The sequence below is a fragment of the Phoenix dactylifera genome, chromosome 3, assembly GCF_009389715.1.
Source record: "Phoenix dactylifera cultivar Barhee BC4 chromosome 3, palm_55x_up_171113_PBpolish2nd_filt_p, whole genome shotgun sequence".
Taxonomy (NCBI): domain Eukaryota; kingdom Viridiplantae; phylum Streptophyta; class Magnoliopsida; order Arecales; family Arecaceae; genus Phoenix; species Phoenix dactylifera.
In genome coordinates this window covers 7,030,430-7,142,726 of record NC_052394.1, presented here as the reverse complement: position 1 = coordinate 7,142,726, position 112,297 = coordinate 7,030,430, and the positions used below count along the sequence as shown (strand labels likewise).

At 37.7% G+C, this 112,297-nt stretch overlaps 6 protein-coding genes and 1 pseudogene across 9 annotated transcripts; 4 read left to right on the top strand and 3 right to left on the bottom strand.

The window, feature by feature from the left end:
* Positions 1 to 3,896: 3,896 nt before the first annotated feature.
* On the bottom strand, positions 3,897 to 5,629 carry LOC103702178 (protein LURP-one-related 8-like). The gene is made up of 2 exons (XM_008784506.4): positions 5,232 to 5,629; positions 3,897 to 4,709 (listed from the first exon to the last, which is right to left on the bottom strand). The coding sequence occupies exons 1-2, from the start codon at positions 5,496 to 5,498 to the stop codon at positions 4,329 to 4,331; spliced, it is 648 nt and encodes a 215-aa protein (XP_008782728.1). The 5' UTR covers positions 5,499 to 5,629; the 3' UTR covers positions 3,897 to 4,328.
* A 17,116-nt stretch (positions 5,630 to 22,745) lies between these two features.
* On the bottom strand, positions 22,746 to 25,361 carry LOC113462409 (annotated as a pseudogene).
* Positions 25,362 to 27,785: 2,424 nt separating this feature from the next.
* On the bottom strand, positions 27,786 to 28,901 carry LOC103702238. The gene is made up of 2 exons (XM_008784568.4): positions 28,546 to 28,901; positions 27,786 to 28,465 (listed from the first exon to the last, which is right to left on the bottom strand). The coding sequence occupies exons 1-2, from the start codon at positions 28,799 to 28,801 to the stop codon at positions 28,200 to 28,202; spliced, it is 522 nt and encodes a 173-aa protein (XP_008782790.3). The 5' UTR covers positions 28,802 to 28,901; the 3' UTR covers positions 27,786 to 28,199.
* Positions 28,902 to 33,453: 4,552 nt separating this feature from the next.
* LOC103702179 (probable ATP-dependent DNA helicase RecQ) lies at positions 33,454 to 56,435 on the top strand. Of its 3 annotated transcripts, none has more exons than XM_039124456.1 (20): positions 33,454 to 33,657; positions 33,993 to 34,105; positions 36,971 to 37,046; positions 37,125 to 37,267; positions 39,602 to 39,688; positions 41,735 to 41,854; positions 43,006 to 43,213; positions 45,486 to 45,571; positions 45,845 to 46,076; positions 46,883 to 47,003; positions 47,261 to 47,397; positions 48,136 to 48,244; positions 49,540 to 49,582; positions 49,742 to 49,913; positions 51,531 to 51,601; positions 51,723 to 51,816; positions 53,016 to 53,255; positions 53,363 to 53,572; positions 55,720 to 56,073; positions 56,173 to 56,435. In XM_039124456.1, the coding sequence occupies exons 1-20, from the start codon at positions 33,640 to 33,642 to the stop codon at positions 56,296 to 56,298; spliced, it is 2,760 nt and encodes a 919-aa protein (XP_038980384.1). In that variant the 5' UTR covers positions 33,454 to 33,639; the 3' UTR covers positions 56,299 to 56,435. The 3 variants fall into 3 exon arrangements, with proteins under 3 accessions (XP_038980384.1, XP_008782729.2, XP_038980385.1); XM_008784507.4 differs by having other exon boundaries at positions 41,735 to 41,818; positions 56,173 to 56,433; XM_039124457.1 differs by lacking the exon at positions 33,454 to 33,657 and adding an exon at positions 35,795 to 35,948 and having other exon boundaries at positions 34,009 to 34,105; positions 56,173 to 56,433.
* A 2,521-nt stretch (positions 56,436 to 58,956) lies between these two features.
* On the top strand, positions 58,957 to 73,351 carry LOC103702180. The gene is made up of 15 exons (XM_008784509.4): positions 58,957 to 59,253; positions 60,265 to 60,392; positions 60,621 to 60,753; positions 61,120 to 61,276; positions 61,396 to 61,474; positions 63,359 to 63,399; positions 63,559 to 63,675; positions 63,821 to 63,901; positions 66,382 to 66,444; positions 66,636 to 66,687; positions 67,419 to 67,493; positions 71,730 to 71,777; positions 71,949 to 71,984; positions 72,086 to 72,160; positions 73,040 to 73,351. Exons 1-15 carry the CDS (start codon positions 59,094 to 59,096, stop codon positions 73,109 to 73,111), a joined length of 1,317 nt encoding a protein of 438 aa, XP_008782731.2. The 5' UTR covers positions 58,957 to 59,093; the 3' UTR covers positions 73,112 to 73,351.
* An 8,395-nt stretch (positions 73,352 to 81,746) lies between these two features.
* On the top strand, positions 81,747 to 85,838 carry LOC103702239 (cation/H(+) antiporter 15-like). The gene is made up of 3 exons (XM_039124455.1): positions 81,747 to 81,957; positions 82,286 to 83,344; positions 84,249 to 85,838. Exons 1-3 carry the CDS (start codon positions 81,766 to 81,768, stop codon positions 85,548 to 85,550), a joined length of 2,553 nt encoding a protein of 850 aa, XP_038980383.1. The 5' UTR covers positions 81,747 to 81,765; the 3' UTR covers positions 85,551 to 85,838.
* Positions 85,839 to 92,823: 6,985 nt separating this feature from the next.
* LOC103702182 (probable galacturonosyltransferase 7) lies at positions 92,824 to 104,855 on the top strand. Of its 2 annotated transcripts, XM_008784513.3 has the most exons (10): positions 92,824 to 93,188; positions 93,588 to 93,616; positions 93,722 to 93,775; positions 93,939 to 93,995; positions 97,924 to 98,128; positions 98,677 to 98,732; positions 99,662 to 99,957; positions 102,228 to 102,585; positions 102,677 to 103,213; positions 103,972 to 104,855. In XM_008784513.3, the coding sequence occupies exons 1-10, from the start codon at positions 93,047 to 93,049 to the stop codon at positions 104,251 to 104,253; spliced, it is 2,016 nt and encodes a 671-aa protein (XP_008782735.3). In that variant the 5' UTR covers positions 92,824 to 93,046; the 3' UTR covers positions 104,254 to 104,855. The 2 variants fall into 2 exon arrangements, with proteins under 2 accessions (XP_008782735.3, XP_017697090.2); XM_017841601.2 differs by lacking the exon at positions 93,939 to 93,995.
* The last annotated feature ends 7,442 nt before the right edge of the window (positions 104,856 to 112,297 follow it).

Sequence of the window (112,297 nt, the reverse complement as noted above, 5' to 3'; positions counted from 1 at the left end):
AGATCTCCACCCCCAACTCCAGAAAGCTGAAGGTGTTTATCAGAGGCAGAAGAATTCGGTGGAGGAGATATACGCCGTCGGTTTGGGGAGGCAACGTGGGGCGGTGATGTTGGCTCCGATAAAAGATACATGGGCGGAAGCCGGAAGGCTGCGTCTCACTCTCACGCCACGGGATGCCCCGTCACTCGATTTAAGTTATACGTTTTTTTTAGCTGACGAGTCACGAGAATGCACTAGAGTCTGCCACGTATCCAGTTTGAGTTCATGGGCTTCTACCTTTATGAAAGACGTCACAGAAGTGGTGTGATCCATGGAGTAGCCTTTTTCCGGGTCTCATTTTGGACTCGTATGGAAATAACTCCTATGTAATTAAGTTTACAAGAAAAGGTTTATTTTTTTAACTCCTGGGTTAATGAGCTTCTACCTTTACGAAAGAAGTCATGGAACCGGTGTGATTAATGGAAAACCTTCAACCATATTCTTTTTTTATTTTTTTTTGGTACAAAACCATATTCTTTAAGACTTACCACTACCTTCCTGTCTTTAATGGAAAACCTTTATGAAACCTCCTCCTCCCCATCCCCTCCTCGATAAAGAGGTAGACGAGGTGGAGGGTGATATAATGCCTGGAAACAAGGACATAGATGCTTATATCAGTCTCTTGGTAAGTGAAAGATGGGTGAAACATAAAGATCGATGCACCCATGCAGAGGTATGTGTGTATCACTATATATATATACCTTCTGTTAAAATGTGCGCATGTATCTGTACAGATTGTATATATGTATCGGTCTACATATGCATGCATATCAATGCCGATGATCGATATATCCTTCAAAACTCACCACAACCTTCATATCTTCTTCTTCCCCTTCATAGGTGCTGTCATCCTCTTTGTTACTCTCAACATCCGGTCGACCCACCCACCAACGTACGTCCCTCCTCTTCCTCTCCATGCATCCTTGCTCGCCACCCTCGTCCAAGCTCCTCCCCTTTTCAGTCCACCAAGATCGATCCATCTCTCTCCGAGCTACGGAATACCATGCACGTCCTACCTCCCCATATCTCACTCCCACCATTTTGGCTCCGTCATGAATGCCACAACCCTCCTTTGCGACTCCCTTGCGATCCACACCACATCTTCAAGTCCATCTTCCTCTTCTCTACGAGCTAAGATGTTGTCCTCGTCATGAGCCCCGCTTCAACTTTGCTGACGCCGCTGCCGCTCCTTCCCTGGTGGTCTCCTACGTCTCATGATCCTCGTCAAAGCAAGGCCAGCATGCATGATTTTGCACGGCATCATGGACGCACCCCCTCTAATAAAAAGAGCACGTAGACGGTTTTAGCTTGCTAAACAGCAAAGGCGAGAGACTTTCCACTCGGTCCTCATGCAATTTCACAGTGGATTAATGCTATCAAAATAAATTAATTATGATACGGTACAATGTACTGTGCATTTAAGAAATAAGGATTGATCCGCGGGCCTAGCCGTGCCAGGCCCAGGCCCAAAGTAGGTATTAATAGAGTGCCGTCTTAGCCTTTGCTGCATATGGTGCAGTAAGTGTTTCCAAAGTACCATCACTATGTCTTGAGGAAGATTCCTCTGTAGTGATCGATTGGATTCGAGAAGTAGACAGATATGGTGATAGTCATCCCCTCATTCGTGAGATTCGGCGATTGTCTCAGGAGCCGCGCAATTTTCAGGCTTCACATGTTTTTCGGGAGGCGAACAATATAGCAGACTAGGTTGCCTCATTTGTTGTCCGGCACTCCGAAGAGATCATATGGACATCTATAAGAGATATTCCTTCCATCTTTTACTCTTTGCTTTCTTTTGATATGGTTGGATGTATTTTAGTTAGAGCTATAATAAATGCCGTTAAAAAAAATAAAAATAAATAAATAAATAAATAAAAAAAGAAAAGAAGAAGAAGAAGAAGGAGGAGAAGGAAGAAAGAAAGAGTACTCCAAAGCCCAGTGTCATATGTAGCTCGTCTTGGTGTTGATGCTAACCACATCCAGAAAATGGGACAAAAGCGAAGAAATAACTTATATAGCGTTCCCAGTTCGAGTTGTACCTCTCATGATTGATTTCTTTTCACGATATCGGCGGTTGGATCGCGCCCCGCATACCGCGCTCCAAATTGAGGACAGCCATACCAAGAGGTGCATAAAATCAAAAATTATAATTTTATAATAAAATAAAAAAATCTAAAATCATCGTCTATTAGATAATGAAATAAATACCGAATGAAGGCTGTCAAAATAACAAAATATTCTAATAAATCTAAATAATATAAAATTATTTTTAGAATAAAATCAAACTGACTGAAATAACCTCCTGCGGCGACCGTAGATCTGAGTGATAGGTGACCTGGCACACTAGTATCCGCACCACACTAGTTGAAATATAGAAGTTTTTAATTGTTGGGTCTTGTGGAGGCTGCCACGGTGAAGCTTGGACCATAAGATATGGAGGACAACTAGAGCAAAGGGCCAGGCCTCAAATGTATACCCAAACGGCCAACGTGAAGGGCGTATTTCTTTTTGTTTTTTGAAGGAGCGGGATATAAATATATTTACAATAAGACCGTAAAATGAGTAAATGACTCTGCGTAAAATAACGGTTTTTATTTCGCTCGGCAGTGGGATTCCGAGGAGGACTCGTTCGAAAGAAGTCGTGGAAAAAAAGCTCTGGTATGGGAACTGAGAAACCGGAGAACAAGAAAATAGGGGGGCAGGGTAGGCCCGATAGAGAAAGAAGAATTGTCTCCACTAAAAAAGTACAGGATCCGAGCTGAACGGACTCATTATACTTGTCGCGAAATTAGATTTATGTGGCGATGTTTCTTTATATTCCTGCAACCAAAATTTAAATCCTTTTATCAAAAAAATTAGTATATGGCTGTTGAAAGAGCTTCGTAACTTCGATTTTAGAAGATGTACTTGTACTCATCGGATACGAATCTTCGTTTTTTTCCTAGAGAGAGAGAGAGAGAGAGTTGGGCTTAAGAAGTAGCCAGCATCGACCCATCTTTGTCCATACCAGGCCCAATTTTGATACTGGCCTGTCGATGGCTTCATCCAACGGCGAGGGACGATGGATGGACCGTATAGTTCAGCAATAGCCTTATGAGGAGAGAGAGAGAGAGAGAGAGAGAGAGAGAGGGATAGGAAAAGGAATCGGAAATGGCTTGATGGCACTTGTTAATGTCGCAAGCAGCCTAGCTTGCAGCCGCGTCATGACGAAATAGATGTCATACGTAGAAAACCGCCCCATGCAACGCATGATTCAGAAGGCTATGGGATCTCATTCAACATCGATCTTCTTGTGCTCGTCTCCCTCACAAGGGGAATCTCCTGGGAGCCAAGCATTTTCTTTCATTGTTTGCTCTATGACGATTGCAACTGGTCCAACCATCACCAGCTGCCAACAACAATCAACAGATTTTTCTCTATTCTGCGCAAAGTCCAAATCTTTTTCTTCCCCAAATCTTTCTTCCAAGCAATCAATGAGAGGTCCACCCCATTCCACGCAGATCCACCAGCAATTTACCTGTCCATGTTACACTGGACCCTCAGAGGTCCTCGTCACGTATTAGACCATGCAAAATCTTCTAAATAGACTCTTATGGGTATTGATAAATGATATCAACCATGGATTCTAGCATCAATGCTAACACTTGACCTGTGTTTAGTCCTAATATGGAGCAAAAGTTTACGGATGACTTCCATCCATAACATTCATTGTTAATTGAAGAGAGACACAGAAAAGCAACGAAATTTCTGTTCTTAATCTATTAATGTTACTACTTGGCCCTTTCCTTTGAGGGGAAGGGATGCATAATTTTTAATTTTTTTTAATAGTTGTCAGAAAATTAATTGATAAAAAAAAGGGAAAGTTTAAGTTCTTCCGGTGTTGGAATTACAAAAAAAAAAAAAGGAGATCACTGTTATTTACACCGTATAACTATTCATAATTGCCCCTCATTGGCACCATAATTCACATTTCGTTCTAACGACGCCACCCAAAACTCCTTTTTTTTTTAACACTCTTCCATGGCAAACCCATGTAACACCAAAGCCAATGAAAGCATAAAAAAAGTTTTTTTTTTTCCTTTTTTTCCCTTTTTCTTTCCCTCTTGTTTTCCTTTTCTGGTTACATCCCATCTCACCTAAGACCTATCCTTTTTTTTTATCTTTTTCTTTTTGAAAAACTTCGTTCTACCTATTGAGATGGATGCTACACAACAGCACTAGCCACAGTATAAACAGAGAGGATCAGAGCTTTAGAGAGCTCTCTTTTAAGTTCCAATCCAAAAGCTTTGCTATCCTCTGAGCAGTGAGCCTCGAGAGCCGAACATTTGCTCGAGGATGATGACGATGGCCATGGCGACGGACGCGTCGAATCCCGGCTCGACGATGAGGCGGAAGACGTCCACGCCGAAGGCGACGCCTCCGACGGCCTCCTTCCGCTTGATCTCCGCCAGCTGCCGGCGCCGCTCGTCGTAGACCAAGCAGCACCGCTGCGAGTAGGACCCCTGGATATCGTAGTGGGTGGCGACGCAGCCCTCGGCGCCACCGTGGCACGGGGTCACGTGCGCCAGCGCCTTGGACTGGAGGAGATTCACGTGCTTCCGTACCGAGAACCGCGGGTCGGCCGCCTCCTCGCCGTCGTAAATCAGCCAGTGATCGCCCAGGCTCAGCCTCTGCACGTGTGAACACCACCGAGTCAAGATCCAAAATAACTCGCCGAGTTTTCCTCATTTTCAGCCGTTTTGAATTCAATTGCAAATTTAAGGAAAATACAAATATCGGGGAAAATTTCTAAAACTAGAAACTTCTGAGGCGAAAACTAGTATACGTTCCCCATATATCTGCCTTCCTGTTTTTTTTAAAACAAGGATAAAAAAAGAGAAAAAAAAGAATAATCCATAATTTGCTCAAAAATTAGAAAAATAAAGAAATTGGTTTGGAAACAGCCATTGCAAGCTGTAAAGATAAGGAAAAGTTGCTGAAAATGGAAGCATTTCGAACCACCCGTTCGATCTTTTCATTCCCTTAAATCACCGAAATCGATTTCTCATATTCAAATTAAGAAGCAAATAAAATATATTCCAGTAAATACTCGAAAATAGGACCCGACCGGAACAAGACTTCAATCATCTGAGATCTTTATTATCCTCGTTAAATAGTTTCCTCAGATCCGGAGATCGGAGAGGGAGATTTACCTTTCGTCGGATGGTGAGGAGCGGCTTGCCGGCGGCGTCCATAAGCACGATCTCCCCCTTATTCCCCGACGCGTAGTTATCGACTCGGAAGAGGAGATTGCCCTTCGCGTCGAAGACCGTGAACCCGTTCCCGTTGAAGAGGAGCGACTTCCGCCACACCGTCAGCACCGCCGTCTCCGGCACCCCGCCGCCGCAGCATCCGCCGGAGAAGTCCGCCCTAGGGGCGGCCTCGGCTGCGGACGAGGCGTTCGGATGTACCTTTGTCATTCCCGCCGTATTCTGTTTTCTGGTCGCCGGAAACTGGAGGAAGAAGAAGAAGAAGAAGAAGAAGACGAGGAGAACGGGAGCTTAGTATTTTATTTTACGGAGCCGTGGTGATGGAAGCGAGTAGGAGCTCTACCGCCTTATTTATACCCCAGGTGGACAAAAATGCCCTCGTCGAAAGGTTGGTATTACAAGGCACGTGCGGCGCACCGGGGATGACGTCGAGAGGGGATTAAACTAATTATATTGTGAGTTTGATGGGGTTTAATAATGAGATAATCTTGCGAGGATTGGTGTTTCTTTGCTTCAAAGGTAAGAGGGATTCGTGGCTCTTAGAGAGCCATGTGGCAGTTCGAAAGGGACTTGTGGTGTCCAATAGGACGATGGGGCTAAGAGCCCTTGGGCGGCTTGGTGGGCACCTCGTCACCATGATTACAGCTCCCATTGGAGGAGCCATTTACAAATACCATTAGAAGTTGGTTAATTAGTCTAAATTATTTAATTATTGATAAGATATTGTTAAAAATTATAAAAAAAAAATATTAAGCGAGAAACATTAGAAGTCAAAATTAATAGCTACATGTTAACGTTTGATAATGAGATATTCCACCAATTCACTGAAACGATTGATTAGGCCCTGCAATTGGGAATATAAATTTTTTTCCCTTTCCTTTTGCAAAAGTATTAGCTTGATTATATTCCAAAGTAGCTCGCTCGGCATCAACTTTCACCCTAAGAAAAAAAACAAAAAGCCATCTATATCCACATTGGGCGGCATTATTCTATCAAATAATAAATTAGTGGCACTTGTTACTTGTATCCAAATATTCATTGCAAGCAATGGTTAATATTCTTAGATTTGATTTAATTAAGTGGACCACTAGATTTGGTTACTATTCATTCAGTTGAAGTTTTATATTGTTGTTGCAAGGACAAATCTCAAAAGAAAAAAAAAAACAAAATGAATTGCCAGCATCAATTCTCCACTCACATTGTTAGGGATTAAATATTTTAATGTCAACTTTTATTAAACATTTAATATACATATATGTTATTTATGCTTTTCCCTGACCCTTATCTATGAAGACATGAAATCAGTATGAATGTGTTCACCCAAATAGGAAAGCTTGTATATGATTTACTGCATTAGCTAACTCCACCCAAAAACCTACCATTTCGTAGTGATTAAAATAAGGTAATCAAATTTCTACATAGGAAAGGAATAATACTGAGCCAATGAGCCATAACTAAGGTTAGCGGAACTATCCCGTACCGACAGTTTATCGGAACGGTTTCGGCAAAGAAATTGAAATATCGTCCGAGGAGAAGGAGAAGGAGAAGGAAAGAGAGAGTAAGCATGAGATGAGAGGAGAGGGAGAGGGAGAGGGAGGGAGGCCGACGCTGGTGCAGGTAGCGAAGGCCACGGCCAAAAAAAATCCATCACTCGCACCGGCACCGGCCTCCGCCGGCCACCCTTCTTCTTCCTCTCCTCCCTCTCCCGCTCGCTCTCTCTCTTTTCCTCTCTTCCACGGTCTTTTGTATCAGTACAGATTCGGTATGGTACGATGCAGGTCTGTACTGACTCGTATCGTCGAGCAACCAGTACGGTGCCGTCGGACAACTGATACGGTGCCCGGCAACGACACAGCAGACTCTGGCCATTACTATTTATCATTGCATATTAAAACAACAACTACTTAAACCCCAAATTTTCGCTGCACAACTACTTTCTGTGCCACTGTTAATCTAAGTTCTCTAAATTCAACTCTAGCATTTTCAGAGCGTCCCTGTAATCTGTCAACACTGTATTCGGACGTGGTCAAGCTAGCTCCTTTACATATGATATATTAATTGCTAACCCAAGAACCCTTCCTTGGCCCGGTCTTTATTTTATTCCGACAGATCCGCCGGATCATAATCTAGAATAAAATGAATAAGAAGAAATATTTAAATATATTTATTTATGTTTATATTTATACAGGGCGGCTTGATATCCACAACATGGAACCTAGTGGGAAAAACAGCTGGCCCGATGAATACTATGATATGAACAGAGTAGATCAAAGACAATAAACCCGGGTTTATTCTAGTGGGGATATCTCTTTTAGCTATCAAAGCAAGAATCCAAGAGCTTGGACTTGAATTATTATAGTTCAGATGAGCTTTCTTTTTTAATAAATTAAAAATAAATAAAAAAATTTAAAATTGGTTGGATGTGTACCACACAAATAGCACTCAACGATCATGACTCTTCAACTCTGGAAGGTAAAATGGCTATCAGTCATTGTCTGGAGAACTTAATTAACTTGGTATTATTGCACCCAACCATTTGGGATGCAACATGTCAACGGTATCCTTGCAGACCTAGAATTGCTAGCGTGAAGCAAAGGAATGCCATTTTAATGGATTGGTCAAAAATGATCCCAGAATCACTGTAGATCATTTTGGTTACTACAAGAGCTGAACATGGTCTAAGAGCGAGATCTGTCATATTAGAAAGTCGAGTCGTAGGCCAAACTTTCGGAGGTCATAGCTTGGTCATACGACGTCTGATTGAGATGATCATTTTTTTCTAAAATTGGACAGTTTTTTGAGATCCACGACATAATGCCACACTCTTCGGGGGGCAATGTCTTTAACAATAGAGCCTAAATTTCATTATTTGAGGTCTGAAATGTACCGGCCAAATTGAAAGTTTTCTTTTCGGGTAAGACTTTGATTGGACGTAACTTTCTATCCAAGAAGAATCATACATAGCGACAGAAGGCAAAATTGATGTAAAAGTCGAGACTGCCTCCTAATAAATTTAGGCTTCAAGTTTATTTCTGTTAGTGATGCCTATTTTAGGAAAGGTAGTTGTATTAGAATTCGAAATAAAAATCCAATCTGAATTGTACAAAAACATATGTCGCCATTATAAATAGAGATTGTGTACCTTTTTTTTGTCATCAATGAAAGAAAAAAAAAGAGGACTTAAGCCCTATTTTCGTAATTCTTCTATTTTCTTTTAATTTTTTTTCAAGAGATTCGAGTTAAATAGGTTAAGAAAGATCTTCCTTCTTTCCAATCAGATCATGAATATGCCTATATTTTGGACATCGGCCACAAGGGTGTCAATGAAGAATGATGCAATATGAAGCAGGCGGTGTCAGATTTTTTGAGACAATAGTACCAATGGTTGAGTCGCATATTGCATGGGAAGGATTGACATATGCGACGGAACATTTGAAGACTACTCACATTTTTCTCAAGGAGAACTCTTGGACAATGGTTAGGGGGCTATCAAATTCATCAACAACTAAGACAAGTTCCCATCCATTGATATAGGTTGCTGGAGAATGGTTGTTACTCTCTACTTATGAGATGATATATATCTATAAAGAAGCTAATAGTAATGCCGATGTGGTCTATTACATGGAAGTTATATTGTGGACTACTCTGATAGATATTTCTTCTGATTTTTTAGACATATTATTCTCTAATTCCCATAAATGTATATTCGCTAGATTACAAAAAAAATAAAAAAACTTAAAAGTTTGCTTGCCAAATGATCTGTAAAAATGACTTGCAAGTCCCCGTATGTCTTCTCTTTTGGCTGCACCACCAAATTCTTTAGAGGCATGGAAAAATAAAGGTGGAGTGGTAAAATTCATTGAAGGGCCATGGACTAGACCTAAAGGCATAGATTATTATGTTTGTGGACATTACGTGATTTCACCATAAATATATATATATATATATATATATGCATGCATGCACCTGCATGCATGTGCGTACGTGTGTGTGTATATATATATATATATGTATGTATGTATGCATATATATCGATGTACGCTGTGCCGACAGGCATCTCTTGTTCAAAAAGATGATGCGATGGGAATTGGTGAACTGAGTCTTGACAATGGCTATCAACATAATTCTTATGGCATCAAATTGCCCAACAAAGTAGAGTGCAAAATGGGGTACGCGTCCTTTACATCTTCCCTTTCTTCCAGCAATAAATTAAATTCGAGCCAACCAACTTTAGCTAATAATGCCATCATATGTCATGGTTTCAGACCAAGCCAATTAAAATCCTTGCTCTTGTTCCTGCATTTGCGGAATTTTGGACGAGCCATGTGGTTGCGTGGGGTTCCCACTAAGAAATATGTAGAAAAACCCACATCACTAGTTTCCATGTAATTTCTCTTTCATTGCCAACTGTAAATCACTAGCAAAGCAATTAGCAAGCTCTATAAAAAGGGCAGCAAATACTTTTGATTTTAGTCTTCAAGGGTGGTGCTTTAATTCCCACCACTAACAGTATAAATATGCTCTCAATGGACTTTCCATGTAAGAAAACCATTTTTTTCTGGGTACCTAGTATATTATTGATATTATGTATTGACTTCCTAGGCAATCACTCTAAAGGATTATTCGTCTTATAGAAAAGTCTATACGCATGCTTTGTGATAAAAGAAACTGATCCTTGTTTGATTGATATCAATTTATGTGTTGACAAAAAGGGCAGCTTAGTTATTCGCATGCTAAGATTAAAAAAGATAAAAGAATACCTCCAAAACTCCAATACGCTTCTCGCACTCTGGTTCCGGAGCAAGTGAAAGATACCGTAATAACTGTCCCATGGTTTGAAACTATTCCGGTGCAATCCAGCTAAGCTGAGACAAGCAAAAAAAAAAAAATAATGCAATATCCGCGATCGACACAACTCGAATCAAATATCAATCGAGTCATATTTTCAGACCGAAATTCAAGTCTTAATCATAATTTAAAAATATAGTTAAAACAAAATATAACAATATTATTAATGAGGACATCGGAGCTGATTATCTGTCCGTCTAGTCCGCCATCTTATTTGCATTTTATTTTATTTTTATTTTTGGGCTTGTTTGCATTTTATTAGTGTGAGGTTTATTTGTGTTATTTTTTAGCTTATTTGGAATTATTTCTATGTAAGGGGGTTTTATGTTAATTGGATTTATTTGGACCCTATATAGAGGGGACTAATAGGATTTTAATGAAGGATTAAAGTTTCTCCCCACGTCTCTTCCTCCCGTCTCTCTTTCTCCCTCTTCTTCTCTCTCTTCCTCCTCCCTTCTTCCTCTGTCCCCTTGCTCTGCCGCAACAGTAGCCTTCTCCGTGATTGAATCATCATCAACTCGTGCCCTGTTCAGCCACTACAGCAGCCTCTCCTGTGACCAGTGCTGCATCAATTATATTTTAAAATGTTAAATTATATATATATATAATATAATATTATTAAAGATAAATATATTTGACTAAGTTTGCGAGCCTTTGAGCCGAGTATTTTGCTACTCGAGCTCGACTTTGACAAACTATTCAAGCTACTTGAGCTCGGTACTACTTGAGTCAAGTCAAGCTCGAATAGCTCGTAAGCTGCTAGGTTCATTTGCACCTATACGTAGAAGAGATGGGATCTAATATTAAGTAAAAATCGTCCACAATTAAGTAAATAATAAATTGTCTTCCTATGCTAATAACAATTCAATGGAAGCATGGTCAAATGAAAGTGATATGAGATGACCTAGGGCACCGATATTAATTAATGTAGATATATTAAATTGTGGTTTGAACTATGGCTGACACATTGCTTCCAAACAAACTCATCATTACTCATTAATTTATATCATTGCAAACAAAGACATTTATAATTGTTTAATCCATTCCAAAAAACCAAATTAGCTAGAGCTTTCATTTAGTTGCCCCACTATTATTGATAGAGCTTTCATTTAGTTGCCCCCCTTTCATTTATAACTGTTATGGCAATATACAATGGAAGTTTGCTATGGCAATATACAATACACAATATGATGATACCATTTACCACATATTGTATTTCTTAAGATAGGCATAGGCATGACATGTTGCCCTAGAAATCATTGTAGCTAGTTTTTTTCTTTTTAAAATTGCATTGGACATATGCATAAGCTAAAGCCCTTTGGAAAACCAAAGATGATTGATAAGTTCAAGAAAACGCATGCATATGAACATACTTTTTTTTCAAAATTTAGGATAGGAGGAAGCCCAGGGTAAAATTTGAAGGCAGATCAGTAATATCAACACCTAGCAACTTTACCTAATTGAGACAGTTAGCACCCCCAAACACATAGAAATATTAATGTAACAACATTTAACAACGAAGCATTTGGTATCATGTTATGATAAATGACGCAAGACAAAAGAAGAAAGAGGAGAAAGACAAAATGAGAGAGAGAAAAGAAGAAAGAAGAAAGAGAAGAAGGCAGAGGGAGAGAGCAACTCAATATTCTGTATTCTCAAATCTCAATAATGCAAAGTTTATTCTCAATTAATACAATGATAGGTTTTTACATATAGACAATCCAAAACTCAAATAAGAGTAAATAAAAGACTAGAGTCCTCATAAAATTTTAGTCCTAGAGTCCATAAAAAATAAAATTCTCTTATTTTTAAATAAAATAAAATTTTTAAAATTTTTATATTAGTGTCTAACAAAAGTGTACCTAGATTGTTTACTAGACCGTCCTTCGTCACTAAGTGATTTGACAATTTTGAAAATCATGGTGAAAGAAAATCTAAATGCTGTACAAGATTGAAAAGTACCATATGTGTATTGGTTAATTGACCATTCTGTATGGAGGCTTTTGATTACTTAGATGTGTCCAAATATATATTTTTTTTTTTGAGAATTAAAGAGTAATAAAAATTAGTTCAAAGATAAAGGAAGAGGCATTCCTCTCAAGAAAGAGAAAGAAAAGATAATATGGAAGAAAAAAAAGGAAAGGAAGGAAGAAGCAAGATCAAGAGAGATAAGGATCGATTCACCAAGGTTTCCTTCAAAATTCTTTTTAATGTGTTTATGCTCAAGAATAATTTCATAAATAGTTTTTAGTAATTTTTCCCATTCTTTTTATTATTCTTTTAATTGTCCCCCTCAAGCATTCTCTTTGCTCTCTTACCTACTCTTGTTCAAAATTTCTTATGTTTTTCAGGTATTTCTATATGTTGACATTAGAAAAATATTGTATTATAACTATAACTATCAAAAGAAGAAAGAAGTGGGGATGCAAATCTTTGCAATATTTTTTCTTCTTCTTTTTTTGAAAAAGGAGGGGTTTAACCCCCCTCCCCCCACTTCGATGCGAGCAGGATAAAATGATGTATCTTAAAAATACTATTTATAAGATATCATAATGATATTGTATCATGGTCTTTTAATGTAGTTATTTCTCAGGAATTATTTCATAAACAATTTTTTTGCGATTTTTCTCAATCTTTTTATTATTCATTTAATCATCACCTTCAAGCATTCTCTCTGCTCTCTTTCTTCCTTTTCTTCCAAAGTGCTTTTGTTTTAAGCATTTCTATAAGTTGAAAGTTGATAAATATTATATTATAATTATAACTATCAAAGGAAGGAAAAAGTGGGGAAGTAAAGGTTTGCAATGTTTTTTCTTTTCTCTTTTTTTGAGAAAAAAGAGGGGGTCAAGCCCCTCCCCTCCCAAGAAGGATGTATCTTAATAATACTATTTATAAGATATCTTAATGATATTGTATCATGCTTTTTTTCCCCAAAAGAAAAATCATATCATTATTGTAAACCCTTATAGGTTGTTATAACATCTAAATAATCACCAAAATCAAGAAAAAATTAAATATAATTCTTTGTTTTGCAATAGTTTGTTTTAACCATCGAGTTGATCCATAATGATTAGACGCACAAGACATTATGTGTATACATAGGAAGTGTTTCATTAAATGCTAATATAGCACATATGAACTTTACGATCCTTAAGAAGCTACTAAAATGAATCTCGAAAGCTATAGTTGGCTTATGCATTGACACATAGTAAAAATATGCAGTGTGTTGATGCACTAACCTACCCAATATAATGAAGAAGTTATATATATATATATATATATATATATATATATATATATATATATATATATATATATATATATATTGTAAGAGATGTTTTAGCAAAAAATTTGGAAAGTTTATCACCTGGGCAAGCTAAGAGAATTAGAGAAAACTAGAGGACCTATAAAATATATGAGTGAAATAAGAACTAACATAGTAAATATATTAAGATTTTTTTGGTAAAAAGGACAAAGAACCCATTTAAAAATGACCTCAACGAGACTACAAATAACAAAATCTTATACAATCAATTTATAGTAAAAGAGCCGACTTCGGGTGCAAAACGGCATTTGAGGAGATATCATAATCAAAATATCCACTTGCCGGCCAATCTACTAGAAAATTAGCTTCTTTGAAGATTATTAAGCCTCCATTTGGTAAAGCTTTTGAAGAGCTAGAAAATATATTCTAGCCCTCCAAAAGTACTTTTGGATGGTATAGTAATGTTTAGTAAAAAAAATTTTACAAGTGCTTTCTACTTCTCTAGAAAGCTGAAAAAGATCTAGTTAGAAGAAACTCCATTTTAGAGCTTCTTCCCAAAAATATTTTCTGGTATATATGAGGAAGTTGTTTTAACTTTAATAAATTTTTCATGATAACCAAAATATCCACGAACAATAGCTATTTTATATTATTATATTGTATCATACCATTATTATATTATAAATATATTATATTATCTCATATTATATCACATCATATATTATTATATTATTATACTATAAATATATTACATTATATTATAATATTATATAATATTGCACTATATTATACTCTATTGTACAATACTATGTATGTTTTTTTTATTATCATCTTATCATATCAAAAGTATTTTCTCGATTTGGTTACCAAACGCATGTTAAAGTTTTTAAGCAATTTAGAAATGTAGTAGTTACCAAACGACAAATGGTTTTTTGTAAAAACTCAACTTCCCAGTAACCCTACCTCCAAAAGCTCTAAAAGCTCTAGTCGCAAACAGAACCTAAGATTTATTTGATGACACTATAATGTCTTACTCAATTAAAGTAGATATAAGCCAATGACTATCCAAATTAGAAGAATTTAGATAATAGAATATAGGCAGCATTGCATCACTAAAAAGTTTGAGAGCAAAGTGAGATTCTCACTCTAAAAAACAAGATGACAAGTACAAAGCACAATGTTAGGGATGATAACAAGCCGTGTCGGATCAAATTTGGGTCAGGCCGGAGCAAGTTCAAATAAAGAAGCTTTCGATCCTACGCCTATTCATTTATAAAGAGTTTGGTTTCGACTTAGATCGGTTTTTGATCCAAATTTAAAGTTTCATTTGGTGGGTCCAAGGTCAACTACAAGATTGAAGGTCATGCCAAAGAATTGTATATTCCTATTAATTCAATTCAAACCAGCCCATCTAGGATGATCGGACTAGAGTAAAAAATAAGGCAAGCAATTCAACAATGCATGCAATGTTCCATAGTGGGGAATATCAGCCAAGGGAATTAGATTCCAACTTTTGGGAAAGGAACAAAGGATAGGAAGAGGCCAATACAAAGCACACCCTTGTTGTGGCTCAATCCCATTGGCTCCCCTGCTTCTGGTCGGTCCATGCGTAGCCATCTTTGCTTTGGCCAATTGGCCTAAGCCTTCGGCTGTGGAATAAAATTGAAAGGTTTTGAGTTAGAAATACTTTAAACAACAAGGGGGTCAGAAGTACTGAAAGGTTGTTTGATTGGCGACCGGAGCGGAGACTACAGGCTGATGAAAAGGACTCGCACGCTGTGACCCCATTACTAATTATATTAGCAGGAAGAATGGGGCCCGGCACTCAACAACCGGAGAGATTTCGATTTTGTTCGCTTGTGTATGGCCTCCCCAGGGCTCTAATTTTCTCTGCTCACTCGTACGCGTCATCAATTTTGAATTTTTTAACGTTTGGATTGTTCAAACCAGTAAGCAGTAGCTATTGAAGTTTATTTAACGCATGGAACATTTTGTTGAATGAAGAGCACCTTCTTAGGGATATTCGAGACCGGCCTAAGGCATGCGTCGCGCGTGTTGCAGGCCAATACTATCTTGGTGCTTGAGGATGACTCGGCTACTGTCATTGAATGGATCCAATAGAGTGTGGGAAAGGTGGGTGATTACCATCTACTCCTTAGGGATATTCGGGAGATGGTGAGGGGTAGGATGATTTTGCAGATCAAGCATGTATATCGAGAGGCCAACAGGACAGCAGATTGGATAGCCTTCTATGTGGTTAACCACTCTGAGAAGACCCTGTGGCTAGAGAGGAGGAGACTACTCGGTGCATTCCGAAACTTGTTATTTTTTGATTTCTTTAGGTGTGTTTGTAATCACTATATGTGATACATCCGTTTCAGCAAAAAAAAAAAAAAAAATCAAAGCACTTTCTTGTTTTTCTTGGGTGCTTCTGGTGACAACATTGTCTTTCATTTTAGGCTTTTGTGTGGTATAATGATGGTGCATCAACAGTCTTAACCCTCAGACTTGGTGCTTGCTTGTCATTACTAATGGTTGCAAGTACATGTTATGTAGCTTGTTAGGTGATAATGCAGTGCTAATAAGATGATGTATGTGGAATTCCATATTCATTACTTATGACGCGCTCCTTGTTTATAAAGAAATTTGCATGCGTACAAATACAAGAGTGATATATTTGCAGCAATATAATGTGGTACATTTTGCTTGGTAATACGGATGCCTATTGTCATAAAGTAGCATAGTTTTACCAAGTTGATTATTCATTGAGGCTATCTTGTCTTTCATGTATTGAAAAATAGTGTGCTAAGGTGCAGAGATGGTTACTGCTATGCAATTCCAAGGCGTGGGCCAGTGTTGATAAGATCTGCAATGCAATGTGGTGTCGATTAGAGAAACTGGATTTTAGAGGATTGGAGAATTTTCCATTCCTCTTTGAATGAGAATGAGAATTGAAACCACTCATTCTTATTTCCATTTTAAAGTCTGACTCTTCGTAACCAAACATATCCTTAGGGTAAAGATAAATTTTGCTTTGTTTCATGTTTCAAGCGTATCCACCTGTTAGCTTTCCCTCACCTCTTAACTCAATTCCTCTCCGCTTGGCATGCTCATGTTTTTGTTTTTGGGCCTCCCTTCTACTAGAGAATGTTCGACGCTGGTAGACGGGATAGCCATCCTTTACTCATACTCTCTCCAACCAGTAGGTTATCCCACGTGTGAGTACGTCATTCCAGTGCCACCTTAGTACCAGTGAACCAGATGGCGATTCCGCCGGGCAAATCAGGCAAGGACAGTCTATCAAAAAAAAAAAAACAAACAAAAACAAAAACAACGGCAACAATACCTAATATCTCATTAAGATGGTGGGAGAACTGCTCTGAAAAGATGGGAAAACTGTAGACCTCATCATATCCTCACCTGCACCGCCCCTCTTGAAGATAAACTAAACACCTGCTTCCAAGACAAAAGACACACTCATTCATTGCTTGCTCCATTTTTGAAAGGCCGAGGAAAAGCTAGTCCTCGGCATCAACAATTCAACAGGCTAATCACAGTTTCACATGGGAAGCAATCACATGAACCCACTAGAATGTCGGCCCTCCCGTCCATATCTGGTTCAGGCATCACCATTTTTTGTTTTTGTTGGCGACTGGCACGTAGCAAACTTATGTATCAGGGTTGTCATGCTTTGTCCAATGATGCACTTCGATGAGAAGGGCTAAAGACAAGGTATCTGTGCACAATTCTGATGACAACAGAGTCACAAGACTCTTTTGAGTATATGGTAAGCGAGAGACTGGCAATTGCATGGCAAAAATTTCTCCTAAAGTTGGGAGGAAAGATCATGCCAACTAAGAGAACCTATCCTTGTAGCAAAACGATATTCGAGATCTTTGTATTTTATAGAGAAGAATGTTAAAATCATCACTTGTCCCAAAAGCTGATATGATGAGATAGATTTATTTATATATTTTATATTTTCTTACACTCTTCCTCATATATAGTTCGAACTCAGGATCTCTGCTCTGATATCATATCAAAGGAAGCAGAATATTTGGATCTATATTTCTCTGTTGTTTATATCGATTGCAAGGATTCTATATATACATCAATCGTAGGATAAGAATGAATGCAGAATTAACTAACTCCACAGCTGTTCGGGATAAGGATGAATGCAGGACAAACAAACTAATGCATCTTCTCATTATCTATAATCAGCTCGGTGCTTCCACATATGTTGCTGACTTGTCGTGTGCTTTCCAATAAAGAAAAAGGATTGAAGATTTTTTTCTAAAACGTGCTTGGAAAGAAATTCGGGGGTTTTCATTCGGAAAGCTTCATCCATCAATACAATCCTCCACAAAGCTCTCCATATCTTCATATGATGGGGAAGTTTGTGTTTATCGGAAAAAAAACAGTGATAGCCACAAAGTATAGCTGAATCTTCTTGGTCCTCTTTTGCTGAAATAGATTATCTGTTGAATTGAAATTTTGGCCACTAAGATGTCGACTGACTTGTAACTTTTCACAGTAAATTTTAATGAAATTAGAAGAAACAATTCGCTTCCTCCATTACCCTCCAAAAAAAAAACCCTACCTTATAGCAAACTTCAATTTTCTCCATCATTCAAAGCCATTTATTTACGATTAAGAGAGCGGACCCCTTGGCATTCCAAGTGGAAGAGAACATTTTTGAACTTGACACGAAGATAAAACACTTGCATTCTTTGTAGATTTCTGTAGTAAATTATTGATCTCGCATTTAAAGTGGAGGATGCGGTTAAACTCGGCAAGTGTTTGATAATTGTGGAGCATTTGATCATGTATGAAGTATTGAAGTGTGGTTACTTTTTCACGTTGCCCCACAAGGATGGGGGGGCTTTTGAGAGCTCCAAAGGCCTTATGCTGGGGAGGTTGGTGGGCGGAGTGGATGGGGACAGCAGTGGCTAAGTGCCAAAAGGCACTTAGAGCTAGGGAAAACTTGAGAACAATGGCGTTGGAGGCCCTGTGAACGTTGGAGTAAAGTTGGGGTGAGGTAAGAGTGCTCCGGGCATGGCCACAAAAGCCTTGGAACCTGCCATGAAAGCTATTGAGGGGTTCATTTAATCTTCTAGCGGCTGGTTTCTAGTGTGAGCTTCTGTCAGGAAAGTGATAAGAAGATTCCCTGTGACTGGCGCCTATCTCTTCATGTCGGCCCATTAATTCTCCCCTCTTGTTCCATATTTTAGAAGAGGCTGACGATGGGAAACTTTTATAAACGCAGTGTGACAAAGATATTATAGCTGACGGGATGACCAGAACCACAAAGTTAATGTTATTGTTTTTAGCATTGTGGCGTATTCATGGTCGAACATTTAAATTTTTATTAGCAGTGGGACAAGCTGCTAATATTTTAATGATATCTCAATACAATTGTCAAGAATTCTAATGTGCTTTGATCAGCGGGCATGAAAACAAGCTGCTTTAGAAGTTCATTAATTCTTAATATATGTATTTTGGTTCTCTTATTCTAATCAAGGATTTTAGTTTGATGCACTGCTACAGAATTCTTCAGGAAAGTTTTACTTCAGGATTCTCCGTTTCTACATAAGATAGATCATGATGACATCTGTTTAGTTCGTTTCTACATTTCGAGAAAATGATAATATCATCGAAATCGCTCGCCGGGCGGTCCATAATTAGGCAAACCCTAAATATTTTGTTATCAGTTTCTCGACGAACATGCAGTAGGCTTCCGATTTTTACTTCGACCGAAAGAAAAGAAATTCATGCAGTGCTGCATCACAAGCCATCTCGTTCATGCTACTTTGGAGAATTGCATATTAATATCTAAGAACAGCATCTGAAGCTTCTGCAGAACACTATGTTACGGCGGTGCTATTCCCACTTTTTCAAGTGAGAGCCGGGGGGTGTAGGTAAGAGAAATAAGTCTAAATAACGGATATAGTTTAAGGGCAACAAACAGTAGAATCGGCCCAAGTTGCATTTGATGGAGACTGAGCCTTTTAATACTTTTATAGAAGAGACGAGCATCAGTGGATGCACCTTGGTTGGAGGTAAAGCATTGCGGTTATGGGCTCAAGGATGTCTTGGATGCACTACATAGTGCGAACTTGAAAGTCATGGAGGAAGCACTCAATGCTTCCCAATCAACATTTAAGAAAAGAATGCATCTAAAGATGGAAAAGACTAAAGTAATCTGAACATAGACAACAATGCATCAGCTTCGAAATGGCTCCATGCTTCCATATGAAAGCCATATGATCATCTTTTGGGCTCACTACAGTCAAAATATGGCTTATCTCTAACTTTTAATGTAAGATATGATCTTTTATTGAGCACCCTTTACGTTGGAAAGGCCAATAGCTTGTGACATTGTTTCTAACGGCATATCTAACATGGCGACCACAGGAGTAGGAAAAAAAGAGAAGCTTTGTCTAGCTTAGCTCATTTCCATTTTGTAGAACTATAGATTTAAGACCCTAAGAAATGGGATTTAAGACCACTTCTCCAAATCCAAGGGTGGCATTGACTTCTTGGTCGATATATGTCACTTTCTACATTTAGATATTTCAGTATCAGTTGGAATTCAAGATGCAACATTAAGGAGAAGACAGACTTGTCACCACAAGATCATATGGGCTTGGTGGATTCTGTTCTAGATTCTGTCCTAGTCATCGTTTAGAGCTTACATTGTTGTAGACTCTAATTATCCATGCTTGGTTAAATATTTCTATATTAAAATGAAATGGTTAGGATCTAAGACCCAGAGAGAGAGAGAGAGAGAGACGTGTGCACAGGATCAAGGCCAATACATCATTTCAAACATTTTACTCTAATCAAAGTGTATGATCGTATCTTTGTAAGGTCTGACTCATCAAATACCGAGAACATTCTTAGACAAGCTCTCAACATGATATCAGTACTCTATGCATAAGTGAAATAATTTTCGTTGGAAACAACGATTAAGAGGGAGCTTCGAGACGTAGAGGCCAGCAACCGGGTCACCAGGTTGTATGATATATTTTATTGGCTATGAAGTTCAAGCTTGTGATTTTTGCAAGCATCCCTAGCTTTACCAGAGCTGACCACTTAACAGCAGAATTCAGGGTGGATCAAGGCTGAAAACACACTGTTAAACAAGCAATAGTTCTTTGATCTGACTGAAAGATTAGCTCTAGTAATACTTAACAATCGCCACATTGCAATTAATTATGTCAGTCGACCAAAATATTAGTTATGTTGTCCTAATCAACATATGGATGAGAGATACATGAAACAAATGAAGATAATGAAAGTTGAAATGTGGTACAAATGGCAAGAGGAAGGATTTTATTCCAGCTGAAAATGCTTTATGTACACTTTAGCAGTAATCATCTTAATCACAGCCAACATCCTTTCTCATTTATTCTTGTTACAAGATAATGTTCTCGCAAAGCATGATACATCTAACATCCCATTAAGACCGCTAAGTAGCTTGACATTCACATACCCAACTCAATTTAAAAGCATAATCCCATGACAAAACATTTTGAAGTCAATGGAAAGTGCCCTCCTGGAGTAGGAACTGCTTCTTGACTGAAACTTGTATCATACATACCAGGTAGGTGACATTTCCGATTCACTAGGCAGTAATGGACCGTTCCACCTCTCTCTAAACAACACCAACCAACAAAAGCGTTTTACAAGACCTTTAAGCAGGGGGACCATCAGGTGCCTACCCAATAAAGCCATCAGCCAAGCCAGCAATGGCAGACCAACAAGCTTTCCTTGATACCGACGTCCCATATGAGAAGAAATTCCAGGTCGCATGCATGTTACCCATGAGTGGATGCTGGATTTAAGTATAGTGTAGCGCATGCTGTGCCCTTTTGCAAGTGTGCTGCCCACCATCCACAGCTTTCTCGTCTCTTGAAAGACAAGTGGTTCGAGTATGACGATACCTGGCAAATTTGGAGCTTTGAACTAGTAAATCATCGAATCCTTTCTTCTAAAACTTTTTTTTTTTGTGGATGGGGGGTATAAAATGGCCTCACCATTTGATCATAGACATGGCTTAGAAAGGTGTGGGAAATGATCAATATCCACTCAGGATTAGTGTGCTATCCAACTTTGGACAAAAGGGAACTCTACCACAACTATGACATTGTAGAAAAATACAACCAATTCCTAAGCCAGTTTAGTGTGATTGAAATAGGTAGGAGATTATGCCATCATGGCTCTTTAAACAAGAATAGAAATGCAGAAAAAGATGCTAAGTATAGGTTTTATCATGAAGAGTAAAACATTGGAATAAGCACAGGAAACCTATATATAACAAACTAATATATTTTAGTTCAAAATTATCCATATGATGCATGTCTGTTTCCTTTTAACTGTCAGTCATTCAATGGTATCTCGTCTATGGTCATGTAAGAAGTAAAACCATGCAAAGGAGGGGCAAAGGACATGCACTCCTATTAAACCATAACCTGCAACTTCAAAGAGGGAAACCAAGGAAACCACATGAAAGGGGGGGCAGTACATACGTACTCTTTGAATAGCAGGGTCTCACCTCCCAACAAATTGACTTCTCAATGTTAATCAGATAGAGCAATCATGGCCATCAATATTTCCTTTCACAAGGTCATAAATCAGCTTTTGACGATGACTTCTAGCTGAAGTTGGAAGCTTTGGCGTCTCCCAATAATCAGTAAGGGTGTGATCAAATCGGTCCATGTTACCTATTTCATGCATTGCAGATGCTCAGAGTTACTTGGAATGATAAAAGCACTAAATAATAAGGTCTAGTAATTTAGTTGCAAACCAAGTAAATTACATGAAGTGTAACTTCAGTAGGACTACTGAAGGAAGATACGCAACCCCAACACCAAAAACCACCCACTCATTTACCTTTGAAATTCTATAAGGATTGCTGAATAATATTAAGACCTCAATTGGAAAATGTTATATGAAGGTTTTGACTTAGGCTTTATCATATAAATCAGGTTTTCAGGCTTTCAAATAGTGGAAGTACCTATGAACATTATTGTTGGGAGAAATGTTAAGGTAAATGTGAGGAGGAATTCAGAATTTTCAAATATAGGCATCTCTGTAGAAGAGGATTTGTGTACTTCTAAGCACTATTAGAGGCAATTTATACTTGTCCTTCATTGATAATATGACTTCTTTATTGTTCTGCAAGCTTTCTTGAAATGCATGCTAAATATCTCCTCTTTCCTCCTACTTCCTTTGTCCCTTTCTCTATTTAATCTTTGTTTTGCTTTCGCTCGGACCTTCTATATGATTGGATATCAAACATCACTATATATTAAGAACAAAATCTATTCCTGCAACTTAATTCTATTATAACATGTGTTCAGGATTAGGTCTAAAAATTAGCTAAAATGCCTCAAGAGTGTTGGCAATACAGTGGTAACGGGTCCAAACTTGCACCAAAATAATATTGTAAAGAACAGAATTCACATAAAACAAAATTAATTTAACCCTTGCACTTTGTGTTTTACAACCACAATTCCTTTCTTTTTTTCCCTGGCAGTATCCAAGATCGCATTTTTACAATGTGTTAATGCAAAGATAATTGCTAAATACATAAAACTATTTTAAAATCTACAGGCAAATATTCATATAAACATTACCTTCACATAGATTTAAATAAATGCAAATAAAATTGGGCAAAGACTAGTAAAAATCTACGGGCAAAGACAGCCACTGAGGGAGTGGCATCTCCTTATGGGCAGGACTTTAAATTGGAGCGCACTCGTACCACCAGCAACAGTGCATGTAAAAATGTTGTTCAATTAGGCACCTATGTATACTGTCTGGTGATATCTCATACATATGTTGCAGTAGGTCCACATTTGCCATAAAAAAAATACAAGATGTTTAGCCATTATGTCAGACTTCCCTCTGAAAGGGTTCAAACTTAAAAACACTTGTAATTAGAGAGAGAAAGAGGGCAAAAAAATTGTAGTGTAAAATTCTGCCTCACCATGAATCCTGATATACTGTTAACTACAATCGCATGTAGGACTTCAAGATTCTATCATCAGCTATAATTAAGTTTGAAACTCTAATAAGCTTAGTATAAACTTACAATGCTCACTAGAAGTTGGCTCCAGCTCTTTTGCAAAGATTTTGAGCCTTTGAAGTTGCATTACAGGTGATCAGCTGCTGAGATTAGCAGGGAGATTGGAGTTAAGATGGCAGATGTAGGGTTGGTTTTGTTTGGCTGTTTACAAGAAAAACATCGAAATCAGGTCTTGATATGATGAAACATCTGGAAACAAGCAGAAGATAATCATTTTCTTCAGAGAAAAGTATGATAAATCTCTAACAGCTTTCTTGAGAATACATTCTGCAAATGCTTATGAAACCTAAGAAAAAATAGGTGATTTACATCATAGCAATGTAATACTATGGCACTATCTCAATATAATTATTGATCAGTATCATGACGTTCTCAACACATTACACCAATATCTGTGGCAGTATTTAAGTCATAGATTAGAAAGTATTTCTATCCGGTAATCCTAATAATTTTCTTCTTAGGAGTTCTTAATAGAAATCTCCATAAAGAAACCCCCAAACCATAAACTGAAGTGAATTTCTTTTGCTGAAAAATGACCTCCTGATAACATGATTTTTTCCTGCAGACCTAAATTTGTTACCACAACAAATTAATGCTTATACACTTGCAAGATATCAAGACAAGATGATTTCCCAAATAGAGGTGATCATTCAGATAACAGGCTCACAACATATATATCTGCCGTGTTAGCCAATTTTCATGCAGAGTAAATGCACCAAAACAAATTTACAAAGACTGTCTGGCTTAAATGTACCAGTACACAAGAGACAACGAATTGCCAGACCCTTTTCACCTAATATATATATTATTATTTTTATAACCAACCTGAATCATGCTACCTCCCATCTTAGTTGAAGAGGCCAACAGCTTATTCTAAAACAATTTCTCATGTCAGTTCAACTCTATTTTCGAATTATAAGAAAACAAATCGAGTGTATGACAGCTTAAAAAACCTTTTAACAGACATTCTACCTAAGAATGCCAAGTTTAGCATGCATGCGTGCAGGCATGCCCCTTCAGCTTCAATTCATACCACAGAGAAGAGATCCCCAGGACAGCATGCACTATCCCTGAATCAAATACATTAAACTGCCTATGTTTAAGAGAATCCAACAGGACTCCAGCAGGGACTGCTGGAGGGACTGCAGGTGAACATTAGCTATCGATGCCACCTCAAAAACAGCATCTGATGACCCCTCACCTGACTCTGTCCTGATTCCAGGCCAGCCGTTCCTTGTTATCAGCAATTCATGTCTGGCTGCTATATCAGCTGGAATATAAGGTATTCTCCCATGACAACTTGCATGGGAAGGTAGAAATTTGAGCAACAATAGCAGTCCACTCGCTGTCCCGATATAAGAGGCAGCATGGTTAGCTGCAGCTGACTGAATGCCACCAGCTCGAAGAGTCATGTACAGAATGGCTGACGCGGTGTCCTCTTCATACCTCACCAAATCCCCTGCAGTTTCCAGATGCCATTCTGTTCTCTGCTTGCACCATTCATCCGCGCCTCCGCAAATCGTCTGAGCTGATCCTTGCTTATTTTCTGCTCCGGAATCACCGGAGCAGGGTCTTGAGCAGCTGGGTGCTCTATGAGCATGTTGGAAGATATTTTAGCTATAGCTTCCTCCCACCGGCTGAGAAGACGAATAAGACCTACCTTGGCAAATGCAGCCTTGCGCATGGCTGGAGGAAGGTGAAGAAGGCAGAGATAGTGGAGGTAAAAATAGTTGCGCACTTGCTCCTCGCAGTAAGAGCTCGAGCATGAAGAACATCTCTTTATAGTACAACCGAAGGAAAGGAAGAAAGTAGTAGAGAGGGGCAAAAGACCAGTCGCAAAAGCAAAATGCTTCAAACGCCTGCTCATCAACCTTTATTACGCGTTTATCAAAGCTAACTTCAAGCCATGTATCTATCTCTAATATCCAGTGCACAATTAGACCAGTTTTAAGGCTCGAATGTAGTTTAAATGTTTAGTTTGTTTTGGAAGCGTGATATCAAACACGTGTGATGCCTTTGTCCAGGCATCTCGACCTTTTCCTCCCCTCAAAGCTCCAGATGGTACCGTGCTAGGGATCCCAAGTTTGGATCAAAGGTTTAATTTCTTGAACATGGTGGACTTTCGAATGAACAAACATAGCTCCAAGCCAAGGAAAAAAAAATGTACATGATAAGGGGCAAGAACGTAGACTAAAACTATTAATGCGTCGATCTTTTTTTAAGGAATTTGATATTGATCTGGGGTGGGGGAAGGGAGAGGAGAAATACCTGGCACAAAGCATCGAAATGAATCTTGATCACCACCCAGACAGCACCGTTGTGTCGTATCCCCGGAGAACGCGACGAGGAACGGGAGCGCGGGTGAGAAGAGCGAGGCGAGCGAGGTTTAGCCGTTTAGGTCCTGTAGCGAGAGTATATTTCCGCAAGTTGTAAAGTTTTTAGTGCCATCCAAGGATTCGTTTGGTTCCTGAAGAAAAAAAAAAAAACAAAAATAAAAAAAAAATTGAGAATTAGAATTTTTTTCTTATTTTCTAAAACCATACTTAAATCAACAAAATTTCTAGATATGGTTTTTTCTTTTTATTAAGAATATAATAGATATTTCACACAATTTTTTTAAAAAAAAAGTAAATGTCCAACCAATTATAAATCATTTTGGAATGTGCTATTTTTTATTATCAATTATTTTATGGTCAACTAAATATATAAAATTATTTTTTCAGACATCATATTTTTAGAAAGTAGCTTTTTTTAAAAAATATTTTAGTGAATTTTTTTTTTCGAGAATGACATGAGCTTTAAATATATGATGACTACAATGGGTCTCTAAATCTATTATGTATAATATCCATGTCCGAAGCATGAATTCAATTTTCTGCTAAGCAAAGGGCCTGAATAACGTTGAAAGATAAGAAGTGCTTTTGGTGGGAGTTTCCATGTTTTATTTCATATATAAATCAGAGAAATTCTGATATATTCAATGTACTGTACAATGATCATAATGGGATGAGCTCCACGTGGTACCATGAAACCATTAAAATAAAATAATTTTATTGGATTTTGTAAGACTCTTTTAGAAGAGCTTGGAATCCAAGTACCGAGCTTACTGAAATAGAATTATTATCAAACCGTAGATTGTTTGTTCAATTATTTATAGATTTGTACTATTTTTTTCGTATAAATTGATATTTATTTTACAACAGTATCTTTCTCCATTTTGATTTCTTCGGATGTATCGACTTACATACAAGCTGGAGCATGATAAGAGCTTGTGCTGACCTAGCCTTCCCCCGCCATGTCTACAAAATTTTGTCTCCTTTGACGTTTGGCCCGATGAAGAGATGAAAGCAAAAAGAAATAAAAGTATGCTTTTGTGGTTCTCTTTGAGGGCTCGTTTGGTTCGCGGGAAGCATTTTTCTTCCTAGAAATATGATTCCTGGGAAACAAATTCCTAGGAAGAGGATGCCTAGGAAAGTACTTTTGGCATGTTTGGTTGACCATGGGAAAGTGACAAATTTCCAAGGTACTTATGTTTGGTTGGCCATCCACTTTCCTAGGAAAGTTATATATAATTCCTATTATGCCCTTAATAAAAATTAGATTTTTAATGCCTCTTTAATGCTTCTTTAATGCTGAAGGGACTTTTTGGGAAAAAGTAAAAATGGAGTGATTCCCACCTAATGGGAAAGTAACTTTCCCATGTTTCTCATGGGAAAGACTTTTCCATGAAATGTGGGAATCACATTCCCATGGGAATACAACTTTCCCTTCTCTCTCCTTTGAAAACTCCAACCAAACAAGAGGCATCTCATTACTTTCCCGTTGACCACACTTTCCCCCCTTCTTTTCCCGCGAACCAAACGAGTCCTTGAGTGTGTTCAGTGCATGGTAAAAAAATTCTCAGATTTTGGCGTTTGACTCAAATGGTAATGCTCACGCACGACTAGTAAGAGCTGCCGATGTACCAAAAAAAAATAAAAAAAAAAGAAAACCTTAGATTCACTAAACCTGGCTTGCATCATTGGATCATCAGCCGCTTGCTTTGAGAGTTGTGCTGATAGATGAATTTACTCTAAGATTTGTGCGGTGGGTGATCCAATGGTGCCTTTCTTCCTTCGAAGATAGGACCCAGTGCCACTTATATTTGGCAATAGCTCATGAGTTCCGGGCATCTATTTTTACCACATGGTTTGGAGGAATTTTATAGCATTATCCAGTTAAAAACTACTAGATTTCATACATACCAGGTATAACTTCATAAACATGCGAGTTTGCTAAATTTCATAGATAATTGTTCATCAAAGCTAGAAAAAATTGTCATTAGAGGCGAGGAAAATTCAAGTACAGCATCAAGTTCAGTATATACGGTATGGAATCAACCTAACAAGCGCCATACGCACGAAACAGCAAACGAGTCCCATCCCCTGCCCCCAAAACACGCACACGCTTCTCCGAAGAAAAATTTCCGTCATTCTTATATACATGTCAGATCTCCATTTCCAATCACTTGCTCGCCAAAGAAATCCAGTGTAAAATTTCAACCCCACGCTCAAAACTATACTAATACCGCTGTTACACCAAGACACTTCAAACTCGGATATTATATTCCAAACGGGCCTCTGTCGATCGACCTCCACCTTAGAAGTCAATCCAAACGACGCCGGCCGCCAGCTTTCCCCGGGCGGAGACGGCACCTAGCCGAGGGTCAGGCACAGGAGGTGCAGTTGCAGGACTTGGGCACGAAGGCGCAGACACCATAAGGTTTGTTGGGGAGGTCGCAGTCGATGGCGAAGCAGCATGGCATCAAGGAGCAGTTGCTCGGGTCGTTGGCCGCGCAGCACCGGCACTGGAGGCACAGCTGGAACGGCGCTAGAGCACGGCGGGGACTTCCGCCAGCCACGCCGGCGCGGTTGAAGGGCTGAAACTTGGCCAGGTCGACGGGAACAAAACCGGCGGTCGCCGCAGGAATTTCTGCATGCATGTGGCGGAGCTACAACAATCAGCGAATTGGCGGGCAGGAAACGGAGCTGAGAGAGGCGGACGCGGCTTACCTTTGATGAGGAGGAGGAAGAGGAGGAAGAGGAGGAGTGATGTACTTAGTGTTTGACAAATTGTGAGCTTGCCCATATGTGCGAGAGGCTGCCGGAGGGGATGCAAAGAAGGATGGGAGGTGGGGTTCATGGCTTGCTCGGCTGTGTTGGATGGAAGGATGGAGAGGAGTACTCTTCTCTGGCTCCGGCTGTGGTCACATGGAATGATTCTATTGGAAGAAATAAGGAAGGTTCCTTCGATTGCTATCTGGGACATAAAATCGTCCGTAAAATCATCGCCACAGGGCTGTCTGTAGATCACAAGTCATTATTGAATGATGCTCGATCCAACCACCGCCACTCATGATCCATCCGGGAGGTGTTTAATAAGGGTTCGGATGAAGTCGTTGCATGTGCCGCGACAAGCTAGGGACGACTACTTCTCAACCATTTTAGTTGGCACGTAACTGGAAAACGCCTGTGTTTGGTTGAAGCCTGGACCAAAGTAGCTTGTGATTCAATTCATAAAAACAACCAACAAAAGGCCTTTTTATTTTATTACGTAAAAATTATATGTTCGTTTGATAGAGAAATGGTTGGTGGTTTAAGGGATAATTTTAGGTTAGTCTCGCAATATAGCAACTTTTAGGTCTTTGGTCCCTTGTCAAGATAAGCGATGCTCTTATCCGAACGGCCACGTCTTGACAATGAAGTGCTTATCATCCAATAGTTTTGGACGATGGTGGAACTCAAGGCAGCTTGGAAACAAAAGCAGGACGGAGTTGATAGGGCATATGCCACGCGGATAGGAAAGAATGAAAGATTGCCTTGTTTTTTTCTACGTGTCCATTTGCATTTGCTGTTTTGCTGCTAAAATACTGGTTGGGTTGTCAACTCAATTTAGCTTACCTAGTTGATAATTGAGGTTCTACATAAAATGATGACAACTGATGATATTATAACCGAACAGAGTCGGATAATTCGCCGACCCAAACCCGATCCATTTATTAAATAAATAGGGCAACACAGATCGAATAGTTTGGATACCTAAACTTGAACCCGATCCTATTTATAGTTCCGATACCGTTATGCCAAATCAAGGATGCTTAAAGTAGATCAAATCATAAATTGCTGGATTTAGTGCCCTCTATATCATATTTTTCATCCACAAAAAAATGGTCTTCTATGTGACTCGGCGATGACTGCGCCATAGGCCCCTGCTAGTGTCGACTTGGCACAGGCAGCTCCATGGTAATTGGCAAGTATGAGCATGGCCACATGGATTCCATTGCATGCCACCTTTCTGAGGGTTGCAAAAGGGTTTCGGTCCCAGAGGTTCGGTGCACTCTCCCCACGTACCAGTTTGTCTGCCATCTTCTCCTTGAGCACCATGCTGCAAGGCCGTTGGTAGGAGATGAGTCAGTTTCACGTTAAAAGACTCAGTTAATAGATCTTGTACACGTGCGGGAGTTTTTTAGACACACGTCCAACAAAATAATTAGAGGATGAGCTGAGACTAATTAGCAGTGGACATTTCATTGAGATGGATCATTTGCCGGTATCAAACCTGCTGATACTTGCCGGGGATTGTTTTTCTGGACCGCAACGAAGGTTCTAGAAGGGGTTTATATGCAAGTTTCATTGGGCGAATGATTCAAGAAATCACTTTTCTCTATAAAACGTAAGGAAGTAGATTTTTTTTTTTTTGGGTACATTGAAAACTCACAGTAATCTCGTAGGGAAGTAGATTTTCACCTTGGCTTTATTGTGTTTCTTCTTTATTTAGCTTGCTTGATTTGAGTTAGACGAGGCATGCGTTTGCTATTTCCTACCCCAATTAAACTCGGATCTTATCTCAAGTTTTTTCCCTTTTTTTTTGACGTACAGATTGGAAGTTCACAAAAAAAAAAAAAAAAAAAACGAGCGCCAGCTTAACTATTTGCATTTTCGTGAAATCACAACCATCTCATATGGCCGAAAAGAAAGAAAAAAAAAAACTGTAACCTTAAAATTCTTATTTTGATTAATGTACATAATTTTCTTATAAGGGAGGCCCACTGATGGCCCAAGTCCTCCTCGACCTAAATATTTCTTATTGAGGAGCTCACACAACTAATAAGAAAAAATTGATGTGCAAAAAAAGTCAAATTTGCTTGAAAGCTTGACCTGTTAGAAAGAGGACTAGCCAATGCAAAAAAATCTACGTGGTACTATTTTTATTAGTTAATGTGGGACTATGATATATGGGACACTTGATGCTACGAAACATGAAATTCTAAATTATCCCACAAACAATGAATAAAAACATACGTTGGGCCCTGCTTAATATTGAAAAAAAAATAAAGTCAAATTACGAGGTGGTGCCAAAATTCCAGAGTTGTCATTGCAATTAGAGCAATGTTCCTTCTCCTGAGTAAGCTTCATGCCTAATAGTTCAGCTAGTTGTTGTGATTAAACCGTCCATCCACGTTATGTTTGCTGCAAGCTTTTTGAAGACGAATCAATTGAGCAGACCAATAAGAATTCTTGCTTGGATGTACTAATGGCATGGCATGTGCTGCATATATATCCATGTCCAAAGTTCGCAAAATCGCCACAATGGTAAATTGGCTGATAGGATCATATTTGCCCATTAGATGTCCATGCTGTAAATATGATGCCACGTTCTTTATGCATGCCCATATCATAGCTAATTGAAATTCAGAAAAAAAAAAAATATTTCATTTTTTTTTTTTGATACAAGAGCTGCTCATCCTATTCTAGTATAGGTACAGTCAACAAAATTAAAAGCAATAATTTGACAAAACTATTTCATTCAAAGTCAAGGTTATTCTACAATGTTTATGTAGATCCGTATAATACCCAACTCTACCATTCTATTTAAATACGAACAGTTTAGAAAAAGAGGATAATGTCAAAAACTATTGGTCCAAAAAGGACATAAATTCTCACCTTGCTTGCTAGGGTTATTACAAAATTTTCCACAATGACGTTTGATGGACGCTATCAGCCCCGTCATTTGCTTAGGACGAATAATTTCCAAATGCTATTACGGTTGTCGTCGCTTGCTTATAATAAATATTTTCAAAATTTCATATTTTAATTTTGAAATTTTTTGTTTGACAAGCAGTATAATTGTGAACAATGGTGTCGGAATGATAAATCGTTATTGTTGCGGTTCAAATCTGACCCGAGGGCGACCACGCCGGAGGAGTCGAGAAAGCTGCCAGTCGTTTGGAGGATGAAGACAGGGGCCAGTCGTCGTCGAGAAAGCGGCGACGGCGAACCTGTACAAAGGCTCACCGGTATTTCCGGTGAGGGTCCTCCGACGATCAAGTTAGAGTGGGGTCAATTGGGTCCAGCCAAAAGTCCCTTAGAAGTTACTTGACCGGGCTATTTATAGTCCTAGTGGAGAGGTCCAGGTGGTAGAGGCATTGTTCGCCCTCATCATGAGAGGAGGGTGGCTCTGAGTCAAATGGCGCGCATCTAAGGCTGGCTGATGGCGTGTGATGCTGTCTGCTCTTGAGAACGGCAAGGTGGCAACAGTCGTAGCAGAGGTATGGCCGAAGTAGTCATAATATTGTTCTTTGACTGTCGAGGGCCAGCTATCGAAGCGTGGCGCGGTAGCGTTGCAATGTACGGCCACGTAGGAGGGCGTGGGTATACGCATGGGTGCGGTTGTTAACGACTTTGATCCCGTTGAGAGATCATATCATGTGTTTGGCGAGGTCGGCTAGACGGGCGCCGATGATAGCTCGGCTCCTCGGATTCCGAAGTGTGCTCGGTGAAGCGCCCCGAGCTCGAGAGTCGGGGCGTACTACTGAAGCGATCGTCCCAAGATCAGTCGGGGCGAATTGGCGTTTATTGGGCACCCCCCCCCCCCCCCCCCCAATCAGTTATCTTTTCCCTGTTACCGCAATAAAAACTCTTCTATTTGACTTCGGTTTAGTTTTGAATCGTCTTATTTTAATATTTCATTATATAAAAAGTCCACTAGAGTTTTTTTTTTAAGTCCAACATTTCAAAACATGTACGACTCCCTTTTCTAAGAAATACTAAAAAAAAAGAAATATAACTCTTGATTATATCTGGAGTTTCACCAGAATTTTCCCATTGCTTTACTTGCTATAATTTTTAGGCTTTTTCTCGATTATTAGAATCTTGAGTTTTTCTATAAATCATAACCAACACGGTTTTTTTTTTTTTTTTTGGAATATGACAATTGATTTACGTCGTCCTGGAGTGAATACAATACGAGTTCGAACAAAAGAAGTTGACGAACTAGCATGCAGGAATAGATGACTCATGTACATGTATAACAGGTTCCATATGATTTGCCGCAAATGCAACATTCTGCTTTGTAGTACTACTGGCTTTTTGGTCTTGGCTGCCAAATTTTTTACTCAGGATTATAGTGCTCGAGTTTCTTTCTAGCATAATATTAGAAGCTTTTAGGGAGGCCTTCCTATACCCCCCTTATAATTCTGCCAGGGACTGAAACATTAAAAGCCTGTTTAGACGGCTAGACTGAAAATTTTAGGAGGTTCATGAATTGGGCCAATGCAACAAAGAAGATCACCAGAATCCTGTTAGAAGAAAAAGAAAAGATGGTCAAGGTTTATATTTATAATCCTGCCATCCTGCTTATTGTATTGGTCAAACTCATGAATACCATTAGATTTTCACCCTAATCAGATCCTAAGAGATAAGATGTTCATGGTCCAATTGCTCGAAGGTTTAATGACATGTGTAATGTAACGGAGGGGATCGCAAATCGTTACAACGATCGCTACGGTGTTTAACGGCAGTTATTTTATATCTCGACCATAACGGCTTTTCGATCGTCCCCTCGGGATGACAGCGGTCACCAACTCACCGATTTAATTGGCTATATAGATAACGGAAATAGACTCAGACTCGAGGGCATTCTGGAGGCTTTCGATATTGAAGCGGAATTATTTGGCGGGAGCTCCCCATCTTTCCCTTTCTCCCTCCCCCCGCGGTGCTTTCGGCGTGCATTTCCAGGCGAAAAGCTCCCCCCAGCCCCCCGGCCTCGCCCGTCGACGGCTCTCCTGTGCTCTTCCCTCTCTCTCTCGAGCGCAAGAAACCCTCGCGATGGAGTTAGTTCTCAAGGCAAGTAGAAATCAAGATAGAAACCCTATTTCTAAAGAACGCTCGATCCCACCCCTCAATCTCTCATTTCGATTCAATAGGATTTCACCTTATTTCTCCTATTTTCTTTCTTTTATTTCATTTTCTTTCGCTGATTCTTGATCGGACGAAAGTTATTAAAACCTTGCTTTAAGCTGAATCTTAAGATTTAATCGGATTTTACTTTATTTTCGCACATTTTTTCCTTTCATTTTTTATCCGATTCTCGGATTCAAGAAAGTGAATAATACCCGCAACCAACGCACCCCCCATCTTTTTCCTTTTTTCTTCCCGTCATTCTTGGTGTTTGATCGCAGAAATACTTTGGATATTCCCAGTTTCGACCTTATCAGAAGGAGATCATTCTGAAGATCCTAGATGGACAAGATTGCTTGGTGGTTATGGCTACTGGAAGCGGGAAATCTCTCTGGTAACTCAAGCCTTATTTCCAATCTTTTTCGTTTTCTTTTTTTTTCAAGCCTAAATTTAACCCACGAGGAAAATATAGATCTTGCTTTGTTTCTCTTTGCCATGACAACTGATTGTCCTGTAGATTTAGTCATTGATCACAGTATTCGCAGTTTTTAGGTCGCTAGTCCTATAGACGAGTTCGTTGTATTTTTGCAAGAATCTTGATTAGAACATATAAGTCTAATCGTGCTGTTGTGATAGATACCTGACTCTCTAAGCCATCATTCTTTTGAGAAAAATTCCGGAGATCATCATGTTTTTGTAGATGTTCAGTTGTACCCTAGATGGTATCTCATTTAGGAATCTGGTGTCATGTGTTGCTTGTTGTTATGTGGCCATTGTCTAGCAATTTGGTTGTGTTTTGGGCTCCTTGGCTGCGCTTAGAATGCTATTTGAGATATTATTACACACACTGGCAGATATGCACATGCGCATGAACACCATCGGGGTAGTTCTCATGTCAAACTTTATATTATACAAAAGAAGTACAATGTCTTTTGGTCTTATGCTCAAAAGGTTCTACATTTGATGTGATCTAGAATCAGATCCAAGATTATGGTAGTGTGCCACTAGTTTTAGAGACCTTTTTGCTAGTTGTCTCCCTACAACATTTTGTGTGGATGGGTCAGTATCCTAGCTTTTAAGGAGGCCTCTTGCTTATTCTGGTCTTATTTTCATGGACGGTCAAGATTTTTTCAGGCTATGCACCATGGGATGTTTATCTTGCTCTGTTGATCAATATATTGTACGTTCTACCTAGGGTGTCACACCTGATCTAAAATCTTGCTTCTTGCTGCAACACCCACTTTGTAATTCTTCTAACCCATCTTGGAATAAGCATTTTTATGTTAACATTATAGTAATAAACCTGTTTAGTTGATCATACTTCAACATTTCATACGAAATGGATCATCCAATTATACTAGTAATTCTGTTAGAATATAACAGTTAGAATAGTGCATTTTTACTATTTTATCATATTTAATATGTCATATAGATGCTTCTGGGGCAGATATGCAAAGACCTTTGCTTTGCAACTCGTGTACCTAGTGAGGTGGTTCATGATGTTAGGCTGTGCTGATGTCCACTAAAATGTGGTTCAGAGATTGTGCTTACATGAAGAAGACAAAGTAGGGAATTGGTGGGAGGAGGGGCACGGCTCTCTGCCTTTTCATTTTTTTAAACTCAAGGAGGGTGAGTGAGAGAAAGAAAGAGGAGTAGGTTAAAAAAAAGGAGGAAGAGGAGCAGGAGAAAAAGGAAGGAAGAGATGAGAGAAGAAGAAGGGAAAAAGAAGATAAAGGATATAAAGAGCAAAGAGAAGAAATAGGTAAGAAAGACAACAAATATGTGGGTGCCACGAAGACTGGCGAAAGTACCTATTTGAGGACTTAATGTTCCCTCTAAAGTCTATGAATGTATCATGCAATATTTTCTTTTTTTGCTGAGATAATCTTGGGCAGTGATGTCCTATAAAGGCTCTAAAAGGAGTCTTGTTTCTGCTTTAATAGTGAAGTTTATATAGGAACTTTGAATTTTATTTTATTTATTTCTGTAAGCTGAAGTGCTTATGATGCATCTGGAATCAATATTTTGATCTATTTGTCTGATAACCCTGTTTGACAAAGGATCTAGTGACTTTTCATCGCAGAGGAAGACCGATCAAGGCCAAGATTGATTCAGCTATGTGAAGGTACCATTTTGGCCAAGACGGAACATTAAGTGGATGTTCGTCACTGCTTTTGGGATGAGATGATCATAGAGGAAGCAAATTGATGTGGCTTTTGCATGGAACTCAAGAACAGGTGTCTTATTAGTTTCTGCAGTTAACTTATTTTAGTTTGACACAATTTTAGGTACAGCAAGCCTTTAGAGTCAAATTTCTTTTGTACCACATGGTTATGCACATCTGTGGTCTTAAATTATAGAGGTTAAAAATGACACCAGGTGAGACTATGTGCTAACTTGCCCACATGGTAAAACAGAAAGGAGAAGTGATGATATGTAAGGATCATGATAAATAGATAGAGAGATAATTTTCTTGCAACCGATTGATTTTTTCAGTGCAAGAGAGAAGAGAATGAAAGAGATAAAGTCGAGTTTTTTTAATGATTTTTTTAAAAGAATGAATGAAAAAAATAAGAATGCAAAGAGAAAAGAATGAATGAAAGAGAGAAGGGATGAGAAATAAGAGAAGACAGGACAACCATGATTGGAGTTGGAGGGTCCGGAGGGGAGATAACCAAAATTTGGCTGGCAAAGAATGTTTTGATAAAATTGCATGGCTGCAGGTGATTGCCCTTGATAGGAACAGTTATCAGTCTCAGATGGAGAGTTGGTAATGATTACAAGACCCATTGTTGCTTTTCAGAGTACATGGTGGCTTTGGCATCATTAGATTGGTGGCATAACTGAGTTTGACTTGATGAACTTGGTTCTGAATTCCTCAGCCATAGCATCTATATACAATCAGTTGTCAGATTTGTTTATATGCTAGTCAGCATATCCTTGGATGAGGTATGGTGTTGCTTAGTTGGTCTCCCATTTTGCTTAATTGTTTGAAACACAACCGGTCGAGGATACAATGCACTGAGTTACTCTTTCTATAACTGAGTTATTCACTGAGTTACTCTTCACTGAGGATACAATCTGCATTGCATTTTGTTAGTTTCACAACTTAAATTTTACAGAGCGAAAACGCTCTCTGCTTGAGCGTCTATTTTGCTAATTATATTTTGGCAATCATTAATTCCTTCATTGCATTATCTTTTTAGTACATGAGGGTGTTCTAGAAGATATTAATGAATTCGACAATCATTGGTCTCAGTTATCAGGTCCCTCCATTGGTTAGAGGAAAGACTGCTATCGTCATTAGCCCTCTTCTATCCTTGATGCAGGATCAGGTATGTGAACCTCTCTGCATGCCATTTTCATATAAAAAAGTACTATGCTTTTTTTCTCTAAGGTTACCTAATTGACAGGTCATGAGTCTAAAACAACGGGGTATCAAGGCTGATTATCTTGGAAGTACTCAAATCAATCGAGCTGTTCAGTCTGAAGCTGAAAGTGGTAGCTTTGATGTTCTGTACATGACCCCAGAGAAAGCCTGCTTGCTTCCTTCAAGGTGAAAACTTGCCATCATATACTGTTTAGATTTAGAAGTTGGCAGGCCTTTTTCATCTTCATGGTGATTATGGTTTTTGTTATTTTGAAATAGTATTTCTTATCAATAAATAATATTAGCTAGTGGCCTAGTATTGGTGGTATAAAGAATGTGTTCGAGGATGTTTGTAAGAATGTTGCTGAATATGATTTCTGGGGCACTGGACATGTTTGTGGTGTTGATGAGGTTTGTTGCAAGAGTAATGACTAACAAGTTGGTCTGTCCCATCAAGCTATTTCAAGTGGGTGTGATGATAGGAATATGGGCCACATGAAATAAAGTGCTCATAATGGAAATCTGCATGCATGATTATCAGTAAGGTTTTCCTTTAGATGATCTATAATGAGAATATAATCTAGTCGAGTTGATTAGGGGGTCTAAACAATTTGCTGCATGTTTGGCAACGTATCATGCTTCACAAGTTAGACAAAATCAAAACTAGTACTTAAAGTACTTAAACATAGAAATGGCCTCAACTATCATCATCATCATCATTTCGGGATCATATTTCCAAGCTTGTGAAACTTATTTGACTGCACAATGATGTAGTGACATTATAGTAATTTTATCTAACATTGGTACCAGTATCATATTGACACCACTTGTTTTATTTTTATCCAACAGTACAGCACCATAATAATGCATAGCCTTTATGTGATATTATTTTGTTTTTGAGAGTAAGGGAAAGAGAAACCCATGGGGACAAAGCAAAAAAAAAAGCTAGGATTTCCAATGTTTTTCCATAGAAGAAAAGAACATGAAAGAAAACATTGCATTCGTTCATAGTGGTAATGATGGTGGTACTGGGCAGTATTGTGGAAACTAAGATAAAATAATAATCTAAAATAAAGAAGAATCAGATGCTGCTATGTTAAATATGATGGTAACACCATGATTTTGGTAGACATTGCAATGGTAACACCGTGATTTTGGTAGATATAGCAGCACTGACTGCGATCTCAATGACGGTGAAAGTAGCATTTTTTTTTGGTTATAGTGATGGTAAAATACTTGGTGGTGATAATGGTAGTTTTAGTGACAGATGTAGTGGCAATATGATGCACTGGTGGGCAGTGATGATGGTGAAATTTGGAATTTTTTCCACTAAAAACGGGAGTTCTTATGAGATTTGGAAAAAAAAAGAAGTGTGATAACTTTTACCCCTCTTAAAATCATGCATCTTCTGAAAAGGTAATTTTGTTGGCATGTGGTATGCATGCTTATTCCTAAGCTTTTTGTTCACCTATTTCCTCCCCAATTTGTTTGTTCGTTTTCCTTTGTCCTCCCCCACTTTGCAACCAAACATAACATAATAATAGGTTGTTAAAACTTAACAATTGAAGGGGTTGACATCTTTGGTTTTGCGTAACCCTTAGCCATTTAGCTTTGTTTAAGACAAAGAAATATAAAATGGTTTACAAATTCTTCTTCCCGCTATCACATGCACGAGGCCTCATACCTGGATGAAAGCACACCCATTTACTAGAGGTCAGTGTATTCCAGTAGATCCATTTTAGCTTGGTAACTCCAGGTTGACATGATAACTTAAACATAGTTATGACCTTTTGGAAGATCAAAATTTAATCAGATAATGGACATGCATTTGTAATAGTGAAATTTGAAATCTAACTTCCTTCTCAAGCCCGATCATAATCTCACCCTGACCTATTTGGAAATCAAGTCTGCCAATCTACTTCCAGTAGGTCAAATTGATTTAGAATCTCTGCGTGCAAAGGCATGGTATCTACTTTCGGTTTCTTCTGTATGTCGTGCTCTGCAATCATCTACTCAATCATTGAGTAAGCATTAATCATGATTGCTAGTGTTTTTTAATTTTTTATGTGATAGATATTGCACTTTATCTGCTTGATCATGGATATATAATCGTATAGATTTTACACTTTGAGTTCCATGTTTCTATTCAAAGAACCCCATGTTTTTTAGATTTTCTGTTAATAGATAACGTATGTATTCCCACCTTCTTTCTATTTCTCAGCAAAGAAAATCTATCTAGTTTCTGACTTTGCATTTTTGAAGGCCTGCATCATGAAAAAAAATAAAAGGAGTTAACATCACTTCAATTTATTTTTAGTTGCATAAGTGATTTGAAGTACTTATGTTTGTTGGTTTCTATTTTACATTTTTTGTTTTGAATAAGATTGAACAAGCATCTGCCTGCGTGCATGTGTCTGTGGGAGTGTGCATGAGCTTATGTACGTGTATAGGTGCGTGTATGTTGGTTTGTTTATGTTGAATTGCTTTTATTACATAATTAATGCTTTCATACTTTTCTAGGTTCTGGATTAAGTTGTTGAGTGTGGGGATTTGTTTGTTGGCTGTTGATGAAGCACACTGCATATCAGAGTGGGGTCATGACTTCAGGTTGTTCTTTCAATTTGATTTTATCTATGTAATTTGCATCATATGAATTTCATTTTTCATCACACTTAGCCATTTGTCTGGTCATGTTTTTACCTTGGATGAATATTGCTTACAAATTGAAGTGTTTACTAATGATTGACAATTTTTTTTAGAGCATTTGTTGTTCACGACTTTTGCTAGTGTTAAATTGCTCGGGACTAAGAGAATGCTTGGTAATTTAGATGGCCCAACATCTGTTAGATCCTTCGCCTCCCAATTAGCTCATCTTTGAAAAGGTTGATTATTATAAGATGTAGATTCGTATACATGCATACACATACTTAGACACATGCATATACAGACACACATGCGCACGTGCACACACTAGTATATAGGTACAAGCAAATGAAAATTTTGATAGAAAAGGGCTAACAGTTATTCACTTTGAGTTTGGAAGGTGACATAGGTATGGGAAAGGTAGCTATATATATTCATACATAAATTTCTAATGTCCACACTAATATTCCATCGGAATTTTAAAATGTATATTTCCTTACAAAAGACTGGTAATTTTTGTAGAAAAATTAACAAAGACTGGGCTCATTTTTCTTTCTTAATTTTTGGTGTGTGTGTGTTTTTTTTTGGGGCCTGGGGGGGGGAGGGAGATGGAAATAAAATGCCTTTGATAGTATGTAGCCCTGAATGCTTCCAATGCAAATTTAAATATAGCTTTTTTAAAATGAAAATTCATACAATTGATCTAATTTACAATACCTAAATTGCTCAGAAGCCAGGTGTCATGTGTTTTGGATGTCTACTATATGCAACAATGGGGCACAACTAGATGGTACCAATATAGTTGGTGAGCTGAACTATTTTATGGGGCATATTATCTCGGAATCCAGACAATTGATCTTGATTTTGACATCTTAAAACATGCAAAGCCAAATTTAATTGATTTGGATGCTTGTAAAATCTAAACTGCATATCAAATTAATGCATGATATCATGCTGTAGAAGTCTGCATTTGTATGCACTTGCTGTAAAGGTAAGTGGCTTCAGTATGTGATCTATGGTTAGCAGGGAATTTGTACATCATAGGTTATGATCAGGGGTGTAGATTCTCTCACTTTTAAAAGGTCTTTGTTGATTTTGCAAGGGAACATTTGGGACGAAATGTTTTCGCTAGCATTCTAACTTTACTCTCTCTCTCTCTCATATATATATATATATATCAATGAGACAGATGACTATATACTTTAAAAAAAACTAAACTAGCAATAGAGTTCTACATAGTTTGGATGGAAATGTCATCAGTCAAATTCATCATCATCTTCTAAAAAGTTTGTAATGCTGGAAAACACATCAGTGACATTGTTCTTAAAACTATAGGTCAAAATACATGATACAACCACATTCCTTTAAGTATTTTAAGTAATTTCTAGGTGATGTGACTGCTGCTTTTTCTGGCGGACACCATATTATTCTGCCAGATGCTTGGTAAATGATGGAAGACTACGTGGCAATAATCTTGGCAGACTTTCCATATCATTTTTCCATATCATGCGATTGTCTTTGTAGTCATTATCTGATCCAGTGACTCTAGTTTATGGTATTAATTCATTATGCAACTTCATTAGTGAAAGTGTTGGCATCCGGTATACTCTTGCCTTTGTTGATGAGATTTCTCAGTGAACATGACATACTGTTATTATCATTAGGTTTGGAAGCTTAGTTTTTGTTTTTCTTTAAGTTTTCATGGATACTAGGTATTCTGATTAAATGTTAGTATATCAATGCAGATACCTTTTTATGTGAAGTTTGATAGTGTGCTGGTGTATAGAGTGCGCTTTTGTTTCAATAAATCTTGGTTTTTGCTCGCTTTCGCACCCTCATTCTGATATACCCTTATATATACTATTTTAGTTATTTGGATAGTCATGATTTAGAAATTTGTTATTCCTTTTTTATCTTATTTTTTTTCACTTGCTTTAAACTTCTTTCTTAGTGTCTATAAGAATTACCAGATCCTTATTAGATAATTTCTAAATATGTTTTGTTATGCAGGAAGGAATACAAGCAGCTGTATACATTACGTGGCCTTCTTCCAAGTGTCCCCTTTGTTGCCTTAACTGCCACAGCCACGGAGAAGTATGCATTATCATTTTGCCAAGGGTTATTTTCATGGTAGTCTTAATACTATTTGTGGCATTACTCATTAGATGATGTGCAATCAATCTATGTTTATACTTTATACTGAAGGCAATATGGTCTTGTTTTCGCTTGGGAATATTGGTGTTACTCAGTATTTACTTTTTGATAATTTTGTGTCCAATAATGCATCCTTGGACATTTTATTTGCTCCTTGTATCTTTGTATGTTTGTGTAATATTATTTGTGCAGGAACACATATACAAACGCTTACTCTTGTTCTTGTGGAGATGCTGGGTAGATGATCCATGTTGATCCCTCTAGTTAGCCTTGTTTGTATTGGTATTATTTTAACCATTAGGCTTGCATTCTATAATGCCTAACGTTTGCCGTATCGACCAGCATCATACCATACCAGACATACTGCACCGTTTCTGAACCAGTACATAGTCTCGTATAGTACTAAGTACCTGCTATCTCGTATCGTATTGCGTACCGGCACTATAATAGGATAGTACCGGTAATGGGGTCTGGTCTGGTACCGAGACGGTGAACCTTCATCATACCTATTTTTGCATCTTGGAATATGAATTGTTTTCTCCAATTGCTTAATTTAATCCTCGAATTCTTTCATGTTGCTATTCCCTTGGAGTCGATGTTAATAATAAATGAGATTACATGTGTTGTTTTCTTTTATATCAAGTTGCATTCTTTCTTTTACATGGTACAGAGCCTTCATGTGATCTTCACTGTTGAGCTACCATGAGGTTTCATTTCATCTTATTTCTCAAACCAATTCTCGTTCTAGATAAACCAATAAACTGATGTACCCTCTTAAGTGTTTGGAGATGAACTTGCTAACTGATGTGCTTGGAAATAAGCACTTTAGCAGAACATGAACCGGAATTTCTGGTTTTGTTGGCAATATTTGTGGAAAGTTTCTAAATCCCTCCCAGAGGAAATTAAAACCTTGAAAAAGTTGACCTGTTTGTATTAGTTTGCTGGAAAATATTACTTTTCAAGTTTTCTGCTGATAGGAAACGATTTTTGCATTTCCGATGAATGACAATACCTTTCATAGTTCTTGTGAATGTTTTACCTTCTTGATGAGCTTTCTTCTTTTTCTTCTTCTTTAATGCTGTCATGCTTATTAGTTATTACTTCTAACCTCACATTAACTTTTATAGGGTACGGAATGACATTATCTGCTCATTGAACATGAATGACCCTTACATTGCTATCGGCTCATTTGACCGTCAAAACCTTTTTTACGGTGCTAAATCTTTCAGTCGATCTCAGTCATTTTTGGATGAGCTTGTAACAGAGGTTTCAAAATACAGTGCTAATGCTGGTTCAACTATCATATATTGTACAACTGTTAAGGATGCAGAACAGGTGTGTCTTCCTGTCTTCTTTATCAATGTCACTTTAATATTTACCTCTCTATCTGTGTATCCTTTCTAAATATATTAAATCTGTATGCCTTCTTAAGGCTTCTATACTTGTATGTAAATATATAAACAGTTAGATTGAAAAGAACACAAACATACAGATACATAATAAGAAGTCTTTTCTTTAAACATCAGAATGTCTTCTTTTAATGCTGTAGAATCTTCATGTTATAATTTTCTGCACAGTAATGGCAAGATACAAGAAAATGTTTACTCATAGTCTCATAATATGTTAACAGAGTCTCCATTAACCATATATGCAGTAATCATTGTACTAATCATCTAGCCTGTTCCAAAATTGGATGATATCAATTGTACTGATGTAGTAAAATATGTGAGACGGTATAAATTGAAAATCCACTTTTATAGATCATGACCTACACATCTTAAAAGATGCGTAGATTTACATTCACTAGATTTTGATGATTACATCATAATAAAACATAGTTCTTGCAATTAAGACCGTCCATTTTGATACCTACTTTCTGATTAGGTTAGAAATTGCCAAAATATATGAATTTTGGTTTTTAGGCATTTTTTATAATGTAGATTATGTTCAGTGGTTTGAATCTTGAATTTAGAAGGCCTATAATTGATTTTGAAGGTGAGAGGATCATCTTAGTTACACTCTTGATATATTAGCAACCTGTTATGCTATCACCTCCTTACATCCACTATCAAATGCCTTGTGGACTTCCTTATAAAGACTCTTAAACTTGCGAATTGATTTGTTCCGAGTTTAAGGACCACTGCTAGTAATTGTTTATACACTTATATATAGTACTCAGACAATTCAGTGGAGGGCTATAACTTGTTGTTGATGAATATGTCAGGTCTGTTGTGCCCCTGTTGGATCATTTGCATGTTTTGCTACCATTCTGACATTTTTCTCTGAGAGTTTTACATGATATGCACAACAATAATTACCATCATTGATAAAATTATTGAGCTCAAATTTAGGAAACATGTCCACCTTTCATTCCTTTCGTTGGCTGGTCCACAATAAATGGAGACTCTACTAAAATGCTTTCTAACTTTTAATTTTGTTCCAGCTCTCTTTTGCAAGTTGCAACTGCTATCCAAGATTTTTCAGGCCTGCTTCAGACCAGACATCCATTTTCTTTCCTGCTCTTAATGGAAGCTGCAGTCTTGCTGCTGTCACATATGTCTAGATATTCCTAACTACTATTAACCCAATCCTGATTGCTTTCAGGCTACAATAAATAGCTCAATGGCAATTGGTTTGCCTAGTTATTACATACAGCTTCCCGCCAAAACAGAAGCCTGCTCAGAAAGCATCAGCGACTTGCTTTTCAAAAACACTATACATGTCTCATCTATTTTAACATCTTTTCTTGAATAACAAACCATTATAAATTGTGAGTGTGTTCTGACCATTATCTGGTACATAATTAGTGCCATTACATTTTTGGAATTCCTTTCTTGTTAGATTTCTCTCCTGAAGAAATTCAAACATTCTCTGTATTAGGTTCATTTTAGCATATACTAGTTAACATGTTGGTTGATTTGTTGCTTTATATTAGAAGAGATAATAAATTAGATATGTCATTATGGCTAACCGCTTTTCTCATCATCTGTCATCTACATTATAACCATCATCGTTATCATTGGTTTTGTACTTTACTGCTATAGTGAAAAAAAATAATCAGATAAGATTGTTGTCACTTGCCAATAATAATTCAAGACTGGTCCTATTTAATTGGAACAAGTTTCCCGATTACTTATGTATGCTTATCCTTGTGCAATAAGTTTCTATGTTAACCATTGCCAACATTGCTTACCATACATACTAGCAAGCCAAATTGTACACCAAATGTTTTCACTTTATGCTGTGTTCTTTTACTTCACTGTCAAAAATGGGAATCAAGTTTAAACCTGAAGAAGCTTTATTGCTCTTTGTTCTTCTATTTTGTTTCAGTGGTCACTACTCACTATAGTGCTGCAGTTTATAGCTGGAATTGCATTTATAGCTTTCACAAGTAAATCCTAGATGCACATGCTGAGCTCTCTTTATCACATTATGTTTACAAATGCTGCTCAGATCTGTTCAGAAACTTTCATCTGTATTTATATTTTTTTAACATACAGATTTTTTAAGGCTTAAGCTTGTGTGGTTGCATTTCATGGTTCTTTGACTTCTTTAATGGACTTTGGTCTATCACGATATTCATAAACCTTTACCTGTTTGTACCCAGATCTGTGAGTCATTAAGGAATGCTGGAATCAAGTCTGGTATATATCATGGTCAAATGAGCAGTAAAGCTAGGGAAGAGTCCCACAGGTGTTCTTCTACAGGATATTTTGTATTTTCTGGATCAGTGATTTGTTAGATTTTCTATGGAACATAGGAAATTGAAACATTTTTATAATTCCATGATAACTTTTTAGTAATTCTATGATATATTCAGAAGTCTATTGGAGGGAAGTGAATGCTTCCAAATGTCCGCGATTGTTGGTCTCTTGTATGCTTTGTTGTATGTGAAGCTTTGCACCATGATGTGAAAAAGAATGAAATTGTGTTTATGAATGATGAGTTCTACTTCTTGTTCTGCAGATCCTTCATCAGAGATGAGCTCCAAGTAATGGTTGCCACTGTTGCTTTTGGTATGGGTATTGATAAGCCAAACATAAGGTGTGTAATTCACTATGGCTGTCCGAAAAGTCTAGAGACATATTATCAGGAAAGTGGGCGTTGTGGTAGAGATGGATTGACTTCAATCTGCTGGTTATATTATTCAAGAAGTGATTTTGCAAAAGTGGATTTCTACTGTGCAGAAGCACAATCTGTATGTACTCTGTCCTTGTTAAGATTTAGTTTTCTCATTGTAAGATCCTGATTTCTTCTGATTATATTTTCAAGCATTATATTTTGACTAGCACATTGGACGCCATCCTTTTTTTGGTACCCACTCAGTGCATAGGTTAGAGATCTCCCAAAAAAAATATGATCTTTTAGTTTCTAGGATTTTTTTGATATGTATATCAAAGTCGTGAGCCAGACATTGATATGAATGGTCCATCTTTGATTCCGGAGTTGTTTATTCATTTTGTAAAGATTTAATATTCACGTGCGTATATCTATGAACATGGAGATCGTAATACTACACAAGGAGTGTAAAGAGATGAGTTTACAACCACTGCCAGATTCAATGATCAGAGTTGCAAGACGAAAATCAAAACTGTTGAATGCGATAATATACACAAAAAGTTAACGTTTTGGAGATATCTTAGCTTATTCATCAAGTTTATCCCACAGTAATTGCTATAGTGGCACAACATAATGCATTGCGTTTATTTTTCAACAGTTTTATGCTAGGCAAAAAATCTCTTGAACATGAGAAATTTTGTTTATAAGTATTTTAGAACTTGTGCCCTAAATCAGTTTGGATTTTAAACTTTGTTTCTTTCATCATTGAATCTGTTGAGGGGGTGTAAATTCCTCTTTTTATGCCTCATGTATAGTATATGGTGTATATAAATAGATGTACGTATTAACATACATGCATACACTTTCATGCACGCACTATTTGTAGATGGCTAAGGCTTCTCTTGCTGTTCAAAACTTGATAATCTTTCAATTGATTGAGAGTAGGAAAATCAAAGGAAAGCTATTATGGAGTCCTTTAGGGCAGCAGAAAAATATTGCATGCTGGCCGCTTGCCGCAGGAAGTTTTTATTGCAGTATTTTGGTGAAAGAAACACAAATGACTGCGGTATGTTTCCCTTGCTATCCATAGCTATGTACACATTGGGCACATGTTATCTTCTTAGGAGTGTGCAGTTTCTTGTTGATGAATTACTGTTATATTTGTAATTTGTAAATAATTTGTGAAATCTCAACTATCATATATTTCTTTTATATTTATCTGCATTTTTTATTAGCTATTACATTGGCATGTGAATGCCTGCTTTCACAATATTTTTCTTTTGGTTTAGCTTTTGCCTAAGTGTGCAAGGTTTTGAGCTGCAGGTAACTGTGATAATTGCAGCGGGTGTAAAAGGGAAAGAGACTTGTCAAGGGAATCATTCTTGTTATTATCATGTATACGATCTTGTGGCGGTCGATGGGGCCTCAATATGCCAATCGATGTTCTTCGTGGATCTCATGTATTATTTTCTAGTTGCTCACACTTGAAGCATGCTTTTTTGCTATAGTTCTTCATTTCTTCTGGTTAATTTCCGCACATGATTTGCAGTCTGTTTTTCTTTTTTCCTGCATTTTCTTTTTAAAGTTGTTTAATTTTGCTTCCCTGTAACATGGCTTCCTTATGCCTGTTTATTTGTTTCCTGACTCGCTAATTTAATCAAGCCTATCGATTTCCCATCTTTAATTAGTTGATGCAGATTTATGGTTTTCTTTCTTTTTTTATCCCATAGACAATATTGTTTTCCTGATTTATCTACATGATCCAGAAGTTATCATTTGTGGGTTTAGGAAGGTCTTCACTATAGTTGCACAAATGAATGTATGCAGAAGGTACACATATAGTGATTTTTACTTCTCAAAGCTCTACAAATCAAAAGCTCTACTACCCATAACAATACTAAACCGGGCCTAAGTCAATACAATTAGTTATAGCATGTTGTAGGCTATTAGAACTTAGGGGACCAAGCATAACTATAATTTTTGTTGTTTTGGGTACCAATTACCAAGTGCTTCTGCAAGTAATTAATGAGTGTATTTTTTTTTTCAAATTATACCTTAAAGAAGTTGTTAGGAATATTTATAAGTTTTTATCAATTTTTTGGGCAAATTGGCTCTTATTTGGTTTTGATTTTTCCATCTTAGACCATTATATGAGAATTGTATTATACTAAAATTCATGTTCTGTCTCCTCTCTTCAGTCAAGGAAGATACTTGATAACAATTTTGACAAGCTTCCATTGCATGGTCTTGGGAAAGATTATTCAGCCACTTGGTGGAAAGCACTTGCTGCTCTACTTCTTGCTGATGGTATCATTAATAAGCATTTATTAATACTTCTAACTGGTTTTCTTGGAAATATATATCTACTCTCTTTGTACAACAAATGAATGTTTACTCTAGCAATGATCAACATTTCTATCTGGTTGTTAGGTATTCAAATATATAATTATTCTTTTCATTATCATTTTATTACTCTAACTTCCATTAGAATTAGTTCTTCATGAGTCTCATTCTAAATTCTTACATCATTCTTGAGCTTGGCATTGTTAAATGACCTTTGGACACTTCAAATGTTGAAACTTATACGTAATTTTGCTTTTTGTTGCATGCCTTGTACAACATGTCCGGCAAAATGTAGTATTAACTTATCTTTCCTTAGTGATACTTCACATGAGTGTCACTTATTGAAACTCAGTCAAGTTTTGGAGTCAATGCAGAGATTGTATCCATCCTCTTAAAAAATGGGGGCCGGAGGAATAATATTAAGTATTGGAGCTATCCCTCTCTCTCTTCGTCTCCTCCCTCTCCCCCTCTCCATAAGCCCCTCCCTCCCTCTCCCTCTCCCTCTCCCTCCCCTTAGTTTAGTACAACCCAGTTTGGTACGGTACGTACTGGTACCATACCGAACCAGTTGCCGGCCAATACAAGCCCCGGTAGCAGTCCGGCAAATCTTACTTGGTATACTTTTTGAATCTTTTTTTTTTCAAAAAATTGTATCAAGGTGTAATACTCTAGGTTGTGGGTTGTCCCTGGCTGGCCATCTATATAGTATTGATCTTCGAGATTTAGATCCTTGGTTAAAGGAAAGTCATATGTAACTTCCATGAAGTATTGATAGTTAATGAGCAAGTAAGATATTTCCAACATTTGTGCCTAAGCCTATTTGATGAAGAGGGCATTTTAAACAAATCTAGAAAAGGGTTTGCAGTTAGGTAGCAAGGTTGGATGGAATTACTAGAAATTGATTTGGATTGTGAGCTAACATTTTGATTATGGATACATATAGTCAGCCCTGGGTAGCTGGCATAAGGTTTTTTGATGGTTAGAACCTTCCATGCATAGATTTAGCTTGATAAAGAGAGGACTGTTGAAAGTATTGGATTTTTTTTCCAGAAAAAGACTGTTAATTGGCAGTTTGGCACCATTTCTTTTCATGTCCTTTTTTATACAACTTTAGGTAATAAATTACTGAAAATAGGCTCTGCTTTTAAACAATAGAAATATCATTAATTGCTCTCTGATTTTTTATATTTAAGTATAATGTATCATTTTTTATAGGAAAATTTTGTGATACTTACAGAAAGTATTATAATGCTGTGCAGATTATTTAAAGGACAATATTCAGGATTCATATAGACTTGTGAGGTGCTCAAGATCTTTCTTTTTGTTTAGTTTTTTGGCTCTTTCCTTGTTCTATATTTTTAATATTTCTGAGACATTTATCAATAAACATTAAATATAGTGTGAAACACATTGATAGGGATCAAGGGTTGACACTCCTTAACTGTGTTTTAATGATTTCAGTGTCAGCCTAAGAGGATTACAGTTTCTCCGTTCTGCAAGTACTGTGCATCAAACTCCACTGGTTTTGGCACTGACTAGTGAGATGATTGATGAGGAAGAACATGGAGGTCCACAGAGTAAAGTTGGAGATCTTCAAAATCTTGCTACTCTAGAAAGTGAAGGATTCTCTGAGGTCAAGTAGTCATCTCTAAAATCGCTACTTTGTGCATAGACTATGCTGTTATTTCTTTACTGCCACTGTTATTGTGAATGATGGATTATAATATCCTAATTGTGAAAGGAAGTTGAACTATTACTTCAGAAATTCTGAAAGCAATAATTATATGGATTTAATATTCTCTGCTTATTGTAATTTATTGGGGGTTCTCTTGATGCATGGAAAAGTTTATTGCTTACATTACCCATTCCGAACTAATTTGCTCTCATTTTTCAAATGTTATTTGTTATCTGATTTGCATTTAAACCTCTTATGCTTTTCCTTTCAAAGGATGTTCTTGTTGCAGACTTCACCTATATTTCAACTGTGCTGAGTATTAACAAATGACTTGGTAAAATAGCAGTGGGATATGACAATGACTTGGTAAACTAGAAAGCATAGTTCCAGCATAGTGTCCTAACAAGATGAGCTGTAATTTAATGGACCCTTAAGACGAGATTCAGAAAACATTCAGATGAAAGTGTTATTTTATGCAAGTTGTTGAGAATAAAATAATATGAACTTGTGGAACTGGTATGTTGGAATCGATCTAATAAGGCATGCTCTGGTAATGAGGGGGGAATAAGTGATGATAAATAACTACCCTTCTGTGATCAATTTGGCTTATTAGCAGATTTTCGAATGGATTAAAAAGATTGATAAAATGATGATCTGTCTTGACACTGCAATACATGCTAGTGAGAAAAGGCTTAGTTTATAAAACTTCAATTTGGATATTTCATGAATTGTAGAGTTCTGAATAAACAGGACACAAACATAAAAGCTGTGTATAAAAATTTAAGTGTTGGATTCGTGAGTTGCAAAAGATAAATGATGTGCAAACACATTGTTTTCTCATGTATTCTGTTTGTTACATGAGAGGTGTAATTTAGATTAATTTCCAGACATGAAGTATTATTTTTCTGCTAGGTCGTCAGGTTGGGTTCTTATATTTACTTGGGTGCCTAGACTAGCTTGAAATTATTAGTTCTTTGTTTCAGGAAGTTTCTTAACTTAGCAAAAGGCAATTATGCTTCCCATTTTGTATGACTTTTTAAACAACCCCTTCATCTACATAGTGCTTATGCTCTACATGGGAGAAGCTCTGACTGGGTCATCAATCTCTTGCATGGTCTTGCAAGTGCATTTTGTTTTCATTTGAAGCAACAATTTAAGTGATCTCTCATCATATATAATTTTTCTGTAGAGATTGCTATGTAACAAGTTTCCTTGGTTGTTCGAAGAAAAATCTCTTATGTATACATGACTAGGGATTTGAGCATCTTAGGACATCACTAGAGAAGAGATTTTTTTCAACCCATGCCCTCTTTTTATTGGGAATGACAGCTGATATCATGCTTCCGAAAGGTCTTTGCCCATTGTGCACATTAAAAATATCTCGCATATGCAGAACTGTACGCTATATTTGCTTATCATGCTTGTTGCTTACATTTATTTGTCCAAAGACAAACCATGTATTTCCAACCATATCCTAGATCTAGATATTATCTCGATACCGATACTTGTGAATGGTGACTCTCATCATCTATTTCTATTTTGAATTTTTCTATGCATGATTTTTCTTTCGTTCAGGCAGAGGCAAAGTTCTACCACAGGCTTTTAGATATCAGAATGAAACTTGCCAGAGATGATGGAACTGCTCCGTGAGTCAACTAGTTCATGATGTTTGTTGGTTTATATATTTAGTACCATTTTAGATGCTTCATTATTTATTACAATGACTCTATTCTCATTTGTTTTTCTTTGGAATTTCCTATTTGACAGATATGCTATATGTGGTGATCAAGCAATTAAAAAGATAGCCAAGATAAGGCCATCCACCAAAGCTAGGTTCGCAAACATTGATGGTGTGAACCAGGTATTTAGATGACTTGGATACAGAATTATATGTTGATGTGGGTTCTTATGCATTGCAGTGATTTATCCAGCGGTTAATTTATATGCTAGCTTTATGAGTAAATGACACTATTTGAGATGCAAATAGAACCTATCTATTTTCATGTCTGGAGATGGTTTTGACCTGTTCAGACTTACCACTATTGCTAACTTATTAAGGATTTTTATTCCTGGTCATGGTGTCCTGGATATCAGTAACTTCATTACAAGAAAAGAACTCCTAATAATTTGAATTATTATATTGATATTTTTAAAATTTACTAAATCAAATTTCTCATATATGGCCATACTAACCTACCTGATCACATCAGTCTGACATGTTATAAATAATCTTATTCTAAATTCATAATCTTACCCAAATTTCCTATACAAGGAGTTAAAATCTATGATTTAGAAACCGGAATCAAAACTTGGAACTTCGATGGATCCTGTTGTGATTGTCGAGCATGTAATGCAGACAATCATGCCTTACATTGGAGTTTCAAGACATTAAAGTGGTTTCAGCTTTTGCTTGGCAAGATGATTAATAAGTATCTCTTCTGTACATTTGCAAAAGAGTGGTCAGCTAATATTTGTGGGAGAAGCTGGATCAACTTAATGCCATATTTTTTAATTTCATTTTCATAATGAATTTTCTCTGGTTTGAGGGGGAGTATTGAAGGTATAAGGTAATCAATTAGCTTCTTTAGTTTCAGTATAGCAAAACATATCAGACCATTATTGCAGCAAGTATATACCCTTCTTTTATTATTATTTTGCTCTGATGGGCCTGTTTCTTAGGCATCACTAAGTCAAAGGGCAGAAACTGGGATTGTGGTTTGTAACTCTGTTTGGTAAGACATATTTTCCTGGTATGAAGCTTTCAGTGAGAGAGAGCTGGTTGTGATTCCTTGCTGTTCAGTTGATCCAACATTCAATATGGATAATTGACTAAGATGTTAGCTATCAGCTTGTAGAGTGTCATGCAGAGTCTAATTAGGTGGTGGTACAGAATATTATCTGATTTTCCTATCTGGAGTATCAGTACAATGTGCATTTAATTCCTGTTCCAAGATATTAGCAATTGTATCCACTATTGCCAAACTGAAACGATATGCTGGCAAAATCTGTATATCGAGTTAGTTTATTGATGCATCTAAACATTTTCTTTTCTGCATGTAGCACCTTGTGAAAAAGTATGGTGATAGTTTTCTTCAGAACATCAGTCACTTATCACAAGAATTGAACCTTTCATTGGATGAAGGAACAGTACTAACTGCTACCGCAGAGTGTCCAAATTCTCAGAGAAGACTTGCTGCTGTCACTGTGAAGGAGTATCCGAACTCTCAGAAAAATTTAGCTCCAGCCAAGTTTGGTGCATGGCAAATGTGGCAAGCTGGACTTTCATTGCAAAAAATTGCTGTATGTCAATTTTCAGTATTTAACAATCTTTTAGGTGCTGAACTATTTAATGACCTTTTACATGATAAACCTTTTGTAGTTGAAATTGTACTCTTAGATTTTTTCAGAATTCGCCTGGGAAATCAGCTCCTATAAAAGTACAGACAGTTGTTGGTTACATCCTTGAAGCTGCTCGTGAGAGGTTTGAGATCAATTGGACCAGATTTTGTGAGGAAATAGGCCTAACACCTGAGATAATCTCACAAATTCGTTCTGCCATTACAAAAATTGGATCGAGGGATAGGTTAAAACCAATCAAGGAGGAATTACCTGAAAATGTAAGTTTTTGTATCTTTAGAAACTATTTTCTGCATGTTGCCATTCAAATTTGCATATTGTTTTGATGCTTATGATTGTATTCATCTTTGTTTATTTTGTTGTAAAAATTTCATTTCCAAGTAATTAATTTCAATTTTCAATTCATATAAACCAGTGTCTGAGGCAAAAGAAAGGAAAAAAAGTCAAGAAAAGAAAACAAAATAAAAGTCTCCTAGGTGAAAAGATCTGGATAGAACAAAATTAGAGAAGATTTAAGAAGCCCTGAAAAGACACAAGAAGATCCAAGTTGGGCTGCAAATGGGTCGGGTTGACCCATGATCCAACCTAATCCGATATGTTGATACCTGGTCAAACTTATTCTTGAGGACTTGTAGGGCTAGGTCGGGTTAAAAAATTGGACCCATTCTATATTCCAGGTTGACTTTGGGTTTTCTAGACTTTGACCTGACCCTATCCATATGTTATGCTGGTCTAAACTGGGTCTCCCTATTAGTTACCTGACCTGTTCACCCATGAAATAAAAAGGAGGTAAGTTAGCTGGTCTTGCCCTCGCTACCCACCTGCAAGTCCTGAAGGCTCTAGATCTATCTATCCTTTCCCAATTCGAAGCCCTAGATTGCTGGCATCCTTGAAATCCATCTTACTTTTGCCTTGATCCGGCCGTCCGGCGGCATTGACCTCCTCCATGTTCCAGTCTCTTTCACAAATCTGGCATCCAGCAACGTCCCAAACCTGCCTCTCAAAGTCACTATCCACTCCCGAGTCCTGAGGGCTCTGGATCTCTCTCCCCTTTCCCAATTTGAAATCGTAGATCGTTAACAAAGGAACAGTTGAAGATACCACCACCCGACCCAAGTCGCAAGACTGAGGTATGTACATCTCTGCTATGACATTTCTAAGTTGATAAATTCTACTGGTTAATCCTGGATATTTTTTGATGCTAGACAAATGGAATGAGTTCTTTTCTGTGTCAGCTTTTGCCTTGTCTTTTTTTGACACAAACCAATATGCTGCCGTTGTTTTTGCTGTTCCATTTAATAGACCTGATTATAATTTGGATTTTTTAATTTCATTTCTCAGTCATTATATTGTCAAATGGCATCCATTGAAGTTGCCTGTTTGTCATGCTTTGAGCTATGAGAGATATGGTGCTTTATGAGAGGAGATTTTTGGCAGAAATTGTTTTTCATATTTATCTTGTATATACGGCCTTTACATTCCATATGTGTGATACCTTATGTGAAACTTTCTTTCACCTTACAGTTTGATTGCCCTTCAACTGAAGTTTTTTTTTTTGGTGGGTGCATTGATGAATGACAAAATTGCTCTTTGTGGTTCAAAATATTTCATCAATAAGCCTTTCTTTGTCTGCATGCCTATCCTATCTCTATTCTCATAAATCTTAGAAGTTGCCTAAGCCAAAATGCTGGTTACTGAAGAAATGCCATATGCTTCCTGTTTAACTGACCAAAAGAAGCACTGACAATGAAAATCTGAAAGAAGCCAGTAGGAGGCCCCACAATGGTTAACTGCAAAGCTGCACCTATTGGTCCCAGCCCACTCATTGGTAACAACTCTCAGGCTTTCAGCAATTTTATCATCTGAACCAGTATGTCTGTTTTAAATCAAATTCCTTAAAGTGGTGCGCAATATAAAATTATGATGCTGCCAATTATACAATGATAGTTTGCAAATTTATGGCACAATTTAGCAGTCATAGCAAGGTGCTATTGATGATTCTAAAAATTGCATTGTGATTATTCTTCTTATGAAATTTGTTGCAGAATATTTTTTCATGAATTCTTGTTAGAATTAGTAAACAAATCTAGACAAGGTCCTGGTCCGGGCCTAACCAGGACCTAACTATTTTGGGTAGGGTCTAGGCCATACATAACCCCAACCCAACCGGAATGACCCATTGGGTCTAAAATATTTTCCATGGACCCAATCCGATCTGACCCAATCATTTATTTGGTTGGGTCTGGGCCAATATCAAGACCCGAACATGAAACCGTATTAGGTTGGGCTGAAGCATGCCCTATTCTGACCCTAGCCATTTGCAGCCCTCGATCCGAGGAGCCTTGAAAAGGCACCTATGCCTTTTTTTCTCTCTAATGGCTATGACAACAGCATGTGTGGCTTGTAGGTAAGTTATGAGCACATCAAGACCCTCTTGACAATGGAAGATCTTGGTGGATCAGCAGAAGATATTACTGGTGAAATTTCGACCATGGTGCCTGAATCACCATCATCATGTGATGTTGCCAAATCAGAAGTGAAAAGTAGTGTCCATGAAGCCTGCATCAGAAAAAAGGCGTCATTTCATTCCCTGGAGAGTATGACTGATCCCATTTCTGCTTGTAAACGGATGGAGAACCCTCTACATTTTGAATCTTTTGCGAAAAAGCTACACACATTCCATGGACAAGAAGAAAAACAGAATGATGATTTAGAGGTGACCGAGAGTGCTGCCTTGGAGTGGGTTAGAAACCAAGATGGGGTGAGTCTGGTTCCCATTCTCCAAACTGGAATTTTTTTAATTACTTAAATTAACTTTAAACAATGAGCATATATGTAATTTACTAATGTAATTTTGCAGGTTTCATTATCAGATGTCATAGAGCACTTCAAAGGATCAAACAAAGACACTGTGGTCAGGCTGTTAGCCTACCTTGAAGGTGAGTTTTTGGTATTTAAGAAGAATGATTTGTACCGAGCCATGTAAAGGATGATAACCTTAGACAACATGCAATCACTTGGGAACAAGTGTTGAACGAGACAAAGAAGGATCATGTTCTGTATCTACAATCTAAGTCATCATCTGATGTACATGGCAATATCGAGCTTCATATTCCATTCTTAGCAACGTCCTCATTGAAGCTAATTAAGGTACGCAATAATCTTGCATAAAACAGGCCTTGCCCAACCACTTCATTTTTGTACCTAGAGCAATCACCTTTTTTCAGTTAGACATGCACAATTCAGTCATTGGCCTCTGCGGTACATCACTTCTGTTCAGCAAGCCACTGATCATAGATCAATTTAACTTACCCTGTCATCGGCAATTGTGGGTTATATTCGGAATCAAGTCACAGACGCCATTATTGGAAATTTTATGAACATGGTGGTTGGATGGTATCTTGTGCTCTTGCTAATGATAAGTTTGTTGAGTCTTACTGCCGGTACTTAATGTAAAAGTGATGTCCGTATTGATTGGTGGTAAGGGTGGAGAATTTAGTAACCTCTCTGAAGCACAATGGAAATTTCTACTGAAGGGAGTCTTTCTCCCCAACCACGTGTTCCTTCATACAAGATGCGGATTAAGGGCCCTAAATGAGACGAGTTGTCATTTTATCTTAACTTTGCATTAGGAGTATGGCCCTTTTTGATCATTAGTGTCTCTGACTGAAATATATAAAATATAAATAGTTTGTACTATTATCCTGTAAAATAGTTGACAGTCTAACCGAAGGCATTTGCTAAAAATAATAATTCTCTGTGATGCAACTGAAAGTATTATATACCGACCATTATGATTTAAACAATCTCTATAACAGAGAAAATGAGAAGATTGACAAATTGGCTGACATGATGGAGAGGACTACAGATTCGGATAAACGTTGAGAAAAATATACTTTTTGAAAAAATTGATGAGGCGGAAATTTGAATTTGGACTACATGAGAAAAATTGTCTCCGAAAAATAACGATTGGAGGAACTGCATGTGTTATACATTTAAATGCAGATAAGTGATGTAGAAAGAAGAGTGGAAATGATATAGAAGGATTGCAATAGCAAGAGAGCCATGACGATGATGAACATGCTGGATGAACGAGAGGATATCCTAATAAAAAATTATGTGAGAAAGGTTATCGATAAATCCGAGCTAATATATGTTCGGAAGGTGATGGACAGATGTGAGAAATATGAGAGAAACTACAACCTTTGCCGAAACCCGCATGGCATAATATGATGCAAGGCCCTTACCTGTACTAGAATTACCTAGATCCCAATATTTGGATTGCCCTATCTAATATTTGAATCCAGAGATTCTCGTTGCTAGTAGGAAGGGTATGATCAATGGAACAAGCCGTAGTTCAACGTATGTTCATTGTCATAATATCTTTTAAATATGATTATTTTAAGCTTTATAATATTTGTATTTTCAACCTCCAATATTAAAACACGTGAAGAACGGGAAGTCTCTCTTGAAACTATCTGCGTATCATAATTAGACTAACCCTTCTATTCCTGTCATGAAGTACGAATATAAAAACATTTGAAATTCAATAAGAATCTTTCTCTTACACTAGCTAAAATGACAATAAAAAGATTTGAAAATGAGCAAGCATGCCTTAAGGCTGCCATGCAAATATGAGAAGATTCAAAATTCATCAGAATCTTACGGTACACGTGACACTACACCACTTCCAATTCATGCATGTTCCTAACAATCTATAAATAAGTAAACATGCATTAAATTTTGCCCAGCTTACTTCCTGTTATTATAATTTGGTCCATTTTAGTGCACACTTCATCCAAAATCTCAAATATCTATTTAGAAAAACACTCTCTTTATTTTTTTCGATGGAGACCTTTAGACCTTTTTGCCGTAGAAGCGAAAGCAAAAGGAATAGGAAACTCCGGATATTCCAGCCCCACTACGATGCCCACCACCACCCAGCTTCCTTACCCGTACACCTTTCACGGTGCACAAGGAAGCGACTCCCATTCTCTTAATTGCCAAATGGCCTTTAATTGAATTGTTAGATATGGGTTGGATAAAAAAAATAATCAATCTAAATTTAATTTATTTATTAAATAGATTAAACTTTCAGATCTGAAACTGATTTGTTTATTAACTAGATAATTCTGATCCATTTCATATAATCCATTTATTAAACAAATCATATTAAATATATTTTTGACGGATTAAATAGATTTAAACAGATAAAACATGTTAAACGAATTGAGTTAAACAGGTAAAAAACTAAGTTTGAAATTGGTTAAACATATTTTAAATAAGTTAGATGGATTAGATTATATTCCGACCTAATTGTTAAAAAAATCAAAATGGATTAAATATTTCAAAGATCAAATTTAAATCCAACCTATTTAATAAATATGTCTAGATGAGTTGATCTATTTGTGAACCAAATTCGTTTATATCAAATCCAAATTTATTTAAAGTTAGTCGTTCGATTGGATTGATAGGCGAGATCATAAATTACTATTCTTGTTTTACCCTACCTACAAAAGCGGAAAGGTCTCGCTTAATCTCACCGCGAGTATTCGCAATCGCATCACGCAGGCGGGAGCATGCGAGCCACGTGCCAAGTACCATCCACGTTCGGTTCTTTTTTTTTTTTCCGCTCTCCTTCGGTGTTTATAACAAATACCGACCGTGTCCGGCACCCATCGATGCCCCGCGGAAGCGTCGACGCCTTCCCTCCGCCGTCGCCGCTCGATTAGGAGGATACAAGAAGAGTTTTTGATCTCCGGCGATCGTGTTTTGGCGTCGATGGCCTCGACGGAGGGATTGGTGCCGATCACCAGGGCCTTTCTCGCCCACTATTACGACAAGTACCCCCTTCCCCCGCTACCCGACGACGTCCCTCGCCTCACCGCGGAGCTCCGAGGCTTCTCCGACAGCCTCCTGCGGGAATTCCCCCTCACCTCCGGTGAGTTTTTTCTTTCGATCAAAGACATCCTTTTTCTTTGTTTCTGCTCGGATTGCGAGCTTTGGAAGGTGATACTGATGGAAAAGAAGTGATTTCTTGTGCTGAATCGTTGCAACCGTTCGCTAGAGTCTTTGATTTTAAGTTTTTGGCCTTCTATGGATTTTGGGTTGCAAGATTTAGAATAAATTGCAGTGTATTGTGGCATCTGGAGCAGTTCTTTAAAAAGGTAGGGTTTCTTTGAGTTTATATCGCCTATAAAATTCAAGAATCAAGGCTTTGTTCATGTAAGTGATGGCAAAAATTGATTTTTTAATAATATTTTTGTTCGTGCTGGGATGAAGTTGGAAACTTTTCATCTGCATTGCTTCTAGAATTGGTAATTTGGTTCGGGCCCTTTCACAAGAACTCAACTGTTGGCAGATTAGGGGAATTCCCAAGAGTTAGATGGACATGAAACGTACTGCACTCATCTGAACTCTGGTGTGGAGGTTGCACCACGATCTATTGAAGGAATATGGGAAGAATTACGTGATCACTAGAAACCAGATGCCCATGTCACTTATAAACATTAATTGAATATTGATATTATTGCAATATTAGTTATTAGGGATTCTCTTAACCTCTGAACTTTAGGGATTTTTATTTCCGGCCAAATCCATCAGAAATATGTGATTTTTGAGTCTCTGATGATCTCTGTCTGTCTTATCAAGTTATAGATTATGGCAGAAGAGAAACACAGCTTAATCATGTTCTAGAGTGAGCAGCTTGTTTCAATAGAAGTTCAGGTAGCTACAGAAGTAATGTGTCAAAGTTCTTCATGTGGAAGGCAACTTACTTCCTTTTCTAACTTGGCTTTCCTTTAGTTAGTTCAAATTGTTAACATTACCATCTTTTTTGTTTTAATACTATTACGGCAACTTAAAACACAGGAATTTAAAATAATAGCGTTCTTGTTTTGAACAGCAATTTTCTTTGTTCTATATAAACACGTATTCTTTTTTGACTCTGAAGGCGAGGAATTAGTGGTAAATGAAGCAGGCCGTGAACCTCCACAAAAAATTGATGAGAACTTGTGGAAGAACAGAGAACACATTGAAGAAATTCTGTTTTTACTTGAGGAATCTCATCAGCCAAGATTGGTACGATTTCAATTTACTTGTTATCTTTTATTTTCAGATTTATACTTCATCTTCGCGTCAAATGGTTCTGATGATGAAATGGCTTTCAAATGTGAAAGTTTCTAGTACTTACCTCTTTTAAACCTTTTGCTCTGTAGTAGTCTTCAATGGATATCTTTAATGCTTTCTTCAGATACGATTCAGTAAAACTTCAGACAAATTCAATTTGTTTGTTACGCATCTATGCAGCTTCAAGAAAAAGCCACACCTGAATATATAGATATAGCCGCTGTTTTTGGAGATATTGAAGCCAAGCTTAAAACCACTTTGAAGACACTGGAGACATTTCAATTAAAAAATGCTGACAATGTATTTAATACAGGTCGGTATTTAATCCCCTTTTTGTAACTACCTCGTTGTAATCCAGAAGCATGCATTAATACAAAGAACACTTTTATTTTTTTGGCTGAGTGATTCTTAGGATTGTTCTCATGTAATTAAATTTATCAGGGCCAATAAATGATTTGCAAATTTTGCCATTGACTAATTGTGCAATATGGTTATATGTTTGGGATTTATGCCAGAATTGTAGACACTAGTTCAATTTCTGTCTATATCTCTGATGCTTGTTCTTAAAGAAAATAAATTAATTGCAGTATTAACAGGTACTTAGGAAATCTGTTCAGTTTATCAGCAAATTGCTAAGATGCTTTCTTGACAATTGATCAGGTGGTCTGTAAATTTGCAGTTATGACCTATATGCCCCAAGATTTTCGAGGCTCTCTCATTAGGCAACAACGAGAGCGCTCAGAGAGAAATAGGCAAGCTGAGATTGATGCCTTGGTTAATTCTGGTGGTAGCATACGTGATCGGTATGCTTTACTGTGGAAACAGCAAATGGAGAGGTATGCTTTTTTCATCTTTACTCCCCGAGTAATGAGTCATCACCGTGAATATGTGAATGAAATGCACAATCTGAATATATTTATAGTCTTGATTTGTTTAATTTGTGTTGCCCTCTCAGACGGAGACAATTGGCTCAGCTTGGTTCAGCGGCAGGTGTATACAAGGCTCTTGTTAAGTACTTGGTTGGGGTGCCACAGGTGTGCCATGCACAGATATTTGGGAACTTGTTATTATCTTGCCATTCTTGCTATATGAATTGGTACATTGTTTATCAAGTGATCTGTTATGAGTGCTATTATTATATATATTAGGTGTCTACTGCTGCACAGTTTATATGGCTTTGTTAGAATTTTGCTTTATAATCATCATGAGTGCTTGTATACTATTGTATTATGATCAAATGAATTGTTACCAAATAAAATTCAGTTTTCGCATGAAGATTGATGACTACTTTTTCTTGCCAGCCTGATCTACTCATTCCCTGGTTTTCATATACACGATCTATTTATTAGCACCCTGGGCTCTCAATATTACCAAGCAAGCTCTTGGTTTGGTTGTTAAAGATATGTTTATAACTCTAATATATGTTTATGCATGTTTTGTATACTTATTTATGTACATGTGTCAAAGTCCCATGCATTTATGAATGTTGTTTACATTGGCTATTGCTCTATTAGTAATTAACAACAAAAATAACAGCAATAATAGTAAATTATTAGATTTTGTAGATATTTTATCATCATCATCAACAACAACAACAATAAATTACTAGATTTTATAGCTATCAGTTGCGGTGCAAATCAAAATTTTTCAAATGGGATTTCAGGAGGTCATATAAAGTGGAGAAATGCTTTTTGTGATCCTTTGTAATCATTAGATGCCTCTGAAATCTATCAGAAGAGATAATTTAGTTCAAAGGCCAACTATGTGTGGGAAAAAATGTTGGGTGATAAAATGTTTTAAACATTTAAATGAATGTTAAAACCGACATGTGATGTTGACATGGACATTTTATGACCAAAATATACAGGTTCATGATCAAGAAAACTAGGATTGCACTAATAGAAACAATGTAATATGCAGCTGGCGTAGATGGCATGATTATGTGGGTCAAGTGTCAACAATTAAGGAGGTCCCAGTAGCAAGAGGGTATGAAAAGGTAAGGAGAGAGGGAATTGCAGGACTGGGTTCAAAAGAGTTTTTGTCAATGTTGAGAGAAACAGAGACTCTATACACATGTAAAACATAACAAATGAGAAAGTTCAGGTTTGTTAAGGTTATGGTAAGATCAATTCATCAATTAGTTAATTGTTTTTCAATAGGGTTGGACCATATAGCAGGTTTTCGATATTTCAGACTGACATTGTAGATATCTTTTCATGTTCTTACACAGTTGCCCCTCTTTCCTAAACCGAATTAACTTATATCCAATGCCTTTTTTTTTAATATTGTGTGATATGGTACAAGCCAAAAAGATATCCTTTGAATTCTTATCTTTATTCCAAAAGCCTTATCCCACTTATATGGGATGAGAATTATTGACTATGGTTCATACGCTAAAGTTTGAGACTATGTTATCATTGGTTCATAGCCTAGTGACAATTTTCAAAGATCTGGTGCCAAGTTCTTTGTTAAAGCATCTTTGGTGGTTAGGATTACTAGTTATGCAACCTGAAATAAAGCAATTGGATGGAGACCCTCCAAGTTTCCTCTGTGTTTTGAATGAAACTGAATGAAGTGGGAGAAGGCAAACTTTGATTTTATGGGACAAGGTCTGTGTCCACAAGTTAGAAGCCAAAGAGTTAAACTAGAACAGGGATATAGCTTTGATTATTGTTCTTGTTCTACCACTAATTCAGATTGCAGTTTTCTATTTTCTATGTGAGTCATCTAGTTTCAAACTTGCAAGAATAAAAAATGAACATGGCTCTCATTTACTTCTAATCTTAAGTATGGCACTCTTGTGTTCTTTGTATGTTATTTTGTGTTAAATTAAAAGAAATGTTGTAAATTTTTATAAGTTTTCATATATTTCCAACTGTCTGGCCAGTCAAATCATTTGATCTCTCTCTTTCTTGCAGGTTTTATTTGATTTCTTGCGACAGATAAATGATGATCAAGGGTATTTATATATATATATATTTATTTATATTTACTATTACCCTGGAACTTACCGATCACTTTCTCATTAATGCTGGCTTCCATATTTTCTCTATAGAGCATTTATTCTGATTATGCCGTATACCTTGTCCATTTTATTGTGAACTATATTTTACTTTAGGCCTTTGGAAGAACAACGGCAACGCTATGGACCAGCTTTGTGTAGCCTTACAAAACTGGCTCTCTCTATTCGACTGTTTATGCTTCTTTCCTGGGGGCGTTTTGAGTCAAGAAAACTGTGAGATAGCTTTCTTCCTTCAATTCTGTCTATTACATCTCTATACCAAAAAATCCTAGGTCCTATATAGTATGTTTTTGTACCAACTTCTTTCGTCAATTTGTTTTGCTTAGTATCTCCATGTTCTCTGTGTCATGGTGAGCAGACAGATGGATCAGGTATCTGTTGTACAGCAAGCCGTGCATGTCTACAACTCTGAGTTTGAGAAATTCATCAAAGTTATAAGGTATCTATCATTACTGTGATCTTCTTTAAATGTTTTAACTCCTTTTATTGGAAAAAAAAAATTTCATGCAGTGTTCAATTATTGGATATTGCTATTTTGTTTCCTATATCAACACAATCTCTCTTTATGCGCTTATTATTCTGTGGCATTTTAGGATCTGCAATTCGGTAATTATTAACAAGTAGTATTGGTGAAAATTTTTAAGCTTCTAGTAACTAATAAAGTTGGCCATGTTGAGTTACGTAGAAATATGAGATATTATATTTTGTTGATCTTAGTTATAACATTGATCATCCATTTTGTTGTTTATTAACCTACAGTAATTCAGTTAGTTATCTCTACATATTTCTACCTACCTTCCCTTTATTCTTGATGCATTCATAAAGAAAATTGTTTTAGTTACATAGAATTTGTTACTTCTCTATTGCTCCTGTATCTGGCAGCTTGTAAAGGGCCAACTGAAAATAAACTGTGGGAGGCCTTGACATTAGCTCTGTAACTTTTTTATGTGAAATTGTAGTTTTTGTGTGACAATGACATCATTCATTCATGGATGTTAGTGTTTCTTGTTACTGTAGTTTGTGCAGATCAACCTTCATTGATTTCATCATGTTTAGGCGACCTACAGAATATATAATCTGCGTTCTAGTTCTTACTCTCTTTCCAACTTCCATATTAAGGGAAGATTAAATACCAAACAACTTAGGCTTCGTATACATAAATGGGATAGCTTAGATATGTAGTAAACTAATGGACGAAGCCATGGGAATTTCTAAATTAATTGAGCTATTAAGCGATATCAATTCACATACAATGTGTTTAATTGCAGGACTATGTTAGTTCCATCCTTCTACCAGGCTGAGGTACCAAAATCTGACATATATAGACATTTATGTGGGTACCAATTCTGGTACAAATACCACGGTCTTAAAAAACCAATGGCAAAGAATATTATGCCTTTTTATATTCTCATAACCTTTTCCTAATTAGACTAAAACATATTTATTTGCCTTGACTTATTGGTTTTATGGATTTATGCATTTTGCATGACTACTTCTACAAGACATGCTTCTTTTATGTGTTTGTGAAAAAGGTGCACGTAGCCTTTGCTTGATTTTCATTATTATTAACTGTACAAAGCATTTTAAATTTTATTACTTAATTGTTAATATGGACCTAAAAACTTATCTGTAATGCATGATAGCATGACCTAATTCATATAGTCATGTTGTTGAATCCTATATTCAGGAGTTTGGAGAAGTATGACACCTTGTATTAGTGCTTCACATCAATACCTGCACTAGAACGCGAGCAACTTAAGAGTTAATTGTACCTAATGAGTCTTCTTGAAGCTGATTCAAGTATGATCACCTAATTTATGAAGCTAAATTAAAAGTGAGAGCACTTGATTTGACTTTCAGACTTGTTGTGGATCTGATTGTAGTCATGGCTATGATTTATCTTGTACATAAGACTGCGGTTGTTTTATATACAGACAAGCATGTACAGATTTCTATTAACATGTTTCATGTAACACTGGATATACATAAGACTGTGGTTGTATTTGTTCCCTGTTACCAACAGAGGGTGGGCCTTGGCTCAAGGATAAGATTGCTCCATTGTGACCTGGGTTTCATGGGTTTGAAATATGAAAATAGCCTCTCCACATGCGGGGGTATGGCTGCATGTATCTGATCCTCCCTAGACCTCGCAATGCATTGGGACACCCTCTTTTTTTTGTTACCAACAAATTCTTGTAAACTTCAGCTGCTTTGTTGTTCTTGCATCATTCTAGGGATCCATTGCAAGATCATACATCTGTGAAGCTGCCTGCTATGTGCAATAGCTTCATTTTATTAAATGAAATGTTATGACATCGCTGACATTGTTTGACTTTTTCCTGTCCTTTGAAAAAGCTGCTAAGAATGTATAGTAAGGGTTTAAGGCCAATGCCAAACACTTGAAAAAGGCTGGATGGTTATGGATATAGTTGCTTCTGTAGTATCTCATTTTACAAAGTAAGTGATATCATTTAGACTACCTCTGCTTTTAGTTGAGCCATGTACTTAATCTTCCCTAGTTTACTTAACAATAATAAAGTGACTTGTTTGAATTAACTAGTTCCAACACTTGGCTCTGATATTGTTATCATTTATATTTCTGATGGTTCTTCAACATTATGGATGCCTTACGTAATTTTACAATTTGCTTATAGAGTTATTAGGATTTTGTAGTGTTATGATGTTCCTAAGTATGGTGCTATCTCTTGGTGTAAATGCAGATTCAGGAAATTATCATGCTTCCTAGTTGTACTTAGTAGCTTTTCTGCGTTTAGTGAGATAAGCATATATATTGATGAGATTTCTTCAGAATATTACTTAATTATCTAAAGTAGTACTCATGCCTGGTATTTCTTACACTATTTGACCTGTTCTACTTTTTGCATGAGATTTGTCTAAAAATAAATATATCTATTGCAGTGAGGTCTTTGCAAATTCTCCTTTCTTAGTATCGGCAGAGGATGTAGGTACTGCTGAATCAAGGTACATTATCCCTCTATCTGTAGCATTAAGACTGCGCTTATTCCCCTCTATTAGCATTGGATTTGAGGCACAAATATGCAAAATGTATTTTGGGGTTGGGGGTCCGGGAGGGAGAAGAAAGCTAATAAATGTAATCTGTCTTCAATTTTGATGGTTGCTCCCTTTTTCTTTTTATTTTTCTTTTTTGGTAGGAAAAGTGATGAATACAAAGAAACTATCATTCCTCCAGGAAAAACACATGAGGTATGACCTGATAGCAAGGTGCATCTTTTTATAGCCAAGTATATTTTATGAATTTTTTCCTTTATAGTCAAAAACTCTCTCTCTCTCTCTCTCCTCTTTCTCTCTCCATAAAATTGGAAGTGATGTGTGGATTTTTGTAAAGTTACTCAGAAAGATCTATTTACTTATTCTCTAAAATCAACCTAGGGAATCTGGGAGTTGCTGATTTATCAAACATCTTTGTTTGGTTATAATATTGAAATGATCATCAACAAGATTATCAACTGTTTTGTTTGGTTTCTGTTCGTATGTTTTTATTGTCTTTGAACTTTCTGTAGCAGCTTATCGAGTTGTGGGTTGTGGTCAGGACTGGTCCAGAATTTCCAATCCCAGAATTGGAAAAGCCACATTGGGCTATAATGTCAGTCAATTGTATAAAAGGCAGAGTCTAAAAATTACCAATACCAAATTGCAAAGATGATTTATTTTCTTTCTTTTTTCTAGCCAAACCACTATTAGTTTTGTCAATGCCTCTGATCTGCGTGACCCTAGGGTAAAGTCCTCTAAACCAAATTGCAAAGATGATTTATTTTCTTTCTTTTTTCTAGCCAAACCACTATTAGTTTTGTCAATGCCTCTGATCTGCGTGACCCTAGGGCAAAGTCCTCTAAAAGTGAAAAACTGATGATTCTTATTCTTGGAGCAAGATAATAATGCCACTTCTCACATCTCTTGTTTGTTTTCTTTTCCAGGTTGTTCTGACAGTTGAATCTGTAAATTCATATATTGCTTGGGATTTTGCTTTGATACAAGGGACACTTAACCTGGTAATGTCAGAAACTCCTAGTGGAAATAATCAGAGTATATTTTCTTTATAAATCACAGCATGCCATGTTGGCTTTTTTCAAATAAACCAAACTCCAGCTAGAGCGCGCGCACACACACACACAAAAAAAAAAAAAGATAGATCTGTTGTTCATGATTTGTTTGTACTTGTTACGAGAAAGAACTTACAAAAAGACTGTCCTTATATATTCAAGCTCAAGGAAACACTCTTAAAGGATTTACTGATATTATTTTGTATTTTATGTAGCATTAAGAACCTTAATTTTGTCAAAGGGATCAAGGAAAATATTATTTTCTAAATATGTCTGTCATGCAGTAATCCCTTGCAGCATGTAGTTAAATCATAACCATCAAGACTGGTCCTGACAGTTTGGATTAAGGTTTTAACAATGGTGTTAATCCATTATAACTGACTTCCACTGCAACCTCTGTAGCTGTTAAAGTCCCATCCGTGTGATTTGGGCTTATTTAGATGAAATTAATTTCTCTTATAATGGCATTATAACAGTGATATAGCTGAAAATAATAGACAAACAATAGCAGAATAAATAGTGTCATTGTCCAGACCACTGTTCCTTCAAATTCAGGTAGTAATTATTTTTTTTGGAGGGAAATTGGTACAAAAATTTGAAATTTGAATAGAAGCTATTTTATTTAGGAAAATAGTGTAGTGGGGAATAATGGCAGTTATAGCAGGAAGACAGTCAAATAGTTGCCGCTATTTAAATACCTGTCACTAATATTATCAAATGTAACAGACCCCTGTGAAACCATTATAATGGCTGTTTTTACCCATGATTTTGGATTGAATCATTTTTTGGCTTAGGTAAAATAAAATATTAATCCTAGACATGTATTAGGAAGAACGAGCATGGGTATGTTTTGCATGGCTTTTATGATCTTATTTGAGCAAGTACAGAAAGGATCAAGGAAACCCCTTATCATTAAGCCTTTCTATGAAAAGTCTTAGTATTTCTATTATGTTGTAACTTCTTGTCATGCATAGTGAAACCAACACCATCAATCAAGTCTGTCCATATGTGGCTAGAATCAATAAAAATATGTGGAAACCAAAAATCACGTATTTTAGTGGTCTCTAACTTGTGCATCATGTAGATTCAAAATGGATGGTTTTCATTCTGCTAGTATGTTAAAAATACATTATCAAGCATTTAAAATGAAAATCCATCTTATTGATCATAATTTATACATGTTAAAACATATATAGATTGCAATCAGTAGATTTTAATGCTTAGATCATAGCAAAACATGGTCTCATATTATTCTAATTGTACATTTTTGCACCCATTTGATGCGTAGGTTAAAGACGACCGAAACATGTGTTTTTTGGTCTTTAGGCAATTTTAGTAGTATAAATTATGATCAGTGTTATGAATCTTCTATTTGGGTGCTCGATTATTGTTTCTCAATATTTATAGTCTTAGGTATGGTGCTAATACAGTTAATGATATCTGTACTAGCATCCCCTTTAGCTGGCTTTTATGGTTTTATTATGTATGTTAAGTCAATCGTAAACTTAATCTGTGATATACATAAAATTAAAAGACTTGATAGATATTTTGTTAAAGCATATGAAATCTAAATCAATATATAACACTCTAATTTGGTTTTAGTAGAATAGCTCTTGAATCTTGATGGATCAACTGAATAATTTTCCATGTTAATGCAAGTAGGTTCACTCTGATAGTTGACAAGGAACCAAAATCCTTATATCTGATAAACTAATCTGGATTGTGTAAAACAATCTTTTTGAGATAAATAATAAAGTAAGCAATGCTATTATAATGTCATAATGGCACATTTGCATGCTAACGAGTTTGACAGAACAATTGTATTTAGTTAGATTGCATAACCAAATACTGATCGCTGCAGGACAGTCCTAGGCAACAATCTTGTTGCAGTTCCACCATGATAGTGGTAATCTAAAAACCCTAAGTATTTAATTTATGCATGCGTTAATATAGGTCAGGAAACTATTACAGGAATGTAAATTTGTGCAACATAAAGCTCACAAACTAAGCTGAGTTACTAATCTGCAGTCAAATGATTCAGCAGTTGGCCAAGGTTTTGGAGGCCTACACACCGGTGTATTGTCATGTGGACAAATTGAGTCCATTATGACACCTTCTGATCAGCCCCAAATTGCTGCAATTGTTTTCTACTGAGGAATGCTGATGAATGGAGATATCACGTAGTTGAAGTTGTGGAAGGATCTTAGTACTCTCAAGGACATCAGAGAGTTCAGATTAATGAGTTTGGTTAGGTTTTCAGTGTAATTAGAGATTAGATCTAAAATTTAGCCCTGAGCTAAGATTAATGCAAGGAAGGAGGAGCTGGATTACAATCTGAAATTAGGAAGTCAGTTAGAGGTGTTTTAGTGTTTCAAAGAAGTCTAGATCCCACAAGTTGGGGAATGACAATCCTGCACGGGCTGGCTGCTGCTTATGGGCTGTCATATCAGCCCTAGATCTTGCAGATCGGGTAAGTCCTGGGGTTGGTTGAGTGTGATGTTGAGGAAAAGAAAGAGAAAGAGCAAAGTGAGAAGCAAGCATGAAGAAGAATATAGCTGTGAAAGGCAGGGAAGTGCGTACTGATCTCACACTGGTAGAGGAAAATCTGACACTTCCTGGGGCCTTGCACCCTCTTTGGCCTCACATGGAGAGAACAATCAGCGGGAAGTCCTATTCATAAACTACCGGTCTCTCTACCTTAGAGTAGGCCGGTCACATGGAATTTTGTGTGAGGCTCCCTTCTAGACCAGCAAAGAAGTAAACAACCCCTAAAGTATCACAAGGTTGAAATAAGTTATAGATGTCTGATAAATCCCTACCGAACTGAAAAAAATAAAAGGTTAATGCTACTAAACTGGACCTCAAAGCTTTCAGTTGACAGTATCTAGAGCTTGGCTGCTCATTAGGATGTTAAGTTTTAGACTTTAAAAGTTTAGGGATCCTCATCCCTGTCACTGACATGCATTCAATGCTTGAGCACACATACACACATGCATGCATATATGACAATTACTGATGCCATCTTGTTTTGAACCAACTGTGAAGCCCCAAATTAGCAATTACATTATTTACAGGAGTAGAAGACCAACTCTCATGCCCTAATGCAGTTTGATTATGCTAGATCACAACTGTTTGGTGAATGTATTTTTTTCATGGTGGTTACAGCTATCATCTTCTTCATCCTTCTTGTGACATACAAAACCATTCAAATTATCCTCCCTTGCTCAACAATCAGCTACTCAATATCCTCTCTCTTTCTCAGAGCTCACATGCATCCATTCTGCTCTCTCTCTTTAATGTGAAGCTGGCAGTCACTCTTATGCCGTGCATGTGGGATCATTTGATCACCTGATTTCTCCTTACCCAACACCACCAGGTCCCCCACTCATGCAGGTTAAGTGTAGATTAGATGTCATGTTGATATGTCTTTTCTCTCTTATACATGTGCATTAAACTCAACTTCGCCGATTCATGTCGACGTCCTAAGATGGTTGAAAGATTAAACTTATGAAATAAAAGTAATCATAAATCTGCCAAATCTTCATAATACAAAACTTAAACAAACTTCCAGCGTAACCTGACTTTAATGCTCTTGTTTAGAATCAAACTAAACTGTCCAAAGCAGACCTAAGTTTGTATGTACTTCTATCAGTAGGCTTGAGCCTATTTTCGTGTTGTGGTTAAGCCACTTTAGATAACAGAGATCCCCTATGAGATGCTCTGTTAATGTGTTTTCAAATCTTTCCATACCACTGTTCTGGAAACTAGACAAAATTCAGATTGCATCACCAATCACCATGCTGTTTTCTTGAGAATATGATCACGATGCCTTCAAATGCTGTTTTGACGTTGGTTCAAATGTTTCACCACATTAACTCACATACCATCTCAGATTTTATTCCTGTTAGAAGCTTCAATGCCTAAGATTTTGAAGAGCAACAATTTCCAAAGTTATAGTAGCCGTGCTGATTGAAACACTTGGTTGCAACAAAAGGACATATAAAATTTTTTGGTTTTATTGTCATTAATTCTCACATTTTCTGTTGACTGTTTTCATTTCTCTTAAACTCATTTTTCTATTTCTGAGCTGGTGTACCTTCCAACTTGTCCATCACACCAACTGCTTTCCTGCTTTTAACTTGTGAAGAAAAAATACTATCAGTAACATCCATTTTGCATGGCCAGGATATTGGTTTTCATGTGGAGTATGTTAGCCCTTCGGGAGAGATAACAGTAAGTTTCATTCATCTGCCAAATAAGCATTGAACATTTTTTGTTCCATTCATCTCAAAATTTTGAATCCTTTGGGAGATAACTGTTATACAATGTGCTTCACCTAGAATAGCTTGATTTTTGTTTTCATACATGGTTTGCTGCATCTGCTGATTAAGTAAAATTCTGCAGCTGATCTTACCCTATCGGCGATGTGAGTCTGACCAAGTGAGTTGATGCTGACATTTGTTTTTGATCAGGTGATTTAATCCTATCTTTTTTGTTGCCTTTGATTTGTCAGTTTTATCTGTCTTTTTTTCTGCTCACAGGGAAATTTCTGCACAATCTTGGCGGGATCCTACAAACTCATATGGGACAATTCTTATTCGACATTTTTCAAAAAGGTAGTCAAGCTTCAGCAGTTAGCTACTTGTCTTGATGCTTATGGGCTGCGTTTTTTTTCATTAAGTTACGCATTCATAAAGTAGGCAGAAGCAAGTGCTTTGAGGGCTTTAGATTCTGTGAAATGCCAGCATAGTTAGCTAAATTATCATTGCCAGAACTAGACCTTACAGAGGTGCTGTGTGTGTTAAGCTTTAGAAAAACACCTGCATAGCTCCTGTATCAGGCCAGGGCAACATGTTGGGTATCTATGGGAAGAAAGGCGTATATCATACTGTCACAGATCCTGCTTTTTTGCCTTTTGCAGAATAATGGGTTAAGCTACTTCTAATTTTCTTTTTTTTAATGTAAACTACTACATCCATAAGGGTGGAATAGTTTACTCCGGGTTAGTTAAAATGTGGTTCTATGTACTTCTCACATTACCTACTTTACCTTTGGAATAAAATTGATTGCTAAGTAGTACTTAGTGCAAGGAATGCGGAACCATCTTGAATTGCTTGGTTCGGGGCATACCGAGCCGTGCCAGCCCTTCGGGGCCTCTCCGTGTTCCTCCCTCTCTTGCCCTCCCTCTTCCTTCCTCCTCTCCCCCCCCCCTCCTCTCTCTCTTCCTCTCTTTCCTTCTCCCTCTCCCACCCCTCGCCGTTTCTTGTGATTTGATGGGTTAACGTTGGGTTAGCAAGTTGAAAGAGTCTTATTCCATCTTAGCTGTGAGCGGAATGCAGCCTTGGTACCCAAAGCTTGCACCTAAAGTTGGGGGAACCAAATTCAGACTCAGAGAAGCAAGAGAGGCTTAGTACGTTGCAGCAGAATTTGGGCAGATGACAAACTTAAGCCACATCAGACAGATTTTTGATATTTCTTACCTTCAATGTTGACAGAGCTTGCGGTACAAGGTGGATGCTGTACCCCCTGTCGTGGAAACACTGGAGCCTGTTGCTGAATCAGGATAAAGTGGTCTTTCTGAACTGCTGGAGAGGTACTCTATTGAACCACTCCTTAAATGTTCTAATCCAATTCTTTCGGCATTATTATCTTGTACCCTGGATTGAAATAATTGTATCACCAATCTTAGGGTTAAGACTTCATGGGTGCCATGTTAACAAAAACTGTATTCTGTATGCATTAGTATTTTTATACCCACTTACCAATGAACTTTGTATACATAAATTTAAGGCTAGATATTGATATTATCTTCTTCCATGCACTTAAGTTGGATATGTTATTTGGTGCGCACAAGAGTTCTGATCAGATGCCACCCTGAGCATTTCTACACTGTTTTTCCAGTTACCTCTACAAATGATGTTTTGCTATTCTAGGAGTTACTAAATGGCACTGGTTTCAACCCAACAGTCTTCTACCCAGCTTTGTCTTGTTGGGAAAGGTGATCAAAGAACCAATTTTTAACTTACAAGCTGATATAATCAAGAAAGCGCTGACTGGTCTGTTCTTTCAGCAAGTCATCCATCCACTAAGTTTGATACTTACCCCTGATTACCAGTTGCAGATAATACATGCTCGATGAGTAGGTAGGGGTTGGTTTGGTGTATTCTAAAGCCTGACATTTTTTTGACTAATACGTTTATCGAGTCCCTTTGGGTAGCATAGTTTGTGTGATACCACACTTTCAGTTGAAGGCTAGCATGATTTAGAGTGATAATTTTTTTTTTTTTTTTGTAAATTCCATCCTGACTCATGTTGCTTCCCTTGAAATGCTAAAACTATTAGGTCCAGATGTGTTATTTGCTGCAATCTACAATTGTAGCTTGATTATCGAGATAAAACATGGAATTTAGTATCTGGAACATTCAGTTTCATATCCTATACTAAGGCCCTGTTTGGGAGAGCTATTATAAAAAGCTATTTGTTGTTTGGTAAGTACATTTCTAAAATGCTGTGGCTTTTTAACATATGTTTGGTAAACAAACTGAGAAAGTATTTTTATATGATAAAATTACCATAAAGAACATTGCATAGTATTATATAATAGAGCATAATAAAACATAACATATATTAATACATAATATACGATATAGTATAATATTATTGTAATATAAAATAATATTATTATAATATAGTAATATGATATTGCATAGCATAGCATAATAGTAATATAATTATTAGAGTAAATTATTTTTTCATAATATAACATAATATTAAATTATTTAACATAACATATTAATGTATTATAATATAATGTAATATATATTATATTTATAGTATAATACAATAATAAAGGTATAAAATATTATAATTATTAGTATTAATTAATTTTTCATAATATAACATAATATTAAATTATTTAAAATAACATATTAATGTATTATGATATAATGTAATATAATATAATATGTATAGTATAATACAATAATAAAGGTATAAAATAATATAATTATTAGTATAAATTAATCTCATAATATAACATAATATCAAATTATTTAACATAACATATTAATGTATTATGATATAATGTAATATATATTATATTTATAGTATAATATAATAATAATGGTATAAAATATTATAATTATTAGTATTAATTAATTTTTCATAATATAACATAATATTAAATAATTTAAAATAACATATTAATATATTATGATATAATGTAATATAATATAATATGTATAGTATAATAAAATAATAAAGGTATAAAATAATATAATTAATAGTATAAATTAATTTCTCATAATATAACATAATATTAAATTATTTAACATAATATTAAATTATTTAACATAATATATTAATGTATTATGATATAATGTAATAAAATATATTTATAGTATAATACAACAATAAATGAACATTTATCTGTTTAACAGATTATCTCTTTACTTAACTATTTGCAATGGTGACAAATTCACTGTACCTATCAATATCATAAGGATCATATTATTTGCCACTCACTCATTATTTTTCTTTTTATTTAATTATTTATACGTTCATTCGTATATATATTTATTTATGCATTTATTTATTATTTTATTCATTGAATATATTTATTTATTATTTTATTTATTTATTCATTCATTCATTTATATAAATATTTATTTATGCATTTATTTATTTATTTATTCTTTTCTTTTCTTCTCTTTTTTTTTCTTTCCTTCTTTTTTTTCCTTTTTCTTTTTCTTTTCTTTTTTTCTTCTCTTCTTCTCCTTCCTTCCTCTCCCCCCTTCTCCTTTCTTCTCCTCCCGCGCAGCCGGCGGCGCCGGAAGGGGGCCAGGCCGCGGTGGCTGCGGGAGGGGGTCGAGCCGTGGCCGGCGGCAGTCTCGGCGGCCGTGGCTGGCCCCCTGGGAAGGGTTCTCTTCCCGCGAGGCCGACGATGCCGGAAAGGGGCTGGGCCGTGGCGGACGCGGGAGGGGGGCGAGTCCTGACTGGCAGCGGCCATAGGAAGGGGGAGGGCGCCCCCTTCTTCTTCCTCTTCTTCGGCACCTCCCCACCGTGGGGAACTCCTTCGGCACCTCCCCATCCGTCCGTGACGAGGACATTGTGGCCGGTGGCGGCCGCGGGAAGGGGAAGACCGACCCGTCTTCCTCTTCTTCGGCACCTCCCCATCGGAGAAGGGGGAGAGGGAGGGGGTGTGGCGGCGGGGGAGAGGGAGGGGGTGCGGCACTGCAGCACGGGGGGTGGCGGCGGCAGAGAAACAGGCGGTGAGATGAGGTTTTGGGAAGAAATTTTTTTAAAAAAAATGGGGGTATTTTGATCAAAAATAGAGCTTCCCGACAAAGCTCAAAATAGCGTTTTCGGAAAGCTCCAAAATGGAGCTTCTGCCAAAAAGTTGTTTTCAACTTTCCGAAAAAACTGAAACAACTTCCTAAACATTTTACCAAATACCATTTTTTATCTAAAATTACTTTTGGAGAGCCAGAAAGTGCTTTTTGGCCCTCCAAAAGCTCTTCCAAATAGGGCCTAAGTATTCTATTTAGACGTTGCAGCACCCAATGCATTTTATCATATTGCAACACTACGCAAAAACCCCCACTAATTGCTAGAAAAACCAACTATTGTTTTAGGTGCTGTGTGATGGCCTAGAAAATATTGAACTCAAAATGGAGCTCATCAAGTGAAACTGTCTGCAAAATTATATTGATCATTACGTACATACATTCCTGTTTTATTTTTAGTGTTTTATCCACTTATTTTCATATTAAAAAAAAGCTGTAATGGTCGCGTGTGAAGAAGATTACGTGTAATTCCTTACATAATATTGAACAAGTGGAGTCCTTTCAATTCAAACTTCGAGCTTTGGTCTGGGGCCTGGACCTATCAATGGGTCGGGTCAGGACCCGACCCGACCTGACCCAAAAGCTTGCCTGACACGGCCCGACTTGATAGAAGTACTCACCCGAGAACCCGATCCGAAATTGAGACGTCATTTGTGAAGATTGGCACTCTAGTTGGGCATTCCTGAATATTGTGGTATAAATTCGAATAAAACTTGTCCAGCTTTATTCTTCTAAACGATCTCTTTGGCACCGGAATAAAGTGAATTGAAAGCAGGGTAAAACTAGGACTTCAGATAAAGCTAGCCAACTGGGTGTTTTTCGCTCCCTTATTCCTCCAAATATAACTGAACTACCAGTATGGTCGGATAGTTCTATTCGGACTTACTCCTCCATTTACGCCCCTAACCTCGTCGACTGATTTTAATGTCCTAGAGCGAAACATAGCCTTAAAATAGTCTCCATGCGAGCGGTTTGTATGTTGAATTGAACAATTTTGCAAGACTTGGGTGTTTGCATAAGGTTGGAAGGCTCGCTTGTAAATATTATTTCCCTAATTAGATTTAGATACAAATTGGGCTTAGGCGGAAAGTTGGCACCGTGCTTGTTTGTGACGTCGTTCAAGTTTGAGAAAAAGGCCCTGTTTGGGGGAGCTTTTGGAGGGCCAGAAAGCACTTTCTGGCCCTCCAAAAGTACTTTTAGATGAAAAACTGTGTTTGGTAAATTTTTCAAAAAGCTGTTTCAGCTTTTGCGGGAAGCTGAAAACAGCTTTTGGGAGGAAGCTCCAATTTGGAGCTTTTGAGAGGAAGCTGTTTCAGCTTTTTCGGAAAGCTGTATTTTTGACAAAAATGCCCATATTAAAATAACATTATTACATAGTTTGTCCCTTTATAAACCTAAAAATCTGCTGGAGCCAAGAACCCTAGCCGTCAAACTCCCTTCCATAAGAAAAGGTATTTTTCTTTTCAATTTTTGCATGCATCTCTTGAACCACATTTTAGAAGAAAAATTTTTTAATCCTTTTCCATACCTTCCAAAATCAATCTATTGTTTTTTTTTTTTTTATCATCAACCTTGCGGCCCACGCTGAGGTCCTCCTCGAGCGTGGACCACGAAGAAGAGCCCCTGGACCGCGAAAAATTATTTTATGAAAAATTATGGAAAATTATTTTATACTAATAATTATAATATTTTATACCTTTATTTTTGTGTTATACTATAAATATAATATCATATTATATGATATCATAATACATTAATATGTTATGTTAAATAATTTAATATTATGTTATATTATGAAAAATTAATTTATACTAATAATTATAATATTTTATACCTTTATTTTTGTATTATACTATAAATATAATATCATATTATATTATATCATAATACATTAATATGTTATGTTAAATAATTTAATATTATGTTATATTATAGAAAATTAATTTATACTAATAATTATAATATTTTATAACTTTATTATTGTATTATACTATGAATATTATATTATATTACATTACATTATAATACATTAATATGTTATTTTAAATAATTTAATATTATGTTATATTATGAAAAATTAATTTATAATAATAGTTATAATATTTTATACCTTTATTATTGTATTATACTATAAATATTGTATTATATTACATTACATTATAATACATTAATATGTTATTTTAAATAATTTAATATTATGTTATATTATGAGAAATTAATTTATACTAATAATTATAATATTTTATACTTTTATTATTGTATTATACTATAAATATAATATATATTATATTATATCATAATACATTAATATGTTATGTTAAATAATTTAATATTATGTTATATTACCAAATATGAATTTACTCTAATAATTATATTACTATTATGCTATATTAACATAATATTATTTTATATTATAATAATATTATACTATATCGTATATTTATGTATTAATTTATGTTATGTTTTATTATGTTCTGTTGTATAATACTATGCAATGTCCTTTATGGTAATTTTGTCATACAAAAGTACTTTCTCAGTTTGTTTACCAAACACAAAACAAAGTACAACAGCACTTTACGAATGTAGTTACCAAACAGCAAACAGCTTTTTATAACAGCTCTACTTCAGACAGCTCTACTTCCAACAGCTCTATTTCTAACAGCTCTACTGCCAACAGCTCCCCCAAACAGGGCCAAAGAAATTAAAGAGAGATCTACTTGCGTGATAATTATTCAGGCTCGAATATTTGGAATAAAATATTCCAAGCTTTGTTCCCAGAACCTTTGACTAATAAGCAGAGGGTTTCGAAATGAGGAGCTCGAACCCAGAAGCCTGGTTATAAGCAGAGGGGTCTAGGGGTGGTCCCGAAGACTGCGAGCTTGAGGTGGCCCGTTTCGTTTAGCTCCACGTAGCAGGATTGCAGGGAGTAGGAAGATTTTGCCGTCTAGATGTTTTTTTTTTTTTTTTTTTTTTTTTCTGTGCATAGATATGAGACAAGTTAGTGAACCGTGCATGAGTATTACACTAACTAAAAAAAAAAAAAAAATCCAATGCATGAGGATTTTAGGTAGATTAATTGGATGTTCTATTTTCATGCATGCATGGGAGGTATGAAGGCAAGATGTATACGAAAAGAGTCTGGAAGGAAAAGAAAGTAAAGGAATAGAGATAGCGTAGCCCGAATGCTGCCTCCATATAGGACAATACATAGCCCTTCCAACTACGCCTCCTCCTTGCGTTACAAGAGAACCCTTTAGAATTCTTGTATCAGTCAAGGAATCGGAGTGGAATGCGAGTGATTGGCCATTTGTCTGATTGTTACTTCTCTATTCTATCGGAATGAGTGCAGGGTTATTTATAGAGGTTCACGGGGCAGATAAGCTCACCTTATCCGTTATTCTAATTCAAAAATTACATAGGTGTTTACATTTAGGCCGATACCCAAAAAAGTATAGGCTGAAGTACCAAGATTAAAGGCTAAATGAATATGGTATTAACTTAGGGGATGAGAGCTATCGGTCTAAGACAATGCTTTAGTGAAGTGGAGTTCAAGAATAGTGCAGTTAGCCCGCAGTCATTATTACTCATGTATAGGACTGGGGTAATATTTACATCTCATCTTAACAACTTAGATGGCAGCTGTGAACATGTGTTACATGAATAAGGCTAAGAGATCAAGACAAATGGAAGACACGTGATTCCTGCAAGATCTAATAGGACTTGACCATGATAAATGTACAAACGCAGGCCGAAGGAACAAGATCTGGCCATGATTGACTATGACAAGTATAGAGACAGCGACCAAAAGATGTTAACATTATTTCAAAATAAGATCTAACATGTGGTTATGTTGTGTATGAAGTACATAGGATTGTAGGAGCTGCTGGAATCGTTGAGGATCATGGTAAGCCAATATGGATGGTTACATGCACTCAATGATTACTCAACAGTTTTAATTATGTGTATAAATGAGGGATTATAACCTGAAAGAGGATCATTTTTCTAATCAATAAAACCAGTTTATCTTTACACTATCCCTACTTTTATCTTTATCTCTAATTTCTTTGCTTTTAGTTTTTTTGGTACGACTTCAATTTATCCATAGTAGTAATAGAGTACTTCAATCGTAACTTCAGTTGTACCTTATGTTTCTTTTTTTTCTTCAAATGGGTAATATGATAGTAGCAAAAATTCTTAAAGGTCAAGGATTTTGAACTCACGTTACTCTCATCATCATTCTTTGACTATCCTAAATTAAGCTAGTCTAATACCGGTGTGATGTTCGCATGTTGCAACTCTTCTTTGTCACCTAGCAAACTTTCTAACATGCCTATTTGAAACCTCTAGATGCCAAACTACTATGTTTGAAAATCAAAATGTTGTTATACGATTCCGGGAGATTGCTGACAGTTCTGAGGAGCATGCAAAATTTTGAAATTCAAATCCCACATCAGATGCCAAATGATTGGTTCTACTAACTCTGAATGCCTGACTTCTGGTATCCAAGTACCCGAAGGTTAGTCTACTCTGAATGAATGCCTGACTTCTAGATATCCCTAATTTATGTAATTTTCTACATTAGTCCTTAATTTTCTTTAGTCTATTAGATCTTTAAAATCATAATTATTTTATCAATTCTAGAGTTTGATTAATCGGTAGACTTTCAGCCTTCCTCATTATAGATGGGAAGGATTTTTTCCTCTTCAGGTGATGCTTTATGCATGAGACTTTCAGTCTTCTAGCTTTCATCCCAGACTTATTCTTCTAAGTCAAATTCTTTTCCTTCAAAGAGGGCTAGGTGTGGTCTAAGGTCACTCGATCTGGAAACAACAGTTTTTCCTAAATCTAACGGCTCACCCTATGCCCAATTTCGTACGAGTTAAAAATTATCCATTATATCTATTACTAGGGTTGAGACAAGAAATGATGGTTCATTTTATTTTATTTGAATAAAAAAAAGATTTTTTTTGGGTCAAATCGATATTTCATTTCAAATAATTCTAACGTGTATACAATCTGCCAAATCAAGTAAAAGTAAACAGTATGATTAGTGTGGAATGTATGCTAAACTTGTCCAAATAATCTTTCTGGAATGCCGAGCAACATAAGAGGTGACCCAGTCAGCTGCACTGTTTGCCTGCCGATATACTATCTGGCAGAAGGTAAACTTCCGCACCAATCTGCAGGTATCCCATATCAACGGGTGGTCATCCTTGTACCTGTTCGCTCCCCAAATCTTTTCAAATTAAAAAAAAGAAGAAGAAAGAGTGAACAAAAAAATGTCTTAACTAATTATTGTAGTGTGTTTTAAATGAGCTGGCATGTCCAGTTTAATACTTTCCACTTCCCAAGAGAAGTTGGAAGATTAGAGGGGGAGCGGGTGTTAAGGCCTAAATATGGCTTGCCCAACGACACACCTCTACCTTCTCGATACGAGTTAGAGATATTTTAGTGGGTGCGAAGAGGACGGACAGCTTTAAACAACAACAGTTTAATTTGTTGGAGCTTTGCAGTTAGATTATTTGAAAAGCTTCCAGACATTAGAAATGTATTAAATTGCATCCTATTAACAATAGAAAATTTTCTAAACCCGAATCTGTTCATAATTTCTAAACAAAAAATAGTGGAGTTCGTTTTTGTTAATCATTTTTGTAAGGAATAAATAGTGAAGTTAGTTCGATTTCGGTCTAATTCATTCACCATCTTCGCCTACCACTAATCCTTCATCTGTTTCTCAACGCGTTTTCACCCAAGCCTGCAGCCCTTCTCTTTCTCCTCCTCATCCTCGCGTTTCTTTTTTGCTAAGCTCTATCAGGTTGGCGAAGGATATATATATATAGAAAGCTGAAGAAGTTTTTGTAGTCTCTGGAAATTAGATGGAGGCGGTAAAAGATACGTATTGCTATTCGCCGGAATCCATCGGAACCCCAGGAATATGGGGTGTAAATGTTTTCGACTACATGCTTCCTGTCTTTATTGGTCAATTGCTTCTAGTGATCTTCATCACCCGAGTGGTCTCATTCCTTCTTAAGCCCCTACGGCAGCCCAAAGTCATCGCTGAGACTATTGTAAGTCTCTCTAAGCTCACTTATTATTCTCACTCACTGCTTTGATTCTCCGTCTTCGTGTCAAATTAAACTCGGACATTGGTGGGTGCTTGATACCAATTAGAATCGTAGATGCTGATATTGAAATCTTTTTCTCCAGAAAAAAACTAAATAATGCCGATATGAACAGAGAAAACTCCACGAAATAGGATGAATGCTAATTAACCAAGCAGTAGATCCTTCTAGTTTTTTTTTTTTTTTTTGAGCAAATTATATGACTCTAGTTTATGAGTGAGGATCTAAACTTATGTTCTGTGACTTGTGTTTGGATTTCATCTGCGATGAGCAGGCCGGCATGCTGCTGGGTCCATCATTTCTTGGGAATTTCTTCAACGAAGCATATGATCTTATGCCGGACCAGAACTACGTGCTACTGGACACGGCGGCCAACTTCGCCCTCACCTACTATATGTTCATGGTGGCCGTCGAGCTGGACGTGCGCACCATCCGGGGGATGGGGAGGAAGGTGCTGATCATCGCGGTGGTCGGCATGGTCCTCGCCTTCGTCGTCAGCTTCACCTCTGCCTACGCCCTCGGCCTCCGCCCCGACATCGTCATCAAAATGCCCGGCTTCCCTGATCCCCCCGCCAACTCCCGCGCCGACGAGAAGGTGACGCCTTTCCTCCTCTTCTTCAGCCTCGCCGTCTCGGTCACCGGCTTGCCTGTCCTCACTCGTATAATCACCGAGCTCAAGCTCCTCAACTCGCCGCTCGGTCCCCTCTCGATGGCCTCCGCCATCCTCAACGACATGTTCGCCTGGATCCTGCTCGCCGTCACGCTGGCCGCCACCGGCGGAAAGGATGGCAAGTCGGTCTCGTTGCTCGTGCCGCTGTGGGTCACCCTCGCGGGCGCCGCGTTCGTGCTCGTGTGCTTCTACGTGGTCCGGCCAGGCATCGCGCGGATGGCGCGGCGGACGCCGGAGGGCGAGCGGATGAGCGACTTCCACCTCGGGATCATCCTGGCCGGCGTGCCGGCGACCGGGTTCCTTTCCGACCTCATCGGGATCCACAGCATCTTCGGCAGCTTCATCTACGGGCTCGCGGTGCCCAACGGGCCGCTCACCGCGCATTTGATCGAACGGATGGAACCGTTCCTGGAGAACATGCTGCTGCCGCTCTTCTTCGCCAACAGCGGGTTCAGGACCAACATCTTCACCATCCTGCCGCTGTGGGCCATCTCCAGCTTCGCCGCCGTCGTCGTCCTCTCTACCTTGGCCAAGGTCGTGGGCACCATCATTGTCGCCATGTTCTATTCCATATCCTTCCGCGATAGCTTAGCGCTAGGCTTCCTCATGAGCGTCAAGGGCCCCGTCGAGATGATCATCCTCAACGTCGCCATTGATAAAAAAGTAGGTTATTCCTTGTTCCTTCTACTCGGCGCGCTATTTAATTCTTTACTTTATTTGACTTGCTATTAGGCCATTTGGCGATTGGCCAGCCTTTGCAGAGTTTACATTTTTGACTGCGTTCGAGAACAACACAAGGTTCAAATAGCTAGCTAATTTATTCTTTAATTCTTTCTATTTGGCTGGAGGATTTCGAATAGGTTCGATCAAAATAATTATTTCTAGTGGATATAAGTTCTTTATAAGATATTTAACATGCACAGACGTCACCGGTATTTCAAACATATACAGCAACAATGCTTTTTTGAATTTTTAATCTTTTATTAAAAATTTCGACGATATATATACTCTTGCTATCATTTGCTGTTATTGTCTATCCCGTACTAATCCAAGCACAACTTTGTCTCTATTTTACGTGCAAAATAAATATTGCTTTATATTTAGCTTGTCATGCATCCTCAAATCTTGTCTACGTTCTTATATAATTAGTCTGGAGTCTGGGCTTATCAATTGCCGAATTGTTCTCAACGCCATCTGTAACTATATGAATCCAAACCACATGTTCACTATATTTGCAAATCAGATGTTGCTTGTACATTAATTCTTTATGCACAACTAAACTTGTCTGTTAGTGTTTTATACTTTTATCTATTTTTATAAAAATAAAAAGTAAAAACCAAACGGATATTAAAACTTAAAAGCAGGAGTTGGGACCCCCATCGTCATACAAAACTTGTCTCTGTTTTATACTTTTATTTTTTATCATACAACGATGAAAATAAACGCCAAATAATTGTTAAGAGCAAGAGTTTCAAAAAAAGGCCTTACGCAGATTGGTCAAAGCCTTGGTCGCTCTGTTTGGAGAAAGAGAAAAGAAAAGAAAGGAATATGAGCTTTTAATTTCCAGGTCCTCAGGGGGGATATGTTCGCGGTGATACTCGTAACGTCGTTGATAACGACGGCGCTGGCGGCGCCGGTGGTGACGCTGGCGTACATCAAGCCGTCGAAGCCGCTGGCGGTGTACCGGCGCCGGAACATCCAGGGGGCGAGGCCGGACGCGGAGCTCCGGATGCTGGCCTGCATCCACAACACCCGCCACGTCCACTGCCTCACCCGCCTCCTCGACGTCTCCAACCCCTCCAAGCGCTCCCCCATCGTCGTCTACGCCCTCCACCTCGTCGAGGTAGCCGGCCGCGTCTCCTCCATGCTCATCATGCACCCCTCCGCCGGATACTCCGACCATGGCCGCCGCCACCGCCCCGCCCTCCCCTACGGCCAGGCCCAGTCCGAGAGCATCCTCGCCGCCATCGAGGGCTACGAGCAGCACTCCCCCGGCGTCTCCTTCCAGCCCCTCACCGCTTTCTCCCAGCCCGCCACCATGCACGAAGACGTCTGCAGCGTCGCCGAGGAGCGCCACGCCTCCCTCATCGTCCTCCCCTTCCACAAGCAAATGACCGTCGATGGCGCCATGGAGGAGGTCGGCAGCACCGCCGTCCGCCCCGTCAACCTCAACGTCCTCGCCAACGCCCCCTGCTCCGTCGCCATCCTCGTCGACCGCGGCCTCGGCACCGGCGTCACCTCGCTGTTCCCCGGCGCCCACCGCGCCTCCCACCACGTCGTCCTCGTCTTCATCGGGGGGCCCGACGACCGCGAGGCGCTCGCCTACGCCGGGCGCATGGCGGAGCACCCGGCCATCGTCCTCACCGTCATCCGCTTCATCGAGGCGGCCGCGCCGTCTCGGTCACAGTCGATATCCTCGGTGACCGACGTGGAGAACGCCGCGGCGCTGCTGGCCGACGCCGAGCTGGAAAAGGAGCGGGACGAGGAGGCGGTGAACGAGTTCCGCCTCCGGTTCGTGAGCGACGAGTCGGTGGTGTTCACGGAGAAGGTGGCGAGCAACGGTGGGGAGACGGTGGCGGCGCTGCGGGAGATGCGGAGCAGCTACGACCTGTACGTGGTGGGGAGGGGCCACGGGAGGAAGTCGGCGCTGACGGCGGGGCTGGAGGAGTGGAGCGAGATCCCGGAGCTTGGGCCGATCGGCGACCTACTGGCCTCGTCGGACTTTGGGGCGAAGGTGTCGGTTCTGGTGGTGCAGCAGTACGTGGAGAAAGAGCTGGCCGAGGCCGATTGGGAGGCGTTGGGGCACAACGGCCCGAGCAACGCCAACCGCCAGCAGCGCGCGAGCGGCTTCAACAGCGGGTGGAATTAAGGGCTTAAGAGCTTCAGGAACAACAAATCTTGAATGAGATCCGAATACATTTATTCCTCGCCGGGAGCTCATATGATTAAACAAAGAGATTCGAATATGAGCATTTCATGCTATATCTGCGCTTGGAATTTAATTCAAGCTCTTCTTGGGTCTGGTCGTTTCTCTTTTTTTAAACTAAGGTAGGTTTTGTAATGTATTTTTTATGGTAAATAATGCTTTGTAAGTGAAGTTTACGATAAAGAAATGATAACATATGGAAGGAAGAAGAAAGTGATAGATATACCAATACATAGTTTGTTTTATATATTTTTATGCTTGATGGCCTTTCTCAGCATGATAAAAATCTGGAATAGAGGAGGTTTTATGGGAAGTTTGAAGTGAGAAAGAAGAGAAAAGGAGAAAAGAATAGGAGGGATCGAGAATCATCTATCCTGATTTTTAGGGATAATAGAAGCTGTTTGAGGGGGAATTTAATTTATCCAGGATAGTTGAAGGATAGTTATTGAATCACCCGATCTCTCTAACTTCTCTCTTCTTGCTCCAATAACAATTACGGGTGCACGCGTTGGATCCCATTAATTAGCAAATATTCAATCATGATGTAGTTAAAAAAACAAAATATCGCTAAGTTTAAGCACCCTTGCAACTCTTGCATCTGCCCCGTAGTCCTCTTTCTTGAATGACCTTTTTTCTTTTTTAGCAGATTGAATAAAATTGAACCATAAATACATTGGTAGAAATCAGCAAATAAAATACTTAACAATGGAATCCATAATATAGCATCAACATGCTTAGCCATATAAAATGTCATCCAATCAGCTGTACTATTTGCTTCCTTATATATATATATATGCTCATCAAATACTAGCAATCTTGTAGAAGAGGATGGAATTTGATATTAGCAGATGGTGGATCTGTTAACCATCTAATAATTATCAGGAAATACCGCTCCAAACAAATACGAGATGTCCATCTGTATGGCATAAATCAACTCTTCCCAGGCCACATATAATTCAACCATTAGAATAATCGTATTAAAAATTCTAACACCATCAGCATCTACTAGAGCATCGCTGACACTCCTGATAATAAAGCCCGCTCCACCAAAAATATTTCTCTTTTGAACACTGCCATCCAAGTTAATCTTGTAAAAAAAAGAGATGTTGACTCCCAAAAAAAGAAAGTAATCCTTGAAGATGTAGAAACTACCTAAAAAGAGCCATAGGTTGCTTTTGCTATCGCCTATCAATGGACCTTTTGAAGCAACATTCTTGAGAAATTTATGAGCATGAGTGGAAGCTTTTAATAAAATCAATTAAATACTCTGCTTCATACCTTGGAAGATACGTTCTTTTCTAGCTAACCAGGTATGATAAGCAATATAATAGATCAAAACTGCTTCAGTTTTCTATTATTAAGAATAAACTCATCTGCATCAAGATATAAGTCACAATAGGTCGGTATGTAAACTCTTTGCTAATGTAAAATCTCTACATGGTAGTGGATACTAAACTACTTTTTACATAAATAAAGCAATATTGAGATGAACACCTATCGTCCAAAAGCAAGCAATATTACGATTTGGGTAAGGTTCAGACAAAAATAGTTTATAAAAGTTAAATTCCTCTATAAGGATAAGTCACAATGGACGGCCAATCCAAATGATGGACCCATCCCAATCTATCACAGCTGTCACCTCTTGGAATTGGAATAGGTAACACTTTCTCCACTAGCTCCTTTGCGTACGACTAGGTAATAATTGGATGATTCCATTTCCTCTCTTCAGTAATCACAGGATCCTTAACAATAAAACCTCGGAAGGAAATAGTATCAGCAGAAGCATGCCACTGAGCTAATAGAGTAGATGATAACCATGGATCATGAAGCATGTCAATTGATATATTATTGCTAATGCACCATCTGATATTTGAATAAATAACTGGAGCCAAGGAACAAATCTTCTTCAAGATTGGGGAAGCACTTTGAGGGCAAAGTGGATAAGACTTACAACCAAGACTCATATTTTGTTTTCATAAAAAAACTCTAAAAAAAATTCTGCATAAAAAGAAACCTTGCAGCATGTTTAGCCACAAGTACGTCATTTCTAGCTATCCAAGAGGGAATACCTAGATCTTTATCCCCAACATCCTAACATGCATAGTTCTAGGAGATCAGATGCATCCTTTTTGAATTATCAGTTGAACCCCGGTCCTCAACAAATTTCTAATAATACTTTTCAATTTCAGTAGCACTCCTCTAAGAATAATTAAATTAGATATCAAATAAATTGGAAGAAATGATAGAACTGACTCAATAAAATTAACTCTACTCATGGTATAGATAGAGCCTTGCACTGATGATCTTCTAGTCTATCCAAAAATTGTTGTATTGAACTAGTGTACTATGCTAAAGACAGTTTCTTACTAGAATTAGGGATTCTAAGATATTGTCGTGTACTATCAGACTTTTTGATATTCAAGCGATTCTTAAGACACTGTCTAATATGAGTGTTAAGCTTTGGGCTGAATTTAACTGCAGCTTTTCAAAATTTATCCTCTGACCGAAATCTCTACAATAATTATTAATGATAAAGACGAAAGCGAATGCATTAGCCACAATAGCGAGAGCAAACAAAATACAGTTATTAGAAAAGAGAAGGTGCAAAATAGTTCCCCCTGTACAGCTAGGTTAATATACAGACAGAATTAGCCACCACTACGACTTTTAACATCCTGAAAGAACATTTGCACATATAATAAATAGATAGGACGATAAAGGACAACCTTGTTTCACACCAATGAAAGATTGGAAAGTCTAGGGAGTGTTGTTAATTAGCATAGTAAAAGAAGATAATACAATATAATCCTGAATCCAATAAATCCAAACATCATAAAATATCTATAGCTAAAGAGGAAAAAAAAAAAATCCTACCGAACTCTATCATATACCTGCTCCATATATAATTTAATTGTAATATAAGTACATTTGACTAGAGCTTTTTGTAAATTATATATAATTTTCTGAGCTACGAGAGCAATATCAGAAATACTTTTGTCTGTGATAGAAGCATCTTGCTCCAGATTTATCCAAAAAAAAATGTAGTACATGCTGTATTTTACTGAAACAGAATTGATGCATTAGGCTTCTTAAGTATAAAAATAATAAAGATATGTTTTTAATGAAGTAGGCATAGAGTACTAAGTAAAAATTGTTTTATTGCAAGATATACATCCTAGAAATGCTTAAAAAAAAGAATGATGGAAAATCATTTCAAACAACTCATTGTCAGACTCTGAGAAGGCGTCGTTTGGTGGTGGGACCTCCATTGGATCTTTATCATCTTACTTCACCTTCCATGTAGAGACCGGAGACCTTGAATAATTCATTCAGCTTGCCACCGGCTGTACTTTCCCTTGCACACACTTTAAAGTTGCCACCTCCTGACTACTATTACGATCCACCACCTTTCTTGCCTTCGACCTCCTCATTAGGACTCCTTTTCAATCCTATTGTGTAGACAAAAAAAGGCAGCAAACTTTTTCCCGACCTCCCACCTGAGAAGTGCTTCTTGGGAAGTCTCTTGAAGTGGGTGTTAAACCCCCAGAGTCAGTAGGGACTAATTAAAAACTCTAGGTTGGTTAATGAAAGGACCAGCTATCAATTTACTAAAAGTTTTAGACTTCTGATGCTTGAAATGAGTGCGTGGATATGGGACCATGCATGGGCTGAACCACATGCAGTACCTATAGGTCGAAAATTCAAGGGTGAAAGTTTTTTTTTTTTCTTCTTCTTCGTTACCCTCCTAGTTTGTTCTCAATGTCTATCCATCCACTGTGGTGCAAAGATGGTGTGTCTCACAAACTTTTCAACTACTAGTGATGCTGTGGGGACGTGTCTGAATGATCCCTATATATTCTAAATTGCTTTGATCTTAGCTTAGACCGCGTCCGAGAAGATTGGTTCAAGCTTTTCAACTTAATTATTTATAACTACGTGCACCGAAGATTCGCGGACGACACGGCAAAGATCGAGGCCAGATTTGCGTAGAGTCACATGAATCAAACTGGGTAGGACTTGGAACAAATTGTAGGTGAACTGGCCCTAGATATAACTACAGAGTAGTTGGGTTGAAATTAGTAGGCATTGTTTAAAATTTGACCGATTCCAAAATTCTGAATCATAATCCAGGGCCTGTTGACACGGTAATCAACACAATAGTATAAAACAATTTATAGAATTTGCAATTTATTTTTTTATGTAACATTTCAATTTATAAGGATTATTGACTTCCTGGGGGTGTAGGCCTATGAAAGAGAGAACATGAGGCGTGCAAAAATTTCTTCGGATCGGACCCTCAACTACAGAAGCAGAAAAGAGCTTAACTGTAGAACCCACCTGTCGAGCAAACCCACTTGTCGAGCAAGGACAAAAGTTGGCCTTAGTGATCCGACGGTGAAAGTTACCCTAAGGATGATAGGCTGATCTTCTCCAAAAGTTCATATCGACGGAAGAGTTTGATGCCTCAATGTCGGCTATAGAAAAATTATTATCACATCATGCCTTATGTTTGCTTTATGCTTAAGGCCATAGCATATCATACTCTTACCAGGGGCAAAAAGTACACGCCTTGGGAGATCGTCATCTGGATTTAAAATGATAGCTATCGGAATTTAATAAGAAAGTTAATCATATTGGAGGAAAAAAAAAGGGAAGGAAGTCTACCTATAACTGAAAATTGATTTGAGTTAGAAAAATAAGAGATCAAAGTTAAAAAAAAAAAAAAAAAAAGCGAATCTTGTAAAAAGTGATGTTCTTGGCTGCTTCTTATTTTGGATCACTAATTACATGGAAAGAGAAGAAGTACTATGCTTTTCCAGACCCCACAATTTTCCCACTTCTATGTAACTTTATTCTCTTGTACTGATCTCTTTATTATAAAAATAGGATTTTCATGCAAATTTTCCAAGTGCCCCATTCCTTGAGACGGAGAAATCAACAACAATAGCAGTAGTCTTAATAGTCTCTGTTTCAAAGTCGAGCGCCATAGATATTCAATCCTTTTTCTCCTTCTGAAAAGAGTAAACTTTTTTGTTTCTTTTACTTTATTTTAAAGAAATAAAGTGATATCATATTTGCTTATAGAGAAAAGAGAGAATTTATCTACAACTTACCCCTTTTTTTGGATTTAGTAGATCATTTTCTTTTCTAGAACGATCTGCTTTTAGAAGTTTTATATATAAGTGAAGTCAAATGCACTTTGCCCCTTAGCCAACACAAATGCTTTTAATATGAGATGCTGCACATATTTATTAAGCATACATACAGACTATAGCCGTGGGCTGGCATTAAGGAGAAAAGTGTTTGAAAATATCAAAATTAGGCTATTTCTGTGAACAAATGAAACAAAAGCTTGAACATATGAGAACAAATTCAAGGCGGGCTATTTCTGTTTTGTTCGACAAACTTCCTGTAGCCTAGGGATCTTATCCTAATTCCCAAAGAGGACGCTTCCCAAAGGTTTTTAGCCCCGTGACCCCCGACAAGACCCATTTGCCGTCGTAATCATAAAGAGGATGCTTCCCAAAAGTTTTGAGCCCGAAATGCGAGAAAGGAAGATGCAATTCTTCAAAAATTTTCAAGTCAGGAATGCTAGATTGTTCTCAATATGTTCGTGTATGTGAAAGATTTTTAATTTTTTAATTTTTTTATAGATTTTCCGTCCACTTCTCATACGCTGTGAAACGTTAGATGCCTCTATCTCTATCTCTATCTCTATCTCTATCTCTGTGAAAACAATTACCACTCTAAAGATAAAAATAGAAGGTATCGCGACTCTAGACTCGTCGCAGCCGAATACCATGCATTTTTGATGAGTTAGCAGTATTCGAAGTAGAATTGAGGGCGGCATGAAAGGGCATCACCTATGTGGCGGGTTTTTGAAGCGTTCGAGGCCGGTGTATCTGTGACGATCGGCATCCACTTTTTCGGAACATACACAGGCTCGCGAGAGAGTTTGACTTTTTTGAGGCCTCTCACATCTATCGGAAGGTGAACAGTGCGATGATTTGTATTACCTTTTATGCTGTGTTGTCATATATATATATATATATATATATATATATATATATATATATATATATATATATATATATATATATATATTAAACTTTATTGGATGCACACATAGTGAAAGTGTCGTTGTATATTAAATAATAATAATAATAATAATAATAATAATAATAATAATAATAATAATAATAATAATAATAATAATAATAAAATTAAAAAAAAGAAAAAAAAAGAAAAGAAAAGAAGGGCCTAACGGCTAGTGAGCATTTTGGGAGTATGCTACAGAGGATGCTTTCCAAAAGTTTTGAGCCCAAAATACGAGAAAGGAAAAATGCAATTCTTCAAAAATCTTCCAAGTCAGGAATGCTAGATTGTTCTCTATACGTTCATATATGTGAAAGATTTTTGTTTAAAAAAATTTGTATAGCTTTTCCGTCCACTTCTCATACGCTGTGAAACGTTAGATGTCTCTATCTCTGCGGGAACAATCACCACTCTGTCATGCACTGAAGGTAAAAATAGGGGCCTAACGGCTAGTGAGCGTTTTGCCACCAGTGAAAGATTGGTGATGGAGACATCTATTAGTCTCTTGCTGGCAGTGACAGGGGCATAAATCAGCATAAACAGATAATTACACTTTCGTGAGATAAAAATTGTGGGTATAATGGAAATTAAATCATTCCTCTGCCTGGTGAATGATTGGCACTAAATGAAATGCAATATAAAAAAGATTGCAAACATTTTGGCAGCCTCTTTTTGCTCCTTATTTAATCAAAAAAGATTGCAATAGCGAACAAGGCATATATTCCTTTGTTCAAAAGATTTTCTTTCATATGAATGCAAGAAGCCTTTTATGATTTCCATCCAACTCCAGCCCCACTTCATAAATCCCTTTACCCAAAAGAAATCGTATCATATGCTCCTCCAGATAAAGATACAAGATTATTATAATCGTCAAAGTAGGCCACTCTTCTTCCTTTATACCCTAGTTGAGCCGCAGAACCCATGAAGGCAACGGTTCCCTATTCTCACAGGGGAAACGCGTGGGAAACGGTGAGAGAAAGAGGGGTTAAGCTGTCTTAAATTTTAATCTTCCTTCTAATACTAGCATTAATGCTATTTAGCGGCAGGTTTAAAAGATTTTAGGGGGAGTTGGGGACTAAAAAGTTGGACTCTTCCCACCCTCTTTATTATTCATTCTCTCTTTGCCTTTTTTGAACTTCTTGTTTCTCCGGGGGCAAAAGCGAACCGAAAGGAGAGAGTGAATGTAAGAGGAAACAGAGAGAGACGGTGAGAGACTTCGCGTTTAAGAATCGAAGTGTAGACTTTAGAGTGGAGGGAAGATGGGAAGAGAAGAGGAGGCGATGGCCGAGTATAAATATAGGTAGCGTCTGGAGGAAGAGAAGAAGAAAGGGGAGGAGGAGGAGATGAAAGGTTTCGCCGCTGCTTCGGTGCTGCCGGCGAAGCGGCGGTGGAGGGGGTTCGCGGTGGCGGTGCTCGCCCTCGTCTGCTGCTCGGTGCTTGTCCCCCTCGTGTTTCTCCTTGGCTTCCACAACGGATTCCCTTCTGGTACGTTTCCGAGATCCTTGTTTGTCTTGTCACTTTTTGCGTACGTCTCTCTCTCGTAAAAAATACGCTAGGATTTCGTTAGATCCGTTTTGGTGGCACCATTGTGTTCTTTTCTTCGACTTGGTTGATGGGATTAGATCTCTCGTTGATCTGCATTGGGTTTCTTGGGACTCGATCTCTCTGTTTTTTTTTTAGGGATCTGGCTCTGGGATTGCCTCTGCTGCTTCACTTTGAGTGTGGGGATGGGTGGAGAGATTTTATTTCTTTTGCTGGATTGGGGAATTAGGGCGTGCATTGATTTTTATCTACACTTTATTTACTAGATCTTTTTTGATATAAACTTTTTGGTGAACTATTAGAATTTTGATACTCTGTGCGTGTGCTTTTTTATAAATGCAGGATACTCGAGCGACGATCGCTCATCTTTGGTGAGGATTTCTTGACACTGAAAGGACTTGACTGGTGTAATGAATGAGTGATTTCCTTTTGCTGGTTATCTGGTACTTGCTGATTTTGGAGCTTTTTGAATCCAGGAAACTAACTTTCGAAGATATGGCCGGCTGGATGGTGTTCGAGAATTACCGGAGGTTCTTCTCTTGTCTCTTACCTTTGTAAAATTGTATTATGAGATGATAGGATTGTCGAAGTTTTCCGATGGATGTTCTATTTGACTGATTCTTTTGGTCAGAAAAGTCTTATTCTGTATATGAATCATGACCTCGGTTTCCTGTTTGCTCTGGTTCATGGCAGGGTGATCTGTCAAGGATTGACAATGCCATGAAAGAATTTGGACAAACTTTATTGAAGGTTCCTTTCTGCCTGTTTGAGTTGTTAACTGCCATATATTTGTTTTTCTTTTGTGGGTATCTATCACTCTAAATATTTTCATGGACGATGCATGACAATAATGTGAAGACAAGAAGTTTGTTTATTGAATTGGTAATCTTGCATTCACCAACCAACTGAACTGTTGGTTTAGAACCCACTTGTTAAAACTTTTGAAGAATTTAATATTCATAATTAAATGCATGGTATCGTAATTACTATCTTAATCTTTGAGCCTTCATTATGCCCCTACAAAAACATCTTCTCACCATCTTGCTTATGCTATAACGATTTTGTGCTTCTTCAAGCTCCCCTGCTCATCACCAATTCATCTCTCCTACTACCTGTAATTTCATCAAATTGGCTGTAACCTTGTTTCTGAAGCTTGCCGCTGGACTTCCTTACTGAGCATGGTTGCCAAAACATTTGCTTCTTGCCATCACCAATGTGCATCATTACTCTTATGCAGTGGCTTTGTTGATCAGTTTGTCCCTGATCCATGTATCGGTTCGTCGACTTGATGTTGCTTGTTGCTTTTATCTGGTATTGTAATGATGCCTCTAACCTCCTTCTTATTCGATCCCCCCTTCTGGAAGTGCTCTGCTGCCTTCTAATCTTTTTAAGCATTCTCCTTTTGCTTTTCAGATACAACTCAACATTTAGACAGTCCCTACGACTTGTAGACTACCTTACTGAACTTATGATAGATGTGACTCCCTCATATTGCAAGCTGCTGAATGTAAAACAAGTCTGTTCAGTCTCCTACGTCAACTCTTAATTGTAGTGAGATAGATATATCTGAATTTTGCTCTCGCAGACTATATGAGCAGCAATTTTGGTGGTAAAATCAATATCAAGTGGCCCACCTATGGAAACCATGCACTTCACAAGAGATATGGTTTTGCATCAAGGGATGTGCAAATTTAAGAAGAAAATCAAAAAATAGGTTGTTTTGGACTTACATCGGATCTGGCTCTAATGTGCTGTTTCAATTAGTTGATCACAATAACTGATTTCATAGCCATAAGGCAGGAAGGATGTCTAAGAGTCTTTTTGAACTTCTCAATTTAAGGCAGTTGGAAGACCTGTATGAGCTTGGTTAGTAGAGTAGAAATCGAATAAAAATTTCAGTCACATTCTCCCTTTTCTTTTGGTATTTTCCCTCACACCTTATATTCTCTTTTATGTCCACTTCCCACTTCGATTTCACTTATTATCCTTGTGAATTGCATAACATCACTGACTGGCTATGTTATAAGTGGCAGTTGAATACTTGAAAGTATTACATTTGCTCAGATAACCAAAACATCCCTTGATTTTTGTTTCTAAAGTAACCTTGGAGATGGGAGTTATCCCATTTTCGGTAGTGAACTAGCACAACCACTGAAATTCTTATCTCCCACATGGTTTTCCATTAGAATAGTAGTAATTGAATGTACTTTTACCATATAGATCGGAGTTGTCCCCTTTTTTGATAATAAACTAGCAAAAATTTTGAAATTCTGGCCTCCAACATTTTATTACATCCCAATGCTAGTAATTAGATGTTTTGTTCTTTCTACCATATCTAAGACCTTAAATTCTTTATGGCCTTGCCTTTTATTCTCAAATTACAGCTAACCACCATTAGTTTGTCTAGCATATAAATCAGGGTAGCAATACTTGGTTCTTTTAAGTGTCTAAATTTTTGATCCTGTGTTAGGCCATTATAGATTGGTATCAGGGGAGGGTTCTTGTGTGATGATCTATTCAAATTTAAGGAATAGCTATTAGATAAGCACAAGCTAAAAATGTTATTATAATGTTCTTGTTTGAAATCTTGTTCAACCGGAATATGGAACTTCACCATTTCAAGATCCTCTCTTGACAGTTTATTCAAGATATATAAAAGTTACGCTTGCAATAAAGCAAGTTACATATTGAGTACAAGTAGGCCCTAAATCATCCTTTTCTAGATATCCTATAGCAAGGATGAAATATATGTGCTCTTGTTATAGGTAAAAATTCAGTAGCACAAAAATCTTGGTTTTGCTTAAGAATTTGCATATAGAAAAGTAGGCCCCTCTTGTTTATTGTTCTATATGTGTAAAGAAGCCTAACAGTTGGAACTGATGAAACATTGTACGGTGGATGAGAACTTGTAGCTGAAAGTTAACTGTTTCAGTGGAATGTGTGGAAAGTTGAATAAAGGTGGAGAGAAACATAACAACCTATTAGTTAATGGAGTTGCATGGCCATGATTGGCATATGTTGAAGTGTTAGGTTGTCGGTACAAAAAGGTCCATCAACTCGAGAAGGGGTGTATTTGAGGGGATAGGGCACTAGGATTTTTAATACTGGTTGAGTCTTGATGAGCTTATATTCTTCCCGAGTATACATGGGAAAAATATGCTCATCCAGAGTCTATAGTATAGCCATATGTGCATCTAAATTTTGTGCATTCTGTGTATATGCGGATATACCTAACTGTATTCAAAAATTTATAGGTAGAACTGTATTAGACTTTTGAATCCTGGTGAAATTCAAAACCACATAAATCAGATACATTAACTATTCTAACATCAATTGAAGATGAATTGAATTGGATACATCTTGATCTGCTTAAGGTCCATCAACTCGAGAAGGGGTGTATTTGAGGGGATAGGGCACTAGGATTTTTAATACTGGTTGAGTCTTGATGAGCTTATATTCTTCCCAAGTATACATGGGAAAAATATGCTCATCCAGAGTCTATAGTATAGCGATATGTGCATCTAAATTTTGTGCATTCTGTGTATATGCGGATATACCTAACTGTATTCAAAAAAATTTAAGTAGAACTGTATTAGACTTTTGAATCCTGGTGAAATTCAAAACCACATAAATCAGATACATTAACTATTCTAACCATCAATTGAAGTTGAATTGAATTGGATACATCTTGATCTGCTTTTTCCCTCCACAGACCTCTTCAAATGCCAACCCAATACCCTCAAACCAGATCTTAACCAGATCTTCTCCAAACCCCCAACACCCCCCTCCCCTATATGTTTGATTATAGTTTCAAACCAGAATTGATTACAGGCCTGCCAGAAAATTCCATCAACTCTAAATTTTATTTCTCACCTGGTAATGCCTCCCGAAGTCCTAATCAACAAGAATCCATCCTGCATTACCAAGTGATACAGGCTGCTATTTATGTTTATCATCTTAAAAATGACAGCTGGTAACATTCATAATGACCTTGCTATCCTCCTTTTTTTTTCTTTTGATATAATTTTTCATGCTTCTAATGCACTATCTGTAAATACTCTCTGTTGAGGGAAATGAGGTCATTAAACAAGCTGCTGCATGCTAGAGAGACTCTGATTAGAATATATATTATTCTTCCTTCAAACAACAGATGTTTTATTTCAAGATATGCACTTGTCCTTCTGTTTTCTCATTCATATTAATTGCATCAGATTGACATATCTCATAGTTTCATGTATCTGATGTTGACTCTTTTGTTGTCAGAAAGTTGTTTGTTGCAAAAATATTTTTTCCCTTATTTGAAATAAATGTTGAAATGTAATACTAGCATGCTATTTGGATGGACTGTTCAATTATTTCATCCCATATTTAGGGAATAAAAGATCTGCTATTTGCTATGTCATCATTTCAGTGGGTACTGCTCTCATTCGATCAAATAGCCATCTGTCTGCTAGTTATACTTCTTCTTCTTCTATTCTTTTCCTTTTATTTTTTTCTTTTTAACACCTAGTCTATGGACTATCATGACAGCTCATCTAGATTGTGGAGTTGAAACTTATAGCTTCTTAAAATTTTGCAGCTGGAAGCTACTTAGGTTGTGCCTGTGTTTCTTGAAGTGCAATATATATTGAATAGGCTGATTAATTTTTCTGAAAATATGTGCTATTCTCTTTGTCAGGATGTTATTGAGAACACAACATTCGAAGCTGGTGGGGAGCTCCATAAAGAAACTAACAATGAATCCTTTGGCAATGGCGCGAGTTTAACCTTAAAGCTGAATCATGCTACCTCTCAGTCTCAAGCAATGGATGTGACTTCTCTCTCTGAGTCAAAGGATACTATCGCCCAAGTTGGAACAGAAGACATCATCTCTCACCCTAAAGGTATGCAAAATGAAATGATATTATCTTTAATTCTTTGTCTAAGGTTTAAAAGATGGTTCCGGGTACAATAAGGGTGTAGCACTGCTGCCAGGTAATGGCTAGCAAGTCATGAACTGGGTTTGATTGTTTTGAAAAAGTGAAGAATTATTCTAAAGTAATTGAGATGAAAACTTTTGGAGAATTTGGAAAAAGGAAAATAAAAAAGAGAAAATTTGTAAGGAAAGACTGCAAATTCTCTTCTTTTTTTAAGTATGGAATACACAGAAATTTCCACGCTTACCATGTGAACTAGCAAAGAATGCTTAGATTTAACAAGCAAGCATGCTCTGCTATGTGAATCAAGAAATAACTCTCAGAAATTTCTAAGTTTTTTTCAGCAAGTCTGTTCCTTTTAGTGGAAATTTAAATTTTAGCAAAAAACATGAGGCTTATAGAATATCCATCTTTCTTTGGTATCAGCTTATGTTTCCTTCATTCCTTTATATTATTTTGTTTTGAATAATTCATCTTTAAGGTATTGACTGTTGTTATTTGTTCCTTATGTGCAGTTGTTACTACGCCACATAGAGTCATCTCAAAACCACTTCTAGCTTCAACTACAAAAGTAAGATTTTATTTTGGTTGATTAACAAATGTTGCCTATTATCCCTTACAAGGTCCGTGGAACTGTCCCGAATTGCTCGGTTTGGGGCGTCCTTGGCCGTACTGGCGGCGGACCGGGATGGTTCCGCTATTGAAACTGAGACACCTCGCCGGAGGGGAAGAAGGAGAAGAGAAAAAGAGAGAGAGAGAGAGCGAGGAAGGGAGGAAGAGGGAGAGGAAAGAAGAGAGGTCGGCCGGGGAGCCTCCGCGTGGAGGAGGCGGAGGCCGGAAAGACGTGGAGGTAGGGCTCTGCCTCTGGGCCCCTGTTTGGAATGTTTCGTTCGAAACAGGGGCCCGGAGGGGGCTCCTTTTATTTTGGCTTTTTTAAAGTTGAAGTCGGCAAACCTATTGCCAACTTCATTTAATTTTCAGAGGTGGAGCCCCGCCTCCGCGTCACTCCGGCCTCCGCCTCTGCCAGCCGGCCCCGGTCAGCCTCTCTTCCCTCCTCTCCCTCTCCCTCCCTCCCTCCCCCGCTCTCTCTTTTTTCCTCTCTCGTTCTCCTTCTCCCCCGCCGTAGAAGATGTGGCAGTATGGGCCCAGCACGGCACGACGACGGCCTGTACCAACTCGTCTCGTCGGGCAACCGGTACGGTGCCCGGTATCGATTCTGCCATCCTTGATCCCTTATTTCAAATTGATGCTCTAAATTCTATTAGTTGTCTGGCAACTGAATAATTTGATCTAGTAGCAAGCTCGTTTTAGAAAATTCTTATAAATCAAATAAGTTGGCGATCGAACTGACATGTTAACAGTTGTGGCTGAAACTAAATTTCCGTGCTTGCCTTAGAAAAAACTATTTTATTTTGTTAAGGTGCCATTTTTTTATCCTAATTGTGGTTGTAAATTGTAGGATTTCTAGGATGACTTAACATTTCCCCCCCCTCTTTTTAGAGTGATGGCAAGGAAAGCAGGAAGAATAATGTCAAAAGTTCGACCAGTGATGAAACCAAAAGATCTTGTCAACTTGCATTTGGGAGCTATTGCCTTTGGTCCATAGAGCACAAAGAAGTAATGAAGGACTCTACAGTAAAGAGACTAAAAGATCAGCTTTTTGTGGCTAGAGCTTACTATCCAAGCATTGCAAAACTTCGTGGACAAGAGAAGTTGACACGTGAACTAAAGCAGAACATTCAAGAACATGAGCACATGCTTAGTGAAGCAATTTTAGATGCTGATCTACCTCCACTGTAAGTGTTATCTTAAACCCGTTCTGGAGCTGTCTCCTATGCATTTTAGAGCACTTATTCTATATGTTATTTTTGACCAAACCTTGTAATGCATGAGAACCCTTCTACTAGGCAGGGTGATCCTATGGAACTGAACTTTTTACACTGCGATTGAATCAACAATTAAATGAACAAATTGGCAGCTCTGTCCTCTGAACATCCTGGATTTTTTTTTTTTTTGTGGGGGGTGGTTGGGTTCGGGGGGCAAGATAGAATAATTTTAGTTATAATGTGGAATGGTAAATTATAAATTTGTCAGTGTGATTTCTCCTGATGCATGAAGCTATTGGAGCCTATTCTAAAGAAACTTATAGATCAAGTCCCTAACTAATGCAACCCTGCTAATACTTATAGTCCTATTATGTCCCACACCGAAATATATGCTTATTAGCCCACTCTACTACGCCATTTTGAATTTATACTTTCCCTATTTTTTGAACTCCAAAACAGTCAAGCTAAATGAAACAAGAACAAAATTGTTGGGCTTAAATTTAATTTAAAATGAGGACATGTATGCCTAGATGATGTGTACGGTTTGAGCTTGAAAATTGAATCCTAAAGCAGTCTTATCAATCCTAGGACATATGTTCATTTGTTGAACGTATAAAACAGTAGCTCAAGAATATCGAGAATTCTGCAAAAAGTTGCCCCATCTTATTATCATGTCAATTAGCTGTTGTTGCATTGGCCTTGCCTTGAGATCTATCCTGGTCGGGTTTTCATTTTCATAGTTTGTTCTCTGAAACTTCTAATGTAGGCAAAAAGAGTGGTTCTTGTTGGTGAAGGGAGCAAAATGTTATAAAGGAAATTCCAGGGGCTCATTGATCTCATTATTCTTGATTAAGTGTTCCATAAAACATAACAGCACATCCCTCATATTCAGCCAGGATGATTATTTTTAGATGTGATTACCATTTTCATGGGAATGTGAATCTTCCTTAGTCATGAAAAGTGTATACTTGAGTTGAATCCTTGAGGACATTTTTGCTGCTGTCTTGATGTATCTTCAGGAGTGGCTTCCTTTTTTTACGATCGATGATCAAACATGTAAGCATGGACTTTTAATGATCTCCTCCATTAAGTTTTCTGGATACTCAAGTTGAATAGTATTATCTTTTTGCCAATTTACTTGATGTTTTCTTTCCACCACCCGACACTGACAAGTCCTGATTTGAATTCGTTGCTTGTGAGGACTTCCAAAATGTTGGTTGCATCAGCTGTCACTTTCATTGTGAACTCCAAGGACAATGTTACCATTGAGATTTTCTCAATTACAAAACCAAAATGGCAAGATCCAGTCGGGGGATTGATTCTACACTAGTTGGTTTAAATATTAAGTATGATTTATGATTGAGATAGAAAAATTTTGATTCAGACAATTTACAATTTTCACTGATTAAATCAATGTTCAAAGGTGGCAAGTCTTTATTGCAACTCATTGGAATTCTTTAAAGAAGTACAAGAGAGAGAATATTGATTTTGTTCATGATTTTCTTCCTTCAATTGTACTTATAACCTTTAATCATTTTTATATTTTTTCATATGCAAATTAAGTAACCAAGGAAGTCTATTATATATTCATAGCTTCAACCAGGAAACCACCTCTTGCAGTGCAACATTATGTAGTCTATTAGTTCTGCAATCAGACTTTGAACCAGTTTGTAAGATATATAACCATTAGAGTTGATAAATTCCATAGAAAGATAGTTTTGATGTCGAAGTGTTTCACCAATTTGAAGTTGGTGTTGATAGTACCATGCTGTGTTGTTGTAAGTGCAAGAGAAAGATCCTAAACATCTTGAAATAGGTGCATGTTCTGGGGTGGCTGCTAGTGAGAGAATTCACTTTTTGGCATAACGTCGTGGTAAATTGGTATGACGAGCAGTCAGTTGTCAGGACATCTTTTGTTTTGGCCATGTATCTGTCCTCTGGGTTTATTCAGCAATATCTTCTTTGTGTTGTATGATCTCATTAAAAAGAGAATAAAAAGTAGGGAACCTATAAAATTGGACAATATTAGAAAACCAGCAGGGGTATCTAAATTTGTTTATATGTTCAGTATAATTCTTCCTTGTATCCATAAGTGACAACTTAGAAATAAAAATTTCGCAAATTGGTGTGGTTAACTATGGAACTACCAATCAAGTTATGAGGATTGTTTGAAGCTTGCTTTTAATTTCCATAGATTTGTTGTGATGGAGAACTAAGAGCACCTTTTCTGTTACATTCAGTGTTGCGAGGAAGATACAGAAGATGGACCATACCATTGCACGGGCCAAATCATGCACTGTAGATTGCAATAATGTTGACAAGAAACTCAGACAGATACTTGATCTGACGGAAGATGAGGCTCATTTCCATATGAAGCAGAGTGCGTTTCTCTATCGTCTCGGTGTTCAAACCATGCCCAAAAGCCTCCATTGCTTGTCTATGAGGTTGACTGTAGAATACTTTAAATCTCCTCCCATGGATTCAGCATACTCACATGCTCACAAATTTGACAACCCAGAACTTAGGCATTATGTGATTTTCTCTAGAAACACACTTGCTGCTTCTGTTGCCATCAATTCAACAGCGGCAAATTCTGAGGTAGTTTTGTTATCCTAATTTAATATCTGGACATTATAAACTGTGCATTATTTGATAGTCACTGGTAATTAATCTCAGCATAATTCTATAGGTGACAGAAGATATGGTTTTTCATGTGCTAACGGATGGACAAAATTACTATGCTATGAAACTCTGGTTTGCTAGAAATTCTTACAAGGCGGCAACTGTACGTGTCTTGAATTTTGAAGAACGTAACCACATTAAGAATGAAGGCATGGCAAAGCTTTCACTAACTGAGGAATTTCATGTTTCCATTCTTGACACTGATAAACCCTCCGTGCAGATGAGAACGGAATACTTATCAGTTTTTGGTCACTCACACTTTCTTCTACCAGAAATATTCAATAATCTAAAAAAGGTGGTGGTTTTGGATGATGATGTGGTTGTTCAGCGTGATTTATCATCCTTGTGGAACCTTGATTTGGAAGGAAAAGTTAATGGTGCTTTGGAGTTCTGTGGGGTAAAACTGGGTCAGCTGAGAACACACTTAGGCAGAAACATCTATGATGCTGATTCTTGTGCCTGGATATCTGGATTTAATATACTTGATCTGGAGAAGTGGAGAGAACATAATGTTACAGGAACATACCTTCAGCTCCTCGGAAAGGTTAGTATGAATCTTATCCGGACATTATATTCCTTTCAGTTTGTCATTGCTCTAGTTGTATTAGAGAATTTGGATTAGTTAATGAGAAGTGAGTTTTTCTTTTTAAATTTTTATATTGATCTAGACACTATACAAATACAAAAGAAACTAGAGAGCTAGTTGCGTTAAGTGGAGGGCTTGAGGCTTATATTCCATTATTCATCCACTATCCAATATTCGCAAATTTTGTGTCCTGATGTCTTGTCTACTACTGAACTAAAGAAATGAGCTTTTTTCCCCTCCATTTCTGGCTCAGTGAGATTTGAGCATGTTTTCAGGCTTTTCCCCCCTTGTTAGCTGCTCAGTGTGTATTCATTTAATGGTTATTTCTAACTTTCCTGTGCCGTAAGCTTTTTTGTATTGCTTTCCAGTTAAGATAAAAATATTACTTTTGTTTTAAGAAATTTATTCCCTATCCAGTGATTTGTAGAAAATGTATCTATAAATTTATTTGTTTGGTTTGTGCATGTCTTTCTAATACCAGTTGCAAAAGTTGGTTGACATATCTCTCTACTTAGATCAAGAATGAAGACAAGTGCTTTACTCTGTTTATTCAAGAGTTGACAACTTGTCTTTGTTCTACATGAGAAATAATGTACTGTCTACATATTTTGCTCTAAGAAGACAATTTAAAATTTAAAATTTATATTGAAATGCTTTTGAAATTATATTATGTTTTCTAAACCGTAATATTTGTGCAACACACACTGCCAAAACAGTTTCAAACCAGGAGTGAAGCATCATGGAGAGCTGCAGCACTGCCCATAAGCTTGCTTGCATTTCAAAATCTTATACATCCCCTGCAAGATGAATGGACTCTGTCAGGACTTGGTCATGATTTCAGAGTTAATGCAGAAGCTATAGGTAATGCTGTATCACTGCATTACAATGGCAACATGAAACCTTGGCTTGAATTAGGTATTCCAAATTACAAAAAGTACTGGAAGAAATTTCTTACGCAAGAGGAGCGATTCATGGACGAGTGCAATGTAAGTCCATAGCAGACAGGCATGAATTGTATGGATCTCTCTTTGGAAATCCGAGACAAGGCATGGGGTGGACAAACTTATTGACTTAAGGATTTACAAAAGATCATCCCTGAGCTGTGTGGACGCATTATAGCTCCCAAAGGGCAGCTAAGTTCGCTAATAAAAGGGGTTAAAGAGAGCCCCATCGAACCACTATATCCAAGGAGGGCTGAAGATCAGAACTGGTTTGTTGGAGATGAGGGACATGATGGATATTGGTTCTCTGGCTGTTACATATGGCTGGAAAGATGTGCAATGAAATCAAGATTAGGGCAGGAGGTCATTATTTCTGTAAATGAGTGTTTGCAATCACTGTGGATGTGTCTTGCCATTCGTTTTATGACATAGCTGGATGATTATCCGGTTCGCACCTTGAATTGGATTGGTGTCACCCGTCGGAGATCAATGGAATTCTATTATTATTTTTTAATATTTTCTTTATTTTTTAGTATTTGTTGTCTTGTTATCTTTCCCAGTAAGGGTACACACATGTTTGCTTAACACATTGTTAATCTTTTGTCGTCAACGACGGCTGCATTAGAATGAAACTATGACTTTTGCAAGGTTTGCGTGGATGTGAGACCATTTTCAGTTGTGCAAGGTTGATGACAATGATTTTTTGCTCTTTAATTTCCATCAATTTTTCAAGCAATTTTCTTTAATGACTATATCATGTTTTAGGTTTTTGGCTTTTATTTTTTGTCAAATAAAAAAGTGAAAAAAAAAGAAAGCCTCCAGGTTATCTTTGTTTCTTATGAGATCCACGCTTGTTTTCGCTGTCGCTGGAGTCACATGGTTTTGTGTGGGTACTTTGTCAAGTCGTATGAGCGCTTGTACGCTCTGAGCTAAGAGAGTATCATTCCCTGTTTAAAATCCTGAGCAATAAATTGTTAGGGGAGATCAATCCTTCAGCTGTTGGGTTTTGACCCACATGACCACAACGTGGTCAGTTACAGAATGAATCCCGTAACTGACTCCTAGAGAAGTGGAAACTCCCTTAATCCTTGATGGAAGGATAAGGCTTATGTGTCTCACCCTCTGCCTATTGATCGACACAGAACCAACCATCAGGGGGTGTCATTAACGCAGGGTCAAGAGGGAGAAACGAGGACTGTAGTTGTGCAGATTACTCATGGATCCAGGTATGCTTCCTTTCATTATTGGTTCATGATCCTCTTTATAGATGTTTCTACATGTGGTATCAGAGCCTGGTTCATCCTAGAACCAGATCACAGTGAAAGGGTAGATCACAGGGACAAGGCAATGATCGTTTTGGCCAGCATAGAGGCGATCTGATCATCGCCATGTTGACCGGCCGTCACTGGGATGCCGGGATACTGTGCCGAGAGTCGACCATTGCGTTGTCCCTGGATGGCTTTGGCACCATAGAGGCGATCTCATCACCTTGTAGCCCTTTGATAAAGGAGGGGGCAGCCAACACTGGTGCTTTGACCCTGCTAACGCCGGATCTGGCCGGCATATGTCGCCGTGAGCCATAAGAGGATCCGGCGTAGACGCCGGCCATGGTCTCCCTCCCACTCCTAAAAAAAAAAAAAAAGGGACGGGTCGGAAGATAAAACTCACTGGATGATCGCCGTCGGTCGGCGTATTTCTGCGGGTGACGCCGTCGGGCGGCGTTTCGTCCGGCGTCGGGTCCATCCCGGTGGTGCCGTCGGGCGGCACTTCGTCCGGCGGCATGATCGCCGCCCGCCTCTCCTAAGGGCCGACGGGCTGGGTTCAGCGGAACCCTAGCCCGCCGGCGTTGCCCCTGCTGGCGTGCGACCGCCGGTGGGCTCGCCTCCGGGCGGCGAGTCCACCGGAAGGAGGCGGCGCGCTCGTCGCCCGGCGACCGGAGGCTGGCGGGCTGGGTTCGGAGGAACCCTAGCCCGCCGCTAAAAGAGGAGGAAGACGGGTCGATCCCGACCCGTCTTCAGTTCTTTTAAAAAAAAAAAAAAAGAATGTTAATTTATTCATAACGGGTCCGGATTTTGAGTTTCGACCCGAACCCGTAATCGTTAACCCGCTGCATTTAAAGGGGCATAACAGGCAAAACGGGTTCGGGTTTTTGGGTTTCGATCCGAAACCCGAATTCATTTAGCCAATAGATGGGAAATTTTCAGTTAAGCCCTTATGAAACATTTTATTGTTTCATACAGCCCTCCCGGGATGTTAAAAGAATGAAATGTTTCTGTTTAAGTCCCTGTGAAACATCCTATTTATACTGAAGTCTTAGAGGGCTGTTACAAGGTGAAAATGTTTCTATTAAGTCCCTATCAAATATTTTATTTATAGTGAAGTCCTTATAGGGCTGTTAAAAGATGAAATTGTTTCTGTTAAGCCCCTGTGAAATATGTTATTTATGCAGACATCCTTCCAGGGCTGTAAGAAACAAAATATGTTAATTTAGTCCCTGTAAAGCATATCATTTATGCAGAGGTCCTCAAAATATGTTAATTTAGCCCCTATAAAATATATTATTTATGCAGAGGTCCTTGTAGGGTAATGTGATAAAATTTTCTGTCTTTTATTCTACATTTTTTGTATACTTGATAGCATGATATGACACATGTATTAATTGTGTAGATTAGGAAAATTTTAAATACAAGTTTTATTTTAATGTCATATTATGAATTGTCAATTATGTGCAATGTCATTATTTTAATTTGATGTCTATATTATGAAATAGTTTGGTAGTTGCCAAAGTAACCCAACTAGAATGTTTAATAGACATCAAGTCATCAAATACTCTAATCCCAGGTATTAAGATAATGACTTTGCAAATTATGACTTACAGTTTTTCAATCATGAGATATTATGGATTGACCCAAAGGTGCACCACTTTCAAATGATTGATTTGCTGAGTTAGGATAATTAATGAGTATCCTTGATTTAATAGGTTTTGGATGCTCAAAGGCAACAGACCTATTTGAATTTTGGACCTATATCATTAATTATTCCTAGGTGAATTGGGAATCACCATAATAGTAATTTAGTATTTCATAATTACAACCCAAAGGTGTATTATGGTAATACTGTTTATGTTATTCATCATTATTGCTAACTCAAAGTGTTAATGTTGTAAGCATTTTCTTATTGTTAATTTTCTTATTGCAGTATCTATTCCTGTTTCGCTTCATTCGCAAGCTTCATCTGTTACGATCTTTAATGGATCTAATTTCTCAGAGTGGAATGAACAAGTCCAGTTTCACCTAGGTGTTCTGGATCTTGATTTAGCACTCCGATCTGAGAAACCGGCTGACATTACTGATTTGAGCAGCTCGGAAGAAAGGTCTTTTTATAACACTTGGGAAAGATCGAACAGATTGAGCATTATGTTTATGCGGATGAGTATAGCGAACAATATCAAGTCAACGCTTCCTGAATGTGACAGTGCTCAAGCATTATTGAAAACTGTGGAAGAACGTTTCCGATCTGCTGATAAGTCTCTGGCTGGGACATTAATGGCTAAACTTACCACCATGAAATTTGATGGTACTTGTGGGATGCATGAGCATATCCTTGAAATGACAAATATAGCTGCTAAGCTGAAGGCTCTTGGGATGGATGTGAATGAATCCTTTTTAGTTCAATTTATTTTGAACTCCTTGCCTCCTCAATTTGGATCATTTCAAATTCACTATAACACTATTAAGGATAAGTGGAATGTGAATGAATTGACCAGTATGCTTGTACAAGAGGAGACAAGACTTAAGCAACAAGGATATCATTCTGTCAATCTTGTAAGTCATGGAGCCAAGAAGAAATGGAAGAAGCCAAGAAAGGGCATGAAGAGTGGACCATCCAAGGGTAAAGAGCCTCATCATGATACCGAGGTTCATAAGAAGAAACAAAACAAAGATAGATGCCATTTTTGCAAGAAATTGGGACACTATCAGAAGGACTGCCATAAACGCAAGGCATGGTTTGAAAAGAAAGGTAAGCCTTTGGCTTATGTATGTTTTGAATCAAACCTTACTGAAGTTCCTTCTAATACTTGGTGGTTTGACTCAGGTTCTAATGTTCATGTTTCAAATACGATGCAGGGATTCCTTACAACCCAGATGCAAGATCCAAATGAGAGTTTTATCGTTTTGGGGAATGGGATTAGAGTTCCTGTAACAGCTGTTGGAACCTATCGTTTGTTTTTAAATACTGGTTGTCATTTAGATTTGCTTCAGACTCTTTATGTTCCTTCTATTTCTAGAAATTTAATTTCTGTTTCTAAACTTGATGTTGAAGGATATTTCTTTAAAATTGGGAATGGTAGTTTGCGTCTTTTCAAAGACAATCTCTTCATTGGTTCTGGTGTCTTGTGTGATGGTTTATATAAAGTAAATCTTGATAATCATTTTGCTGAAACTCTTATGACCTTGCATCGTAATGTTGGAATTAAACGAAACATGATAAATGAAAAATCTTCTAACTTGTGGCATAAAAGATTGGGTCATATATCCAAAGAAAGATTAGAGAGATTAGTAAAGGATGGGATTTTGTCAAACTTAGACTTTACTGATCTCGGTATGTGTGTAGACTGCATTAAGGGAAAGCAAACCAAACACACAAAGAAAGTTGCCACAAGAAGTAAAGAACTTCTTGAAATTATCCATACAGACATTTGTGGGCCTTTTGACTCCCCATCATTTGGTGGAGAGAAGTATTTTATCACCTTTATTGATGATTTTTCACGTTATGGTTATGTCTATTTGTTGCATGAAAAATCTCAGGCAGTGGATGTCCTAGAGGTATACATTACTGAGGTTGAAAGACAATTAGATAGAAAGGTGAAAATTGTCAGGTCTGATAGAGGTGGTGAATATTATGGTAGGTATGATGAAACAGGACAACACCCTGGCCCATTTGCTAAACTCTTAGAAAAGCATGGCATACATGCTCAATACACTATGCCAGGAACGCCACAGCAGAATGGAGTAGCTGAAAGGCGTAATCGTACACTTATGGATATGGTTAGGAGTATGTTAAGTAATTTTCCGTTACCCATATCTGTCACGACCCCCGCCCCATTCCCGGCGGGCCGCCGCGACGGTCCTAGGGTGCGGGTAGGCATAAGGCCACCAGCCACCGCGTAGAACCCTACTACCTATCAATCATCAATAAATCTTGAAAAAATTTGGCATGATGCATGCACAAAATGATCACTTTTCCTATAGTGACCTGTCAGGATTATCTCAATACATACAACACACTACCTGTCAGAGCAGCAATCACATAATCTGTCACATAATAAACCTGGACAATATATAGCAATACATCATCTCAGGCATATAACTCATCTGCACACATATATATATACCTGCTTTCTAATCCATCCATGGTCAAACCTATATCCACAACAGGATCTATGACTGTAACTATGCACTATATACAATAGAAGGTTTATAATACACCAAAAGGTATAAACCTCTATCTACATTATACTATACTATGGAGCGGCACAGCTAGCAGGCAACCACTAATCCTGCTCCTCTCTATACAATACCTGCCCTGCAATCAAAAACACCAAACTGGGGAGTGAGTATATAAATACTCAGTGAGTGGAGTAGAGAGTACTATGCACATGAGACAGAATATAATCATGGCTCGAGATGAAATCTCAAGATCAATAACAAGATGAACATGAACTCAATATAGAGAATATGGAGTGAATCATCACAATCCCAATCAACACATCTGGGGCACATATGGAATAATCAAGTAATCATATATGCTACCCATGAATATGCTCAATAGGTCATAGTACTGAATCATATAAATCAGGTGTCAATAGGCTGAATCATCAACAAGACAGCTATCGGAAGGTGGGTTTTACGCCCCAGGCGAACCAGCAACAACTCCCTACTGCCATATAAATACATCGAATATGACACCACACCAATATGTAAATCATCACTAGACAGCTGTTGGGAGGTGGGTTTTACGCCCCAGGCGAACTAGCAACAACTCCCTACTGTCACATGCATATGCAGGATAAGACACCATATCGATAATGTAAATGCTAGACAGCTGTCGGAAGGTGGGTTTTACGCCCCAGGCGAACCAGCAACAACTCCCCACTGTCACATGCATATGCAGAATAAGACACCATACTGATAATGTAAATGCTGGCCAGTATCCAGAACAGAAATCCATCTCACATCTACATACTAAACGGCACCTCGCGGGAATTCTACATCCGCGGAAAGCCATACTGCACCTCGCGGGGTCTTACTATGCCCGGCGGCAAGCAGAATATAAGTCGTAGGACCGGCCGATCCTACGCCTAGGGCCGTGTCCCCCCTAGGAAGGGACTGGGCTCCGCCCACCCAGAAGGCTACTATGTGCACAAAGGCCGATGTTCAACCCCATCGACTATAGGTGTCCTGCAGATACTGTCAAGCCATGCATAAATGCCATAATGCACCCTCCCAATACTCTACTAAAAAGGAGCATAATCAAGACTACCACTCACTCGGCCACGACCCAATTATAACTAACATCAGGGTTGGGAGTGAGGAATCACGGGAGTACAATGCAACTCAATATACCATGAGAAGGGCTCTACAAGTCTTTGAAATAGAGGAAATGAAATCAATTTACAAAAGAAGTCATTTCACAATTCAGATCCAATTTCATTACTCATAAAGGAGTATAATCAAGCTACGACTCACAAGTCTTTAAAATAGAGGAAATGAAATCAATTTACAAAAGAAGTCATTTCACAATTCAGATCAAATTTAACTACTCATAAAGGAGTATAATCAAGGCTACCACTCATAAGTCTTTGAAATATAGAAAATGAAATCAATTTACAAAAGAAATCATTTCACAATTCGGAATCAATTTGATTACTCATCAACCCCTCGTAATTCCTCTCAATGTTCCCTCAAATGCATGTACAGAATAATCAAGCATAGAGAATCAAGATTATAGAGAAATCTACTATAACAATTAATCAATAAGCTCAGGTGGAATCAAGTCACACTTGGCAACATTTATGAAAATGAATAAGGAATGTGCTCATGGTGCAAAGTACAAACTCCCACTCACCTGCCAATCCGGCACGGCCTCGATACGCCTCTAGAATTCTACAGCAGGCAGTGGGAAACTTCTTCCTCTCGTTCCCTAGCTTCTTGCCCAACTGTGACATGCATTTACCATACATTTAGTCTTGTATCAAGGTCATAATCTACGTGCCAATTATAATATAGGGAACTTTAATTGATTCAACTCCCCCGTTCCCTAAATCTTTTCTTTTCTTTCTCTTTTTCTTTTTCTATTAATTAACTCATCATTTATGTGTATTAGGGACTCCCTTGCACGAGTACAAGGTCTCCCTTAGCCTAATCTAGGCTTAATACCCTATTATGGCATGAAATCCCTTATTTTCCACCCGGATGAACAGTAACCCGAACTGACAGTGGGTTACTTCATCCCGGTTTTGATCCACTTTCAGGACTCCAAATTTGATGAAATTTTTACCTAACATTCTACACTCATATAGGATTCCAAAGAGATAACATGCATCATCATCGGAGGCCGTTTGACCCCCTAAATAATTCGCCGAAGTTGGGACTTCGACACAGTTTTTCCGTAGTGCCGGAAAAATTTGTTAAAATCCGATTCTTCCTCTTTTAACCACCTCTACAACCCTTATCCGACCCCTCTAGACTATATCCACCCTTTGTATAGCCTAATGTCATCAAAAGACTAGATAGGGATGGATATTTACCTTTTTCTTTTTGGAAATCGAGGTCTTTGCGTAGAGGGGAATGAGATCTACGTTTTTTCCCTTCAGCTGGAAGTGCAACCGGGATCCCCCTCCTCCTCGAATCCCCTTCCTCTTCTTCTTTCTTCTTCTTCTTCTTCTCCTTTTCTTTCCTTCTTTTCCTCCACGCCTGAGAACCCCCTCTCTGTGACTCTCTCTCGGTTTCATTCCCGTGAGCCACCAACCACCCCATTTAAATCACATCAAAGCACTATTCACCTTTGTTTAATATTATTAAATTCCCATTTTGCCCCT

What these genes read in the sequence shown, in the direction of transcription:
- LOC103702178 (XM_008784506.4), bottom strand. Translation starts at nt 5,498, where the DNA reads ATGACAAAGGTACATCCGAACGCCTCGTCCGCAGCCGAGGCCGCCCCT. An exon ending in TCCTCACCATCCGACGAAAG is followed by an intron (nt 4,710 to 5,231) that starts GTAAATCTCCCT and finishes TCACACGTGCAG; the next exon opens with AGGCTGAGCCTGGGCGATCA.
- LOC103702238 (XM_008784568.4), bottom strand. Translation starts at nt 28,801, where the DNA reads ATGTCCCAGATAGCAATCGAAGGAACCTTCCTTATTTCTTCCAATAGA. An exon ending in CTTCCTCCTCCTCATCAAAG is followed by an intron (nt 28,466 to 28,545) that starts GTAAGCCGCGTC and finishes ACATGCATGCAG; the next exon opens with AAATTCCTGCGGCGACCGCC.
- LOC103702179 (XM_039124456.1), top strand. An exon ending in TATCCTTGATGCAGGATCAG is followed by an intron (nt 37,047 to 37,124) that starts GTATGTGAACCT and finishes CCTAATTGACAG; the next exon opens with GTCATGAGTCTAAAACAACG. An exon ending in ACTGTGCAGAAGCACAATCT is followed by an intron (nt 46,077 to 46,882) that starts GTATGTACTCTG and finishes GATTGAGAGTAG; the next exon opens with GAAAATCAAAGGAAAGCTAT.
- LOC103702180 (XM_008784509.4), top strand. Translation starts at nt 59,094, where the DNA reads ATGGCCTCGACGGAGGGATTGGTGCCGATCACCAGGGCCTTTCTCGCC. An exon ending in CAGATAAATGATGATCAAGG is followed by an intron (nt 63,400 to 63,558) that starts GTATTTATATAT and finishes ATTTTACTTTAG; the next exon opens with GCCTTTGGAAGAACAACGGC. An exon ending in ATTCGACATTTTTCAAAAAG is followed by an intron (nt 72,161 to 73,039) that starts GTAGTCAAGCTT and finishes CAATGTTGACAG; the next exon opens with AGCTTGCGGTACAAGGTGGA.
- LOC103702239 (XM_039124455.1), top strand. Translation starts at nt 81,766, where the DNA reads ATGGAGGCGGTAAAAGATACGTATTGCTATTCGCCGGAATCCATCGGA. An exon ending in AAGTCATCGCTGAGACTATT is followed by an intron (nt 81,958 to 82,285) that starts GTAAGTCTCTCT and finishes TGCGATGAGCAG; the next exon opens with GCCGGCATGCTGCTGGGTCC. An exon ending in ACGTCGCCATTGATAAAAAA is followed by an intron (nt 83,345 to 84,248) that starts GTAGGTTATTCC and finishes TTTAATTTCCAG; the next exon opens with GTCCTCAGGGGGGATATGTT.
- LOC103702182 (XM_008784513.3), top strand. Translation starts at nt 93,047, where the DNA reads ATGAAAGGTTTCGCCGCTGCTTCGGTGCTGCCGGCGAAGCGGCGGTGG. An exon ending in TTGGACAAACTTTATTGAAG is followed by an intron (nt 93,996 to 97,923) that starts GTTCCTTTCTGC and finishes TCTCTTTGTCAG; the next exon opens with GATGTTATTGAGAACACAAC. An exon ending in TTCTAGCTTCAACTACAAAA is followed by an intron (nt 98,733 to 99,661) that starts GTAAGATTTTAT and finishes CCCTCTTTTTAG; the next exon opens with AGTGATGGCAAGGAAAGCAG.